Raw genomic sequence first — 144179 nt, 5'->3', positions numbered from 1 at the left:
AACATTTATCAGCGTAAGAGTGCTAATTTATCAGCTAACACCAATGTTACATTTATAATTTGAAATATGTTAGGGTCTGTTGTTCTTAAAACTAAGAAGTAGCCCAGTGTTAAACTGAAAATACTAAAATAAGCTAACTCAGGTTTAGTTGTAAATGGCCCTCTTAAGTTGCCAGGTGACTTCAGACTAAGGACATCATACTAGATTTGTATAATTTTACAAATCTGATGAATTCTGTCTCCAGAAATCTCTACGTCCTAGGTGTAAAGACGCTTTCAGTGGGCAGGTTTGCTCAGTGCTTACGAGCACTCTCTTTTGAAAATACTTCTATTTCTGGAACATAGCTATGGTCCTGAATGTCACTTTTCTCTCATCAGCCAATCAAAATCAATCAGCGGGGCTGGATTTACAACGCTGTCAACAATAACAGAGGAAAAACCCATCCTTGCTGCCACATAACTGATACTATATGATACTTTTTTGGTATTTTTGATACTTGTTTGAAACCTCGGCCAAGGTTACGTGAACAAATGCGTGAACATGTTTATGAACCACAAGTATGGATTTACAGATTCATTTTTATTTCTCTTCAGAGCTAGTGGCCAGTCATTATCCTCTCCAAAAGGTATTCAAACCCTTTTGAATTAATAGTTTGTAACAAACTCATTTCATGCAATAATCCCTCTATACTCCTCTATACTGCTTACTTGCAAGTTGCTTTGGGTAAAAGTGTCTACTAAATGAATGTAAAGTAATAAACACACAGCAAAATTGTGTCTTGCCTGTGTCATTGCTGCTTTATAAATGTTCTAATGATATAAACATCTAATCCTGATATACTATATGAGATGGATTTATGAATTCCAAAGAATGGAAGAGCTTTGGCAAGTCAAATTGAACTGTACCTTAACCTGGTATGGAAAGTCACCATTGGTGTGATGTTGGACCAAAGCTAATGTGCTCCAGAGAGTGTTCTAAACATTAGGTCATGATGCAAAGACAGCTGCCTGTAGAAATAGACCCTATTGTGAAATTGTTGCCAAAATCACATAGAACACACTACTCAAAGTGAAATCAGCTGATGACTTCATGATGACTTGTTGATTTACTGACTTAGTAGTTCGTAGTTTTTAAATGGGAGTATTTTGGAGCCACAGCCAAGTTATCCTCAAGTGATATTTCAACAATGACTTCAGGCTGTGGTTGTTGCCACTGTGTCACACCAAGCAAGGCTGTTGCAGAAAAGCTCTCCCTTGTTCGCTGAATTAAACAAAGGTTCCATTTATTGCTTATGACGTCCATGTTCAGTTTAGGGGAAAAAAATTGCAATTTATTAATGTAATGATCTGGGTCTTTTTGTGTTTTTTCTGTCTTGTCTCAGTCTTGTTCACTTCCTCACTTCCTCAGTCTCTTTTCAGTCCGGTCATCAGCTCCAGTCCCTTCAACTGTGATATTTCCCTCAGCTATCTTCACTCACCAATCACCCTCCTCTGTATTTCTATAACTCATTCACTCTTTGCCAGATCCTCTGTTCTCTTCAGGCTGTCCTTCCGAGTTGCCGGTGCTGCCACTACTTGGTTTTGTTTCCCCAGTTTTTTTCTTGTTCCTAGTCAGTTTTGTCAGTTCCTGGGGTTTGTTTTTTCAGTTTAGTTTTTATAGTGTTCCACATCAGTCTAAATTTCATCAACCTCTGGTTTTCTATCTGTCTCTGCACCTGGGTCCTCCTTCTTTACCACCTCCTACACGGGACAATTATTTTTTTATTATTTAATTATTATGCTTCAACTGAGATAATAAATTCTAGTAAATTATTTTAGACATCTTGAATTAAAAAGGCCCATATGACGGGAGATTGGACCGAAAAAAAAAAAAGTTTCAGTGCAATCTGATGATTTCCTTAGCAAGGAAATTGTTTTTGAATTGGCTCTATATGAACGAATTGGATTATTTTATGAATAATTATTATTACAATTAATTGAATTCCAATTGGCTTGAATTGGACTTTATTATCTAAGTGCCTTGAGATGACATTTGTTGTATTTGGCGCTATATAAATAAAAATTAATTGAATTGAATTGAATATGTATTGAATTTTGCTTCACTTGGGTTTGAAGTGTACTCCTTATGTATAGACACGCCATAGCTCTCACAGGTAATATCTGTCTGGGTGACTGACTTCATTGTACTTAAAGCTGCGGTCGGCAACTTTTTTTTAGTCATATTAGCTTGATCTGTCATGGGATTCTGGAAGTAGAATATTAAATAGACTGTTTAGGAAAAATAACGAAATCTGTAGCTCCTTCTGAAGCCTGTAATCATGCTTACAAAAATCGAGCGCTCCCGGCTGTTTTTAACCAATCAAGTTAGGGTGGAGGAATCCTACCTGTCAATCACAGCTTGTGCACACGCTGCTGAGCGTGAGTCTGCCCCAGCTTGTGTGCGCTCACACTGGTGTGAACTCACGTGCACAACCTCGTCCACAGAGGGGGAGGGGTTTGGGGGGCGATTCGGAGCTTGTTAGAGGTTGGGGGAGGGACCTGAAAGTTGTATCAGTTCGAATTTTCCGACTTTAGACTCGCAATTTTGAAAACCTGCCGACTGCAGCTTTAAGGAAGATAATTCCTCTAGGGTACTGTAAATTAAAAATCAGATGATGTTAAGCATTACCCACCTGATCAACCATATTTGAGAGTGGATATCCAGAAGCAGCTCATGAGTGGCTCTTGTCTCAGCCCTGTTTTGAAAGCTGTTTGTTAAAGGCTCTAGCATGGTTGCCGCGTCTGCTAGCGCGAGTGGTGTTGATGACGTCACGATTTCGTGCCAGCTATTTACGGTGGCGCAAGTTGATGCACCAGTAGTTGCAATTTTCTCCGTCACAGAGGTGGCGCTGCTATGTTACCGCTAACTACTCTACAACTAAGAAAGTAGAGAAGAAAACAATGCCACTGTCAAGAGCAGGAATACTGTCATTAATGATACTGCTGCAGTATTTGGATCATTTAAATTTTTTAATTCAGTTAAAAGAGGTGAAGGTCTGAAGCCCCCGGCATCACCACTTCAAGTCTCTGCCCTCTTCTTTGCCTTCACGTATCTGTCCCGTAGCTTCTTCCAGACATTCTTACAGAACTCTCCCTCTTTCCCCAAAGTTCTGCCAATCTCTGTCCACGGGTTTTGGGAGTTTACGTGCTCCCTGTGCTGTTTAACTGCAGTTTCGTACAGCTGCCTGTACAAACGCACCTCCTGACTGAGCCTGGTCTAAAATTGGTCCATCCAATTCGTCGTTCTCGGCGCAACCAAGTTACAAAAATCGACTGGTGCACGACAACGCGTTGCGCCGTCTTTTCAAGGCAAGCCATGCCTGAAACGTCATTTTGACGTCACTGTCCGCCACCGCCGTGAGCGACGCGTCAACTGTAACTCCGGCTTTACAGTCTGTTCGGAGAGGTAGAGACTTAACAAGTGCTCAACCCCACCCACACTCCGCCCTTCTCGTGAAGTAAGCAGACACCCCACCCCTGCCCCCAAGTGGCTGAGGGCTCGCTGCACAGTAGAGCAAGCTGATGATGCACTCTGGAAGAAAGTTTACACTCATATAATTCCATAGTTGTGTCAGAGATAGTCTAAGATTGAAGCGAAGTCAAGGACCTACTGGTGAGATTCAACGAACAAGGCTGCAACATGACGTCAGTAAAATGATCGTTAGCGTATAGTAGGATGACTTCATCGCCGCGCGCCGCTGCAACACAGCTTATTTACTCCGATAAGGACGTCCATCGTACTCAAAGTCGCCGTCCACGTCGTCAAAATCTGATAAATATCCTGCCATGTTGCATGCGTGAAGTTAGCCGACTGTCACAGAGCACGGAGTAGATAAGCTGTGCAGCAGCGGCGCGCATCGATGACGTGCATTGAGTCATTCATTCGGCTTAAAGTATTGGTGAAATAAAGACATATAATGCCTTATTTAGAGGCTGTATGGTCTCTGCCCTGTTCTCTCCCGTTATATGGATATACGTGGAACTCGAATAAACTAAATATATATATTATATCTTATATCTTCCAAACGACGCCGACTTTCACCAAACTGTTACCGGTGAGTTGATGAACATATCTATGCCAGAAATAAGATCCAGGTTTTAAAAAAAAAAAAAAAAAAAACTTCCCCTTTAAAAGGACACATTGTAATTTCTTCCCCCATCTAGTGGTGCAATTTTATTTTGCAAAGTCGAATGAATTTGCTTTCTAGCACCTCACGTTTTCAAATGTGCGTTGCAACTTCTTGAACTACGGGAGGCGGTATGTGTCAAGATTCAAGAAGCTGTGTAGATTCAGACTCAAGGTCCATACAAACAAAAAGACATCAAGACACACAGTACAAAGGATTACATAACACACATACAATAACACTATAAATACAGATGACAGATAACATGTCAGATAACATAAGTTGACATAGCCTTTGGTGTGCAAGCAAGGCAATTAGTCATATTCCGGGAGTTACCGGAAGTGACGTCGACGCAGCGGTAGCGTTAGCAGCAGTGTGTAGTTGCTATCTGGAAAGTGTTCTTTTAAATAAACTCCCGGTAAACCTACAAACTTTCTAATGCCTCGTTTTGTGAGCTAAGAGCCTATGTGCAGAAGTTTGGTAACAGTCAATACATTATTAGTGGGATAATTTACGAGATAAAATCTATTTACCATTAGCGCCAGTAATAAGCCATTCGGCGGACGTGACGTCAAAATGACGTAATTTCTGCTTCCAGGCTAGCCTGGCTGACGCGCCCACAATCTCGATGAGATGGTGGTCTGGGAACTAGGTGTGCATTTTCTCGTATTTGAGGCGTGGTTTACGAATACCTAGAGCCGTTTATTGGGCGCTACGAATGTCTATCAAATGACGTCAGGTTCTTCCCATGCTGCTTTGCGCGCGATTCATAGCCAATTGTATCACTTATACCAGATGACGACAGAAATTCGACGAGGAAGAAGAAAAAAATGGAAAATAAAAGTAAACTTGCGCTCTAAGCTACTTAAATTGACAACAAAGTAGGCCTATATGCTATATTCTACATGAATTTTTATGTTGTAGAGTTGTGAATTTATTTTAATAATGGAGAAATTGAGCAGCCTTGCTTTGTTGTCTACAGTAGTAGATCAACCCTCATCTTACTTTGAAGCTCCCGGCTCCCAGAAGTGACGTTAACGAAGCTTTAGCAGCAGAAAAGCTATCAGGCTTGTGTTGATGATAATAATAAACTCCTGGACTATGTACAAACTTCCAAATGCATCGTTTGGTGAGTACAGACCATATTTGTACAACTGTAGAAGTTTGGTGTCATGACATGTGATTTTAGTGTGGTAATTTTGGAGATACGGACCAGGGTCCGTTAGCGCTTGTACTAAGCTATTCGGGATAACTCGGTAACTCAGCTGATGTTCAGCCAATATCGGAAAAACTTCGGGTGGGCTACTTGGCTGGATGTCACGGTTCAAATGACCCTAGGGTGAATCTACTCCGAAACACTTTCTAAGGCTGCATTGAACGGTAACGTTGTGTCCGCTGTCATGTTGGATTAACGCTCTACAAGCTTCGGTGTAGCGCATAGACGTCGTCATCGTCTTGCTGCCCCCCCCCCGTTCTGTGATTGGTTCCCAAACTCTAGCAAAAATAAGGGCGGTGGTTTCCAGGCTGACTTTGCAGTGAGAATGAAATCGAGCGCAAAGCAGCATGGGAATTCCCAGGCTACTTCCAGGCCTGGCGTTGGGGAAAACACGATTCGAAGTGCTTTATGTCCCTCTCAGCACTTCGTCGTTTTTCATAGACCGGAAGGACATGGCAGCCTCCATAGAGCTTGCCCGCTCTATGTAGATACAGACAAGTTATTCTTCACTCAGGAGGATAATTGAGATTTTTGACAGAGATAATTTTACACCAATGAGGACTAATTTATGAATGAATATGTTGATTTGAGCTAATAAATGACTTAATATATTACATAGTGTCCCTTTAAGGTTGCGGTAGGCTGGAGCCTATCCCATCTGTCATCGGGCCAATCACAGCTTGACTGTGCCATCTTACTGGACGATCATCCTTGTCACACTGTACGTGAACAGGAGTGGAATGTAGTTATTGAGTGAAGTATGTCTGACTTGTTTCTAATGTCATGTAATCATGCTTACAGTGTTGTGCCCACAAATTAGATAAATACTGACAGCAGCTAGACTTTTTTTTTCCAAATTCTGGCAAATTTTTCAAGGCAAAATGCAAAGGGTGGAACAACCTATAGAGTTGTATGCTAAAATAAAGGTTTTACTTTAGCTGTGTACTTATTGGCCAGCAGTTTTATGTAGGCTTGTATAAATGTCTGCATTTGCAGCAGGTATACACAATAAACTGTCTGACAATTAACTTTTATTCTGATCTTGCATAAGGTAGGTAGGAAAGTGTGTGACCAAAGTAACTTCATCAAGCTGCAAACACAGATGGTCGTTGTGGTTGAAAGCACAACCAATTCATCCAATTATCACCATGAGCCAAATAGAGACTGATGGACGAAAAGCTCCATCAAAGTAAACCTCAAAGAGAAGAACCCTTTCAGAAAAACAATCTTTCAGACCTCGTAAGATTTATGTATCACTTCAAAAATGCTGCTGCTGTCACACTGATAGACTGGCCCTTACAGTAACGATGGCTTTTAATTTATCATATCATCTACTTTTCAATGGAACCTGACATGTCACATGATTAGAATAAAAAAAAAGTTGTCCAAACTACATGGTTTTCTCTTCGCTAATGTGGTGCAGTAGTCAAACATTTTTTTCAATGCCCCTTGAGCCAAAAAAAAAGGGGAAACTGATGGTTAACAACAGCATTCGAGTTGCAGCTGCAACTTCTGGTCCCTAAAACCATTTTACATATGCACACTAGATTTTGGTTCAGACTTTTTCCGCAGTTGCTGCTCAAAAGCATATCACAAGAGGCTTCCCACTAACATTGCACTCTCCCAGCTCGAAATTCGAGGGGGATGCAGGTAGAAGCATATAATACAGAAATCACTCTATAAATCTGTATTTTTTTTCTTTATAACCCTTGTAGAATAGCAAATAAGGCTCCCTAAAAACAAGTGTTGTACCAAGTGACCTCAAAGTAGATAAAGTCATCCCGTTCCATTCCAGTATATTTACTAATTACTGCCTTGTATCTGTTTTACCTTGTTTTTCCAAAGTTTTAGAGAAACTAGTATATCTAAGAATAGAAAAGCATTTGGATGTACAGCCTTCAATATGGTTTTCGAAAAACAATGTCAACAGAAATGGCTCTTTTGCAGCTTTTTCATAAAATCTCCACAGCTTTAGATAATAAAAAAATATATCTTGGCATTTTCTTAGACTTGTCAAAAGCCTTTGACACTGTTGATTTTAACATTCTTATTGAAAAATTATATAAATATGGGTTTCATGATGTTGCTCTCAAATGGTTAATTAATTATTTAAATGATAGGGAACAATTTGTTTTGGTTAATAGTTATAATTCAAATAGAGCTGAATACAGAGGAGCCAGCCAGGTCAGGAAACACCATCACAGGAGGCCATCTGCACTGGGTGCTGCTCACGACCCATGACCAGGACGCCTCCTAACGGGGGGAAACCAAGGCCAGCGAGGGCGCAGACCCCCCACCTGGCCAAGCCGATGTTCACCACGAGTCCTCTTGTGTGAGTCCAAGTTACACCTAAGATCATTAACAATTTTCAATAGCGTAGTCTCTGTACTGTGGTTCCTCCTAAATGCAGATTGAAATTTCTCAAAAACAGAGCGATGATTTAAAAAAATCATTCAACTGAATAAGTTGGACATTAGTTTGTAGTTATTAAGAACATTAGGATCCAAATTGTTCTTCTTCAGAAGGGGTCTCACTATTGTCGTTTTAAGGGCAGCAGGGAAAGTATCCGTCTGAAGGGAACAATTCACAATATTCAAGAGCTCATCTTCAAAGAATCCATAAAACGTTTTAAAAAGTGATGTGGGAATTAGGCAAAAAGGCAGGTGTGGAGAGTTTTGATATCTGTTAAATTCAGGGTTGATTAAAAGATCAGTAGTATTAAAAAGGATTTCTGGGTTATTTTTATCAGTGATTATGTTTGTAAAATAGGTAGTTGTTGCGTTCCTGAGAGCATTATTGTATGTCTTTAGTTGCTCAGTATATTTGATGATTACTGTAATTCTTAATTTATTTTTCCTCCATTTCCGTTCAGCTACCCTGCAATTCCTTTTCAATTTCTTAATCTCCTTATTTCTGTGCGCTTAGGCAGTAAAATCTTTGTGGTTGGTGGAGCTACGAGATCAAGTGTTGATTCGAGTTTCTTGATAAAAAAGTTCAACAACCGTGCTGGCCTGAGGTACTGATTCATGCTTTTATCTCTTATCATTTAGAATACTGTAATGCTTACAAAAAAAGAGTATCTCTAATCATCAGCTACTGCAGAATTCAGCCGCACGAGTGATGACGAGGGCGGGGGCACATTAAACCAGTTTTAAAATCGCTCCATTGGCTCCCCATACGCTTCAGTATCAATTTTAAGGTTCTTTTACTCGTTTTTAGATGTCTTATCAGACTTACTTTTACCATATCAACCCTCATGGACCCTGAGGTCTTCCGGCACTGGCCTTTTAACCATGCCACTAGTTCGTTTATACCTTTTTATCTTATTTTACGGCTTTAGTCTTTCAGTTTTTAGCTCCAGTGTTTCCTCATGGGGTCCTACCACACTGGGAGCTGCTTTTGGTCCACTGACGGTCACGGGAGTGCTGTCCTGTGGACTGCTCTGGCCCAGGTGGCTGGAGGGCTCTGCACCTTGGTGTGGGGCCTCTTGTCTACTTGTGTCAGGGCTGTCTCTGTGGCAGCGCTCCCTGTAGTCGTGGGCCGGGAGCTCTCTCAGTGTATTCAGCCCCCAAGGGTGGCTTTTTCCTTGCCTTGGTGCCCAGCCATGTCTCTGTCTAATAGGTGCAGTGGGTCTGAGCTTGTGTGTTTGTGCGTTCGTGCTTGTGTGTGTGTGTGTGTGTGTGTGTCTGTATGTCTCTGTGTCTCTCTTGGTTTTTATGGGTGGATGGGAGGGTTGTTTTTTTTAAATGTGTTTTGTCATTGTTGTTTTTAGCCTCTGTGAGGCACTTTGTGTTGCTTTTTAAGCATGAAAAGTGGGGGCGGCGGCGGCACCGGAACACCATTCAAAGGATATCTGTTGGAACAGGGAAACACGAGTTAATAACCACAATAATATCACATATACATAAAGAGAGTAAAGTGAGGAAAGGTGTGTCAGATGAGGCCCCCCAGCAGTCTAGGCCTATAGCAGCTTAACTATGGGATGTTTCAGGATTACCTGAGCCATCCCTATTCAAGGTAAACACAAGAAACTTGTGCTAACGAAAAAATAAATAAATAAATAAATAAAGGACCAGACTCAGTGAGTAATTCCCTATACTCCCTATATAGATCTGCTCCTCACACCACAACAACCATCTTTTTACAGCCACAAGCTACCTCAGCCTCTCACCAACTGCACACCAGTTGTGCTTTTCTTGGTCACTTCATTTATCCCAACCTGTCAGATTTTCCTCATTATTAGTTCTGACACCAATTCTCTGATCCAATGGTCTTTATCTATTTCTCTTCAAGCCAGTCAGTTTGTTTCCTGTCCTTTTAAAATGAGTTTCTGTTCTGTCATTTTCGCTCCAGACACCTTCAACTGAAATCTGCCACATCCTAACTTGCTCATCCAACAAGAGCATCAAGACTCTGGTGGGTCCTGTCCCTTTCCTTCCCTCCATCCTCCCATGCTCCTCCATGATGATCCATAAAGTCCAATTGCTAAAAATTGTAATTTAATTATTTGCTAATGAATAAATTTTGCTTCATCCTTTCAGTTAATCTGTTCTTATTGAATTAAAGATTATCATCAGTACTATTTTACTTTTATTTTATTTTATTTTATTTATTTATTTATGTATTTTTTTGCTGCAGTACATCAGTTGGTCCTTTCTTTTTTTTTTTTTTTTAAACTTTATTTTTCTATCTTTTCCGGTTACAACATCAGTACAAAAAATAAATAAATAAAAAAAGCACGGAAAAAAAAAGACCCAAGATATGGTCGCAATCAGATGTGGCGAAACAATTCAAATACCAGCTATGCAACCTCAAAAACAAAAGAGAAACAACAGAAATAAGAGAGAGAAAAAAAAGGCATGCACACATCCAAATGATTGCAAAACCTAGTACTATTTTACTTTTGATGATACACAGTCAAAATGTACGGCAAGTCAAAAAACTAAAACTGACCTTACCATCCTGTAAAAATTGTTTTTGTGGTTGCAGTTCCATGAATGTGCGTCAGCATTGTGTAAACTTATTAGTTTTATTCAAGTGATGCACAAATGACACTGTTGTATGTGGCTATGATAGTAAAATGGCTGCTTTGTTTTAGGATGATGTGCTCCCTGTTACCCTGCAATGACAGGGGAAAATAATTGCTGGATTCACCTGAACACTTGTGGTCAAGGGTGTGCTGTCCTCTTCTTCAGCAATGATTTGATGATGCTGTACCATCTTTATCAAGATCAATTTAATAACAGCCTTCTGAGACAGCAGATAATACTATTAGCATCAAAGAAGGTGTTAATATTACATGTCTATTATCTTGTGTAAGAAGTGATAACACTGTCTGCCTTCTTTCTGAAACTTTGCAGCTCTTACACTATCAAAGCTGACTGATAATGCCAGAACTATTTGCATTGCCTTTCACTGTAACAAAGAGTTATGTTCATTTTCAACAAATATAATTTAGACAAGCCTCGAAGATCTGACATCCTACACTGGAAAGTATTTTAATTAAAAAAAGATTGGAAAAGGAACTTCTTTAAGGTGTAACATTGTTTATATTTAAAGCCATTTAGTTTAAGATTTATTTTTGTAATTTTCTGTTGAAGGTTTAGCAAAATTGCTTTGGAAAAATTGACACAGAAAGTGCTACAAAATATGTAGCTTGAAAACAACACTTTTAAACACTCCCCTCTCAGTACATTTTACAAAGTGCTTTGAAAGAAATGTGTTTAACAGTTTGACATAACCTGAGCCATACAGCAGACTATCTGTCAGATCATGCTGGCTCCGTCCAGCTTGACTTTGGTGGCCTCTGAGAGGAGGATGCTGTGTAAACTGCATAGTATCCTGGACAACAACAGTCACCCTCTCCACCTGGGGTCCGTTTCACAAAGCAGGTTCAACAAACTCTGAGTCTATTCCTGAACTCTGAGTTGACCTACTCTGAGATAGAAAACTCTGAGTTTTCAGTTCCTGATTAAAGTGAGTTTACTCTGAATAGGTTCACCTTGGGTTTTGCGTGTTCACCACAACTTTAAAAAGCCAGCATCAATGGAGCCCCGATTCGACGAGGCACCATGGCAACGGGGAAGAGGCGGGCAACGTTTTTCACCAACCTCGAATTGGAAATCTTAATGCGCTCATACGGCGAGTTTCAACACGTTTTTAGAAAGAAGTGCAACACCGCTGCAGCTGCAAAAGCGTAAGTTTAAATGTAGTCCTTTGCAATCATAATAACATTACAGGGGAAATGTCTTATTATTCATTTAGGTGCAATCCCACGGGGGAGAAGTGCACTTGGCAGCAGTTTAAGATGAAATATAAAAACATTGTTCAAACAGGTGAGACCTCGGCATGGAGGTACCTCATTTTTATCATGTTTTACACTGTAAAGTAAATATTAAGTGGCTATTTCACTGTGCAGTTGTTTTATCCCCAACATAATGCTGTTTTCATACACAAATGTCTTCTCATCTATATCATGTTCTGTTAAATAATTAAGCCTATTTACACTAACACAGACTTCTGAGCCAACAGAAAGAAGGGTAGTGGTCCAGCACCACCACCTCTTACGGAAGGCCAGTGGCCGAGTGAATCCCTGGAGGGAATCCACCCCCCAAGACACAAGTGCCTTTATAAAATGTAATTGGCCTATAGATATCATTTTTTTTTTTTTTTTTTAAAGCCTACTCATGCAAATATTTGTCTTTTCTTTTGTCCCAACAGATTCTGATGGTGCCATCTGCCTGGTGGAGCCCCCTCACTTTTAGCCTACACTAAAGTATTAACACATTCTCATCTTTTTTTTTTTTTTAACGGAGCATGGCTGGGCAGCAGCAGGAGGGTCCCTCAACTTCCACTGCACAGATTGACACAGTGAGATGGATGTTCAGTAAACACCAGAGGTTCATTCTGTGGAATGCATGTGCAACTGTATAATTTAATGTCCTCCTTATGTATTCCCAGTTGACGGTAAAAGAGGTTTATAAAATTCACCTGCTGAAAAAAAAAAAAAAGAAATGCTCTACTTGGACCGCCAGATGAGGAAGACAGATCTGGAAATTGAAATAGCAGAAGTTAAAGGTGGGTGCACGGTCACAGGTGAATTATGTTAACTATTGGGACATTAACTGAACTAGCTCTTGTATTTACAGGAAATAAAGAAGACCAAATGAAATTTGTATTATGTCTTTATTTGACTGCTGTGGTGGTGATGGTGACTTAAACTCTAAAGTGATTATTGCAAATTGCGTCTCTGACTACTCTGCCGTCCTGGTTAGCTGGCAGGTGGATGGGGTCATCATCAGCGTCTTCAATTTGTAGGGCAGGGTGTTGCTCTCCTCTAATAGTGGTGATATTATGAAGAACAACACATGCCACAATTATATCACAGGCCCTCTCAGGGGTCATCCTGACATGACGTAGGCACTGGAAACGGGCTTTCAACAGGCCTATGGTAATCTCCACCCGAGCTCTTGTCCTGCAGTGAGCCCGGTTGAAGTTCTGTTGGGGGCCTGGTTCAGGGTCAGGGGTCAGCAGCTTAGGTTGGCATGGGTAACCCCTGTCACCCAGCAGAAGGCCATAAAATTCTCCTGTAATGCATAGTGGATACATTGGAGTGTATTAAAGAAGGGAGACAAGTGAATTATATTGTCCAAATCTTTAGGCTGCTTACCACGTTGCAGTCTGTTGCTCAGGTTAGACCCGCGATAAATCCTTGAGTCATGAACAGACCCAGGCCACTTGGCCTCCACATTTGAAATTATGTTTGCAGCATCAAAAATTATCTTGACAGTGCAGAGAATGAGAGATGTTGGAACTATGATGCAGTCTACATGTACCTGCAGATTTATGCTGTGAATGGACTTCCTGTTCACATAATCTGCTTCATTATGTGAGGGAGCCCTGATGGGGATGTGTGTGCCATCTGTGCACCCAATCACAATGGGAAATCCTAAAAGAAAGTAAAATTACTAATCCCAGTCTGAGGTTGCAGCACAATGTCATTAACAGACTATAATTTAACAGATCTCTACATCATTCACCTGCAATCCTGTGGAACTCCTCCTTGATGGCTCTGACAGGTTTATGTCCAGGGAAAACTACAAATATAGGTAAAAGCAGTTTCAGGGCGAGGCACACTTTTCTGACCGCCCTGCATACAGTTGTCTTGCTTAAATGCTCTGCATCTCCGACATTGTATAAAAAAAAAAAATTCCATTCACAAAGAAACGCAGTGCAACACACAATATCTGCTGGGATGTGAGAGCATGACTGCGGTTGATAATGTTGCCAATGTAAAGACGGATTATGTTGTGTATGTAAATGATGGACTGTGACGTGAAACGGTACCGCTCACTTGAGCCCCTTAATATTTGCTTTACAGTGTAAAACATGATCAAAATGAGGTTCCTCCATGCCGAGGTCTCACCTGTTTGAATAATGTTTTTATATTTCATCTTAAGCTGCTGCCAAGTGCGCTTCTCCTATGCGGGATTGCACCTAAATGAAATAAATGAATGGGTTACCATTCAAGCAGTTTCCCCTGTAATATTGTGATTGCAAAGGAATACATTTAAACTTTAACTTTTTAAAAACGTTTTGAAACTCGCCGTATTTCTTTAGTACAGATATATATTTGCTTTCTTCTTGCTTCTCGGGGAGTGACGTCTAGCCTATGCGACATTTAAGTAAGGTTTGGACAACTCGCGTGTAACACCACGCAGCGACACAAACGTAAACAATGGAGGGAGGAGAGAGATGCGCGTTTACTAGCTGGAAATACAGGCACTATTTTGAGTTTGTGTCAGCTAAAGATGGTAATATCAAGGTTCGTTGTACACTCTGTGCTGGCGACAAAGTGTTATCTAGCTTCAAAAACACTACATCCAATTTAAAGAAACATTTGCAGTCGCAGCACCGCACAGTCAAGTTTACAGAGAAAGTCCCACCAGGTGGTGCGAAGCAGAGAGCTGCGACTAATGCAGGAGGTCTCCCAACACCCAAAAAACAAAAGCTGGACTTCGGTGCAAAACTACTAAGTGGGGGAGAGTTGAAGAAGTTTGTCGGGCAGTATGTAGTAGAGGAAATGCTTATACACGGTTGACTCACCCTCGTTTCGTGCCATAATAAACAAGATCCCCACTACTATCAGTGCCGAGCTGCCTCACAGAGTAGCTTTTTACTTCTTACCTGGAGAAGGATTATGCAGAGTTGGAGAGAAAATCTGAAGGCCGCGCTGAATGAGGTCGACTTTGTGTCAATCACTGCGGATATTTGGACTGCTAACAACAGAAGCTATATGGCCAGCCAAGGTGAGATGGACTTTTTCACTTTTGAGGCATAGCCAGAGGAGACCTACTCTGCAGAAATGGAAGTCATGGACTACCTGAGCTCAGCCTATGACCTTCAGATTCTGCATCAGTTTTCAAACACCAAACTTCTACAAAGTATATGCTATATTCTATAAGTTTTTTTATGAATTTTTATGTTGTAGAGTTGTGAAATTATTTTATCAATGGAGAAATTGAGCAGCCTTGCTTTGTTGTCTACAGTAGTAGATCAACCCTCATCTTATTTTGAAGCTCCCAGCTCTCTGAAGTGACGTCAACGCAGCTTTAGCTGCAGAGAAGCTATCAGGCTTGTGTTGAAAATAATAAACTCCTGGACTATTTTCAAACTTCCAAATGCATCGTTTTGTGAGTACAGACCATATTTGTACTACTGTAGAAGTTTGGTGTCATGGCATGTGATTTTAGTGTGGTAATTTTGGAGATACTGCCAGGATCCATTAACCCTTATACGAAGCTATTCGGGATAACTCAGTAACTCAGCTGATGTTCAGCCAATATCGAAAAAACTGCGGGTGGGCTACTTGGCTGGATATCACGGTTCAAATGACCCCAGGTGGAATCTACTCCGGAGTATCACTTTAAATACTGTGGGGAACTGATGAGTGCAGCTGATGGAAATGAGTGCAGGTGACATGAATGAAACCAATTACAGGGAAACTAAAACATGGGAAAACTAAGAACTAAACTAAGGCGTGACTAAAATGTGATCTAAAACCAAACATGACCTAAAACATAAAACTCAAGACATAATTCCATGGCGTGACAGAGCCCCCCCCCCCCTCAAGGGACGGATCCCAGACGCCCCTGGAAAGTATGAGGGTGGGAGGGAGGGGCTCGAAGCCGGTCAGACGGGGGACCAGAACCCCGGTGGCGTGGCTGCAGCGGCCGACCAGGCACGCGGCAAGAGGACCGGCCTCGGGCGGCAGGAGATGGTGGTCTGGCGGACGCCCAGACCTCTGACGGCGTGGCATGAACAGGCGGTGGTCTGGTGGACGCCCAGACTTCCGTCAGCGTGGCGGCAGGAGACGATGGTGTAGTTGGCACCCAGACCCCTTACGACGTGGCAGCAGGAGGCGGTGGTCTGGCAGGCGGCCAGACATCCGTCGATGTGGCGGCAGAAGCCGGAGACGGTCCAGCAGGCGGCCGGACATCCTGCGACGTGCCAGGAGAAGGCGGTGGTCTGGTGGGCGCCCAGACCTCCGACGGCGAGGGGGGGGGGGGCCCCTTAAGCGATGGATCCCAGACATCCCCAATATCTGGGGGTGGGAGGGAGGGGCTCAAAAACAGGAGTCCATGGGCTCTGTGGCTTGGTCTGGCCCTGTGGCCTCTTGGTCTGGCCCTGTGGTCTGCTCTGAGCCTGTGGCCTGCTCTGAGCCTGTGGCCTGCTCTGTGGCAGGGGCCTGCATTGTGGTAGGGGCCTGCATTGTGGCAGAGGCCTGCTCTGTGGCAGCTGGGTCCTGGGGCTGTGGTGTACGAGAGGAGGAGCTGTACAGCGCAGCTACCTCTTCTGGCTCCAAGCCAAAAATTTCCAGTGAGGCAGTGCGCTGTTTGAAGAGTTTCACTCAGGATTCAGAGTGCATCATAGCACAGAAACAGCACTGGTGAAAGTTACCAATGATCTCCTCTTAGCCTCTGATAGCGGACTTGTGTCTGTGCTTGTCCTGTTGGATCTCAGTACTGCATTTGATACGGTCGATCACAGTATCTTATTACAGAGACTTGAACATGTTGTTGGGATTAAAGGAACTGCATTAGGCTGGTTTACGTCATATTTATCTGATAGATTTCAGTTTGTTCTTGTAAATGAAGAATCTTCCTCACACACCAGAGTAAGTCATGGAGTTCCCCAGGGTTCTGTGCTTGGACCAATTCTTTTCACTTTATACATGCTTCCATTAGGTAACATTATTAGACAGCATGGCATAAATTTCCATTGCTATGCTGATGATACCCAGTTGTACTTATCTATAAAACCAGATGAACCCAATAGGTTGGTCAGACTACAAGCATGTCTTAAAGACATAAAGACCTGGATGACTCAGAACTGTCTGCTTCTAAATTCAGACAAAACTGAAGTCGTTATCTTTGGACCTGAGCGCTTCAGGGAGAAATTGTCTAGCTATATAGTTACTCTAGATGGTTTTTCCTTGGCTTCTAGTTCTACAGTGAGGAACCTTGGAGTTATTTTTGACCAGAATTTATCATTTGACTCGCATATAAAACAGGTTTCTAGGACTGCCTTCTTTCATCTTCGTAATATTGTTAAAATCATGAACATCTTGTCTCAGAGTGATGCAGAAAAACTAATCCATGCATTTGTTACTTCAAGATTGGACTACTGTAATTCTTTATTTATGGGCTGTCCCACATATTCTCTGAAAAGCCTTCAGTTGATCCAAAATGCTGCAGCCAGAGTTCTGATGAGAACTAACAGGAGAGATCATATTTCTCCAGTTTTAGCTTCTCTTCCTTTGCTCCCTGTTAAATTCAGAATAGAATTTAAGATTCTTCTCCTTACATATAAAGCTCTTAATGACCGAGCTCCATCATATCTTAAAGATCTCATTATTTTTATATTTATATTTTCCTAACAGAGGACTTCGTTCCCAAACTGCAGGTTTACTTGAGGTTCCCAGAGTTTCTAAAAGTAGAATCATTTCTCTCCACAGTCGCCTCAGGCACGCTCAGGACGGGAGATTGGACCGAAAAAGAAAAGTTTTCAGTGCAATCTGTTGGTTTCCTTAGCTAGGAAATTGTTTTTGAATTGGCTCTATATGAACGAATTGGATTATTTTATGAATAATTATGATTACAATGAATTGAATTCCAATTGGCTTGAATTGGACTTTATTATCTAAGTGCCTTGAGATGACATTTGTTGTATTTGGCGCTATATAAATAAAAATTAATTGAATTGAATTTATTGTGAACAGAAGCATTCTAACAGTACTTTACAATTCATCTACTCATATACTCTTATACATCTACTCTTATTTTATCAGTAAGTTGTCATACATTGGATTTTAGTAAGATTAGAATCATTAGTCAGCTTTTCTGAAATTTAATTTATACCAGCTGGTGACTAGTTTTGAAAGTCAGAGTTCTGTCACTAAAGACCCTACATTTCTTGCTCAAACATGCCTAGATGCTAAACTGTTATAGAAATGAATCACAATTTAGTTTTTAAAATGTGAGCTGCACTTTTTTTATAAATATATAATCAATAATAAATAAATATATATAAATAATGAATGACTCATTTCTTTTCTGTTACAAAACATACCAAATAACTTTGATAAAGTGGATGTTATTGTCCACCTAAGCTGGCTTCAACTGACTATATGAAGGATATTCTGTATCTTACTCACGGTTCTGTTAAATAAAACAACTTGATTTTTTCATTTCCCCCACTGGGGGATGAATAAAGTATTTTTGTAGTTCTTTTTCTATTTCTATTAGTAGATTGATATGTTCATAACTATTTTAAACTGCAAGTTACCTTAAAATTACCTCAGACAAGCTTTCCAAAGGTCTGAAACAACACTGATGCTAGCTGACGTTGCTCAAGCTTCAACTGTCTTCCAAATAAAAACAGTAACCTGTTTATTTCCTTGGGTGCATAAACGGATCAGAATCCACATTGTATAATTTGTTCTTTCACCATGGAACCAAAAAACAGAAGCAGCTGTCTGTAAACGTGAGCTTTCCGATGATGCTGTGTGAGAGAGTGTGCGGAGACAGCTGTCAGCCTCGTTCCTCTGCTTCAGTGAGCAGTGACTCTGTTTGGTCACAGCGATTGACTTATGTTGATGCTTGGTTCAACAGTCTAGAGATCAAGGTTTTGAATCTGCAGCTGCTCTGTTAAACACACCTGGTAAAGAGTTTTCTTACTTGAAGAAAAGTGGGAAAGAAATTATCTACACTAAACATTTGTACACCATCATCTATTTTCCATTCTGAAACGATTTTTAAAAAATATACAAAATCAGGCATAATATTCAAATTAATCTCCCATAGTTTTTCTCTTTAACTTTATAGCATATTTCCACTCAAATCATTTCCCAAAGTAAAAGCTTCCAATATCAACATGAATTACTTGCTTGATGGTTGCATACTGTAGCGTTATTGGTTATCAAATATAAGGATTTATCTTAAACCTCGAATTAAGGGCACCACCTACCGGTATCTTAACTTTAGTTAGAGTCAGGTAGGAAAACTGTTAAAATCTTACGATCCTGGTATGTTAAATTAATAATCAGTTAATATTCAATTAATAATCAGTCTCATATCTCGCTACTTTCGTGAAGTTCTCGTTTGGTTGGACAGACATTACGTAAAGAAAGCATACGACACAATCTGTGATTATAATATATATAGATGTATGAACTATTTATTAAAATGATATGACCAAAACATGAACCTTTAAAACAAACAGGAGATGCATTGAATATGGGTGATTATATAAAACACTTAGTGAATGGAAAATAAAATATGGGGAATGGGGAGATACTGGATGTATTCAAATAGTTTGGGTTGGCTGACTATTTGACGCTAAATACTGACATTTCGGATTAATTTATCATTCTGTGACAGCCTCGAGACATCCATCAAACCCACTTTAAGGTGAAAACGGGTCGGTCTTACTGTGCTGAAGTTCTGCTTAGTCAGCTCGGAACCACGCGGGGTCCGAGGGGATTTCTCTTCCGCTCTCTGGGCCTTCCTGGTTGTGGTGGCTGACTTTAGCGGACTTCTCAGTTGCTTCTTTCACTGGGAAACGGGAACGATGGTGCCGAGGGCTGTGGTTAGATGATCAAATCTTCTGAGTGTCAGTTGGTCCGTTGCTTCTCTGATGAAGTGAACTTAAGTTCACAGAAGATTAATAAAAGGTTGCTTGGAGTTGGCTTTCTGGGTAGGAAAACTTCATTCTGTTCTTATCTTTGTTCGGGTCTTTCTTTCTCGTCTCCGGGGTCTCACTGGGTTCTGGAGGGTTTCCTCCGGTCGTCCTCTGCATCGCTCATCCTCTGTCTTTCCGCTCTCTCCTGAGGTTATGGGAATACTCCCAAACTCTGGTGAGCTCTTCTCTTCTGCTCAAACCATCTCCAAATCTCTCTGAGCAACTGTTCTCTGCTCAAATCTCCTTCTGAAACTCTGGGTTGGAACTCTTCTGGAACAAGTGGCATGAAGCCAGAAACAAGACGCCTGAAGCGAGAGCCAGAAAACGAGAGAACGAGAGCGAGAGACTGTGTTTTTCGCGGGCTCCGGGTTTTGACTCTCGGAGGCGGGGCGTGACGTAAGCTTACACTACTCTTTCAGCCAATGATATGCCTGAACTGTGTAAGATGATCTGTTTTGCGGGGGGATTTCTGGATGAGACAAAGAAACGCTTATTTCTCCATTACTCCGTCTCTTAGAACATTTGTCTCTGTGATTCTGAAAACACCACATCTTGTTAAGATATGCAGATTAAAGATATAACATAGACTTGCAATATAAAGACATCAAAATAACACACAACGTAATTGATGATTATGACTTTCAAAATTCAGATGAATATCTATGAAATCGTGACATATGAATAGTGAACCACACAATGTTAATTTTCTGTGTTAACAATGGGGATACCAAACAAATACCAAATAGATACCGAAGGGACATTGTTAGAAGTTAATAGTTGCATATATCTTGTCCATTTTATTGAGTCCTCTGGGATTTAATTGTTCAACTAATCAACACTGCAGACCACTAGGGGGCAATGTGGTTTCATCAGGCAGGTTGGGCATTTTCAACCAAGATCAGTTCTTTGTCAATATTTAAGCCAGAATCGTACAAATTGTCTCTATATGCGTCTTGTGATCAAGCTGGAAACCTGAAAGAAATTGTATACGGTTGTCAAACACATTTAATATAGTTTTAAGATTCGACTAAAAGTGAGTCTTGGTGAAGTCTTCTCAGTTTGTGTGTAGCCATCTGGTCTCTTTCTCTGGTGGGAGAGGGTGTTAAAAGATCAACCGCGATTCATGGTGAAGATAAGATAGTAAGTCTCCAACATTTCCAACAGAAAGGTTTTTTGTTCATTCGAGTTTATCCCAATTTATGGAGAGCGTCTGTTGCGAGTTCGACTCCCCAAAAACTCTCAAAAGGGTAGAAGGTTAACGTAAATTAGGCAGTTTCTGTCTCTTTTTCCTTTGTGGAAAGAAAATGAAGATCTGGTTTATATCCACATACGTAAACATCCCCCACAGTAATGTTGGTTTTGTCAAAGTTTGAAAAACTCTTAATCCACACGGCACTGTGACTGCAACAATACCCTCTGTTAAATTCTCACATCTACTCATCTCAGCTGCAGCCCAATAATGTGGACTAATAAGCCTTTAAAGCCATGCAGCACATATTGTATAAATACCTAATAGATTACATTAGATAGTTTCTCTTCTCTTATAAATTTGGCAATGCAATTGCTCCTTTTGTTGAAGATATGCTAAATCATCACATCTGGAATGCAAAAATAGAAAAATAAATCCCTTTTTGGCAATGTATTAAACAGACATGGTTCTGGGAATTTTAATTGAATAGAATTAATATGAAATATCATATGAAGACAAAAAGGTAGTAGAATAATCCGGCATAATATATTATCTCTTTTCTGATTCCCCTCTAAATCATGATGAAGGCAAACATATTGTTCATGGTTGCATAGTCCTTTGACTTAAACATTATGTTTTGCTGTAGTTACCAAAATAGCCTCTGTGCTCTAGGTTCTTGCACTCAGGCAGAGCACACATGAGGATGAGTTGTTGCACCCAATATGCACACACGACACGAGAGAGGGTACCATTAGGCCGGTGGTTCTATCAAGAGTAAGCAAGTACATGAAATACACAATGTGCTGCAGAGGTGAGAGAATCGTGAGGTTCTACGATCACAATCAATTAAACCTCAGATTTATTGATTTATGCCAATTTAAACTCCTTAATGCAGGGTGAGTAAATAAAAAAGCCAATCTTAGTTTTTCCATCAATATACAAAAATGATAGGCCAAGTAATTTACTCTTTAATACGTAATTTTTTATTCTCCAATGAATCCCTTTATCTTAAAATATTTAAGGGATTTCATCAGCAATTCATGTTTTAAAATGAATATTGATTTAGAACAGAAGCACTGACCAGAGAGCTCCTAATAATCTGATTCTGGAGTGCTGTTTACTTTTACAGTAATGTTTTTAAAAGTTCTACCAGCATATGTACGCATGTGTGCGTGGGTGGGTGTGCGTGTATATATGCCATCCATCCATCCATTATCTTCCGCTGGTCCGGGGATCGGGTCGCGGGGGCAGCAGCTTGAGCAGAGAGACCCAGACGTCCCTGTCCCCGGCCACTTCCTCCAGCTCTTCTGGGGGGACCCGGAGGCGTTCCCAGGCCAGCCGAGAAACTTACTCCGAGCCCCTCGGAGCCCCGAGCTCCGAGCCTCACCAGGGAGGCGTCCAGGAGGCATTCTCACCAGATGCCCGAGCCACCTCATCTGACTCCTCTCGATGCGGAGGAGCAGCGGTTCTACTCCGAGCCCCTCCCAGATGACCGAGCTTCTCACCCTATCTCTAAGGAAGAGCCCAGACACCCTGCGGAGGAAACTCATTTTGGCTGCTTGAATTCGCGATCTCGTTCTTTCGGTCACTACCCAAAGCTCGTGACCATAGGTGAGGGTAGGAACATAGATTGACCGGTAAATCGAGAGCTTCACCTTCTGGCTCAGCTCCTTCTTCACCACGACGGGCCGGTGCAGAGCCCGCATCACTGCAGACGCCGCACCGATCCGTCTGTCAGTCTCCTGCTCCATTCGTCCCCCACTCGTGAAAAAGACCCCGAGATACTTGAACTCCTCCACTTGGGGAAGGATCTCATTCCCGACCCGGAGAGAGCATTCCACCCTTTTACGGCCGAAGACCATGGTCTCAGATTTGGAGGTGCTGATTCTCATCCCAGCCGCTTCACACTCGGCTGCGAACCGCTCCAGTGAGAGCTGGAGGTCACGGCCTGACGACGCCAACAGGACCACATCGTCCGCAAAAAGCAGAGACCCGATTCTGAGGTCGCCAAACCAGACCCCCTCAACGCCCTGGCTGTGCCTAGAAATTCTGTCCATACAAATTATGAACAGAATCTGTGATAAAGGGCAGCCCTGACAGAGTCCAACCCTCACAGGAAACATGTCCGACTTACTGCCGGCAATGCGGACCAAACTCTGACACCGGTCATACAGAGACTGAACAGCCCATATCAAGGAGTCCGGCACTCCATACTCCCGGAGCACCCCCCACAAGAATCCCCGAGGGACACGGTCGAACGCCTTCTCCAAGTCCACAAAACACATGTAGACCGGTTGGGCAAACTCCCATGCTCCCTCCAGGATCCTGCGGAGGGTATAGAGCTGGTCCACTGTTCCACGGCCAGGATGAAAACCACACTGCACCTCCTGAATCCGAGATTCGACTATCCGGCGGATCCTCCTCTCCAGTACCCCCGAAAAGACCTTACCAGGGAGGCTGAGGAGTGTGATCCCCCTATAGTTGGAACACACCCTCTGGTCCTCCTTTTTAAAGAGGGGGACCACCACCCCGATCTGCCAGTCCAGAGGCACTGCCCCCGATGTCCACGCGATGCTGCAGAGGCGTGTCAACCAAGACAGCCCCACAACATCCAGAGCCTTGAGGAACTCAGGACGGACCTCATCCACCCCCGGGGCCTTGCCACCGAGGAGTTTTTTGACCACCTCGGCAACCTCAGCCCCAGAAATGGGAGGCCCCACGTCCGTCAGGTGTGGCCATAAGTATGCCCACACCTGCTCTACGCCTCTCACCGCGGGCAACTCCAGAGTGGAAGAGAGTCCAACCCCTCTCGAGGAGGCTGGTTCCGGAGCCCAAGCCATGCGTCGAGGTGAGTCCGACTATATCTAGCCGGAACCGCTCAGCCTTGCGCACCAGCTCAGGCTCCTTCCCCAGCAGAGAGGTGACGTTCCACGTCCCAAGAGCCAGCTTCAGTAGCCGAGGATCAGACCGCCAAGGTCCCTGCCTTCGGCTGCCGCCCAGCTCACACTGCACCCGACCCCCATGGCCCCTCCCACGGGTGGTGAGCCTGTCGGAAGGGGGACCCAGGGCCGTTTCTAGCTTTGTGGGGGCCCTAAGCAAGATACCGTTTGGGGGCCCCTAGTTTGTCAAACTAGAATGAAGAGATTCCTAACCATTTAGATGGAACACTAAGATCTATTACACTTCATGAGCAAAACAGGCTAGAGTTTAAATTAAACATCTTAAGTTGAACCACTCAGGCAAGTTAAACTAATAAGAATATATAATACAAAGAAAAAATAAATAAAATATTTTGAGTTTTTTTAAAATATTAAACTGTAATGTACAGCGTCCCTTTAAAGATTGTACCCAATTACAAAGTAGATAGATACTTTATTGATCCCGAAGGAAATTCAAGCATCCAGTAGCAAGACATAAAGCAATAAAAAATGTTTATACAATTATAAACACTTTAAAAACAATCTAAGAATTTAAAAAACAGTTTAAAAATATAAAGTGACCAGGGAAATACAGAAGCGCCATCACTTAAAGCTGTTGTACATCCTGATGGCCAGAGGAACAAAACAGTTTTTGAAGTTGTCACTTTTAAGAAGTTTCTGCATTCATCTACACATTGTACTAGTTAAAGTAATAAAACTAAGAAAAAATGATCCACTGCCACAATATTCTAAAATAATCAACAGGATGCCTAATATTTGTATATCACTTAAAAAACTGACAGTAGAACACTTCTAATTAGAGGCCTATAAATAACACACCAAACTTAGTAAATGAATCCTAAGTAATGCCAAAATCGTGTCAAATAGCTGAGAGACAACTTCCACTGAACAATGACAGAGCAGGACAACAACATGCCTCCCTCCCTGCTAGAATCTGAATAAATGGATCTGGAGTCAGTCAGTCATTCCCGTGGCAGGACAGACTGTTCATTCACGTGTGACATACTCATCTTATATAAGCAAACTTTCATGAGGCAAACACTGAAGCCGAGTTTATAACGAACAAATCCCAGCCAGCTACACAACATTTATCCGAGACTAGCTAGCCTCCAGCTATCCAGCCCACATCACCCAACACATGCCTTACCTTTGTCCTCAGGCCGTTTTTCTTCCTCCGTTTTTCCGCGCCACTAATATAACTTCTTTATGATGCCATTACGGCGTTTGTCTTTAATCGCTTTTTAGGGGAATGATGGGTAGATGTCAATCATTTTCCCGTCACACCTGTTGGGACCTGCTACGCCACTCAGCGTGTGCAGACATCCCAAGTCTCCCGGAAGTTCCGGGAGTCTCCCTGATATTGATAGTTAATCACGGATGCCCGCGAGTCAGATAAAATATCCCGGATTTTAGACTATGCGAGGGAGTGTTTTTTTTTTTTTTTTTCAATGCGAGTGAGAGCGTGCAGGCGACACAATAACTCGTGCACCATGCGCGTTTCGACTGCGCGGGCACGAGAGAGAGAGGGGTGTGGGGAGGGGTTGCTTGTGAAACCTGTGCGTATTTGTCCAAAGCGATGCTCTGTTCAACAAACGTTCAAGTCGACTGCTGGTCAGAGGGAGCGCTGATTGGTTTAGTCAGCAAAATAAACCAATAACATTCGGTGTGGGAGGGCTTCGATTTACTCTCTGACAGTCACCTAAGTTACCACTCAAAACTGTGCATCCTGCCAAATAAAAAGCGTAAAAAGCGAAAATATAAGACTCATTTTACAGCAGAATATACTAAAGTATATCCATGTCTAGTGAAGGTGAAGAATGATGACACCGTGACGAGGTGCACTGTATGCAGCAGTGACTTCAGTATTGCCCACAGCGGACTTAATGACTGTAAAAACATGTGGAGGTAGGCTAAGTTGAACGCGCCATCATCTGCATTTTATTTCTATAGGTTAGATGCTGTTATAAAATAAAGCAAAACGTATCAAAGACTTATTTAAAGTATCAATACACATTTAGTTACTAAATTGTGTAGGCCTATATCTAAATAGCCAGCTACAGTATCTAACTATCTATATCCAGCCTGTCTAAGCCTTTTAAAAAATCCCCAATTTAATATGTTGATAAATAGGCAAAATAAATAAAGCGTAAATTAATTAAAGAAAATATGTAGAAATGATAGGCCTAATTATTATATAATATTAATTACCGTTAGTGAATAAACAGTTGGTGAAAAGTTGCTGGCCTTAAGTGTGTCTGTATGGGGCGGGGGTTCGATAAGCATCTCCCTGAAATGAGTTTTTGGAACTTGGGATGTCTGCGTGTGACAGTGCTGTACTTTACACAAACTCTACACACGGTCGCCAGCATTTAGTAGATTTTGTTCATAACTCCAAACTTTTCGTCAAATCCAATCGCTAACCAAGCCTAGGTTGGCAGCAATATCACTGAACGTTAGGTTAGCAAAACAATTACACCAAAAACACGAACTTACCAGCAAGGGATGCACGAGCGTCATCTCTCCGTTTTCTTTTCTTTCTTTTGTCAGCGCCAGAATCATGTGGTCTTTTACTTGACATTCTAAATCTCCTTCACTGTTAACTCGGAAAACGTAAGGTAGGAGGATGCTCCACCACCTCCGATGCGGTAACTTTGAAGACTGTACCATTCAGGAACCATTGTACCATTTCAGGAAGGGGGGGTTTAGATAAGGTAAACACATCTAATTTAATCGAATCGAGTAATAGGGCACAGAATTAAGAAAAACGCTGGGCCTGTTCATGACTAATTTATATAATTTATTTAATGTAATAATATAATAACTATCATGAAATTTTTTTAACAACCTTAATTTTGGGGGCCCCCGCCAGGTACTTGGGGCCCTACGCGCTCTGAGTACTCTGCGTATGCAGAGCGGCGGGGGGACCGTGTCATTTCTTCGGGCTGTGCCCGACCGAGCCCCACGGACAAAGACCCGGCCACCAGGCGCTCGCCGGCGGGCCCCACCCCTGGGCCTGGCTCCAGGGGGAGGCCCCGGTGACCCGCGTCCGGGCAAGGGAACACGGTGTCCAAACATAGTATTTATCATAGGGGTTTTGTGAGCTGTTCTTTGTCTGGTCCCTCATCTAGGATCTGTTTGCCATGGGTGACCCTACCAGGGGCTTAAAGCCCCAGACAACATAGCTCCCAGACTCATTGGGGCACGCAAACCCCCCCACCACGGTAAGGTGACAGCTCAAGGGGAGTGTATATATGATACATCTATATATATATGTATATATTGTGTGTATATACATAATTTACCAATTATTTGAATAAGAACTAGTCTAAGACCGGGTTTTGGATGTTTTAATTATTGTCTTACATAAACTATCGGAGGGCTGTTGATAAAGTAAGAGTGCAGGGACAACTTCGGCCATATAACTCGATCCACTTTAATGTCCGACCAAAAACCAAACATAGGGCCATCCTGTGTACACTGACCACCAAACGTAAAATCTCACATCTTACATATCACTCCGCCAATCTTAATCATCACTCACATTACCTGCACGTAAAGTGCGCCATATTATATAGTTCCAGATGACACTTAAGCAGCCGAATGAAATATTTATAAATGTAGAAACAATTAGTCAAATTATGTGGACTCAAAATAATGAACAATGCAAAATAAGGCAATCTGCTGAATATGTCCTGACACAAAAATAAAGCTCCTCTTACATTCTTCCGTTTCTTCAGATGAAATGTCCTCATTTCAGTTTATCAGGTTTATGAAAGATAAATCTCCTCTAACACCAGTTTTTCTTACGAAAACATAGTTGCTTTTTGAGCCCTTACATATTGCAGCAAGATGCAACAAATTACAAAAACAATCCTGGGAGTAAATAAATGCCAAGCAACTTTTACTTAGATGTTTTAGATGTTGAATTGTCTACTTTTGTTATTTGTGTCATTTATAGAGATGAAGGCTAAAGGAACATTGAAATGATAGAAATGATAATGAAGAGAGCCAACTGTTCATTAAATTTATTAGCTCTTGCTCTGTACAATATCTGTTAAAACACACCTACCAACTTATTTCAAATGAGTAAGTGTGTCTTTGCTTTCAACTAGTTTGGTAATTTGGTAATTTATAAGTACGTCTCACTTATAAATGAAAACTCACCTGTGTGTTGCTTTTTTTTTTTACAATTGTTTGTCAACGAGTATGCTGCAGGGTAGGAAGTGCTGTGTCAAGTCTGAAACTGTTTCAATGAACAGTTCTTAAGATATGTAGAGGGAGTCAGATGAGACACCTGTCGGGGACTGCTATGAGACCAATTTTCAACAGTGGTGGTTTGAAAGGATGGCAACATCCAGTTAGACTAGAACATGAATTCCTCTGAGAATGCACGATTGAAGTATGGTCACAGATCATCACAGATCCAACACTGTGGTCCTGCAACGACAAATTGGAGAATCACAATGGTTCAACTGCACGAGTGCTGAAAGCATCCCATAGCACTTTGTCAGTAGTGCAGCTACATCAACATGTAATTCTGAAAAAGGTATGAACCTGTTAAAGTCAAAGAAAATTTTGTTTAAATTTTTAATTTAGCTTATATAGAGAAATAGAGACTAAATAATCAAATAAAATAAACAAGTAAACCAAAGAGAGATTAAAGAAATATAAAATTAGCAAATAATGGGTTTTTAGCTGTGGATCCTAACTCATAGCTCCTCTTTCATGCACTCTCCTTTTTCCCTTCTCCCTGTCTTCTGGATGCATTTCAGAAACTGAGACAACTTTCAAGCTGAGATCTATTTCCAGATCACAGACAGGAGGATGGAAGAGAGATTAAACCCTTTCAAAGGGAAACAAGTCACATAAATCAGTAGGTATCCAATCCAATTTGTCCTTTTTAGGACTCCTGGCCTGTCTTTGGATTGTCCACTTGTTCGGTAACCCACTCACCCACTATAAATTGTTCAGTATATAGAGGACTCACTAGGGGATAGGGGCAGACAGCCGCTAACGCATTTTGGATTTTACATGAAAGCAGCAGTGCTTCATAACTATGAACTGAATATCCAGCGTCACGTATCACATAAATAAATGGCAGCAAAAGGATCGATGCCAAATCCTAGATGATAGCCAGCGCTTGTTTGCTGCTTTTGTGGTTGAGAAAACATTGTAGTTAACATTTCTTATCTCTACACAAAAATAAAACTTTGACACAAATTTGTTGTGCTGTATGTAACAAGCATGGAACCCAGCTATTACTATGTTTCAAAATTCCAATTATGAATTCATATTACCCATGAAAAGAAATCAATTATGTCAGAACAAAACAGCTGTTTATAAGCAACTGTTTTCACGGCCAAAGTGGCACTGATGTTGCAGCTTGCATATGAATATTTCAAAAGCCAGCTTGAGTACAGCTTAACATGTTCACGATCTAAACTGAACAATTAAAGTTTCGAATGTGGTTCTGGTGCATAATTCCCTATTGATTTACCAATATCTGACATTCTGGGATAGAATCAGTTTTAATGTTCCAAAGTTCGATCCTTTTGCATATTTTTGTAAAAATGATAAAGTGTAGGTGTATTTTTATTACAGTTGAATTCTCAATAAAGATACCCTCGTTTGTAGATGGGTAAACACATCAGAAACTTGATTGAAAATCAGCCCATTAAGACTACATGTATACTCCTGGTCAATTAAAGAATTTCCAGACTGCCTCTCTGCCCGAATGAAATTCTCATTTCACATCCCCAGCGCCATCCTTCAAGTAACTAAAAGACATTTTATGCTCACCAGACATTCTTAACGATTAAGAAATTTACAATAACAAGCTGTGGACTGTGATGTGGTGTTCTAAGTTTTAGAGGATAATGCTATCTCATTATTACTCGAGGGTGTTGGAAAGGTGGCTCTAACTGATTGTCAAACCTTGGATTTAGGAGGAGCAGTCTGATTTTCCTCCAGGTCTTGTAACAGTGCACCAGAATTTCACCATCGTTTACCTGAGGGATTTTTTTGGGGGTGGCTGTGGTAGTAAGGGGTACCAGACTCACTGTTGCACGCTATTCGTTTCCTCTATCACTAAAGTAAGAGCTATGTCCATGTCCTTGGCACAAAGTCAAGCTAGTTTACAGTGCATGTTGGACTGTTATATATCCCATCAGAGATCTTGTTTGTTGTGTTCATGGACAGGAATTTGAGGCTTATTCAGGGAGAGGAAGGGATCTGGTTTGGGAATCTCAGAGTTGCATTTCTGCTTTTTGTGAATGATGGAGTTACATTAATATCTTCAAGTCCTGACCTTCAGCGTGCAGTGAAACTGTTAACAGCTAAGTGTGAAGTGGTCGGGATGAAAGTCAACCCCTCCAAAATCTGAAACCATGGTTTTCAACTGGAAAAGGACGGAGTGCTCCCACCGTGTCACGTAAGAGTCTTCGCTTCAAGCGAAGTGTTTAAGTATATCGGGATCTTGGTCACAAGTGATGGAAAATTGGAGCAAGAGATGGAGCTTTGTCAGCAGCAATGAGAGTGCTGCATGGGTCTATTATGAGGACAGAGCTGAGCCAAAAGTTGAAGCTTTCAATTTATTGGTCCATCTTTGCTGCAGCCCTCAACTATGTCATAAGATTTGGGTAGTGACTGAAAGAATGAGGTGCAAATAATTTCAGATACAAACAGCTGAAATTAGTTTCCTTTAGAGGGTGGCTGGGCTCGGCCTGAGAGATAGGGCAAGGAGTTAGGATATCCCGGGGGTGCTTGGTGTGGAGCAGCTTCTCCTTCACATCAGGAGGGATCAATTGCCAATTGTAGAAGAAACAGAAAGAGCTCTTCACTGAATGGCAATCTATGTGCCTGGATCCCCTGACGAGGACACAGAGGAAAGCAAAGTGGAGGGAAATTGGCTGTTTGGAGGACAAGAAAACATTTTGAAATAAAAGAGGGGGCTGTGAGGCAAAGATGGTAGATCAGTTTTTAATGACTGTGCTCTAAAAATCACCTTGGTACCATCTTGTATTTCAGCATGAAATTAAATGGTTGAAATTGGAACGATTTAAATGGTAGATTTTATTGTATTGTATTGCTGCAAAAACGAATGTGCTTGGATTTTCTTACAGAGATGAGAAGCATTTCATTATCCAACCCAATATCTTAGATAGTTACAAACCAGAAAGTGTTGCATTGACTGTATGTATTATAAACAGTAAAATGCAAGTCTGTTGGGTCAGATTTTGGATCAGTTTTGCTTTTAGGCAGCTGATCTATATATTCAAAAATGTCATGTGGCAACTGTGTGCGTACCTCCACTTACCTCTAGTGACAAGCTACAATACAGAATCTAAGTCTCATCTCCTCTCAAAAGTATGTTGTCATATATGCTAATCTGTCTTGGACTCCATATTGATTTGTTTGGGGGTTGGATTATTTGGAGCTGATTGACAGATTTTTTTCTTTTCAATATCAGTGTTTTGTTGTATTGCAGTATGGCCTGATCCAGCAGCCTCTCAGTAAAGTCAGTCTATAGTAACATTTATAGTGCTTTACCATCTTTACCTCTTGAAAACAGCTAGCCTTAAAAGTACATGATTCATTTCAACAAAAAGAGTCCTGTGATGTAAGGTGCTCGTAAATTCACAAATTATGTTATTGAAATTATTAAAATTAGGGCTGGGCGAGTTCATTTGTTATTATCGCGTTAACGCATTACTTATTTAATGCCGATAAATTTTTTATCGCACATTAACGTTTTTTTTTTGTTTTTTTTTAAATAAATAATCATTTTAAATTATTTAAAAAAAAATTATGAGGACTTTTGTGACTTTAATGGACAGGAAAGTTCAGAGTGACAGGCAGCAGGGGGGAGAGAGGGGGAACAACACGCAGCACAGGGCCATCCGATGCGGGACTTGAATCGGGGTCAGCTGCAGCGAGGACTATAGCCTGTTGTACATTGGGCGCCGGCTCAACCCACTACAACCATCCTTGTTTTATTATTTATTTTATAATTGTAAAAGTCTGTTGCTCACAGGTTTTTATTTTGTAAAAGTATGTTGCTGTCTGCTGCGGAACAGGAAAAGAAAGTAATCGGCGGATCCACCAAACATGGAGAAGGGTACGGAACTTTTACTCGGCCATTTTCATTTTAAAGTTCTTCCAGTCTAAAATATCACTAAAAGGCAAAACACACAACTGATAGCAGCAAGTCATTCAAAGAAGCAGACAGTGGAGCGAGGCTTCTACATAAAAACTACAGAAAGATGCTGATGTTAAAAGTGCGTTTGCACAACAAATGTTATGGCACTTTCATATGGCAGTACATTTAAAATAAAACTAAATGCTAAAAGCTATATACACTACTTTTGAATTCATTTTTGGATTTTGCGTACAAATGTAATTAATCGTGATTAATCAGGGAAATCATGTTATTAATTAGATTAAACATTTAAGTACCATAAAATCTTGGCACTTTACTTGATTACAGTTGCTGTTGTAGTGTCACTCATGTGGAACATGAAACCGGTGTGGCCCAAAAGACTGAGGTATGGCTGCTCATGAGGTAAACAACTCAGGTCTGTAGTCCTACATGAGCACATCCATGTCAGCAATTGCCTCTGGGTAAATGCTAGCGCTGTGCTGTGCTGTAGTTGAGCCATTATGAGGGTTTGTCCTCCTTTGTCTCCTTTGTACAATTTTTGTGCCAAACATACAGAGATGCATGGCTGAATCATGTTGTCATTCATTATTATAATAAATCCTACTTTAGCACAGGAGCAAGCTCATGGGCCTTTTTGATAGTTCAGTTTGATGAAATGAAATGATTGTTTTCATTTCATCCTTTAATCCCAAAGGGAAATGATAATGTTGCAGTATTTTTGTTATTTAATCATCTTAAGCTGTCATTTTGAATTGCTATCGATGCTGTTAGGTATAACCCCCTGTACTCTGTGTTATAGCTGAACTGCACTCTGTCTGAACACACTTTGCTTTTTTATCACTGTGTTGTGTAGAGAATGTGTAGTATTGTCCATTATTTTTTCACAATTAGCTCCAGGGACTGCAGAGCAGATCCCACCACAGAGGCAGCCTACTTTATCAGTCTGTTAAGTTTCTTTGAGTCACTGGCTCTAATACTACTGCTCCAACAGATCGCTGCAAGCAGATTGCAATCTCCACCACAGTTTAGAATCATTTAAACTTCTTGGTGCAGCCATCGAAGGACCTAAGCTTCCGTAAGAAGAACAGTCTGCTTTGTCCCTTCTTATAGACAGCCTCAGTCTTGCATTTCCTGTCTAACCTACTGTCCGGGTAAACACCCAGCTATCTGTAGTCCTCCACCGACAATATCTCCCCATCCCAGAATGACAATAGTGTTAGGCTCATATCTGGTCCACCTAAAATCCACAGTCATCTCCTTTGTCTTGTACACATTCAAGATGAGGTGACTGTCCCCACACCATGCCACACAGTGTTTGCCCAGTTCTGTGTACTCAGCCGTCTATCACTGATACAGTGAAAGAGAAGCCTGAGAGTACAGTTCCCTTGTGGGGGAGAGTGGTGTGTTCGTATTCATTACTTCAAAAGCATTGACATTTTTTGCTTTTTTTTTTGTGTGGAGTTTGCACGTTCTCCACGTGTATACGGGAGTTCTCTCCTGGTACTTCGACTTTCTTTCGCCATCCAAAAACATGCATGTTATGTTAATTGGGGATTCTAAACTGACCCTCGGAGTGAGTGTGCATGGTTGTTTGTCTCGTTTGAGTCTATGTTGTCCTGTGATAGACTGACACCCGATCCTGGGTGTACCCCGCCTCTCTCTCAGTGGCAGCTGGGATAGACTAGACCCCCGCAAGCCTGAATTGGATTTTAATCAAGTATAGAAAATGGATGGCTTTATGAAATGGTCAATTACTGTTGTAGAAATGACTGCAGATTTATGGCTACTTTATCAGTACATAAACAAATCCTGCAGATCTAGTAAGTATTCTAAAATGCAACTAAAATGTAATTTATATCTTATTATCCCAGCAAGTTTTACAGTTTTTTACTGTAATTTTTATGATGTGTTATTTATTGTTGTTCTTGTGGTGCAGAAGGTGCAAAAGGAATGATAGAAAAGTTTATTTATATGTTACAGCTATCTGTAAGAATCTACAACAATCAAATTCACCCTCACCTCTCATTGAGGTAAGGATCTCAATGTGAATTTGAAGAGAAGGAGCTTCCACCAAAGGCTTTATTGATCCAAACAAAGATGCTCACCACCTTGTGCAAACAATGACAGAGAATTACCAATAACTTCAGAAAAACTATTTCTCAGTGCAAAATTGCAAAGGACTTCAACGCCAAGAGACAAAATCTTTTGTGTGTGAAAAGATTCAGTTTATGTTTGTGCTCAAAAGCCAAGTACAAAAACAACTGACGGATGTAACCATCAAGCCCTTGAGCATCACTACATTGGAAGCCATCGTGAGATGTAACTGTATTGGACAAAAAGAAATCTACATATGAACTATCTGCAGAGTCCTTGGAACATAATCTCAGACGGACAGTAGGACAGAGGACACATATTCTGAGTTCAGTTGAGTCCAGCAAGAAGCTTATGTTCTTCAGTGTTGGCAGCAAGATGCTGCTTATCTTCCATGAGACTGCCGTGGAGACTGCAATCTGCTTTGCAGCTATCTGTTGGGGCTGCAGCATCTGGAGCGAAATTCCTATGTTTCATTATGACAGTTCATCACAGGCAAATGCTATACAAAGAATGTCTGACATTTATTCCTCCTTGTCAAGAACAATACTAAAAAGTTTGATCAGGATTTACACATTCGAGCAGCTGTGTACATTCATAAAACAAGCAACAAGAGAAGGTCAGTCAGTTGATAATCCCTAACCTGATTTTCCAACAGATAAGTGCTTTGAGGTGTGCACTTCCTTTTGCTGCAACAAGATTCACCATAAAAGCACAATTTACAATCTCCATTTAATGACCTTGAGTAAAGGTATTTGTTTGCACTTAGAGGGATGAGGGTGGTTAAATTTAATAAACTAAAAAGCCCTGTGCATGCATGGATGCAAAAAAAAAAAAAAACACACTTTGATAAATCCACTAGCTAGGGTGGGGAAAAGTCTATTCACGACTAAACTTAAAGAAGCAGAGGAAAATGAGACCGAGATGGGAAAAATCTCCCATGATATTGATATGACAGTCAAAGCAAACAGACTGAATTAAAGGCTGAAAGTTTGGAAATTAAGATATAAGAATAATTTTCTACTTCAAAAGAATCTTTGTCCTTATTGTGCTTGCCACAGAGAGCCTAAACATCCCAGCAGTATGGTTTCATTTACCTCAGGCAGCCTTTGATCTTTCGTAGAAAGCCTATACTATCTGCCCAAAATTTCATCAACATGTTCATAGGAATGGTTGACTTTGGCTTATGCAAATCCTTTCTGTTTGATGTGACCTCCAGGAGGTTTAATGTTTATTAATATTCATTCTTCGGGGCCTTTTGCCCCTTTGCTGCTTTCGTCTTCCTCTTCTTCAGGTAAAGGTTGCCTGAAGTCTTTGTGACCTTTTAACAGACTTTGGAGGGATTTGTGTGCGAGCACTCAGGTGCAGAAAACACAAGCAGCAGTAGCAGCAGTGTGACAGAATGTCCCAGCCCTGGAAATAACGAGCAGAAAGAGTAATGAGTTGCGGCGTGTCTGTCATCAGTGTAGTTCTGGATTTCAGATTCCCACTGACATTTCATCCTACACTGTCTGCTCCATTGATGTGCATGTGGCCCAGTTGTCATCTGTCAAATTTTTGTAGTGACAACATGTTGTCATCCAGTCATAGTCAACTTTTACATTATCGTCCCTCACACCTTAATTCAGACAAACCCACAACAGTGATATTTGCCTCAATGAGAGTTCATGAGAGGGAAATTCCTAACAAGCATGCTGTAGTTGAGGAAAACCTTACAAGAGTATAAGGTAGAAATTAAAATCTATTTTCTACATGGGTTCTACAAGGGCTCCTATTGGCATCTTATATAAAAAGGTTTCGTAGAATTCTGTATGAAACTCTTCCCCATCTGCACGATGGTCTTTTTGCAGTCAGTGTGTCAGACAGATCAGAGGCTGCAGCATGACCATAGGAAAGTTTTAAGCAGCGCAAAACATATTCAGACAAGATCTACATAAGCCACCAACTTCCCTGCGGCTGAGCTTATACAAGATGGACTACGGCAAACAAAAGCCAGCACTCATGATGGTAAAGGGGTGCATTAGTGTGACATGCAACTTCAGTAACTTCCAAACTGACACGTGGAGTTAGAATTTGGATGAGAGTGGATGTCTTGTGAATGAACATTTTTGTCCCTCATCAAATAACACACTCAATCCACATTTATATGCATAATGATGTCCTACCATGTAATCAGACCTGAAGGGTGCACTGAGAACATAAATGAGTTAGAAAGGTATGTCAAGGCTGTTGCCAGGTTAAATATTTATATATATATATATACATATATACACACATATATATATATAATACACATATACACATATATATATATATATATATACATATATATATATACACATATATATATATATATATATATATATATATACATATACATACATATATATATGTATATATACACATATACATACATAGATATATATATATATATATGTATATATATACATATACATATATATATACATATACACATATATATATATATATATATGTGTATATATACATATATACGTTTGGTCTCTCAATAAAAATTAAAGGGACTACATCAGAGCTTAATGCACTTCTTGGGCATCACTTAAGCTCTATTAATAAGTATGAATATGAACTCTGGACCCAGAGCTAATCTGTCAGCTGCATTTCCTCAGAAACTCTCCCTGTGTGTGAAGTCAATATTGTCCGCTCAATATTTCCAGGAATACTGTCAAGAATTCATGCATGAAAGGGCTTCTAGGTTGTTGTGCGCGTTTGAAAACTCTAAAGTGATGCGCAATTTCATGGAAAAAGACAGAAAGGAGCAGGAGTCTGACAGTAAATAGAGATGATGTTTATTCATTTTTGCAAAAAATCTCAGCTCATGCAAGGATACAGCTCTTGTAAACAAAATCACTGGAAAATATGTAATCATTCTGCACAGATTTATTCTTTTCTTGATGGAAAACTGGAATGTATATGTGGAAGTTATAAGTTATCTTATTACAGATATCACATAAAAGAGCCAATCATCCCTCCCAACCCTCGATCCGGTTTCTGCCCCAATCTGATTTCATCGCCCAGCCATGTTGTTTTTACTCAGTGTGTGCTCTAAGTAAGTTTGTTTAATGGTAGACACTGGCATATTGCATGAGTGCCGTGTTCATTGAAGTCAGTTATGGAGTATCAACTTGGTCAAAGCATTCCAAGGCCCAGAACTGTGAAATCAAACCTGAGGAGGATTTAAAAGTAAAGTAACACTTTTAAGACATTTGTGATATACTTAAAAGAACATTAAAATAAAGAAAAAAAATATACAAAGACAGAAAAAGTGAGCGGTATTTTTGCTTATGGTATACAGTAGGACATAAGACTTGGAAATGAAAACCCTGCTGTGACTCAGGACTTAAATGACCCACAGAAGGGTTTGCATCAGGTACTGCACTCTCAGCATCCCAGCAGCACAAAATACTCACATGAAACTTAGCTCCGGGCTACAGCACGGAGCTGACTGAGGGTTACTCATCCCTTGCTGCATCAGCTCCACTTGTGGCAAGCTCCACATTTCTGTGGTCCTGAACCTTGCTATCAGTCATAAGGATCCATTTATGCGAGTGTGAAAGGAGCAGTGAGCAGCAGTTCTGTGCTGCTTAAAAACCCTGAAGCTGAGAATTCTATCTTAAAGTCCATGTGTGATTACAGGATTTTAACTGTGGACATCAACAAAAATGTTTGTTTTTTTAAACTTTTTTTATTTTATTTTTTTTTCCTAAATCAGTATCAGCTTAAAAATAGGTTAGTGAACATACTGACATCCGATGGGTTAGCCTGCTAATGAATGCTAAATAGCAATGAGCATTAAATACAGCTAAAAATGCTTTGGCAGGCAAATGGTGCTGGAACTGAATAGTAACCTACCAAAAGCTGGATGCTGCTTGTTCCAAGCAAGCACTTTCACTTTCAACCAGATGTTGGTACACTGGAGCATCAAAGTTTGGTGTGGTTACCTGGCTTCGTACAGGCAAAGGTGGATTCAGTGAAAATTCTTATTAAGCCCAATGATATGAAACTTGATAGTCAAATATTTTTCGATTATCTGTCTCTTCTTATTAATCACCTACACATCAATATCTTGGTTAAAAGTGTCAAAAATATATATATATATATATATATATATATATATATATATATATGTTTTTTTTTTTATGTATTAATGGTATTTAGAGCTAGTCTTTCCTGGTGAGCAACAAAATACCTTGATGAGTTGTACTGCACACAGGGGCCTTGGCTGAGTTTGCATCCAATGAAATCCGTTTTCTTTGGATTTCTACATTAAGTAGTGCGCTTTCTGGGAGGGGTCCTCCTTAATTTCTGTCTTTGCCAAATGTTTCAAGGTATGTTTGATGGAATGTTTTGGGGTTTCTTTGGTTGTAAAAAAAAAGAAAAAGAGAGAGGGGGGGGGGGCGCACACACACACCTATTCGTGGAATGAAAGTTTGTGTGGCCCAAGTTGAAGAGGGTAATTGTCCACACACGCTCAAAATCTGTCTGCATACAGTACATTCTGTACACAGTATGATAGATGTCCATTCTCATACCCAAATATACTTGGAGACCAGCGTATTGCTTCACCTCTGCACAAGATCAAGTGTGTAACTCCAGTCTGGTGAGGGGTTACGTTTTCACCCGAGTTAAAAGAATGCAATGCCTATTAAAAAATGTCCACATGTTGTGCCAATGAATTTATTGGAGGTTGAGATATGTCAGTAAATACGTGAAAGCACAAATAGTGAGCATAGTATTGTAGGATTTGACATTAGATCATTACTAATGTCTGTACAGATTTTTCATGGCCAGCTGTTACATGTCAGCCCCAACACGCTAATCTCACTGTGGTGCAAAAAGTGACCTTGAGAATCAGTAGGAACCATTCTGCATTAGAACCTATAATCCATCAGAAATTTATCAAAAGTCTTAGTAGTGGTGCAAACTGACCAGCTGGATCTCAGCTGTGGACACTCAGCTCCAAAGACACAAGAGCACACAAGTCTAATTTACATACAAACAGTAAAAGCCATCAAAACAAGCTAAAGGATATAATAAACAAGTCTGTTATAATAAGACAGCAGAATGTGTTTAATTGTAACTGCTGCTCTGTGTGCTTCCACTTATCTCAACTTGTGTATTTGGAATGTGGGAGGAGATGTAAGACGAGGAGACAGATGCGCTCACATAAAATGGAGAGACAGCTCATGACCGCTGCACAGGCTCATGCATAACATATTACCCAGCCAAAAGATAAGGCTCCTCTCAGATCATATGATTCACTTTGAAACAAAGATGGATATAAGGAAGGAGATGAAGACGTGGCATGGACAGTGACAAGGACGAGGAGGACAGGGACCAAATTGAAAAGAAACCCCCCTTTTTCTCTTTAAATGTTTTTTTTTTTTTTTTTTTGCATGTTTGTGTCATATATTATAACTCTGACTAAACTTCTGAGAACATTCCCACTGAGACAGTGACAAAAATAGAAGAGACCAGCATAGAAAAAGGCCCTCTATATAATATCTGACAAGGCATGTCAGTAGATTTAAAAATATAAATGTACAATATCATGCTGCAAATATTCCAAGTCCCATTACAAACACTTAGTTTGTTTTTAAACAGGCACAGTAGTGCTACCCTGGACAGGAATGCTAGAAAACATATAAAAAGACAACAAAACATTAAAGCACAGTGCTGCAACCCCCAGGTGGCACAATGCTAACAGACACCATGCTAGATAGAAATTATTTCCAATTAATCCCAAGATGTTAACTCAAATCAAACATTTTACACAGTCCAACTTTTAAAATCAACTATTTTTGCATCATAAAAAAACATGAGAAAGAAAGTTAGGCAAAGAAAACGAGCACCCCCTGCTTTACAAAAAGTCAGTAGTACTGAGAGCGAACCCCAACCTGAAGAGTTCGAGGAACGCTGGAGTGAAGGGCAACGAGCAGGAGGGACAGAGGTGTCCAGCGCAGCAGTTTGAAGTAAGGCCTCTGGTTTTTTTTGTTGGCAAAATTATAAACTGAAACATATAGATCTGAAACTTAATTACACCTAGCTTGAAATAAAATGATATGTGCAAAAGGGAAATCTTACAAATATGGGAAGAGTTTGTTTTTGTAGATCACTGGAAAAGGTTTGTACTCGAGGTGGTTGATGAGATTCTCCACCTTCTTCCCATTCGCTCAACTACTGGTCTGCCGCCGCCCTCCCGAGCGCCAGTTGGTTGACAGGCCAGCAGGTGACCTCGAGGCTTGCTGTTGATTGGACTGCAGGCTTCACGTCGAGTGGATGGTCTTCTTTAGCTTCTCCACCTCCAACTGCAAGGTACAACAACACACCACACACTCAGCATGGAGGGCACACCGATACATATGCTCAATAATAAAGTTTTTTTTGTTTGTTTGTTTGTTTTTTGTTTAAATTGAAAAAAAAATTAGTTCCAAACAATCCAAATTCAACAATCCATTTTCTTTGTTTGTTAACATTTTGGATCTTCTGTAACGCTGAAAAAGCAGAACAAGTGTGGTCTCCCTGACAGTTTGTGGCGCTCACAACCAGTGATGTCAGTAACGCGCTACTCTAATCTGACCACTTTTTTCAGTAACGAGTAATCTAACAAGTTACTGTTTCCAATCCAATAATCAGATTAAAGTTACGTATCCAAGTCACTGTGCGTTACTATTTTTGGCATTTTCTTTAGTAAAGATATATATTTGCTTTCTTCTTGCTTCTCGGGGAGTGACGTCTAGCCTATGCGACATTTAAGTAAGGTTTGGACAACTCACGTGTAACACCACGCAGCGACACAAACGTAAACAATGGAGGGAGGAGAGAGATGCGCGTTTTCTAGCTGGAAATACAGGCACTATTTTGAGTTTGTGTCAGCTAAAGATGGTAATATCAAGGTTCGTTGTACACTCTGTGCTGGCGACAAAGTGTTATCTAGCTTCAAAAACACTACATCCAACTTAAAGAAACATTTGCAGTCGCAGCACCGCACAGTCAAGGTTACAGAGAAAGTCCCACCAGGTGGTGCGAAGCAGAGAGCTGCGACTAATGCAGGAGGTCCCCCAACACCCAAAAAACAAAAGCTGGACTTCGGTGCAAAACTACTAAGTGGGGGAGAGTTGAAGAAGTTTGTCGGGCAGTATGTAGTAGAGGAAATGCTTATACACGGTTGACTCACCCTCGTTTCGTGCCATAATAAACAAGATCCCCACTACTATCAGTGCCGAGCTGCCTCACAGAGTAGCTTTTTACTTCTTACCTGGAGAAGGATTATGCAGAGTTGGAGAGAAAATCTGAAGGCCGCGCTGAATGAGGTCGACTTTGTGTCACCTACTGCGGATATTTGGACTGCTAACAACAGAAGCTATATGGGAGTAACGGTCCACTGGATCAGTAGATCCACATTAGAGCACAACAAGGCTGCATTGGCATGTAGGAGAATTTGCGGTAGACACACGTATGATGTTATTGGTGCAGAAATGGAAAACATTCACTCTTCATATGGACTACTCAACAAAGTAGTTGCAACAGTGACTGATAATGGCTCAAATTTTGTGAAGGCATTTAAAGTTTATCAGCCTGTCAAAGAGTACGATGATGAGACGGAGGAGGAAGAGTCCACCCCCACAGAAGATGATGATGATGTCACTTTTTTAGATCTGTCAGAAATCCTCTCAGCTGAGAATGAAAGTGATGGCCAGCTGTCTCTTCCCCCCCACCACAGGTATGTCAGGTAAAGAGATACTGTCTTTATTTTATTTTTTATAAAAACATGTATTTTTTTTTCAGGAAATAGTTTTGAAGTTCAACTTTAAATGTCAGGAGATACATTGTTGACTTTACTGTTAAAAATGCACTTCCAGGGGCGGACGGTGGCGCAGTGGGTTAAGCAGCCGCCCCATGTACAGAGGCTACAGTCCTCGCTGCAGCTGGCCGTGGTTCGAGTCCCGCACCGGACGGCCCTTTGCTGCGTGTCTTCCCCCTCTCTCTGCCCCCTGCTTCCTGTTTCTCTCCAACTGCCCTATCCATAAAAAGCCCCCCCCCCCCCAAAAAAAGCACTTCCAATAAAGTGAGTATTGGCACTTTAGGCAGCGGGGGGTGTTGTCGGCAGCTGCTGAATGTAACTAATAAAGTAACTTGTAATCTATCCTAGTTACTTTTAAAATCAAGAAATCAGCAAAGTAACTAAGCTACTTTTTAAAGGAGTAATCAGATTACTTTTTAAAGGTAACTATGCCATCACTGCTCACAACGCAGTGATGTCACCGACCTCGCTGTGAAGGACGCATCCTGCTGGTTTTAGTTGCGAGGATTACGATGAAGGTGTGAGCAATAGCACAATCTGAACTAAGATACAAATATATTTGACAAGAATGCTCAGACAGCGCAATGACCTACATTTCTCAAACTGTCAAATGGACCAGCTCATTCAGTCTCTTGTTTGATCTGAAATTTTGAGTGAAACGACATTGAAAACTCAGCCTTTAGTGAGATTCAAGTGGAGGAAACGTTTTAAAGAGTTTTTCATTTTTTTCTTAAGGAACATGAAGTCACTGGTAGTGACTAATTCACTAAGAAAATCCCAATCGATTTTTAGAATAGCATAATAGTCCCCAAATATGGGCATACTAGCATATACAAATGAAGAAGTGATGAACCCCCACAGAAGACCAGAAAATGGGAGTGAGAAAATATTAGTGGCATGCTTCTTTAACTGACTGTAGAGTGACTGAGACTTCCTCACAATTAAACACAGACATTAAAATGTTATTCAGTTAAATAGAAACCACTTAGATACCCTATCACACAGACATGGAAAATACTCCAGGAACTAGAACCTTGACTAAATTTACATCATCAAATCTAAGCCAGGACAACATGATCTTTAAAAAGATAAAAAGTAGGAATTACAAACAGCAAAAAACAGTCCCTGAAGGTCTTTAATGTGCAACACTATTTGCACATGTCAACATCGGACAACATTTAGCACGTGACTTGTATAATGTCTCCTCTAGCTTTGGGGACGCTTTCTGAAGTCTGAAAAATGAACTCTGACAGTGTCAGGGCCATGCGGACCTGAAGGAATTTAACTAATTGATGTAAGATTTAAAAGATATTACCAAGCTGGAAGGGTTTAATCAAAACCTTTTCAAATGCTGACTATGGGACATCATCGCCTTTGTCAGGCCATTAAAGAGATGCTATCATTCCGATATGCATGACTTTTACATTAATGTTCCTTAGGGGCAGATATGTTTGCATTCTATTCTCGCATTCAAACATGCAATCTGGCCGTGTTTATATACTTGGGACATTCACTTTAGTGCTTTGTATCATAATAGGAAATGCACAACATTACATAAGTATGTAATCATTCATCTGTGTTACTTATCAGAAGTCAAAATGTAAGTTACAACTTTATCATTATTTCTGTCTCACAGATGAAGCCTCAGTTTGACCCCTCAATTTCTTTCAAAAATGTCCTCTGCCATCTGGCAATACATGGCCCTGTAACATACACAGTGTGCATTATGTTGCACGTGTATTGATTTAACATGTATGCCACAACCAAATCTTTCCTAAATGCATCAGAAAAAGCTAACTGTATAACAGATAAGGTTGGAATTTTCTTTTTTCGTCTTTTTGTGAGCATGTTTGTTCATCTTCACAGTATATAAAAACATGCCACCTTATTCTCGTTAGGTTCTGTGAGATTACCCTAGTGTATCTCTGAACATATTGGGTGGTTGAGGTGTTTTTTGCCAGCCTCTGAAACATGACAATAAGTGCATGTGCTTGTTCTCTGATGGAGGTTCCTTTTTGTTCTTGCTTTTATAACAGTGGTGTTCCATTCCAACTGTAGGACAGCCAAAGTCAAACAAAAATATTCTCTAGTGATACTTAAAATTAAGGTACTGTGTAGCTGGCAGTCGTTTTCATGACTGACACTATTATATCCGTGAAATGCTTGGATACTGACCAGTGAAGTCCAGCTTACGCTTTTAAAGTAGTTCTGGCCATAGTAGCTACTATACGACTGACCTTGCACACCCTTGGAAAAGCTGATGAAGGCTCTGTGCTGAAATCTGTAAATCTACAACCACCGTTCATCTGAGGTGAATAAACAGGTGAAATTTGAGTACTTATGTCCTTAAAAAAAAAAAAAAGATGAGATGTGCTTCCCTTTTTCCTGCACTTTTTAGTAGATGTTGTTATAGGTTTAGTGACGTTTAATTTTTTTGCTAGACTTTGGGGGCTGCCAAAGGATTTCATTGTCGTAGCAAAATCTCTTGAGATCTTGTGATGTGCATTTTTTTTTCATTCTTACTAAAGGTGACCTGAATCTGTCAATAAGGTATAATAAAAATAAAATTGGAAAAAAACATCCATGCACTCCATCTAAATATGCCGTTAAAGGGTGTACTGAAAAAAAATGGTAGATGCTGAAGATTATACATCGAAGATGGAAGAAGTAAGCCGCAAGATGCTGGCTAAAGAGATATGATGAACACTTACACTTTGGTTGCTATGCGCCGACCTTATCGGCAGCAAGTCTGTGTAGCTCTGAATTTTGTTCGTCGTTTATATAATTATGTGTAATTTTAGTTTCAATCTAAACATTTTTAGTGATCTGCTTTTTATTTACATTTTGTTTTATTCTTATTTTTTAACAATGTGCACTGCTACTAGTAAAGCAGTGTACACAAGAGAGGAACTGTTGGCACTGTCAAGGATAGGACGCGGAATTAAACATCAAATTCCGACCGAGCTAAGAAAGTTGTACCTTGGATGCAGAGCTGGAGCAAAACCAAAGAGGCACAACAGGAGGTGGAGGTACAAGCCTTTTCTGTCCTCTGTAATTATGGTAAACACTAACTGGCAAACACAACTATCTATTGACTCCCACATTATTCCAAAGTTATGGAAGACTTCCATAATTTTACCGATTCCTAAAAAGGCTAGTCCTCAAGAGGACAATGACTACCGGCCCGTGGCCATCACCTCAAACGTTTTTAAATCCTTTGAGAAAATAATGATAGGAAAACTTCGCACAGATGTGCAACCAGCTCTTGATAAGTATCAGTTTGCCTACACTGAGAACCGCAGCACAGGAGATGCCATAGCAACAATAATGCATCTGGTGGTTAAACATCTTGAAAACCCCGCAGGTTATGCCAGACTTCTTTTTGTTGATTTTAGTTCCGCTTTTAATCTTATCCAGCCACACATTCTTCCTGAAAATTTAACTCAGCTGAATGTAAACCCGTTTTTAATTAGGTGGTATTATTCTTTTTTATCAAATAGGCCACAACAGGTTAAGTTCAATTCTACTTTGCCTGACCGTTTTTGTTTACGCTATACACTAACGACTGTGTCAGTTCTGGGCCAAATCAATACATTGTCAAATTCTCAGATGATACTGTTATTCTTAGCCTGCTCACTAAACATGATGATTTGAACATTCACCAAACAGCAATAGATACGTTTGTTAATTGGTGTGATTCACACTTAAAAAAAAAAAACAGTAGAGATGGTGTTTGATCCTAAATCCCTCTGTGGCCAGGGTAGCTATTGATCAGGTGAACACTTTTAAGTACCTGGGGGTGCATATAGACAGCGATCTCAGCTGGCGTACCAGCTGTGCCAGAATACACCAGCGTCTACATTTTCTGCGCAGACTTAAGAGTCTTTGGAGTATGTAAAAACATCGTGTTAATCTTCTACAGAGCCATGATAGAGTCTGTTCTCCGTTATGGGATTACCTGCTGGTTTGGCAATCTCACGGTAAAACACAGGGCAGAAATCTCAAGCCTCATTAAAACAGCAGGCAGGATTATTGGGGTGATGTCCCCCCTTAACCCACAGGAGCTCTTTGAGCAGGCCACTATAAGTCAGGCGAATGTCATTGCATCAGATGGTGATCATGTACTAAATGGGGAATATATTCTTTTAAACTCTGGGAGGAGGTTTAGACTCCCTCTGTGTAAACACAATCGCTACAAACATTCCTTTATACCTCATTCTATTAAGATACTGAATAAACTTGGGGAAAAATGGGATTGAGTGGGACAAAAAGGGACCTCTGCAGTTAGTGTTTGTACTGTAGGTGGTGATGGAATGGAGTAATGACCATGAGGGTACTAGCTGAGAGGGGGGTATACATGGATGAATGTATCCTTGTTTTTACTATTTTTCTTAAATTATGGACTGGATGGGACAGGGGCAGTGGGTTAGGACATCCAATGTTTCTGAGCCTGTACCTTACATTTTATTGTTGTCTGTTTTGTCTGTTGGTGTTGTCCTCTTATGCGTTTTATGGTGCTGTAACCTCCCATTATCCGAGACAAATTTCTCCTTTGTGGAGACTAATAAAGAAACCTAACCTAACCTAACCAGTGACATTAAAGACCTCCTGAACCAGAAAAAGAGGGCGTTCCAGAATGGGGATGGAGAAAGGCAGAGAAGTGTACAACAGGAGCTTAAAAAGACACTACGTCCAGCTAAGGTGGAGTACAAGAAAAAGGTAGAGAGACAGCTGGAGAACAATAACACCAAGGAGGTGTGGACGGGCATGAGGACCATCACTGGATACAGACTGAAGAACTCTCAGTCTGTGGAAGGTGATGTGGACAGAGCCAACACTTTCAACCAATACAACAGGTTTGACAGTGTGGCTTTTTCCAGCTCTGCTGCTGCTCCCTCCACCCCCACCACTACAGCTGCCTCTATACTGCTTCCACCTCAATGGCAACACACATCGCCAAGCCTCCTCCTCCACCTGACTGCACCTCCACCTCTGCAGCAACTGTCAGCAACAGGCTTCTTCAGTCCAACTGTACCTCCACCTCTACGGCAGCTTCCACCATCAGGCCTCCTGAGCCCAGCTGCACCTTCACATCTGTGGCTGCTCCAACCGCACCTCCACCTCTGCAGCAACTCCCAACACTAGCCCTCCTCTGTCCAGCTGCACCCCCATCTATCTCTATGATTGATAGCAACATCACTCCTGTCGCCATCCCTCCGCTACAACCTGGGCAGCTCCCTCTGTGTCTAACTATAGAGGAGGTTGGAGCTGAGCTCAGGAGACCTACAAGAACTACTAGAAAAGAACTACAGGAAACATCTGCCCTCTGTAATTGTGAACAAAGGTTTCTATACCAAATATTAAGTTCTATTTTTTTATTGTATCAAATACTTATTTTCTGCAATAAAATGCAAATTAATTATTTAATAATCATACAATGTGATTTTCTGGATTTTTTTTTAAGATTCTGTCTCTCACAGTTGAAGTGTACCTATGATGAAAATTACAGACCTCTCTATTCTTTGTGAGTGGGAAAACTTGAAAAATCGGCGGTGTATCAAATACGTTATTTTCCCCACTGTATATCTGTGCCATGCTGGAAGAAGCTGGGCACTGTTGTGTCCACCACTGTTCTGATAGAAAAATCTAATGGTCGGTCCACATATGGCTCGTCAGCAGCACAGGCAGGCTGTCAAGGGACTGCTAAGGTGAGAATGACGGCAGTGATAAGTTAGAATGCCTTAGGTATAAAACGATTAATTATTACCACAGCGCTGTCCTGAATTTTTACCAGAGCCACCATGAGGTTGCTCACCCTCTACTTAAAGCGAAATTCAATTTATTAATCAGATCAATTTGGCCTCTAGACATATTTAAAATTCCAATACTGACGGATTTTACTCACTGAAGGAACAGTGCATAACATCTGCCGACATGGCGATAACGACCACCTCAATGGTCCATTCACTCATTATCTAGCAACAAATTGTATCTATATCAGTCGTCTAAATGACCTGCTGAGGAGATAACAAGCAACTTGCTTCACTGCAAAGATTATTCTTTAGTGATTTTCAACTGAGAAAAGCCACATAGATGTTTATTTTTGTTTTCTGCCAACACATATTAAGTTTTTGCTTTCTTTAATCCGATTCACACAACATTGCCTGTTACTTAATTTGGTAATAGCTTACCTCCATTTCACAAATGTCTACTCTTCTCTAAAAACAGTTTTCTTCGTCGTCGTCGTCATCCTCTGAACAATACTCTTCTTCCGCATGCATTTTGTAACAGACATGGTGTAAGATAGTGATGCAAATATCAACGTTAAACCATGAAACAGGGCAGCAGAAATGAAAATAAAAGGTTTGGGCTGAGGTAGAAACATAACAATTAATGAAACGATACTTTGGTGACAAGTGATGCCTCTTTGAGCCAAAGATCTGCTGGTTCTGACCCAAAAGTCATTTGATTTTGACCAGCAAAAACAATGAGTGGAAAGAAACACAAATAACTCCAAAATGCCCAATTTTCTGGAGGGCAATCAGAAATTGGTGGAGTATTACTTCAAGCTCCAACATACATGTTCATGCCTCTTGAATAGCTGCTTCTCTCCAGTCTTGTGAGCTTTTTTTTTTAAGCATCATAAATCTGAAGCCAAAGCTTTTTGTTTGTGTAGTCAGAAAAAAAAGGAAGGCCTCCTCTGTTATTCATGTCATAGGAGTGAGAACTTCAACAATAGTCGCCAGTACATGCAACCAGCTGCAATTTGTTTTGCGGCGTAAATTCATATGTATATGTAAAGAGGGACAGTGTAGGAGTGAGTAATTAAAAAATTGAATTAAATATTAAACTTCATCAGGAACAATGCGCTTGCCTTTTTATCTGCTACCAGAATACAACCAAGGCCAAAATACAAACAGATATTCAACAAAATATTGCCTCAGGGCCACAAAGTCTAAACAATCACAAAGTGCTTCAGGCAATAAGTTAAAATGAGAGTAGACAAGATAATGCCAGTGTTAATTTCATCCTGAATATTTTGTTGAACATGCAGACAGCAGCATCCGTGTTTAATTATGTACAAGTTCTGTTGACAGTGCATGACCAATGACAATTACCTAAAGCTGAGAAAAGAAAGGGAAGGCAAGTGGGACCATTTGTTCTGATTCCTAAGCTTTTGATTGAGTTTCAGTCAGTTCACACGTAGGTACAGATAAAAACCTACAGTTCCATTGTTAAAACATCCTGCCAAAGTGTCTTTGTAGTTTCCCATTCCTGCCGAGCTTGGTGAACTGACTGCTAAAATTAACACTACTTGTGCCGTTCAAATGTGAACAAAAAGTATCAATATTTGTTTAAACTAATGAAGTAATGACTGTAGACAGCTCAGCATGTGTTTCTATAATAATCAATGCTACCTGCAGGGTCACACGCTTTAGTCGCTCCTCATCCAGCTCTCCTCGCAGCTCTGCTATCTCTTTCCTGGAGACAAACAAACACATGCACGCACCCATCACCATATGCCTACAATCTTCCAACTCATGATATAAATACAGTGTGGTGTTGACAAGTAAAAACACTTATCAGGAAAGCTTCTGACGAGTACTTATTTGAATATAAACAAATTCTCAAATTCTCAGACACTTCACTATACTTTCAAAGTCAACTGTTCACGAGATTATTCCAAACAGAATTAAGTTTTAAGCTTAATTTTAGTGTCAGAATTATAATACAGAATTATAATTTGCATAATATCTAGAACCTCAATTATTATCATTTACAATGACATGGTATAGTATCATTAACCAACAAAAGGAAGGTAAGAGATAGTAAAATAAGGAAATAAAAAGGGACAGGAAGAAGAACACAATATAGAACTTATAGTCTGTCTGAATTGGTAAAAGCTATACTGAGCACTAGATGCTTCATTGTTTCAACACATTTCATCCAACTGTTGTGCAATTGCCAACCTAAAAGTAAAGCTGGTATTTAAGAAATATTAATTTTTGCTACAGTAAATCCATGCATATCTCCAAGGTATTGAAAGACATTAAATTTTTCGTGAAACTTTGCTTTCATGCATATTAAGTTGAATTACATTTGCTGGGCTTTGAGCAGCTCCACACACAGTAGCAAGTCTTTCATCTGGTTTCTGAGCTCATCCAGCTGGGAGCTTGACTCTTCGGGCTCCAACCGGGTTCTGCTGCTCTGTGAGGTGCCGATATCGGAGTTGTGGGCTACTACAGGGCTCGGCTTGGTCTCGGTGAGCCTGTGGAGCGATGGTGACTGGGATAAGGTGTTTGTAGAAGGCTGCAAAGATTAAACAGAGGTAAAATATAAGACAAACTGCCATGTTTTCCAAATGTGTGAAAATCAACTTTAAAAGATTGTGGGTTCACACAACCGATGAGAGAAGACCGTAGCAAGTATGAGTCATTTCATTTCAATACACATGTATTCAGTGAGTCACAATCAATGTATGACACACTGTGCAGGGTGTTGTCGGATAGAAAACACTTCCACCAAGATATAAATGTGTCAAGATGAAGTTCATATGTATGCAATAGGCACTTGTCAGAAATAAAATGAAGGATGACTGGTTTTTGCATCACCAAATCCTCAATGTGCATTTGGTACAGCACCCCTATGGCATGCCTTCTTATGTAGCCGTCAGAGTATTATTGAGTGTCTGTACACGTTTATCACGTCATGGACTAATGCTTATCAGTAATTCTCTGCAAAACATCTGAGACCACCACCACAGTCAATCTCCACTTTCAAGCATAAAATTCTCAATCCACTGTGTTTTTGATGAATTCTTACATCGGATACACATGCACACACTCAAATTTGGCATCTGAGTGTGTTCTATTCCCTTTTTTAGGCATAAATGTACAAATATTAAAGCGTGTTTTCATGACAATTTATTATAAACCTTGAGGATATAGAAAACCTTTTTAACACTACACCTAGCTGTTGTTGGTCTCCTTTTAGATGCCACTTTGGATCTTTTAACCCCTAACCCCTTTCTGCCACGCATATACACCCAGTAATTCTAAGTGTGTCACATGCGGGGTCGGCCGTGGCTCAGTGGTTAGAGTCGGTCGTCCAATAACCGGAAGGTTGGCGGTTCGATTCCCACTCTCGCCACTAAAAAAGATTGGTGGAACTGATAGGTGGAGGGATGTCAGTCCACCACCTTGTCACGGCTGAGGTGCCCCTGAGCAAGGCACCGTGCCCCCATGCTCCCCGGGCGCTGAATGGCAGCCCACCGCTCTAGATTGGCATCTGTCTCTGAGTGTGTGTGTGTGTCAACAGGTGCCAACCTGAATGGGTTAAAAGCAGAGGACAATTTTCATGTGTATGCATGACCAATAAAAATCGGATCTTAATTTTTTTTTTTATTCTAAGTACAATCTATAAGGCCAAATCAGTAAATTCTAAAGTAGCATGTAAAAGTTTGGAACAGTGGTAAAATGCATTCCTATAAATGATGAACGAAGTCTTTGCCTTTGGACCTGAGCACTTCAGAGAGAAAATGTCTAGCTATAAAATTACTCTAGATGTTATTTCCTTGGCTTCTCGTACTAAAGCAAGAAACCTTGGAGTTATGTTTGACCAGGATATGTCTTTTGACTATTAATTGTTAAAAATCAGGAACATCCTGTCTCAGAGTGATGCAGAAAAACTAGTCCATGCATTTGTTACTTCAAGACTGGACTAATGTAATTCTTTATTTATTGGGCTGTCCCACATATTCTCTGAAAAGCCTTCAGTTGATCCAAAATGCTGCAGCCAGAGTTTTGATGAGAACTAACAGGGGAGATCATATTTCTCCAGTTTTAGCTTCTCTTCATTGGCTCCCTGTTAAATTCAGAATAGAATTTAAGATTCTCCTTACATATAAAGCTCTTAATGACCGAGCTCCAACATATCTTAAAGATCTCGTTGTAAGATATTTTCCTAACAGAGCACTATGTTCTCAGACTGCAGGTTTACTTGTGGTTCCCAGAGTTTCTAAAAGTAGAATGGGAGGCAGAGCCTTCAGTTATCAGGCCCCTCTATTGTGGAATAAGCTGCCAGTAAATGTCCGGGAAGCAGACACCCTTTCTAACTTTAAGATTAGGCTTAAAACATTCCTTTTTGATAAAGCTTATAGTTAGGGATGGATCAGATGATCCCGAAACATACCATCGTTAAGCTGCTATAGGCCTAGATTTGGGGGCCGAAGAGAAGTTTCTGTGCAATTGGTTGGTTTCCTCAGCTAGGAAATTGTTTTTGAATTGGCTCTGTATTAATGAATTGGATCAATTTCTTATCCAATTAATTGGATTTGATTGGATTATGATTACAATGAATTTAACTCCAATTATCTTGAATTGGACAATACTATTGAAGTGCCTTGAGATTATATTTGTTGTAATTTGGCGCTATGTAAGTACTGAATTGAAAGTTAAATCTTGTTGCAGTAAAAACACAACCTCGCAGTAAATTGAATAAAATCCCAAATTTTAATTTTCAAAATGTTTAAAATTTAATTATTTTTCTGTATTTGAAAATGAGAAAAAGGGTTAAGCAAAAAAAAATTGGGCAGCTTGCTAGGTCAGCTTATAGTAACTTAAAAATTATAAGCTAACAACATGGATGCCTGATAAGAATTCTTCTGAGAGTGAATGTAATTAAGCAATAAGCTCGCTGATGCCATCACTGAGCTATCAGATATCACATCTGGAGGAAAACAGCAAAGATCCAGGGGAACACACACACACTGCAAACACCACCGGTCAAACCAAGAAAGCCTGTACTTCCTGAGGTAACCTCGGAAGGCTAAACTACAGAGACACATTCTTGTAAACTTCTACAGAAACGTTTTACAGAGTATATCCACATGAAACATACCAAACTGACACAGGATGTGCTTGGCCTGACAGGAAGACTTTTCAGCTGGTGAAAAAAAGATTTCGTCAAACAACATCTGTATGCTATATATCAATGAGAATTTTGGTAGAATAATAAACTAGCGGATCTCGTCCTCTTCTTGAGCAAGTTCATTTTTGAAGTGGTGGCGTTTGAAGAGTTGTGGAAGCCATTCTCTTGATCATAGTTTTTCCCAGACGCAGCTGCTTATAGTAGCCTCAGGCAACTGGTTATTAAGATAATGTTTGAGGGGATGGTATTTTTAAAGTTTTGGAATTTGCATCACTTGGCCTTTCCTGATTACTGTGTACCAATTATTGTTCTAACAATATATTTAAGGTCTAACACCCTGTCAAATGTTACAAGATATGTTACATTTGTAACAATCAAACAATTATGGTTTGCTGTGCTTGTTCAGGGTTAAATTCTTAGTAGATTTCTGTCAGCATTGAGATTTTGACACACTTTCAATCTTTATTTTCCAAATGTTTTGGGCCACTTTCATTGTTTGTGTCAACATGGCTTTTTATATTATGATTCTAACCCTTAATTACACTTAAAATGTCATGCAAACCCACACAACTTTCTTTAAAGTGCTTCAATTCTTCCCGGGTGGTTCCAGGTTAAACAAGGACTTATATGATTACAACCTACATTGGCAGACTCGCTCATTTCTGCTCTTGGTCTTCTCTGGTAAAAATGTAACAAGGGTAACAATCTCATTGAAATAAAACTAACAGGGTGAGGAAAAGGATACTGGGGGTCTGTTTCCTGTAATATAACCTCTGGCTGTCTGAGCCACCAGGTTATGAGCAGTCCAAGCCTGGCTTTTCTCTGACGACTAGGTTTGTGAGGGCTGTCTGAAGCTGTGCACCCTCCAGCTCAACAACCACGTGTAATTAGTCTCGGCTGTCCATGACAAATCCAGGCAAGATAGCATCGAAGGCAATTATTGAAATGCTCAAGTGAAAGATGGAGCAGCAGGTGGTGGTCCTCTGTCTCCCTTTTTATGTGCTTAGTGCAGCTTAGCTGCACACAGGTGTCTAGAGGGTGCCAATTAACTGACCGATGTGAGGTTGTTTGTGTCACTGGGAGCTGCTCTGTTTGAAGACCAGAAGTTGATTTTTATTTGTATTTGAGTTACATTCTATTTGGCTTTGTTATTCCATTATATTGTTTTGTTATTCTATTTTTCATTTAAATGCAGCTAAATATTGCTATGATCACTCAGTAATCTTTTTCAAAACTTGCTTTATTTTGATCCCACATGTTTTCTTTTATATGAATGATGCATTTGCATTCGGATCACTTTTGATTTTACAATAATTTTCTCCATGTTCAAGCTTGTCAATAGCTCCAATTCCCAACGGGAAAATATGCTGCTGCAGTGTAAATTACTGTTATAGATAATTATTGTTATAGATGGATAGATAAAGATTTAGCAAAACTCTTCAGGGACCGCCATGAATGGATCGGCATGCTGTTTTTGTAGCTTGGCAACAACTTGGCTCAAAGCATCAGCAGGTAATACAGGTGACTTCTCTCAATAAAGTAGATGTGGACAGAAACTTGCAGCCAATAGTTTAAGCCTCATTTATACTCGGAAACCAGGTCGTCTGCGTGTGTGTCGCAGTTAACGCAGACACTCTGGTGCACCTCCTCAAAATTGTAACTCACCGCAGACATTGCCGCCGGGAGGAGAGAAAGGAGGCCTCTGATTGGTCAACTCTACATCCGCTCTACACTATGCGTATTTCCGGTTTGCTAACCGGCTGACGCTAACCGTGCTAACCGTGACGATTCTTTCGCCTCTCTGCCAGCTCCAGTAGTAGCAATATTTCTTCTATTTCTAGATCGATCAGCTGCATCTCAATCAAAGTGCGCATTCGTCCAGTCGCCATTGTTGTTGAATGACCTCCGTAATCGTAACACCCACAATCCTAGCTTGTTCGTGATTGTCCCTCTTGCGTTGTGGCGTGGGATTAACATAGCGCAGACAGCGCTTCAAGGCATAAATCAAAAATAACTGCGTCGTGTCTGCGACAAGCTCACTGCGACACACTGCTGCGAAGTATACACGAGCCGCCAAAACATTTGGAAAATAAAGATTGAAAGTGTGTCAAAATCTCAATGCTGACAGCAATCTACTAAGAATTTAGCCCTGAACAAGCACAGCAAACCATAATTGTTTGATTGTTACAAATGTAACATATCTTGTAACATTTGACAGGGTGTTAGACCTTAACCTTCAGGGTGCAGACATGCCCCTTCTCAGTGAAATGTTGAGGATAAGTTATTAACAAGCACCGTAGTCCCTCTTCCTGTACTGTTATCTCTGTCTGCAGCTTTTGTCTTTCAATAAAGTCTGAAAGCACGGTCAAGAGGTTGCGGCGGTGGTGGTATGGTACATTATGGCTTGGCTTGATCTTTTTTTTTTTTACTTTTCGATGTGATACGATGCGATTTTTTTTTTTTGGCACTACCCCAGCCAAGGTTCCAAGCGAGCAGAGCCGATACTATACACTGACGTGGAGGCACAGCAGAGATCTAATTGGTCAGAGAGAATCATCACCAGTGGGCATAAACATCATCTCTACAACACATCACACAGACACACTTCCTTGTTCCATGAAAATGTTTGGGTTATTGTTTTCATTAGAAATTACTACATGAGCGTTTTATTAACCTGGAGTTTGGATTTAAAGATCAATCTTTGAGTGTTACAGAGCTCAGCTCAGGTCTGCAGTGAAGCGGTTGTTTATCTCTCCTAAAAGATATTCAAACCCTTCTGGATTAACAGACTCATTGTGTACAATAACCCCTCTTTACTCCTCGATAGTAAGCTGCTTTAGATGAAAGCATCTGCAAAATGAATGTAATATAATAAACATACACATCATGTAAAAAAACGTATGGTACCATGTCGAGAAAAATTCATTACTGGATCAATATGTCACTAATTCCAAAGGAACAAGCCTGTAAGAACAACAACAACATGAGGGATAGCATTCACCTGCATTTGGTTGTCTGTGTTTCCATAGTTTCTTATAATAACTCTCAGGGATACTGCAATTCCGTTAGTTTTTTTTAATTTATTGGATTGTGGCATCAGCTCAGCATCATGAGACAGAAAATAAGTTGCTGCTTGCTGGCAAAGTAATGGGTTAAGAAAAATAAAAATAAAGGACAAGTTTCACTCTGTTTTACATCAAGTTCGAGACATTCTTGAAGATGGCCAACTGGGGAGACAAGGAGGTCCGCGAGCTCCTCAGCCTCCGAGCAGAGGACGTTATTTACCGCCACATGTCGGGGACGGTGAAAGATGGACCTCTGCTGGAAGGGCTGGCGAGAAAGATGGGAGAGCGCGGTTTCCCACGCAGCAAGAAGCAGGTGACCAACAAACTAAAGGCCATGAGGAAAAAGTTCCATGCGGTTAATGACCACAACGGCAGGAGTGGCAGAGGGCGATTGGACTGGCCATATTTTGACATGTGCCACGCCATCTGGGGAGGAAGCCACTCTGTATTTAACCCTACCTCCGACGCATGGCTTGTGCCTACATCTTTGTACATGCCCAGCATTTTATGTGTTTCGTGTGACGCTCTGCCACTAGGCAACGCCCCCTGAACTCGGCTTCAGGCGACACGGGTCACCTAATACGCCAAGCTTTCACATTGCTCGACGAGGGTCGAAGTGGCAATTTGGACCCGCTAAGGTAGCGGGTCTCAGTGTGAAAGGGGCTATAGAGACAAACAAGACACACAACCATCCAAGCTCACACTCACTCCTAGGGTCAATTCAGAGTCACCAATTATCTGACATGCATGTTTTTTTGGATGGTGGAAGGAACCCGAAGAGCAAGCTCAACACAGAAAGGCCCCAGACGGGGTTCGAACCTGAAACCCTCTTACTGTGAGGTGACGGTGCTAACCATTGTAAATGCAAAATGCTCTACAGGATGCAAAGATTCTCCTAAGATTTATCTTTATCTATATAGAAATCTCTTACGACCATTATTTTACACATTTCACGCACAACTTACGAAATAGAGCACGGCATCCATTCAATTACTTATATTCCCAGAGCGAAGAATAAAATGAATAATAAAAGAGGGCATTAATTAGGACTTCTGGTTTTCTCAATGAGAACCAAGTCTTGCGTTCAACTTCTGGTTTTAAAAGACCAAGATGGTGCCCAGTCAAAACTTTGAACCTGAGCCCTCAAAAAAATTGGCTGATATATCGTACAGTCTGTCACCAAAAAGTACGCAGGAGCCACTATCCTGCTAGCTTAAATTATCTTTAGACGATAGTAGGTTTTGCATTGGGCAAATTTGCCCATTTCGGATCTCAGAACAATTTTAAAGATTTTTAAAAACCTATTATGTTAAAAAAAAAAAAAAAATTCAACATAAACGAATTCTAACTACTAATTTAGTCCAGAACAAAAGAGCATCTAGTTGATAGGAATACACAGCATGAAGTAAACTCCCTATTTTTACAGAAAAAAAGTAAGTGTACATTTCTGTTGTACACATTTCTGCAGCTGAATGGTTGAAGGAGCTTAATGCTGTTCTTTTTCAGTCAGTCCACAGAGCTACATGAGAACAAGTAAGCGACACTGTCAGCTGTCTCAAAAAAAGTTGTAAATGGAGCCGCCAAACTCACCAAATGGCTAAGTTGTCAACGCTGCAGTCGTAAAGGAACAATTCGCGAGCATATTTATTTCAAAGTGCAGTTTTATGCAATTAGGGGGCTGCTGCTGCAGCAAGATGCTCTCACTGACAGAATATCACTAAATGAACATTAAGCAATTCAAACTGTTAGTCATTTGCAAATATCACAAGAGAGATGAAAAGCTTTAAGTTACCTTTCTGGTTTCTGATTGCTTTGGTTTGGTTGCCTCCTCTTCATCAATGTTGAATGATTTCTCAACACTTTCTTCCTTGTTGGGCTGCAAGGGAAGAGATTCGTTCAAACTTTTTTTTTTTATGTGATTAGTAAGCAATACAACAGTGCTCAAGTGCTCATCTTCAGTGGCATTAATGCTCCAAAATGATCAGGAAGGCTGACTAATGTCTTTACTTAAGTCACTGCTCTGAGAGATGAGTAGAGGGAGAACAGAGTGAGGTGAGACTGCAGTGTGAAAATGCCTGTCACTGAGTGGACGTTTCCTATGTAATCAGGAGGTGGCTGTCAAAGTGCAAACTATAGATTTGTGTTCCACTCAAATGTGTCACTGATGATGGAGGGAAAAATAGCAGCTGTGCTCTCATGACCTTACTGTATATGTACAAATGGTATCAATTTGAGTCAGGCTCTGTCACAACAATATTTCGAATAATATTCACACTGTAGATGTTTTCTGATTTGATGCCTCCATCTATAAATGTTATGGGAGTTTGGCTGTGATGTATACATCTGTACTCTAAATCCCTTAAAGCCATTGAAGCGATTTCTTAAGTGTAGACAATATCAGGTGCAATACAAGGACTGTGGGTGAAAAGTATTTTTAAAAGCTCATTAGCTTAAGACAACTTGGAGGGCTTTAAGTGTCGCTCACGGCGCTGCCGGCCCGTGACGTCAAAATGACGTTTCAGGCCTGGCGCTTGCCTTGAAAAGACGGCGCAGCGCATTGTTGTGCACCAGTGGATTTTTGTAACTCTGCGCGCGCTGACAACGAGAGACCAGATGGACCAACTTGAAAACAGGCTCACGGCTGACGGTTAAAATACTTTATACTTTTTTTTTTCGTGAAGTAAAAATAAAAGTCGTTAGGAATTTGCTGTTGTTTCATTCACTGGAAGCGGCGTTGAGTATTAGCACTATATAAAAACGATCTATTATTATTATTATTATTATTGTTGTTGCATCCTGAAAGGTAACGATAATTCCCAAGTGTGTCCATTGAAGCACACTGTTTCATAACAAACAAACAAAGAAAGGGTAACCCAATACACTTAAAAGTCCTATAGCAATATTCTAAGTACTATATCGGACTATAATGGTAAGAACACACCTATTGAACTTTCAACTTCTGCAGGCTCATCAGCTATTATGTAAGGAATCTTTCTCTTGTCGCCTTTTTTACTAAGCAGCAGTATCATTGACAGTGACATCGTTTTCTTCTCTCCTTTCATCGTTATAGAGTAGTAACCTTTACGGAGCAGCGACACCTCTATGACGGAGAAGATTGCAACTACTGGCGCATCGACTAGCGTCACTATAAATAGTTGGCACAAAATTGTGACGTCATCAACACCGCTCGTGCAAGCCAACGCAGCAACCATGCTAGAGCCTTTAGACTGCAGTTTTTCTACCAGTTTTTTCCCCTATATGCACTTACACTCGATTTAACAAGCCGATTAAATCATTTCCCATTGCCGGTAATAGTTTACCCTGAGTGCTCTGAAGAGTAAAACTGGTCACTACTTCCAAGGGAAGTTCTAATCAGTTCTCCGGGATAATTTAGCTCCTATATATTGCAACGGGATTGCATACATCAACCCCACACAGTGGGATAAACAGTGAAGTGCCAGCTGTCCTTGCACAGGGTAAAATTGATCAATCTCTTCTCCCGTTTTCTGCAAGTTGTTGCTATGGTTTCTGAACCTCCGTGTGAGAGATTGAGGCAGCTAAACGTGTTTTTCTATAAATACAAAGTGAACTTTGCCTATTCTGTTAGTCCAAAATACAAAATCCTTCTTTATTTTGTGCTACTAGCCTGGGTAAGAAATTGACAGTTAACAAAAACACCAAAAATATAGTGCTGCTTCAAAAGACAAGCCAAAAGATTGAACTGTTGTTAATTGGCAATTTCCAAGTTGGCTTTTGATGATTAACTGCTCTCAAGCAGTCACAAACATCTTCAATCAGGCAGCACTTTGGATCTACACAGTCAACAGTTTTAGGATTCATGTCACGAGACAGCATCCACAAGCCACATGTTCAATACAATCTCTCTCTCTCTCTGCTCTTTTGTTCAGTAGTTTAGAAAGGCCAAGAAAGTGTTTTTGTAGAATGTCCCCTATGTCCCGACGAGGCTGACCTTTGGGATAGAAAATGTTTTTGTTAATTAATGTTTTCTACATCCTCACCGAGTGTGCGCCACCAAACTGGGCAGGCAGCCTCCTTCCAGGCATCTTTGGTCTGTTCGCTGTAAGGTGAGAGAGCTTCTCCGAGGTAGACGACAACTCATCAAAGCTCATCAGATCCTCTGAGAACAGATGAGAGAGGAAGAGAAAAAGGAAAAGACAGGGAGAGGAAAATACCAGGAGGAATTATTCTTAAGTGAAATATCTCAGCCGTGACTAAACAAACATCCGGGGGTGAAGTGACACTTTGAATTTAATTCATTGCAATTTTAATGCATTCCAGCTTGCGGACAGTTTTTTTTCCCTGCCAGCTAATGACATTAGCAAACACTGCAGCACACGACAGGCAAGAATGCTCACATTTTAAAGTGTGAAATAGCCTATTGGGCTGTAACACAAGGCTGACATTCTGCAATTAGGAAGTGCTTTTGTGAAAACAAACAAAGAAAGTTTACATCAAAATGTCATGAAACAAAAATGTAAACAAACATTGAGATTTTGTGAGATCAACAGATCTATAAAATAAAACACTTGAGACCAAACCTTGTTTAAGGGGAAAACCACATTAAAGAAAACATGGCATGTGCTTACATTCAGGGTCCTTAATACTTTAATTAGAAATTCAGTTTGTGAGGCGGAGGATTCCCTCTGTGATGGCTTAAAACTCAGTGGAGAGCCAGCACCATTAAGACACTTTGGAAGAGGAAGTAAACTTTTTGTTTACTAATTCCCAGAGGGATTTTCACATCACATTGGCAAAATCCAGTTTTTGTGGAAAAGTTTAACCATATAAGGCCATGTGTGCTACACACACACACACACACACACACACACACAACATCCATCTTCATTCCTGTAGTTGCTCTTAGCGTTCTTATGACTTTAGATTTTATGGTGGTGTGCAATTTTATTGCTAATGTTCAGAGGGGTTTCAATTTCCCACTTGGCTCCGATATCTGTGACTACATACATTCTTTTACTAATGATCACATGAAGTCATGCGTTCCTTTTTCTTTATTTATTTATTCAAGTGCATTCTTAACCTCTGAGAAGAATGAAATTACTCTCTCCTTGGAGGTAAGGGTGATTGCTGAATGCTTCTGCTTCAGAATAATGTTTACTCCCCAACTGTAATGATAAGTATTTGTTAGGAAGCTAAGTGTTGATATTCTAATCGAAAGTAGCCGAAATTGTATGATGCTACATGGTACATTCAAAAGAAATACTATTGGCAGTCTAAAAAGGTGTGTATAATAAACAGAGTGACTGACACAAAAATCGCAGAATACTCACAAACCTACAGGATTACAGTAAGTGCAGCTTAGGCTCAGTATAAACAATGATTGCAATGGCTCATGCTGGGAATTAAGTAAAATGCATTGCCCCCAGCTTTATTTCTATCAGATCCAAGTTCTTTTTGTTCCACTTCCTAATACGATTATTAGTTCACTTTAACTTTAAACTGTTATAAAGTTAAAGTCAACCTGCAGATGTTTCACATTAACAGCTAGAATGCAAATTGAAAAATACTAATCTTTGATCTATTATCAGGCTCTCAATGTAAAATACCGTTGAAGTGTTCGATTTCAGTGACAACAGCTTAACATGAAACTCGAAGAGAAGAAGCAACTGTAATTCATTATCAAAAGAAAGCAGATTAGCTACGAAATGGATAAAAACTCAGCCTCCACGGGACGTTAAAATGTGTTACTAAACATTTTAGATGAGGGGTTTTTCTGCATTGAAAGGACAGAGAGACAGCTACTTGAGAATTTCCAATTTTCATTTAACTGCAACATGGCAGAATGTTTATCTATGTGCCTTGTATGTACAAACTAAAACCAGGACAGGATGAAATGCTCCAACCTTTACAATAAAACACTGAAAACCTTTTGCAACTGTTGTATAACAGCACTTTACACATACTCAGTGGTAAGCTGCAGCAGACAGGACTGTCTGTAATTGCAGAAAAGATTGAGTTTTCGTGTTCTAAAGCAATGTGTGACAGACTTCCCTCTGGAGACTCGGGTGGACTTTTAGCACCTTCACAAGCCACTTGTCACAAAAAAAGAACTCATGGGTGAAATGTCTTCTGGTAGGGTCTATTAAATAAATCTATGATGTCTTTCCTTTACGACCTTTCAGTCTCTCTCTGTTCCCCTGTGCCCCCATTTTCTACTCTCAAAACATCAACCTCAAAACTATTCCATTTTTCAACGATGTCAGGTCTGGCAGCCTCCTGCTGCATTTCTTTTTCTGAGGCTTGCTCTCAGCTGTTCTTTTCTCTGATACCTTTCTTCATTTTGTAGGCATATTTGCAACCAATCAACTTCAAAATGCCCTGTGCAAGCATGCAAACACTGACAGCTGCCAACTGTTGATCAACAATATTATAAAGAATTTGACATTTTCCATTCAAATTCAGATCAAAGCCTAAACTCCATCCATTCATTCATCAAAGATTTATTACTTACTTAAATTTAGCTGTATAATTCTTTTTTTCTAAAATCCTCCTATGGCAAAAAAAAAAAGTAGACAAAGTGCTGATTTTAGTTGGACTTAATTCAATATTTGATTCTTGCTCTGCACACGGTAGCAATTGTGTCCATTAAATGAAATGAATGAATTGAACAAAGTGCCTTTATTATATTGGCCTTTCATGTTTTAAACCATCATAATTCAATCCGATTCCCTCTTTTTGAATGTATTATAAAAAATAAAATAAAAATTTAAACATTTATTCAAAACCGACTCTTTATTAGAGAAAGAAGACAGAGAGCTTCCTTTCAAGGCTCCTTGCTTCCTGATGTGGCATCTAAAATGGAAGCTGGCAAATAAATGTGTGCTATCTATGAACATCAGATGACATGCCCGCACACCGACAATAAAATAAATACTGTGTGCCGTCGCTGGAGAACTGCCTTTTCTGTTTCAACTCACAACAGCATCGTAACTCTTGTCTTCTACCATTCTGAATCGATTTCCACCCCCCCCCCCCCCCAACTGTTTAAAGAAGAAGAGCACTTGTAATGGCCAAGTCAAACAAACACAAAGCCCATTTTTCAAAGAAAACAAGGCAGCTCACGTAAGGCAGCTGTCTACATGTCTGCTAGTCCCAAATATCTAGGAGTATGTTTGGATTATTTTTTGTTAAATAACAATCACGTTTGGTATGCAAGTGTAAAGTTACCTTTTTTTCATTTTTTTTTATTGCATTTAAGCCATCAAAAACAGAGATGTTTGCTGCCACAACAAACACAATTTTGAGAGGTGATTTATTGACCGCTTGTGAGCAAAAGGTGGTTGATAACCACTACAGTGGTCAGAAGAAGGCTAATTTTGAATGTGAAAGCAGCTTAGTAGAAAGTAAGAGAATGAATGTCTTTTGTAGTCATGAGAAAATCAAATCACTGCATTATTCAGGATTTTGACTGTGCTGATTTGATTTGGTGTGAACGTACCTGTTTCTGAGGGCTTTTCCCCCAAGTCCCCTTGGGTTACCCCAAGTGTTTTGGGTTTAGTGGGCAATGATAGTTCCAAGTCGGACTTTGGTCGCAAGGAAGGAACCTCTCCATTGTGCCTACAAGTAAAGGAGAGAAGTGAAGGTAAAAACTGTCTAGAGTACCTATAAAAAGCCACATGAAAGGTAGGAGTCTGTGAAAATGCCTGGAACGGTTATTTTTCTATTAGGTAATAAAGAATGTAGACTCATTCACTCTTCATACTTTGTGTCAATTTGATTTTACATGGTTCAAAAGAAAATATAGTGTTCATCCATTAATCCATCTTCCCCATGTAGGTAAGCTCACACTTTTCAGACAGCAACAAAAAACAAACCATGAAGTAAGCTAAAGTAGAGCTAAATTTAAATTAAGGTGGAGAGGCACGTTTCTGGAGCAACACACAAAGATTTTTTTAAAGCATTGATTGTTTCTTGCAGTAGAGTGGCCTCAATAATTGTACTGTGGAACAAATTTGAAAGCTCAGAGGGCTCCAAAGTTCAGCACACCTAAGAACTGTAACCTAACAGAACTTCAGATGTCTTCTGCAGGGATGGCATTTCTCACAACCAAGTTATTACTATTCCTACATCATAGCATGGCGGTGGCAGTATCAGGCTACTGATGTGCTTCTAAGCAGCAGGGTAAGGAAGACATGTTAGACATATATGTAAGAGATAAATGCAGGCTTCTGTAACATCAGAAGAGAAAACATGCCTGAGACTGTGGTGACTGTTATACATTCAGCATCCAACTGTAACAGCACTGGAATAGAAGTTTTTGGCTAAAATAAACTGAATAGATACTCACCGTCCAATCTGACAGTGCTCCTACAAAATATTGATTTAAAGGTCTAATTACTTAAAAGATCTCCGTTACTAATTTCTATTTAAGATTGCTAAAAACATGTCATTATGCCTTACAAAGGAGAGACCTATATAAAAATCCATTTTTATCAATTTCACATTAAATGCCGTGCAAAAACCGAAGGGGTTACAGTGTTAGAAGCTTCACATTCCATTTCACAGAATACGGTTTCCTGAGAACACATTCATGTAAAGGTGGTTGGTAACACGATGGAACACAGACTCATAGAGGTTATTCAGCGGTGTTCAGGTGAATGAGTGGAGCCAGAACCCTGAAATCTGCAAGGTTAACATACGTACTTGAGGTTTGGCGAGGGAGCTAGAGGCTTGTCGGGCCTTTTGGGTGGGATACTTCCAGGTCTGCTTTTCAACGGAGGAGGGACCGGCTTCTTAGGCGGGACCACTGGTGCCGCAGGCTTAGGTTTGTGATCTGGAGTGGCTTTGTCAACTGAAACAGAGAAAAGAGAGTTGGAAATATGGAGATGGAGATAGAGATAGAGATAGAGATAGATCAGCAGTTAGCTGTGAGAGAACACTGAAACCTAATAAACTAAGCCTCACCTTCTTACCACAAATTTTACAATTATACAGTGATTAAGGGTAACTGATGGAGAATATTTTAAGCCTTGTTTTTATGCAGGGCTGAAACAACCAGGACGAACTGATGTTCAACAAGCTGGTCTGCTGACTATACTTATCCACTGTTGAATAACCTGCTGAAGAATTTTTTGTCCGGTCATAAAAGTTTTGCAAGATGCTGAGAACAGCTGTAAAAACTATTTAGAGAGAACAGAAACAAAATCTAAAAAAAAAAACACTGAAGCAACACTTGAATGCTTTGGGTTAAAAACAGATGTTTAACTCTATTCTCAAAATGACTACTTGTTCAGATGCGCTGCAACAAAACAGAAAATTATACAAGCTGACAGTTCAAAACATTAGAGCATTACAACTGTCCATAAGGAAATATTGATTCGATTTGCTTAAAATTTGAGCAGTTGTAATTTGGTTAATCATGCTGGGGCAAATGAACCCAGGGAGGTGTTAGGTGGCATATCCATAAAAAATAACAAATACTACACTACAGTGCAAAAAACCTGCAGGAATTATAGAATGTTTTACTTTCCTTCCTTTCAAAACATTACACCTAAAACCCAGATTTACTCAATAAATAGTTGCCATCTGACTCGACTGCTTTGTGCGCCTCTCTGCCCGTTACAACTTGATTTTATCTCATGTTCTTTTTTTTTCATTAATTCAAAATAGCTCCATTGTTATAAAGAGGCTTCTCAGCCTTGTTTTCATGCAATCTCATCTCACGAGCTTCTGACAGAACAGATACTCTTCTATTTTAATTGAGTGTAATGTTACCTGAGGCAAATTTGCCTCCATTTTACTCATGTTACTAAAGTGAGTATGTGTTGGGCTCTGCGCACTGCTGAAATGCTGATGACCCACGGCTGAACAGAGACTCGAGGAAAAATATAGACAGAGAACTGAAGGTGCAGCTTTGCAAACGCGTTTGCCCTCCTCCTCCAGGGACGAGAGGGGGGTGACTGGAGCCTATCCCAGCTGCCTTTGGGCGAGAAGTCGGATACACCCTGGCCAGGTCACTAGTCCATCACAGGTCCACACAGACAAATTAGATGAACAACCATGCACACTCACACTCACTCCTAAAGTCAATGTAGAATATCAATTAATCTAACATGCATGTTTTTGGACAGTGGGAGGAAGCTGGAGTACCAGGAGAGAACCAACACATGCACAGGGAGAATGTGTAAACTCCACACAGAAAATCCCCAGCTGGTATTCTAACCAGGAACCATCTTGCTGTAAGGCGCCTGTGCTCACCACCACGCAGCCAGTGAAGATGTACAGTTTAAGGGAAGAAGAAGAGGAAAAAGAAAAAAAAAAAAAAAAAAAAAAAGATGTCAGTCATGAGACAGAGAAAGAAATTGAATGTGAATGGGCAGTCACTTTGTGACTCTCAGTCTAACTTGAAAGAAAAGGTTAGAGTAGAGATGTGAAAAACCAATAAGGACAGCAACACCTTAACCTCGCAAGCGCTGGCAACTAGGGATGGTTAATATTCAAAATGCCTTTCATATTAGAGATAAAGCATTTCAGCGTTATCGTGTGTTTGTAACAAATCTCCTGAGCCAAAAATCAGAAAAAAACAAACTGAAAATCAAATTTTTTTCTCATGGTATCAAAACAATGGGCCTCATGTAACAACTGTTCGTACGAACAGATTTGTTCTTAAGTCGTGCGTACGAGTGATTTAAGAGAATTTGTGCATACACCAATTTTTTTGTATTTTAAGTTTTCTTTCAGGTAGGAAGAGAATTTACGAGTGATCTAGACCTGTTGTAGGAGTTGAGTAAAATAGTCCGCTGTTATTCGAATCAAGTTTTCTTGACTAATGGATTGTATATTAAATTACTTTGAAGCAATCATAAATAAATATATACATTATACCCCATAATTAGTGATGCTCCGATCAGTATTTTTTGGACCGATCACCGATCACCAAAATCATGATCTGCCCGATTGCCGATCACTGCCGATCACGGAAGGAATCTGACATTTCCATGCCTTTCATCTAGCAGAGAGTGCACCATTTATAGAAATTAAACCGCCAGAGGTAGCTGGGGACATGAATCTGGTGGAGTTTGCAGAAAACAATTGTTTTTTTTTTTTATTTTCTATTAATATTTTAATCTGCCCATATACACCATTCATTGGGTATGATTTCAGCATCAGATTATTAAACAATGATGCAGTGAAATGACTTGAAAATCACCACAGAGGTAGCTGGGGACATGTAGAACAAGAATCTTGTGGAGTCGGCGGAGAACATTTTGATTTGGTTCTAAATGAAGTTTTCAAATCTGACTATGCAGAAATGAGTTTGATTCTGAATATGCTTCAACAATTTTGTTCTATCATTTTGTTTTAATCATTAAAAAGAATGTAGTAAAAAAACAACCAAGTAATGACAGGTGTATGTATTCCAACAAATGAAAAATCAACTTCGATATAGATTTCTGAGTTTACGGGGTGCACTTGAATGCACCATAAATCCGCTCACACGCTTTACCGTACAACGCGATGTAAACGGCCACTAGATTTTCAAGTGTAGCTAGCGCGACCGTGCCTCTCCGAAGCGCAGATGGCGTGACCGCAGTAAGTTTCACATCTTTCTGACACACTTTGAAGAAATTCCAGACAGGAGAGGTCATGTTGTCGAGATGCACTGTAGAGGTTTTGCCTGTTCGGTTCTGTACACACGTCACGTACCACATTAGAAAGTGGTCGCTAGTAATTTACGTCAAAAAAAAAAAAAAAAAAAAAAAAAAAAAAAAAAAAAAAAGCTAGTAATTTGCGTCACGTGATCGTTTTTTTGATCGGCGTATTTTTCCGATCGCCGATCAGGCTATTTTTGGGCATTATCGGCCAATCATGATCGGCAGCCGATCGATCGGAGCATCACTACCCATAATGATGCTGACATTATTCTGTTTGACTGAAATTATGCACTAATTGAAGGTTCATTTGAATCTGTATATAACAAGGTCAATGGGAAGTGTAACCAGTGGCTGACTTGCTACAATTGGATGCCTTCGCACATCAGGCTCTTGGAAGAGAGCGTGTGCTCCGAGACCGTGTAAATATCCTTGCCTAGACAGAATGGCTGACATCGCGATTTAGATTGCCAAGGACCGTGCTGCTGCAAATACGCAGCCTGCTAGTAGAGCCACAACTCCAGAGAGAAACACGCCGATCAAACCAAATTCCACCACACGTCCAGGTCCTCACCACTCTTAGATTTTTGGCTACGGGAACCTTTCGTTGGAGACAGATCGGGTGTGTCCCAGTCCTCTGTGGGTCGTGCGCTCCCCTTGGTCATCAAAGCTCTCATCAGTTTATCACCCATGGTACATCAAATTCCCATACACCGCTGTCCAAAAATACAAATTAAGAGGTACTTTCATGCCTTGGCTGGACTGCCAAACATAATCGGAAAAATAGACTGCACACATATACGCATCAAAGCACCCGTGCTGTTGTGGAGCACACTAGTGAGCTGAAGGCCAGGTGGGTGTGTCTCAATACCTCTCAATAGCCATATTTCATATATTTCTTCTTTATTTCGGTGACATTACGAACTACAGCTGACATGGAATTAACAGCACTCGTAATTGCTTCCCATCTCTTCGCTTTAGCAGAGCGCATAATTTCACTGCTGACACTGCTAAAAATGACAGATTTTCCTTTTTGGATCAATGAAAGCAGAACTTCAACCTCAGAGCCCATAAAGTTGTTCTTTTTGCACCTTAATGCCATTCTCATGACTCAACACTCAACACTTCCTGGCACAGGAGATAGGAAGCATAGCCTTATATGGTATTATTTTGGGCGTGGAGTATGCAAATTTACTATTCTCGTGCACTTAAATACGCACGGGTGGCATTCATAATTTACACAGGTCGTTTACACACTTTTTCCAAAGTTAAGAGCATTTGTTGAATCTGACGTGGTGTGTTCGTACTAGACCTATTTACAAAAAAAGTGAGAGAAATTTAGAATAAAAATACGAAAATGTTCTTGCATGAGGCCCATTGTTTTAGACGAAGTACGTTTTGTATGGTGTGCAAAAAGAATTGGACAGTAAAAAAATTTCTTGTCTCTTCTTTCCGTGCTGCATCACCATGGCAACTTATAAGTTAAACAAACACAAATGTGATAAAATCTGGGTTGACCTAAAGAGTTGGTAAACAGCATCATGGCTTGGCGAAAGTTAAACTGGATCACCTAAAGATACCATGGATATGATGAACCTGCCTCATGGTATTCCACATTCACATTCGATCCATAATTTAAAACCACCTGTCATTACTTATTTGACACCAACTAAGCCAAAATGCAGAAGTAAGATCCATGATTTAGTAGCATTTTGAAGTAATTGTTTTCTTTATGACTTTATCTATCTCTCACGTGATTGTGGAGAAATTTTGGACCACTCTTCGCTACAAAATTGCTACAGTTTAAGTCTGCAGCTATTTTTATTTTATTTTTTTTTACCCCCAAAGGGCTCTCTTTAGGTCAACCGCATCATTTGACTTGACCACTTTGGTATACAGAGGAGTTCATGGTTCACTCAATGATTGCAAGTTGCCCAGGTGATCAAGTGAAAATACTGGTTCACTGAGGGGGAAAACAATTAAACGGTCTCTCTAATATAATAATAATAATAATAATAATCAATTACATTTGTAAAGCACTTTTCATTTCATACGGAATCTCAAAGTGCTATGCTGATGGTGGCAGACTACTGGATTGTAGCCACAGCTGCCCTGGGGCACACTGACGGAGGCGAGGCTGCCATGCACCAGCGCCATCGGCCCCTCCGACCACCACCAGCAGGTGGTCAACCTAACATGCATGATTTTTTGGACAGTGGGAGGAAGCCGGAGTACCCGGAGAGAACCCACGCATACACGGGGAGAACATGCAAACTCCACACAGAAAGGCCCCAGCTGGGTGTTGAACCTGGAACCTTCTTGCTGTGAGGCAACAGTGCTAACCACCACACCACCGTGCAGCCAAATAATAATAGTTTTCAAAGATGCAGTCTTACTAGTCTGCCTTTTTTTTTTTTTTTTAAAGAAAGTCAACAAGTTTATGTACACACGATACATAATTAATCAATGTATTTGTATAATCTTGAAATATATTAATTTCCCAGCAAGATTTTTGTTTTGTTTAATGTTGCACAAGATCTCCATGTTCTCAACCTAGCACAATAGCATGTCGATTGTTAAGAAATGCATTTAATTTAAATGGGTTTTAATATTAATTTCTAAAAAACCAACAGAGCTCAATCTTTGATCATACATAGCTTCAATAACCAGCACCAAATGAATGACCTACTCATTCTCACTGCAAGAAACGTGACACTGATACTACAGATCAAGCATGTTTGTGCACACGCACACAAAAAAGAAAATTTGATTACAGTATGTATGTGTAGTGAGGCCTGTACGAGCACCTTGTGATAAAATATGAATTCACTCTAATCCAAGTAGTAGAAACAAGCCAGATTCTCATTTTTCTGAGAAGCATTATCTCAAAGGCCGAGAATGGCATTTGTCTTTTCTAAGCTCCTAAACTGTTTACCCACCAGGTGACAAGAATTGCACTTTATGCAATTTGAGGCTTCACAAGGAAATGTCTAAGTTTCCAGCTGTGAGCCGACTTTATTTCATCCCCATGCAGCCAGTGGCATCTCAATATTGTTAATAACACACGCCATCCTCAGAGGTGCTGAAAAGTTTTAGCTGTTGTTTCAGGCTGGATGTAAGCACCCTTTGAAAATACAACAACTTTGATTTTCTGCATTTCATGCAAAAATGACAGAAACAACAACTTCAACCAACCCTGGGCCAAACAGCGCATTCTAACAGGAGTATTGCTCAAACTGGTGACAAAATATTACCAAATTGATTAGCAAAAGGGAACACTTTTGTCTTAAGGTCTATTTACTCTGTGCAGTGCCAAATCGGGACTTAAATGTAATTTCTGATATGAGGAACAAAATTTGAACATGATGAGGATTATAGAAGATGAGACGGGGACAACCAAGATGGATGCAAGAAAGATGCTGAGTCCTACTGTACCTTTGTCTTCTGGCCTGGCGAGGTGAGGCTTCTTGTCAGCACTTGGGACCTCTGGCTTTAGAGCTGAAAAACGAAACATGATCTGTTCACCTGTTTGTCTGACCTGACTCATTCAAGACTCAACAGACAATGAAAGGAAACACAAAATGTCACAGGCACATTCCCACATAGCAAACCACCGATTACTTGACACACAACCGCACACACACACACCACCCACTCAGTCACTGAGAGACGGACATGACTTGCGTACATGTAAAGTAGTTTAATTCACATCTCTGTGGCACACAACACTGCTCATGTTAACCTGTATCAATAGTGGTGTGGTATGTATCAGATATATACATATTAAAAGAATTACCAGACAGGAAGTTGTGCGTACACACACACACACACACACACACACTGTATGTCTGCTTTAAAGGCAGACAAAATGACAGTAAAGTGCAACAGAATGCAGTGGTGGTAAGATGAGTGCAAACCAAGAGTTACGTCCTGTGAAGACAGGAAAACCATGATGCAAGTTTGCATTTTGCAAACTGTAGATGACGGTGCTGATGCCAACACTCCGTCTTTAACAGTACAACAAAACCACGAGTAAGAAAGGGCTGTTGTCTTCAACTTGCATGCCAAGTAAGATGAAAAGCAGAAAATGGTTTCATGTGCGGCTTTGTGTAAATGTCCCTGGTGGGAACGAACGCGTCGAGATCTCCCAGGACAAAGTGGGAAACAGGGGAGGACTGCATCTGGATCGTCCTGTTCAGTAGTTGACCGCCGCAACCGGCCCTCGGATAAGCTTAGGAGATGGATGGCTGGGTGGATGTTCCAACCAGTGTAATCCAGACAAAAAACACAGGTTAAGGCTAAAACTCCCACCTGTTTGCTATGCCACTACGCTTACACTTAAGCCTCGTTTCCACTGTCAGTACGGTTCGGGTCACTTCGTATCGGTACGGGTCAGCTTTGCGTTCCTACTGTACAAAGGGGAACCTCAGGGGTGGGCGGAGTGCGTGCCGAAGTGTAAATAGCATCCATAATTTCAGCTTAAAGCTATGTTAGGTAATCCTAGAGAGCTAGCAAGAGAGCTAGCAAGATTCGAAAGTGTCCCCTCCTCTAAGCTCCACCCCCCCCTCCCCATTCCGTCAGTGCTTCATCCAAAGCCGGTAGAACCGCATGCGCACACGGAGCAGGGAGCCGACAGAGGGGGGCGTAGGCAGAAAGCAGAGGCATCTGATTGGTTTTTGTAGGCGCTCCAATCCGAGATCAGCGTCCCGCTGATCTCGGATTGGTCAGCTTTTTCTCAGTCCTGCAGCTGCCACAGAGGTCTGATTATTTTCGTCCCTTTTTCTAAATACATCTTGTATAGATTTCTCTCAGGACAGACGGACCATTTCACCCAGTATTACTAAATGTGTTTCTGAACAGGATTACCAACCATGCCTTTAATGCGACACTGCCTCGCGGTCTGGTTGAAACCACTCTCTGCCATATTTGCGGCAATCAGCTGGAAACGTTTTCGTTTCGCACAGCGCCATCGAGCTCCCGCTGCACAGCCTCCTCACCAACAACGGAGAGCAGAGCCTGGAACCGGTCCCATGTGCTAAGTACCCCAAGCAGAAGGGTTACAAAAATGGTAACGGGTACCATGGGACCGGTACGCTTTCGTGGTAGTGGGAACACTGAAATAAGCGAACCGTTCTGAACCGACCCGCACCGGACTGCATAGTGGAAACGAGGCTTTAGACACAACACACTGTTTCTTTTACTCCATCTACCCTCAACCTTATCATGTCTTCTACCATCCTACTTAAGGCGGCATAAAAGATGGTGGCTGTGTCTGAGAGGTGGAGGATAAAACCCTGCATTTCCTCAAAAGTGTATCAAAGACTCTGCTTCTAAAATGTGCATTCCAAACGCCGCTGATGTCATATTGAGTACTGTTCTGTAGTGTATCATCTTTGGCTTGATGACAGTAAACCTATACTCTAAAGTTTGGCCCCTGTGCTCTGATGACACACACTCTCCAATCTGAGGAGCTCAGTCCCTCCCTAATAAACACATGCCAGCCATCAGGCTGTATAACAAAATATCCTTTCAGTGATTTACATATTCGAAAACCGTATTGTATTCAATGTTACCTAAGTTTATGTGACTAAGGTGCACAATTGTAAAACAGAAAAAAAAGTGAACCCTTATTCAACACTCGCCAATGGTTTGAAAACACATAGCATATAAAGTGCTCCATACCTGTGCTTTTTGATGGTGGGGGCGGTTTCTTCGGTTTCTAACAGGAAGAAAAAAAAGGGGTGCAGAAAAATAGGTCAAAGACATCAAAGTTAAAGATGACTCAAAGACTCAACATTGTGCATTTTCTAAAAACAGACAAGACCCTAACCTGAGAAGGAGAAAAAGCTTTGTCTCAACAAAGACAATCTAATGTTTGTCCCCAGTAAGAAGAACAATAAGAAGAAAACAGGGTTTTGTATTGTGATACTACTGAGACAGGGTTTTCTTCGTGTTGTTTTACACAGCTGCTGTTATGCTTCAATTTAATACTCGAATGAACATCGACTGATAAAAATAGGTCATGTGAATTTACAAAAATTCTGATGACACCATGACACTGATTTTAATTGTGCTTCCAGCTAGAACATGACAGCACAACTAAATTCGCTTTCATCCCATCTCACACATTTCCAACAAAATTTGTGTCAGTTGAGACAAATTTGTGCAAATTCTGTCATTTCTTCTTTTTTTTTGTATGCATTTATTTTTTACCAATTTTTTTTCTATATACTTCATTCCTTTAAACACCATTTACATTGTCCCTTTTACATCTCATCTTACTGCATCTAATAACTTCTGTAAACAATCTCTGTAATCGTGAGAAATTGGCAAATAAACTATCCTGTGTACATTACTAAGACTAATTATGTCTTCTGCTTGGTTAGAAAGTCATAGCATGGAAAAGCCTTGGAATCTCCATCCTTAAAATTGTCCTAAATGCCAGAATTGCAAGATGAAAAAAAGCTTGTTTTCTCATGAATGACGGCTTAAATATTTTGTCATCACAACAACAGCAAGGTTTCCTTCTATGTTTGTCAGTTATTAGGACTTCCGTGCCAGCATACATAGAAGGCAGCTGTAGCAACTGATTAAAGCTGAATTTTTCATTTGGCTAACAAAGATGTCCTCTCGTCTTAGGCAGTTACATCTGTTGTTTTTGAGCAGCTGTTGCCTACAGCAGAGGACAAAATAGGTCAATGTTTGTCCCTTCAAAGATATTGTCTGTATTATTAGTCTAAGTGCAGCAACCAAGAAAAGCTTACGCTTTTGAAAAAAGAAAAGAAAAAAAAAGGCCTCTGCAAAAGGGGAAGTTTAGCTTGAACAGTTTAAATTTGGATGCATTTCAGCAGTATTACGAAAATATCATTTAGCTCGACAGCTATGCCAAAGATTTTGATAAGCTGTAAGAGACAAACATGTCTGAGAATCAAATATCCACGTTTTGTGGTGAAGAATTATGTCCCATGTGAAATGTTTCAACTTCATAATAAAATCCAGTCTGGTGGAAAACTGAATGAGGACTGCTTTGAACTCAGCTAAAGCCTTTAGTGTGAATCCTGTAAATACCTGCAAATTAAAACAGACACCTTTTAAGTTGGAATTTTTGTTGTCCGCTAGACAAACCTGAGTTCTCATAACTGTAGGCAGTGAGATCGTTCCAATACCTAGTTCCTCCAGCTGATGAGTGTTCTAGTTCATGGTGAGACTGCTGTTTCTGCCATTTTCAGTGACTTCTTTGCACAGACTATAGATAAAGACACCCTGTGGGATTCGCAATTAGTATAAATTGGCTGACGGCTGACATTCACTAACTATGCAAGCCATTCACAATCCAATCAGGTTTCATAAACCCAGTGGGTTTTCAACTTACATTCACAGGGTTATCCTTCACTCACAATTAAAATGCCATGCTGCTACTGGGGTGAATTTCTATTTTTGAACATCTGTAACTCTGTGAGAAAGAAACAATCACTTTATATTACTCTTTATCACAGAGTCACAGCTCCATGATCTCCATGAGCTGAGCTCCTCCGAGTGATTCACACTGAAATTAAGCTCAATGTATTCTGGCGTTCTCTCATTGTCATGTTAAAGCATGTTCTACAAAATATTACATGAAAACTGACTTCCTCTCTGCACTGGCCGTATTTAAATTAGAAGGAGAGGAAGGAATCATTTAAGAACTTAAGGGCACGTGCAATGCATGGTTAGTGTTCAACAAACGGCATGTCACATGGGGTTCGGCTTGTAATAAAAAGACAAGATGGCTTCTTGTCTTAGCTGTAGTCGGTGGTTTCATATGACACACAAACAAAGGTGTCACTGTGGGCCCAATAAGATTACACACTACTTACAGTTCAACACAAAAATATCCTCAATATCTGAACGTTACAAGAGGGCAGCGCTTTAACAATAATCATTTACTATGATGGATTAAACAAATATACAGTACATTTAGACAAATATGAAATGAACTTAACTCAACTTAAAGCTAAACTAATGTGACGTTATGTTTGTTGACATGTAAAGAGAATATTAATTAGAGAAATATCAACAGCAAACCATAGTTCCTTGTAATAGCTGCAGATGAAACAAACTCCTTTGAGTGCCAAACTCCAGTAACACAAAGAAATAAATCTTTAGCCCGAGTCTTAAATAAAAGAACATCTTTTTCACATTCTTGCTTTTATCTCAGCAATTCTTCATGCAGATGCTGTGTCCTAAATATTTACAATTACAATTCTAGTCTGAAACATCTTTGCTTTTTTCCCCAGAAGGATTAGGAATGGACTTGAGCCAACTGGATATACACACCACAGTTAAGTAAGTTACAGCTCGACTGGGCCATTTAACTGGACACCCATCCTAGGAACAGAGTAAAATTGAGTTACTGACTTTCCTATATCAGACACCATGGTGCTGTGGACCACGTGAGAAAATGTTCAAGACATTCTGCCATCTCTAGCTCCTCTGTGGGAGATCACTGCATATGTACGTCGAGCAAAATTCGCTTCACAGATGTGTGTGTAATGTGAATGGTGATTTTGTCAGATGATGCTGCGGTTGTAAAATCCGGAGAGCAATAGTCTAGAAATGCTTTAAGCAACCATGAGTTGACTCAGTCTTAAAGTAACACTAAAATATTTGGCTATTTTTTTGCTCTTGCTTTGGCTTCCCTACAGTCGTGGGATCCAACACCACCGTCAAAAAAAAAAAAAAAAAAAAAAAAAAAGTGCAGCCATACTTGTCACATAGTGTCAATATCATATTTAGCATAAACTCAGTGAAAATGCAAGTCCACCCTTACCGCTTCGACAAGATCTAAGAGTAAAGCCTGATTTATAGTCGTCCGGTAAAGGCCACGGAGAGCCATGGAGAGCCCTCTCCGTCGTAGGAAAACCCTCCCGGATTGTCTGTTGCTTGCGTGCGTTGGACAAAATTCCTTTCTATCCGTCAAGGAGACTCGCGGAGAACGCAAGGGCCGTGATTGGTCGTCTAACAACATAATTTCTGGAATCACTTTTCCGGTTTAGCTCCTTCCTCTCACAACAACACCACCATTTTTGAAAGAATTTAATGTGTGAATTTACTGGTTTCTTCCTGTTAAAAGGGAGTCGTTCCTTTCCAATCGCCTCAGGCATACTCAGGACGGGAGATTGGACTGAAGACAAGTTTCGGTGCAATCTGTTGGTTTCCTTAGCTAGGAAATTGTTTTTGAATTGGCTCTATATGAATGAATTGCATTATTCTTAAATTAAGTAATTAGATTTCATTGGATTATGATTACAATGAATCGAACTCCAATTGGCTTGAATTGGACTGTATTATTGAAGTGCCTTAAGATGACATTTGTTGTATTTTTTGCGCTATATAAATAAAACTTAATTGAATTGAATACAGCAGCAACGATCTTAGAGAAGCAATTGCTGATGTCCATCTCTTTAGGAAGAATTATAAGGCCATTTCCAAACTATTTAGAGGTGTTAAAGAATGGCAAAGTTTTGCCATTTCTGAGTTCCCACTTCCTTTGTACAGTGAATTCAGCATGATTTTAAGTTGATGTTCGCTGAAATAAAGATGGAGGGTGGAGAACTGTACTCTGAGCCGTTTGTATGACGTAAAAGTCCCCTGCAAAGCTGAACGTCTCACTCGGTGACAACATTTCAAACTTTGGCAGCCTAAAGTGGCATGGTTGTGTTTTGTTTTTGAGTTGGTAGAGAACTCAGACACCCAAATGTATGTAAAATAAAAAAATAATAATAAAAAAAAAAAGAAATCACGCAAAATATTAAATAAAGTCCTTCATTTTTCTGAAGCAATACAACATAAATATCAACATTCTACTCTTACCTCCTCCAACTCTTGCTTTGCTGATAATTTCACTGAGCCTCTTGATGCTGGAGCCTTAAACAAAAAAACACAGAAATATTTCTGTATAATAATCACCAAATGACTTTGTGTGATATCACTTCAAAGGGCTTCAGTGTCTCTTAGATGAGTGGACAACAGCAGGTGTTAGAAATAACTTAGACATCTGATCTTAACACATACATGTGCTCAAATACTTCTAATTTGATCTGAAGACCCCTTTTAAAAGCCAGTCTTCTGATCATTGAAGATGTCAGGCAGAGACTTGTTTCCACTTGCTGCTTATAAAGAGGCCTCAGTGGTCACAGGGAAATGCTTTCAGAATAAATAAAGCAGGATTTTGGGGTTGTGGGTACCTTAAGCTGTTCTCACTAACATTAATCAGATGATGTAAGACACAATAGGCCACATGTCAAGGCTCAGATCAGATGAACAGGTTGAAGATAATGGTCACTGTCATCTTATCACTCATTTGACATAACATGTATTATTTCACCCGTCTTACTCAGTATCGTTCCCATCTGCTGAGGTTGATGAAGAAACATAAACTGGTAAACTTTTAAAACCAGTGGCACATTTACCATGTAGAAAGTTAGAACTTGAGTCTTTCTTTTTTTGTTTTTCCACACATCAAACTGCACGTTGTGGTAAGAATGAAAATAATCTCCACTCTACACGCGGATTATTTTTCCAGATGGACTAGATATGGTCCGTCTAAAATGTCCGATAATGTCGGATGATGTGATGTCATTAAATCGCTATTTGAATGACGAGAAAAGAGAATAGCAGCAAATCCTGAAGCCCCTACAGTGGTAAAGGCAGTGGAAGAACACTTCTTAAGAAGACTATTATTCACCATAGCAACCCCAGGCTGGCAGCAGGAATCCCCTGAGCCTGCAGTGACATTCTGTCCAGCTGCTCACCTAGTTAACCTTGCTTCTATGGAAGAAAATACAATTTTCTAACCACTACAGAGACCACTGTAATTATCTTTATGTTGAAGAGTTTATATTTATGATATTTTTTCTCAACTGTTATTTGGCATTTACTCGAGCCAATATGGCTCCTTATAATTACATTTGAAGATACAAATTGAATGTGAATGGTACTCATAGTGGTCTTAGGTTCTATTGGAAACTAGCAACTTAAATATAAACCTAAACAATATCCATGTTTAGGTTTATATCTCACCTCTTTCTCTGCTTCAGAAACCAGGACAACAAAGTTGTTGGGAAAGACGCCTTCCTTGCCTCCAATCTCACCTCTCCACCAGCCAGGCTCTCCTGTGTCCTGTTAGAAAACCATTGGAAAAGAATATTCAAATAAATAAATAACAGTAAAAGTTGTGAGTCTTCACTGACCGCTTTCAAATCAACAACTCATTTTTTTTAAAACCTATGTCAAAAAAAAAAAAGAAAAGAACTCCCTTTATTTCCCTCAAAGTCACTACAAATCAGACAACGAGCACTTCCCTACAGTGTCCACTAGATGGCGGCAGCATCCTGGACAACTGAGCCGGGATGCTGATGCAGTCATGTTTGAGTCACCACTCCTCTGACATGAAATAACAGCCCTCTGGGGGGCTGAGAGTTCAGTTTTCCCACTAGCATGAAACTTAGTTTCGTCGTTTAAGCTTTCATACTTACAGACCCTGAGAAATAGTTAAATATAGCCTCCTGTCAGCCTACACTGTCTGTATTAGAGCTAATTTTTCCAAACCTGTAAGTCAAATTATGAAGAAGACTCATGTCACAGAGACAAGGAAATAAAGTATTTCCTAATTAGATTATTTTGAGAGTTCAAATTCCCGTAGTTTGTGTTATTAAGCGACTCCTGGCATTTGTGGGTATATTGTATGTACATTGTGCATATATTGAGCATTCATTACTGTACCACCTTTAGAGACTGAACAATCTATAAGGATAATTAATCAAGATTGAATCATCATTTTCATGATTACATTTTGATAACTGTGGGAAAAAAGCTGAAAACAAAAGGAGAGTAAAGTGTTACTGCTGGCAGCAATTCATCTTTAAAAGGATCACTTTATAAGGATTTGAGAGTGAAACTCGATACACCACGTTGTATCTGGAGGCAATAGGGCCCACTGTGGTGTCCACTCTCGTCCTCAGTGCTAGAAGTTTCCAGGTGTAAGTACCTACTTTGTAAAGGCCAGGTTAAAACAAAAAGGATGCACCAACCATCCATGTGTCTTGTTAACTGAATTGCTGTAAATCATAACTTTGTGTCTCTATGGGGGTACTTCGGTAATCTCAACTGAAACCATCCTAACTCCTTAAATCTTTGACTGACTTTCAAGCGGTTTGCTTTGTTGTTAAGCCAGACTTATCTGATATAAGACGTTGGGTTTAATTGTGTTTCCCTACCCAAAACATCTTCGAACTTACCCAGTTAAGTTAAGCTTAAACAGTCTTTTTTTCTTATTGCACATTAAGTAACTTTCACCGTGTTGTTTACAAATTGAGAAATAAAGCGTTTCAAGAAAGAAAACTAGATGTTTACACATAGGCTGAAAAACATTAGTGATCTGCTGTATCAGGGAAATCAAACGTCATTCACTGGCTTAAGCGTTGCTTCTTCTTTTACTGTATATAATGTCTGTATAACTATATCTATAATATAATATAATTAAGTGCACCAAAGCCACAGGTAAGAAAATTGGCCTTGGGAGATCAGACACAGTTTGATAAATAAATCTGATAAAGTCTTCATAAGAAAAGAGTAAAAATTTTATCGAAATGGCGTCATGAGAAAGCAACGCATAGAACAGCTGGGTTAAGACAGAGAGAGGCGATTCCAGGTAAGTTTGTTCATCAGTGTCATAAAATATGGAGTGAATCTGGAAAGAACTTAATGACTGTTCTAAGGAAAACAATATTTCTGATTCTGTGCGAGAGTGATGTAAATTCAATTCAATTCAATTCAAAAATACTTTATTTATCCCAGAGGGAAATTAAATGTTGATGTAACTCAATTAAATCAAAGAGTTATTATAGATGCTGATGGCTGTGGGCAGGAAAGATTTCCTGTAGCGGTCCGTTTTGCATCCAAACTGAAGAAGCCTTTGACTGAAGAGACTCTGTTTTCCGATAACAGGCTCATGGAGAGGATGTTCAGGGTTGTCCATAATTCTCTTGATTTTATGCAAAATCCTTCTTTGCATTATTAAATGTGCTGACTGACCCACTCTCACGGATTCCATTTTGATTCCTCAGCTCATATGCTTTGTTAAGTCATCTTATTTCACCGGTAAGCTTACCTTGCTCAGTATCTGGACGATATCTCCCTCTTTCAGGCACAGCTCGTCCTCATTTGTGGCTTCATAAAAATATGTGACTTTACAGTGTTCTTTTGCTGAAGAAACAGATAATATTGGCATCCATTACAGCGTGAACACAGATTAGAGAGATGACGTGCAAAAGCACACAAGAAAGTATGTGAAACCTCTCACCACTTATTTATGCTTCATTTGGCTGGAGGGAAAAAGATAAATGAATAACTAGTTCTTCAAGTTTGAAAGTGTATGGATTTCTAAAGAATAACATGACACTCACTACCAAGTAAACACTTCCCTGGTTTTCTGCTTTGTTGTGATCTTCATACAAGTGACCAGTACAGACAGTCTATGGAGCAGACTAATTCTGTGTATCAATAAACACGAAAAAACATTTAAAATCACTCGTGTTTTTACTTAACACACCCATGGGACACTCTGGAGGAAGAAGAATGCTTGGATTCTACAAGTAGTCTGAGGTAATTTAGCAGCAACATCCTCTGACTGGCTTTTCAGGTAACGCCCAATCAGACCTGCTCAACATTATGGAGGCACGTTCAGTACAAAACAACTTAATTTGTCAGGTCCAAATGACTGGTGCCCTGATGGAGGCCCTGATGGAGCAAAGCTTCCCCAAATGAAGCTACTTCTACAGTTCTGCACCCATAGAAATCTCTTTCCATCACACCATAAATAAAACTGAAAGTTCCACATAAACATCATGCTAGTACGGTAATGTCCAAGTGGTCCCCTTTTAAACTGGACTCCAGATTTGTACGATTCTGACTCAAGTTCAACGTTTGTATGATAAATTCGTTTGAACAAGAACAATTGTTTGCGGGTTTGTAGTCTTGTAATAATGCCGTTTGTAATTTTAGGTTAAATGAAGATTTAATCATAAATAAGACTAAATGTTAGAAAAATGTGTTACTATTTAACTGCTTCAGACACAATGGTTTCAGTATTTTCTTCCCTTTAACCTTTATTGTACCCTGCAACCAACACTATGAATAAAAAACATATTTAGAAAGTATAAACTGAAAAAACACTGCCATCACTCTCACACGTAATCTGGCTATATGACATGCACTGAGATGTGAACGTGTGTTTTACCTTTAGGTTTGCTGTCTCCATCAGCCCTCTGTGAGTCTGTCATATTGGGATGGGCAGGCTTTGCAGCCGATGGTAATGATGGGACTGGCTAAAATGAAGCATACCATACAGATGGGAGTGACTTATCGAACATGAGTGAGCGGTTGGCTTTCTGTGGAGGAATCGTTTTCATTACAGTCTGTATCTGGACGTGTTATGTTATGGACGTTGGATGAATTATGAGGTTAGCAATTCAGGATTGTAACATGTTGAGGAGGAATAAAGAGGTCAAACACTGAAATGCAAAAGTAAATGCTGAGAGATTTCCTGTTTTTAGCAGGTTAAGCTGTTGTTTTAACAGGAATCGCGTCAGAGAGTTGTTTCTAAGCTGTTGCAAGATCAAAAAGGGGTAGAAACCTTTTTAAGGGCTGGTCAATGGATATTTGATACTGTAAATAGAAGACTTAGAGGGTATGCAACATGTGGTGGTATGTGCGGAGTGAAGCAAAGCGAAAGGGAGCAGAGTTAGTGGTGAAACAGTGTGAAGGCTGTTATGAAGAGGAGAAAAGAAGAAGAGGGAGGAGTTTTAGAGCCAAGTTATACTCTATTCTAATTACGCAAATTACATGTTAATAATATCATCAACTTATAACTTAAAAATATCTTGTTTTCAGTATGCCAGTTTCACAGAAGAGTTAAAATAAAACTGAAACTGGGTTTTCTTTACGTCCTCTTTCCACATTTGCTAAAAAGATGTGTCAGAAGCAATCTGTGATCTAAAAGGTGAAGACTGCATTTCTTGAGTGTGGTGTCCCATACATGTGCTGATGACAGCAAAAACAATTGTATTCACAACAAACAAACTTCACGAGAATACTGGCACATTCCTATAGACAACAACGACAGTCCAAAGACCTAATCAGAATCATTCTGGAAAATGAATGTCCGTTTTAAACGGGGGGGAACTTATTGTACAATCCAGGAATCAATAATGGACGTTGGATGAATAATAAGTTTCGCAATTCAGGATTAATGCATGTTAGAGGAAGAACGATTTAAATATGTCAAACCCTGAAACTAAATGCTGAGAGATTTCTGGTTATATTCAGAGCTTTAGAAATATGAGGTACCCGAGAGTACGGCCGGGACACTGAGCTCCTGGAAAGAACACGAGGCCCCTATAAATTGTGTCATTGAGATTGTTTTCATTGGCTGAACTTAAAAGCTGTGTCATTGAGGCTGAAAAGACAATTGTTTTCTTTGGCTTTCTGGTCTATAACATGTCAAAAGCAAATGACAAAAGGCACATTCCAATGACGTTCTCAGATGTCCTGTTGTATGAAACCAACAGTCCAACACCAAAAGCTGGACTGAATGTACATAGAACCAGAGTTTTTGTCTCCATGACTTTTACCTCATCTGATTATCTTTTGCATGTCACGTTGGAATCACACTTACTTTCTCTTTCCTCTCCTCTGCTTCGGGACTGGGCAGTCGCACCCTTAGTTTGACCGACCCCTCTTTGAAGATGTCGCCAAAGCCAATTCCCCGGATCTTTTTAGGCTGAGCGATGACTTCGTTCCCTGAGGCTGGCTGAGGTGATGTGGGCGTGCCAGTGACTTCTGCTGCACTTCCATCTGGAAGGAGATGCAACAAAGTGAGATCGAAGGTGAAGACACTGGGACAATTTACACTTTTCTCATACCGAGAGTAATTTCAAACATTAAAATGTTGATGTCTTGCAAATAATACAAATGACACGATCATAAGTCTGTCTTATAAAACATTGTTTTAGTTTTTAATGGCTTTTGAATACTAACTGAAGAAGGGAGTCCATTTCATTCGAAATTTCCTTAGGCTGAAAGAAACCACTGTATTGATAGCTTTGAGTCTGTGTCCTTGAATTCTAGTTTGACAGGCCGCTAGAAAAGAGCTACAGCTTGTCTGTGAAGCTCCAACTTTCAAGTTCAAAACGGATTCTGCTCTCCTGCTGTGGGGCAGTGGGTAAGAAACTCACTGAGGAGAGTAGCAATGACAACAGTCAACTTATATCCTGCACAAAGATTTTTTTTTAAGTTACGTTTTCATGCAGGTGCAGTTCTCCTTTACCTCAGAATATTAGCTATGGTTTGGAAACATTTATTATATTTTATACTCCGAATACTAAATTAAATTCCATACTTCTTCCAACAGGGTAGAAACCCTACCAGCCAAGCATGTGCCGTTTAAAGAGTAGCTGTACCTCCCAGACATAACGAGCAAGCAGAGGCTCTAAAGGCATGCTGCTGCAAACATTCAGACAACCTTCTAGTTGAGACTTGTTTCTGCAGGGTATGTCACAGCTGAACAGCTCGATTACTTCACTGAATGTTACTAACACTTGCTTAATGACTCTAATGAAAAGCTGTAAAGACCAGATTATGTTAAACCAGATTGATCTAAATAAGATTCAAAATAACATGTAAGGGAAAGTAATCACCCCTCTGATACAGTTTTACCACCACCTTAGGGTGCATTAATGCAGCATGTTTCTTACCAGTCTCATCAGAAGTTGTTTCATTGGACTCTGCGTCCTCTTCTGAATTTTCCAGCTCTTTGACAAAATTGGATGGAAATAGTCCCGATTTGCCGTTTCTGTTGCCACTCCACCAGCCCTCTTCAACCTGTGTACACAACGCATCAAGTTAATTATTTGCCAAAGACATGGCCTTTTTTTCAAATCTAGTGAGTACTGATTTCTACAGGTGCCCGTACAGCAACTTCTTAATACAAAATTTAAAAATCTATTTTCAGCATCAACTGCATTCTCTCCTCATAAGACACACGTGGGAAACAAATTATTTTGCCATTTTCTGTTACAACACAAGCAGTTGAAGTGCTCTGTCAGAGATTTCCACAGGCTCTGACTTGTCTACAGCATAAACAATCAGCTAAGCCTCGACACTTTAACAGCCATATAATCATAATGAAGCCTGCTCTCTTATTCAGCATAAACATCTGTTAGAGATTTAAAAAGAAAAAGCAAACAACTACAGGAAATGGCATTCTTGTTTGCTCTGCTCAACCTTTGAAATTTCAAAAGAAAAATTCTTAATAGGAACAGCAATAAGGCCTCAGCCATTTTCAGATAACATATTCAAAAGTTTGAATTACCTCTTCAATGATGTCTATGATGTCTCCAACTTTCAGCTCCAGCTCATCTTCATTTTGTGGTTGATACACAAACAGCACCTTGCACTGCCTCTTCTTCGGCTCTGTGGAGAAAAAAAAAAAAAAGAAAGTCTGGGTTTACATTTGGACCTTATGAGAAGGGTCTAAGTATGAGCGTCTGCGTTTCATCTTAAGTGTCAAAGAGTGTGAGAGGAGGGACAGGCAAGAAAGTAAGCAAGGTGGAAATCCAGCATATGGGAGGGCAGCTGAGAGCCCCGCCCCACAGGGAACTATGAGATTGTTCAACTGGGCAGGACAAAGCCAACACGCCCTGCTAGTAAAGCAAAGCAGAACGTGGAATATATTCTGCAAACAAAAGGAATAAGTCTTGATTGGAATGTGAAAAAAAAGGTTTCAAAAAGTTTGCAAAAACCTAATAAAAAGGACAGCCCACCATGCCACATCAGACTGAGTTTAGTTTGGGGAAAAAAATAAAATAAAATGGTTTATTACTATGGGATGGTTCAGTGGAAATTTACCGTAAAGGCCACCATGTGACAATTATTTTGTTGACACAGGACAGAGGGATAGACTATGAAGCAAGACTAAATAGTTAATGAGATACAGAGAGCCTAAAGCCAGAGTTATCAGTCATGACAGCAGGTCTGATCAAACCAACTATGTCACTACAGTAACTTAACTGCGCACCTGTTTAGGATCAGTTTGTATCAACTTTCAACTTAAACGGTTGGTAAAAAACTGCCATCCGTGAATTTCTCATGACAGTATGTCAGACAGAAAAACAGAAAAAGAAATGGCACTGAAACAATATTTAAATGAAGAATTGAATCTATAATGACGCCTGATATTGAAATCTTCCATGATGTAATAATTTCTTGAAAACTTTATCCGGTTTGAATTTAAACCATAAAAAAACACAAAGGTCAAAACTAAGAGATACAGACCTTCAGCAGAGAGATGTATAATATAAGTAAACTGGAGGGTTGCACATTAGTAACACTGTATATAGCTGTGCAGTTCCATGCTGCCACAAGTGTTTGGGTCTGTTTAAACTGCTAATAGTGCAGTTAATGGAACACAAACACTGTAACAAACACTGCAACTTTTTATTTTAACTTTTACTATTTGTATTCTTTTTTATATTATTTAGATATCTTTATACTGTGTGCCTTGTATCTTTTTGTGTATCCTAAGTCAAGAGCTCCTGAACAAAATTTCATTATACCTGCATAGTGATAATAAAGATTCTTGAAATCGAAAATGGAAGAAAGACTATTCTTCTGCTGCTATTTATCACTGAGAAAATTCAATCAATTAAATACATTTAATTTTGGCCAAATACTAAATTGATTTCCACACACAGACTTGTGGCATTTTCAGTTATAGATATCAAACATATCACACAGCAGACGGAGGTGAAGTAATATCTGAAACAGTCTCTCAGTACACACACACACACACACACACACACACACACACACACACACACACACACACACACACACACACACACAGAGTAGCATCTTACTCTTTGAAGCCGCTGGCGGCGGAGGCTGGAAGCCACCAGTGGGGATGCCGATAATGCTCATCCTCTGGACCAGGTTTGCCACGTTACCTGCACTCTTCTCTCTCCTCTGAGGCTGAAAAGAATCTTCTTTTGGCTCATTTTTTGCTTCCTTGACTTCTTTGGAATCTTTTTTCAATTCCTACAACAATGACAAAAAAAGAAAAAAAAAAAAGGCATTATGGTGATTGTTGAACATTTTTCTTCTCCAACTTTAAACAATGTGTATTGTAAAATGCCCGATTAACTAACAGATTAACAAACTAAAAATAGTCTGCATTTGTGTGCACAGTGAGGTATGAGGGAGAAACATTAATATCCCTTTGTTCCTCCAGCAAATGTCCCCACAATGCAACGTGGACATAAAGACCACTTCTAAACATGTCAGGGAAACTTGACATACAGCAATGCACTGAGGTAATAACAGTAATGACATTGGTGAGGTGGAAAAGGGACATGTGAAAGAAGGTCTATCGGTTGCAAGGGAAGTGAAATGTAAAATGAGACAAAAATTAACCCCAGCTGTGGCAGTGCTGGTCAGTTCTCAGAGCAGCATTGTAGCCCACACATGCTAAATATAGCTTTTGCTAATAGCAACACAGCTGCCACAAACTCCCTGACAAAATCACATCACACCATTGCTCAATAGAATCAGGAGTGTGCATACAATGAATGACATGCATTCATCAACAACAACATCTGCAAGAGATGAATCATGAAGTTACTAGGGCTGGGCGATATGGACCAAAAGTCATATCTCGATATATTTAGGTTGAATATCGATATACGATATATATCCCGATATTTTTTTCCGCAAAGTGAGAGCTGTGATATGAAATGCTCAGTCAAAGCCAAATACGAGTAGTTTTATTGAAAACTCACTATAAAATATAAACACTGTATAACAAAGCTCCGTAAGGTGCACATTTAAATAAAAAAAATATCTTAAATAAAATTAGCCTATCAAATAAAATAGGTAAATCTTTTTCTGAGGGCAGCATTTATACATAAAGAGATAACAAAATAAAGTGTTCAGTTTAAGAAAAACGTTTTTAAACATCAGCTTGATTACCTGTTTCTTTTTGTTAACTTAATAGCTTCTCTGAACAGTCTCAACCAGTTGCCAAGCTGTTTTCATCTCCCAGTCTTGCATGAAGTGAACTGTCACGCTCATATAAGGTTCACACAGGTTCTGCTTGACCACATATCGCTGGTCAACGCAAAATGGGTGACGTTAGCGAGCCGGCCCGCAACGTTCTGTCTGACTTCACTATACATTTGTGGCAGTGCTTCTCGTGCAAAATAGTTGCGACTGGGAAGCTCGTATCTCGGGTCCAGCTTTTTAATTAGCTATTTGAACCCAACCTGTTCCACTGTTGCAACAGGGACCATGTCTTTGGCAATGTGAAAGGATACTTGTCGCTTTTCTTCTCATACGGCACACAGCGGGAAAATGAAGCTTGCAGTGAGCTTTGTTTTGGGGCTGGAGCTTTGTCAGGTTGGGGACGGCTTGTGCCTGTGGCTGCTGCAGCGTGCAGTTTCACACACTCTTCATATTGCACTTTGTGCTACGTTTTTAAGTGATAAAAAAAGATTCGTAGTGCTTCCACCACTGGCTGCAATGTGCTTATGGCACTCCCTACATATAGCTTGGTTTTGTTGCTCGTCTGACAATTTGTATCCGAACCATCTCCAAATGATTGAGCCACTGCTTTTTCTTTTACCAACCAAGGGGCTCTCCTCCGTACCCTCCGCAGGTGTTGTTGCCTTCTCCATGTTTGTTTAAGGGTGCCGGCGTGTTCCTCCCCCTCCCCCCTCTGTGCATGAAAGAGGAGGGGCGGAGCCGGAGCGAGGGAAGCAGTGCAGAGAGCTCTGATCAACAGCTTGCCTGAAGCAAGTATTACAGCGCAAATATGAACAATATCGATATATGCGATATGGTCTAATTCCATATCTTATTTAAAAATCTATCGATATATCTTAAATATCGATATATCGCCCAGCCCTAGAAGTTACTCAAGAAATCTACAAGAATGTTGTTGAGGTGAGGAAAAAAAATTTAAATGCCATTCAATTACCTAAAATTTCTCAATTGCAAGAGGCTTGGTGATGTCGAAGTGAACGCATCAACGCATTAGCATTGAAATTAGAATTAACTTTAGCAAGAATTCGCAGCCAAAACCAAATCAATTTTTTAAGTTGAAATTTTCCAACAGTGAAATGATATAATTGCAGAAATAAAACAACGAAAACAAGAGGTCGACCGATACATCGGCCGATTTTTGCGGGTTTTTTTTTTTTTTTTTTTTTTTAGCCGATACGGCCGTGCGACCATGCGTTGAGATGCTGGAGATCACGTGAAGCACATTCATTGCCCCTCCCTCAAATACAGTTCATTGTTGCAGATTAATCTACCCAACAGTATAAATAGCAGTAAAAGAACTTCTTTATTAAGGCTTGTTTTACATTTTCCATGATGACATTTTATAATAAAATGTTTGGTTGAAATCTGTTTGTTTTTGCGCAACTGATACTTATTTTGTCTTTTAATATGGTTTTAACCAGAAAAAAGTTTTTAGATTCATATTTTAATCAATTAATTAACTAATATTTTACAGTAGTTTTCTGGCTTGAAGCACAATAAACAGGGTTACAGATAAATGTATTCAGTTCACATGAAAATCAAAAAATTAAATATAGAACAATTATGTCTTCTACAGAAAAGAAGAATTCTTCTCGGCTCATCAGTCAAAGCATCTACAGCCACATATTTCCCACCAAGTCATTTAATGCTTCATTAAAATAATTTTTCAGCTCAGCTTTGCCATTCAGCTCATTTTCCATCTGACTAAATGACATCTTCTACAGATGGGGTGTTTGGGACAACAGGAGTAAGTCCTGGGAACAGACAGTAATATCATGCTCTGTTGAAAGATGTAGATCTGAAGGTAAGCTTCAATGGCATGATTAAGTATAAAAGACGACAAGGTACAGCTGTCCCCTGCTAGCATGCAGGAGCACACTCTACGATTTAAAACGGTGATAAATGTGTCTCTGCCGCTCCAAAAAAGAAAAACGTTGATAAAATACATCGTCAGTGAAGTGATCAATGCACATTTGTCAACATTTACCGAAAGTTAAATATTGCATTATAAAGCTCTTGATCTGGGAAATGGTATTATCTTTTTATTTGTTTAAGAAATTAATGGTGCCTCAAAGAAAGCATTTGCTGCTCTTGGTGACCAGTGTAGTAACTGGTAAATGTTAAAGTTGTTGTTTTTGTGCTTCGTGCTAAAACCCGTTCAAACTGACTGACAGCGCTGTGACGTTTGGAACTATTGAGGCTTACATGAACCACGTGACAGCCCTAGCGGCGATGTCAAAGCGTGTCGCAACTCTGTAGTGAAGGGCGGGACCCCCTCTGATTGGCCGTGGTCCAGATGTGCCTGTACTTTAAAGAGTAGATTGCATTTTAAACTCTTGATCAGGGAAATGGTATTATTGTTTTATTTGTTTGAGGAATTTATGCTGCCTTAAAGAAAGCATTTGCTGCTCTTGCACTTTTAATTAAAACATTCTTTTTTATTATTTCATTTGATATGTTTTCAGTTTAAATTTCAGCTCAGTGAAGCACCAACACTTTTCAGTTAGTTACATGTCTTGTGGAATTGTGCTTCAAATAAAGAATTTAATGTTGACCAGATTGTTAGTTAATCATTTACCAGTCAGTATGCTTAAAAAGAGAGGCAGCTATTTTTTTATTTATTTCTTTTAAAAACAGTGCCCTGTAAAACTGTGGTGTTAAATGCGATGCAGTCGAAAATTTGGGTCCACCTAACTTTTGTGCTGATGCACCCAAGAAAAAAAGTTGGGCGCACCAGTACAACCATTGCAAAAAGTTAGTCTAGAGCCCTGACAAGCAAAAGTTATGTTACATAGCTTCTACATTTCTTTTTTTTAAGTCAACATCAAGGCTCAGTTCAGATTGCACAAGCTTAAGATGCATTCAATGTGTGAACTCTGACTTACAAAATTTGAATACTTTGGTTGTGCAATGAATATGATGAGCCATATTAGCAGTTTTCACTCAGACCTAACGTGTGCAAACACAAGGAAAACAATCAACCTGACTTATCAATCAAGAACTGACCAGATGCTGTCAAGAGGAAAGACATGTACTAAATCTGTGGCAACTTTCAGAGCAAGGGATCTACAGACACATTTGACCACAGAGACCCCAAGTTTCATCAGATATTGAAGACCATGGAGCAGCTGTGTAAGCTTCATTCAGAAACCTCACTTTACAGAAACAGCTGCACCTGGACTCAGGCCAGGTAAAAGCCCCTGTTAAAGACATGGTGGGTTAAGCTAGTCAAGCAGCCATTTTATGGACTTCTTTTCAGACCGACTCGTGTAATATACACTGTGTATGTTACGGAGATAAATCACTCAGTAGTAGGGCTGTCGCGATAACCGCAAAATGTAATCACCGCGGTGCTGAGAGGACCTCTGCAGTGCGTGTCCAGGCCTCCGTCACCACCGCCCACCGCACGCCCCCTTGCACGCGCAGAACAACTCGAGAAACTAAAAGAGTTTTTAAGACTGCGCACAGTAATAATTATACATTGTATATTCCCCACAAGGCAGGAGAAACACATTAACACAGCTTGGTGCCGCGTTTCTGTCGTCATCTTTGCATATAGGCACCGCACACGCACACACGCACACTGCATGCTACTCGTTGTGGTCTCATTCTCCCTCTGCAGCTGATATTACAAGAATATGCCTACTCAGTGTCGTAGCAATAGAAGTTAAAATAAAATGCAGTGGCCTACCTTTCTCTCGGCTTTACTCCTCTGCCTAGTCCGGACACTTTATGGCTTTGAATCTTCCCTTATTATCCATGTTTAACGTTGTAAATGCGACCTTCTAATATCAACAAAAAACTAGCTTCCACAGAACCACAGCTTGGTGTACACATTTGCTGTTGGGAAATACCTGATCATTTAAACAAAACTGTGTAGGTGAAACGTATTCTCAGAGTAGTTTGTGAATTGTCTGTTCGCGGAAACAGTTAAAGTTCAGCTTGGGTTGGTTGGACGGCAGGTAGTCTGTTTAAAAAAACTGTATCCCGGACACGTGAGCTCAACTGCTGCACTGATCTGCTTCGTTTTTCTCCGTCATTACTAAACGAAACGTGCGCAGGTCTGCAACAATGTTGATATTTGCCATGTGGCACTGGCAACAATGCAGAACTGGGGTATGCGCTGCTTGATCTCCGCTATGTTGGTCTGTGAGCGAGTAAATGACAGGCAAAGCAAAGTGAAATGTCAGAATCGCTGGGAAAAAAAGACAGATCATGCGCTCGATTTCATCTAACATTGCGTGTTGTGGAAAGTAGCCTATTGAACAAAAATGCGATATCACCGCATACCGCGCTGTTGAGCGGCTATGAGTCACTTTTATAAAAAAGAAAACTCTCGGAAAGAAGAGTTTTCATTTCCTCACTCAGCTGACTGTGTAAAGAAGAATGCTGAACAAGTTGACAAACTTAATGGACAATAATAGAGGCTTCTTCAAGCCTCTAACTTTCTTTTTCAAATCAAAATCAAATCAAATGTATTTATATAGCACATTTCATGTACAAACAATTCAAAGTGCTTTACATAAAATAAAAGCATTGCAGCAGGGAGTGGAAGAAGCATTAAAATACATAAAAGAATATAAAGAGAAACAAATAAAATAATTTAAATGAATTTAAAAACAAGCAACACTACACTACACTTTTTGACACAACCTAAACATTTCTGCAGCCCTATCACACCCCGACTGACTGGTCAGAGATCACAATTAATCACAAATGTTGCACTTGAACACACCATTCTCTAACTGACTGACCCGACGGTGACTTAACATGACGAATTGGCTGAAAAAAAGCCTCCACGGGGTCCTACAGGGTATCTGCCCTGTAAGGTACGGTGAGTTGTAGGTGAGTTACGGACCAAAACAACAAGAGCGACAGGGAGATTCTCAGTGACTGATTGTCAGCTTGGTATATAAGTCCATAAAGACTGGGTGGAGAAAGAGCTACTGCCCTGCTGTTTGCAGCAAATAAATGTCCTTGTAGAGCTGAGCATCCTGTAGACTTTTAGCACTTCAGTAAGCTGTGACATCCTCTACTGCTCTCAAAAAAACAAAACAAAAAAGAAAAAAGACCTGAATGCAAATTACTAACAGGCTCTACTCACATTGTGTGTTACACAGGTCACTCCTGCCGTTAACTCAGTGCAGACTGAAGCTAAAATGTGACTCCAGCAGTCAAAAAAAACAAAAAAGAAAGATCAGATTTGTTCTTAATGATGAGGACACACACAGAGCTCAGAGCCTTTGTGTCAGAGTGGACAATGACCTGGTTCACCATCCACTTCCTGGTTTACACATGCTGACTTTGCAATGCTACTGGAGAGGAAGTCCGGCTCTGAGAGTGTATGTGTGCCAGCAATAAACTTTAAAATGACTTGACTGCAGATCCACAGTTTTGCTTTAGAGGTGTAAGAGAACTTGAGAAAATTTGTGCTGACACACAAGTATGTGTCATATGTATGTATGTATGCATGACCACAGACTGTTACATATTCTCACCATCACTCAACACCAAGCAAATAAAAACAACACAGCCCAAACAATGATGACTAGAAGCAGAAGAACAACACGGACACTGGCTCTCAAGTGAGGCTTTGCTGAAAATCACCATTTTATATATATATGTTATACTCTATATACAAAAACTATTGTTCATTTATGAAATTATAGGGATACAATATAGGAAACTCCAGAAATTTTAATGTAATGGATATAAGATATCACACATTCAACTCATATGAAGAGGAAAAATATGAAATACACTATTCTCTTTAGGTCCGTGAAGGAATTATTAGCTCAGAGTCCTCAGTGAGTGCATTTATACACAGAATACGAAGCAGAAGAGATCCCAAGTATCAATTTGGTAGGTTTTCCATTTAAATATCACTATGAGAGCCTCTACAACACAGTGATGATGTCCTTATTTTTCTATATTGATAAAAATAAGGGCAAAAAGAATCATTTACGATAAAAACTAATTATCAAACCTTTCTTTAACAGTAGAAGAACAGAGATCATTTAAGCAAATACCAAATACTGAGTCACACAGTCCTGATGGAGTCCCTGCTGATTTTTTAGAAAACAAAAGCACCACTTGTCATCAGACTAGCAAAAGAAATTAAAAGAACCATCCAAAAATTCCACTACATATAAACACAGCAGCTTATAAAGTCATACCAGACAAAGATCTAATACACCAGTTCTGACAGAGCTCTGTCAATAATGAATACAGATCCTAAAATCAAAGCATTAGCAGCCAGATTAGAAACAGTGACTCCAGTTAAAATCTCCATAAACCAAACAGGCTTCTCTCAACATCCTCAAATAAATACAATCAATACATGGCTAGACAGTGGAAAGGCATTGATAAAGTCAACTGGACATTTATTTTCCACATTCATTAGATAAAGATATTGTAGAGTTAACCTAAACCCAGAGTTCCCATAAATGGAATCACTTCACCCATGTTTACTCTTCACCTGGGCACACAACAAGGGATGTCCATTAAGTATAGAACCACTAGCACAATATGATAAGCTATGGGAAGGAATTCAGGCCATCAAAACACAAAACAAAATAGCTCTATAGGCAAATCATATTTTATTGTACTTACAAAATCCTAAAAACTCACTTCAGGAAATATTTTAAGTCATTAACAACTTCTCTAAATTGCCAAATTATTCACTTAATTAGAACTAATCTAGTATTCTCCCACTGTCTGACCATGCCTGGAAATCAACTGCATTATCTCATCACGGCAACAACAGTAACTCAATTAAGAAAAACAAATTGGGATCAAAAGCCACTGGCATCACAGTATACCATATGTTTTTTAAGATTTACTTTCACGCTCTCAGAGTTTATTCACTAGTAACACATTTTTTGTCACAATCACAATCAACAACTAGATATCCAGGGCTCAGCAAACACCACTGACCATCCCTCTATCAAGTTCCCACAGTAATGAATATTTCATAATAAATACAAGAACAATCTACTGATTTCTACAATTATTGCCAAGCATATTATTCTGGAAAAAATGGAAATCAAAAAGCTCAAAAATCTATCTGTGGACTAGTTTACTTATTAAACACATACTGATGGCAAAAAACACAGCTCTGCATGCCGGCCTTTGAGGATAACTGGGACCATTCCATATTCATTATTACCTCACAATAAACTGATGTCCCAACTCAGGGGCTGGAGCCTATCCCAGCTGTTTGTCTCAAACATGCACATTCACTCCTAGGGTTAATTTTAGAATCACCAAATAACTGACGGTGGGAGGAAGCCGGAATATCCAGATGCACAGAAGGAACATGCACAAAAAGGCCCCAGCTGGGATTCGGACCAAGAGCCCTCTAGCTATGAGGTGATGGTGCTAACCACCACACCACCATGCAGCTGCCCCCTAATATATATGCAAATGTGATGACAATGTTGGTCTTAGGTCTTACGTGGTGAATGGCAAACTAATCGAATACCGCCAAATGGTTACTAATTAAACAGTCTGGCTAGGTAGCTAGGCTAACCATCAGCTAAATCTAGCTCAAATACAAGCACCTGCTGCATGGACAAGCAAGATTATGACCATTTATCCTTTATATACACTGCCTGGCCAAAAATAAAAGTCGTCAAATTTAACTAAGCAAATAGGTAAGAGCCTCCTATTGGACAATTACTGCATGGGCAATTATCTTTCAGCTGGCAGCAAGTTATTTAACCCCAACTGATGCAATGAGTAGCTTCTGATTTTTTAAACAACCATGTCGAAAGACACATCCCGTGGTCGTGGAAAAGATGTTAGTGTGTTTGAGATGGGCCAAATCATTATCATGCATCAAGCAGAGAAAACATCCAAGGAGAAAGCAGAAACTACTAAAATTGGGTTAAGAACTGTCCAACGCATTATTAAACATTGGAAGGATAGTGGGGAACAATCATCTTCCAGGGAGAAATGTGGTCAGAAAAAAATCCTAACTGATCATGATGGACGATCACTTAAACGTTTGGTGAAATCAAATCGCAGAAAAACAACAGTAGAACTATGTTTAATAGTGAAAGTAAGAGCATTTCCACACGCACAATGCAAAGAGAACTCAAGGGATTGGGACCGAACAGCTGTGTAGCCCTTAGAAAACCACTAATCAGTGAGGTTAATCAGAAAAAAAAGGCTTCAATTTGCTAGGGAGCATAAAGATTGGACGCTGGAGCAATGGATTATCTGGGGTTGCTGCAGTTGGTCAGGTTGATGTTCAGCAACAATATGTGCCCAAATAATGAGGTCAGCGGACTACCTTTATATACTGAAAGACCAGATTATTCCATCAATGGATTCTTTCTTCCCTTATGGCATATTTCAAGATGACAATGCCAAGATTCATCGAGCTCAAATTGTGAAAGAGTGGTTCAGGGAGCATGAGACATCATTTTCACACATGGATTGAACACCACGGAATTCCAGATCTTAACCCCATTGAGAATCTTTAGCATGTGCTGGACAAGGCTTTGCGCACTGGTCCAACTCTCCCATCATCAATACAAGATCTTGGTGAAAAATTAATGCAACACTGGACGGAAATAAATCTTGTGACATTGCAGAAGCTTATCGAAGCAATGCCACACCGAATGAGTGACGTAATCAAAGCTAAAGGCGGTCCAACAAAATATTAGTGTGACCTTTTTTTTTTGTATATATAGCATTATTATAATAGAATTATTGCAACTACTATTACAGCTATTTATATGAATCAGGTATGTTGATAACATATTTTACATGTTATCAGAAGATCTTCTCATGATTAATCATTGTTGTTACCATCACTACTACCACCATCTTTCAACAACAGCAAGACTATTTGTTGGCTTTGATTTTCTTTAGATCTTATCTTTGCTTAAATATCGTTTCCTTTTTTCATAAAATCTCTTACACTTATTTTGTTTTTAATTATTATTGATGATTATCATAATTATCAATAGAGTTCACCCATGGCCTTAGCGAATCTTGACCCAATTTTCTAAGAGGAAATAAGTATATTGAGATGAAGTATGGCTACTGAGCAGCACCTAGAGTATCACACCTGCTTTGGACGAGATAGGACGCCGGCGTTTGTTTGTTCGCCGCTTCTCCGTCTCAAAACAAAAGCTAATGTTTTTTTTGCTAGCCATTTCTAAGACATACAAGTTTTGCTCTTTTTGCACAGATTATACTGACGGCGGCTCGCAATCAGAGCTGTCCCAATGCAAGTGACCATCTGGCCAGTCCTCCAGCTCTGTGCGTGGCTAGCAACTAGCATTAGGCTAACTTCACCTGAGCTCGGCCCGATGCTGAAATATTCCACTTCGCAGCTGCTGAGCTTCTGTAACTCCACCACTCCAGCGTGCATCACAACCATCAGATGGCTCGGACTTAAACGGCAACCACGTTCTATCCACCGAAGCGCCCGGACAAAGTTTGTTTACACCCAGCATGGTTCTGCTACGGTTCCATCCATCTGGTCCCCATCCGACCATCGCACCTCTACGACGTCATCAGAACACCTGCACACTAGGGATTTGTAGGCGAAATGGAAAACATGAAGTGGATCGTACTGTGCTGTGGAGTTTACAGAGACTCCCACCACCAGCTCTGTCTTAAGTCACATTGTAACTTTTGAAACACACAAGCCCCCAACAAGAAATCCCTTCTCATCCATGAACATATTCTAGAAAAAAGGTCGGAAATCGGGGCCGATCACGTGGTTTCTGAGTCGATCGGAATCGGACGTTTCATCCCGATCAGGGATCGGATATGTAACCGGTATGAAACCTCTGCGTTGTGTTAAGGTTAATGGATGGAGAACACACTGTTGCTTTTTCGAAGGTCTGTTTATTTTCCAACCTTTCCTCACCGAACATCACGAAAGAGAGGACGATTACAATGACGCAAACATTAGCACAAATAAGTAAAACATGGAGCAACATGGACAAAATAAAATGACAAATATAAGTGAAAAAATGGGAGCTCACCTTTCCTCACCGAACATCACAAAAGAGAGGAACAGTTTTGGCGGGACCGTGGCTGTGTTCGAAACCGCCTACTTCTCCTACTATTCCTACTAGTCATGCTTTTTTAAGTTCCCGGATGTACACTAGATGCATACTAGATTCGCCGAAATGTTGAGTATTCATCATGAGGTTACTTGTCACACTCAAACTACCCAAGAATGCAACGTAACGTGACGTCGCCCATCGCCATTTGAACGGTCAAATTCCGTTAACGGGACGAGAGCAGTCAAACCGGCATAACCGGAAGTGCGTTGCTCACTGCGGCTAGCTTTAGCGCCGAATTCGTGGGAACAAAATTGTAAATAGCCGGTATTTTGTCAGATTTTCAACACCTTGAGGGTCTAAATGACTATTTTCTCGCCTGAAAATGTTTCAAATGTTGCTAAAGTTATATATTTACAGAGTTTATAGCTTAAGCGAAATCAGCTTTTCAGGCTGGCTGATTTCGGCTCGGGCAGGAGTGAAGTGCACTGTGTGTAAACGCTCTGCATACTGTCTGATCGATGAATATGCCGTTTGCAAGTATGTAGTATGTAGTAGGCGGTTTCGAACACAGCCCGTGTTTTTTGTCACAAATGTTGATCCCCCATAAAAGAATGTATAGAAACAGAAAAAGAATACAAAAGTTCCACCCGACTAATCTTATAAATATCATAAATAACAATTAAAAAAATAATTTTGTGGAATTATACACAAGCCAAGTTAGCCAAGTTAACCCTTGTTACACATATATATACATACATACATATATATATATATTTATTTATTTTTTTAAATCAGAACTATAATATTTCAAATGGAATCATATTTCATGGGAAAAAATAACAGCTTAGTATTTACTGTTATGTGGTGGTACAGAGTCAGACCGTCTCAACCAAAGACATAACACTGAGGAAGGTGAATATCCCTAACTACAATTATCATAACTCTTTATGATAATTGAATTGAATTTTTATGTCTATGGTCTCAACTACACCCAGAAACAACGCATGCGTCATGACGTCAGTTTGCTCCATACCGGTACCGTAAAGCGAAGCAGAACACGGCAGCAGCTTGAAACTGGGGGCGCGTATGTCTGCGGTGAGGAGGTATTTTAAAGAGGATGACAATGTGAGATATGCAAACTTGGGATTTAAAGAGGTGGCAAGGACATCGCTAACATCTTTGATGAGAAAAGGAATAGGCTCACACCTAACAAGGTAGAGATGTTGGTTTTCATTAAGAAAAATGTACATTTCCTTCTGTGAAGCCAGAGGAGGAGAGTGAGAATTAGGAGTGCAGTTCCGAATAGCACATTACTGGCCTTACTTTATAACACTGTGGCACTTTTATTTGCTTATTTGTTTACATGCCTGTCAGGTATTTCAAGTTGAGCTGCTGCTCGTTTTATATTAGACATTGTTGCACTAAACTACAACGTGAAGAATTTGTTTATTACTTGATTAATTAAATTAATAAAACTAATAAACACTTCAAACGGTAAAACTAATTAAATTAGTTAAATGATAAAATAAGTGAATAGAATAAAAAAATTAAAAAAAAAAAAAAATCAGGGACATTCTGGATCTATTTCTTCGCCATTCTTCATTCTTTTAATGTACTGTAGAAGTATCGGATCGGGACTCGGTATCGGCAGATACTCAAAATCAAATGACTGAGGCATAAAAACCTGATCGGAACATCCCCAATCATGGGCGATTTAAATATCCACGTTGACAACCCCTCCGTTCCTTTTGCAACAGAGTTTCTGAATCCGCTTGAATGCCTTCGTCTGCAACAACATGTCAAGGCCCCTACACACAATAGGGGCCACACCCTAGATCTGGTAATCACCGACTCAGCCTCCATTAAAAACCTAGAGGTCTATGATTTGGGGGTGTCTGACCACAAGGTTATCTCAATGGTCTTGCCAGTTCTACTGCCCCTTTCTGGACCTAAGGGACAAATGTCCTTCAGGAATCTGAATCGCCTCAACGCTGTCAACATGGCCACAGACCTCCAACGCATCACCTATCCAGCCTCTGCAACCATGGATGAACGAGTAGAACACTATAATACATCACTGAGCAGTGTCCTTAAACTCCATGCTCCTGTCAAGACACGGGAGGTCAATTTACAACTATCTGCCCCCGGTTCACACAGGAACTGCGGATGATGAAAACAGCGGGCCGTGCTCTGGAGCGCCGACTCAGAAACACTGGGCTCCCAGTTCACAAACTGGCCTTTCGGAAACATCAAATAGCCTATTCCAAGTCCCAAAAAGAGGCTCGGTCAAAATTCTATTCCAACTTAATCAATAAAAACACTGGCAACTCCAAGAAGCTTTTCTCTACAATAAATCATCTTCTGAAGCCCCAACCATCACTTTCTCCTGAAACTACAGATGAGCACTGTAATAACTTCATTGGCTTCTTCAGATCCAAAGTCAACAACATCCGCTCTCTGATGCCCAGCTCCTACCCTCCTTCTCCCCTTGCCTCCCACCCCTCCCTGGGGAGTTTGTCATCTCTCCCATGCTTCACTGTGGTTCAGCACAGCCACATTGATGAAATACTAAGAGGAATGACACCTACCACCTGTACCTTGGACCCCCATCACAACCACCCAGCTCAAATCATACATCCCAATTCTCAGCCCGATCATCACTCAGGCTGTGAACCTCTTATTTCAAACTGGTCATGTCACACCTGCCCTCAAGGTTGCTGTCATCCACCCCCTCCTTAAGCCCAAAGCAGTTGCCTCTCAACTTCAGGAACATTTACAACTAAACAACTTGTTTGAAAAATTTCAGTCAGGCTTTCCCTCAGCCCATGGCACCGAAACAGCTTTGCTTAGGGTAACGAATAACCTACTGATGGCAGCTGACGCAGGATCACCATCACTTATTCTCCTTGATTTGACAGCTGCATTTGACACACCATTCTCTTGGAGCACCTCCATAACACGATTGGACTGTAAGACTGTGCACTACAGTGGTTCCAGTTAGTGCTGGGCGGTATACCGGTTCACACCGAATACCGGTTTATAATTTCGTTATGATATTCATTTTTAATATACCGCCATACCGGTGTATTTGATTACACAATGGGGGGAACGCTGCGTCGCGCAACATTGTTTGAGACGGGACCCTCGTCAGTGTTGCGCTTCTAAACACGCATGTTTACTGTCTATGGGTGCGAGGTGGTAATAAGCACTTCCGTTACGCGAAGGTGAAGGTGGATAACAGCGTTTCCCACACAATTCGTGGCGGTGCGCCACAGATTCAACACCGGCCGCCACATATTGCGTTTCGTTATTATTATTATTTTTAACGCTATTTAAAAAATACTCGTATTCGTTAAGCTGCATTTCCTTTCCCTGCTCTCCCTCCGTCTCTCTGTCATCACGCGTCTCTCTCACATAGCCTACACACACACACACAGCCCCTCCCCTCCGTGCACACCGTGTGTCTCCATCAGCGAGATCATCCCTGGAAGCCTGGAAGCTTGCTAGCTTCAGCGTCGCGTTAGAATAGCTCAACCGCAAGAAGACGGCTGTCAAAAATTCACGAAAGGTTGGCATCACGTGCAACTTTAAAAATCACACATTTAAAAGTCCTATAAAATATTTTATATTTTTAATACAATGTTGTCCCGTCCCGACCCATAGTAAACAACCAATTACGCCTTCTTTATAAATTTAACTAGTCACAAGTTTGCCGTAAAAAAAAAAAAAAAAAAAAAAATGTAGTTGGGTTGTCGAGGTCTAAACACTAGCAGCTGTGAATCAAATAAAGTAGGTTTTACTCTTACACTGAATGTTTGCTGCTTCAATCCAGATGAGTATTGAAAAATATTTTCCGCGATTGAAAAAGAGACGTGCGTGTTGAGGATGAGGACCAGCCTGAACCGGAGGTATCAGTCTGAAACACAGCTGAACAGTCCGACCAGTGTAATTAGCTATGTTATTAATTTGTTTACAATGAAAATGTGAATATTAATACAATAAAGTTCTGTGTGACCAATTATTAACGAAGGAATTATTTTGAAGAATTTTTATTTTTATTTTTAATTCTGTTCTCAATCTGTAGAAAATGCTGTGAACACCTAATTATGCATGAAAAAAAACACTGTGATATAACGTGAAACCGTGATACCGTGAAAAAATACCGTGATATGTATTTTTGGTCATACCGCCCAGCCCTAGTTCCAGTCCTACCTCTCAGACAGGACTGAATATATCTCACTGGGAGGATGCAAGTCCAGGTCGCTGCCTGTCACCTGTGGTGTTCCACAGGGCTCAGTCCTTGGACCCATCCTTTTCATCATTTACATACTACCCATTGGCCGTGTCATCAGCAGACATGGAATTTCTTTCCATTGTTATTCTGATGACACACAACTCTACATCAAGACTACTCCAAACCCCTCTGCAGGCCTGTCATCCCTCACCACCTGTCTCGAGGAGATAGAGACTTGGATGAACAGCAACTTCCTCCAGATGAATAGCAATAAAACACAGGCCCTTGTCATTGGCACCCAACATTAGGTTCAATCTTCACCCATTACTCAAATTTCCTTGGATGGTCAAATCATACCTCTCTCCTCCTCACAAATCTGCTTGTCCATGGCTTTATCTCCTCGACTACTGCATCGGACTCTTCACCGGGATTCCTGGCAAGTACATCCAGAAGCTGCAATATATTCAAAACAGCGCTACCAGGGTCCTGATGAGTCCTAAAATATGAGCACATAACCCCCATCCTCTACTCACTGCACTGGCTCCCTGTCCCATTCCGGATCAACTATAAAATTCTGCTGCTCACCCACAAATGCCTCAATGGACACACATTTCCTTACTTACAAGAACTCACTCCACAATTCTCCACCCGCACCCTCAGATCTGCAGGCAGCGTCCTCCTCCGAGCCTTCTGCTCGGCGGCACCTCGCCTATGGAACACTCTCCCTATCCAGCTGAGGGCTGCACAGAGTCTGGACTAGGCATGGGCCGGTTACCGGTTTCGAGGTATACCACTGCATTAAAAAGTCAAGGTTTCAAAACCACTTAAATTTCATGTCATAAAAGTTTTTTTTATTTTTTTTTTTAAATGCAGACATTGAAAATACACATTTTAGAGCTATAATCATAATACCGTGAAACCGTGATATTTTTGCCTAAAGTTATCATACCGTCATAATACCGTCAATGAATAAAGTATTTTTCTATTCTAATCTCATACCGGCTCATGCCTAGTCTAAAAACCTTTTTATTCAAAAAGGCCTTTGACTGCTGACATGACTATGATCTGTGTATTCTATTATTTTTTCTTTATTATGCTTTTAACTTGTTGCTTTTACCTTGTAGCACTCTGAGATCCCCCTGAGATTCTCAGTTAACACTTCAACTGAGAAACTGTTAACATTGTTTCCATTTAGGCTTTCTAAGTAAAAGGAGACCTAGCCATGGTGCAAATCTTAAGAAAAGGCAGGGTATTTTCTGTTGGTTGCTGGTAATCTGTTATCGTAGTAAAAGGTAGCATATGTGCTGCAGGTACAAAGTGTTCTGCGTTGTGCCAAACCTTTACACGTTTGCCTCTCTCCTTTTCCCTTTGCTCACATAAACAGTAGATCAATAAAGCTGAATTCCTAATAAAGCTGCTCTCATATTTTCCCCAAGGTTTATTTTGTGACATTGCGAAATAGGTCTCACAATATTACCGAAAAGCGTCCGATTAAGACAAAGTATCAACGCACATACATTATAAGCGCTACATCAGGTCCAAAACTCGCCAACAAAATGAGTTAAAGTCAATGCCTCTGCAGTGATTCCAGCAATATTTACAAGCACGATGATGTTCCAGAGAGAAAGTTAGAAGTAACAGAATGTCTCCAATGTTTCCTGGCACAGTTCACAGCCTCCTATAGAGCACAACAAGCATAACGCTGCTGAAGGAGCTCACAGACACATCTACCTTTCGCAGAGCAGCAGGGCAGGGATCTCGCTCAATAACGTGTAAATCACTAAGTTGGCAAGACTGGCAGCGATTGTCTCCTCTTTTTACCATGTGACATAATATGTTTTGAATACGTTATTCATTATGTGAGAGAAGGGAATTTGGAGCGTGACGATGTAAAAATGTGAGCACTAAAGTAAGTACTAAGTACTAAAAGTGCGATTTGTGAGCCTTGTATTCACTGCAAACTGCACCCGTTGGCATCAATATAGGAATTAATAAACTAGGAGGTGATAATTCCAATGTTTTGGAAAATTTGGAACCAGTTCACAAGTGGAACAATGCCCATCCCTAATAGTAGTAGTAGTAATAATACTAGTTGTAGCTGGGTTGTTTTATTTGTATTAATAGTATTTCTGGCAGTAAAAGGTACTTGATTTTTCTTCAGTGGCTGACGAATAAGGGTTTTAGTGAACACTCTCAGGTTTTAACAGACTGTTTAACTGTTATTTTGTGCTTTTTCAACTCAAGTTTATCCAGACCTAACCCAGGTCTGAATGGGTTAAAGTGGGTATCTGGATGTGTATGTGTCAGCTGATGAGTAATAAAAATATAACACAGTCAGATAAGAGAAAAGTTAAAGATCATCATACAGCATCTCCGTTATTAGTTGGTCCACAAAAGTGCAGCACAACACTCATCAAAGCAAGATAGGATTTTGTTATTAATACCGACATTCTTTATATTACAGAGTGTATTCTAGAAAATCGTAACCAACCACACATTTGCTTAGTTCATATGAAAAAGGGACAGCTGGTCAGTTACATTATTCCTGTCAAATATGCTCTATATAATCTGCCTGAAAAACAGATATAAATCAGTCATCCACAACATAGGATTTTCAGATTGTGCACCCCAAAGTGCAGCAGTTGTTATTTATTAACTACACAATGGTAGCAGGGTTAAATATGAAAGGTGTGTCCAACTTGAGCGTTCTCTGCTGAATTAAAAACCGGCTACAACAACTCAAACACTGATCAGATACTTCCAGTGACAATTCAGATAAAGTCTATCAAAAAAGTCCCTTAAATCCCTCAAATACATACAGACATTCCTATTGCCATGTTGGGCTTTCATTAGTTAACCGTCTTACCTGGTCCCCCTCAGACATTTTTCCTGTCCGGCAGTCATTCAGCCACTGAAGAGATATGAAATGTCAAACGACTGCCAGCTTGACAGGAGCAAAGTTCAACAACAGGCTCTTTACAGGATTATCTCTCCGAGCCCAGTGACTGGCCAGGGCACTTAGCAGATTACCTATCTCACTACTTAGATTAAAGGATTGGAAGAACAGGGAGAGAGGTGAAGAAAGATGAGACATGAAGAGAGAAGCCAGCAGCAGTAAAATGGCTAATTTCAGTGCATCAGAGGTGGAAATATCCTGCACAGAAAAAGCAGATTTCAGGAGAATACCCCTGGAGTACACTACCAACTTTTACAAGAGATAAATAGGATTCAACTAAAAACACACATACACAGCTACTTTGCTGAGTGGAGTCCTTTAAAGGGATAGTTCGCCTCTTTTGACATGAAGCTGTATGACATCCCATACTAGCAATATCATTTATGAACATTTTCTTACCCCCCGCTGCGTACTGTGAGCCGAGTTCCAACCTCGTTTTGGCGTTGACAAAAGTATTCCGGCTAGTTGGCTGGGGCTACAAAAATAAAGTGTTTTGCTTCTCAAAACAATATGCGTTCAAAAGAGTAATACATTTGCATCACAAAAAAAATCGTTCTCCAGGAAAAAGTCAGACCTCACAAACGCTTGGCGCCATTTTCTCTCCCTTCGTATCACTGCGTGCTGCTGCCTGCCGACAGCGGCGCCTGTTACGGTGTTTACTGCTCAGAATCAGGGGACTGCGCTATCTGCACTTCGGTCTGCACGGTCTACACAGCCAACTAGCCGGACTACTTTTGTCAACGCCAAAACGAGGCTGGAACTCGGCTCACAGTACGCAGCAGGGGGTAAGAAAATGTTCATAAATGATATTGCTAGTATGGGATGTCATACAGCTTCATGTCAAAAGAGGCGACCAATCCCTTTAATGTAATATGACGGGTTTCTCTGTTGTCCTGCTCTGTGTATGCACCCTCCCGTGATCCACAGAAGTCACAGATGAGCTCCAGACCTCTAGTCCCAAGCACTTGAAAACAATTTAGGCACCCAGATAGCAAGGTGCATTGGGTAAGGCTTCATGGTCAGAGATGAACCCACATGAGCGAGAACAGTAACCATTTTTTAATGCACACTCAGCCCATTCTTGACAGAAGGCATTACGAGGGGTCCAGGTGTGGTCATTGACTATTTTGTTGTATATTATTCAACGTTATGGTAAAGCAACCCTGTGTTCAGATCCTTCAAAATAATTAATCTGTTCCAGTGAAAACAGAAAAACTGCCAGTTACCTGAAAGCAACCGATAGTTTGTATTAGCTAGCAGAAATTTAGTGACAGACTGATCATAATACAATCTGCAGTTTTGTTGAGATCTTTTAAAAACAAATGACACCTCATCAAAAGCACACACTGCTATTTCTGTCTGACATCCACAACTGCTGCCAAGCCATCAGACACATATTGGGCAGTAGTCTAAGCTTCAGAAATAATTTTATAACTGGAATAATAATAATTACCAGAAGAGAAAACAGACAAAATACTTAAGGATATCACAATAACTTCCAGACATTATGAAAGACACACATTTGCCCAAATACCCCAAAACAGAACCAGCGACACCAACCCTAGTAATGTGTTAACAATGTTAGACTTAAGAAGTACAGTATACTGTAGATAAGAGAAGCAGTAACGTGATCTAAATATGCCACATAAAGACTGCACAAAGCACTCACATCACCTCCAATTCAAAGGAAGCAATTAGTGAATCACATGTGAGAAACACTCGCAGCCGCAGATTGCGAAGGTCTAATAATGCCCACTGATTCAGCACGATAATCACTGATGGTACAACAGTAGAAAAGAGCATTTCAAACCAGAGAGAAAATGCATGATCAGCTCCACTCAACGAAACAAGGTTACAAGCTAGAATTTGATGTGGTTCTCTAAGTGCCATAGCAAGGAGCATTACACAAGCCAAGCCATCTCATCCCACCTTAACAAAGTTTACAGGGAAGAGTCCCCTTTTCCCGTTGAGGTCTCCCTCCATCCAGCCATCCTCCTGTATGTATTGCACGTTCTTGATGACGTCACCCGGTCGCAGCGTCAGCTCGTCATCCTGGAGAGCTTCATACTCATGCTTCACCACAACCTCTATTCCACACAGGAGGGGGAAATATACAGAGGGAATGGGGGACAAATAGTGCGGGAAGGAGAAGAAGCCAAAACAACAGAGAGGAGGAAGAGTAACAAAAGGAAGGGTCAGCAGTGAGAGAAGGAATATAGGGGAAGATGAGGAAGTTCATGAAAAGTAAGGGAGAGACGTGGGAAATCATAAATTAATAAGGATTTTTCATTAAATTCAAAGTAACTTTGCAAAGTAAACATTGTCTATACTTATGCCCATCTATGGAAACCTATGTCAGTGCAAAATGGTCTCAATTGTGCAATTGTAAGTCAAAAGCATGAGATAAAAAGTCAACATTTTGATTATACAAACATAACTATACGGAATAAAAAAGCTCAATATTAAGATTAAATGTCTAAACACTGGCTTACTTTAAAGCTTTTCTTTAATATTTGTATCTTTAGTAACCCTTTACCTTTTTTAATTTTAAGATGAGATCTAAACAGAAACTGGTATTCATAGAAACATTAAGCGTAGCATTAAAAGCAAAAAGTATTGGCAATTCTTCATTTATAACTTTAGGAAGAAATCTTTTTTTTTTTCCCGGCTCGATGCCTCTCCTCAGGGCCTGAAATCCCACAAAATCCCATAAATGTAGAATGGATAATGCACACATTTATTGCCGTATCAGTGGCTTGGAGCACTGGATCAGTACAGGGAAACGCTGCAAATGGACGAAGCCTCATCTCAAAAGGTCTCTCAAAGTCAGAGTAGTTGAGATGTGAAAGTAGTATCCTCCCAAATGAAAATTGATTTCAGGCCCCGGTCCCCTCATGTTCAACGGTACATAAGCAAATCACTACAATCAAGTTTCCCACTGTTGGTGTTCAGGCTCCCCAACATTTCCGTACACATGCAAATCACGGCGGGTCAGTGGTCGTCCAATAACCGGTAGGTTTGGTGGTTCAATTCCCCACTCTCGCCACTCAAAAAAAGATTGATGAAAATGACAGCTGGAGGGGTGTCAGTCCACCTCCTTCACAGCCGAGGTGCCCTTGAGCCAGGCACTGTACCCCCATGCTCCCCGGGCGCTGTGACTGGCTGCCCACCGCTCCAGTGTATGGCATCTGTCTCAATGAGTGTGTGACTCTGTGCATGTGCATGTGCATGTGCATGTCAACAGGTGCCAACCTGGATGGGTTAAAAGCAGAGGACAAATTTTGTCTGCATGCATGACAATAAATCTGATCTTAATGGGCTTTTGCAGAACTTGATAAAGAGCTCAAATACTAATTCAGTCTTTTGAATCAGATGTGTTGAAGCAGGGAAACAAAACATGCAGGCGGTGCTGGATCAGGACTGTGAAATGCTGATTCACAATGCAAGATAATAACTCATTTATTGCGATGAATAATAATTCAGAAATCAGTACCTGTATTTTTTTCCCCATTTAAAAGCCCCTGTGTGGTAAGTAAAAAGCTATCAAGCTAGAGGAAACACAACCTTCAATCATCACTTAAGATTTTATGAATGAAATGTAAATGTAAAAGTGTCTGGCTTGTAAAACATAAAACGTGTTAAAACATGAACATTCAATACCTATACAAGATCAGTTAGAAATGTTGCATGTGCTTAAACCCAGCTAAAATGTTTAAAGGGAAGAAATATAAAAGTCGTTGTTAATTCTCTGAGACAATATCACGTGAGATGAACCTCACGGGCCACAGAAAAACCACAATGACAAAAAAAGTAGGCGGATTTTCTGATTTACCTACTTCTAATATTTGTACAAAGAAAAGCTAACCTGCTGCTGGATCAGTGATAAAGAACAAACAAGAAAACAATCCTCCACTAATTACAGATTTTCCCTTCTGAGCATTTCAGTTCGGAAAAGCCCATCTAAGCATTTCATGGGCAGCATCCACCATTCTTTGTACCAGTAACAAAACAAACTTGCAGTGCAGCAGGTTGAACCACCTCTAAAAATAAGCAGCCTGGAAAGGAGTGACTGGTAATGAGGAATTTTACAACACAATGTAGCTCTTTAACTCGTGACAAAAAGTCTCCAGTGGCACCAAGTACAGCCAAAACAAACACTCTAAATATAAATATCCTTAAAGCTCCATGGCACACAGCACACTAACATGCATGCACACCTGGGAGGAGTCATTGAGTAACACAAGATAACCTTCTTGAACTTGGCACAGCTTCAGCTATCAGTGGATGTGATCATCTATGTGTGTGTGTGTGTGTGTGTGTGTGTGTGTGTGTGTGTGTGTGTGTGTGCGTCTCTCTCTCTCTCTATACTCTTTCTGACATCACAAACCCTGGCACTGGCATCACAGCAGTCTGGGCCAAACTCCAAGAAAAGAAACTGGTCCTGGACACTGAACTAAGACCAGCTCTCCTCTCGACATCAAACAAAGAAAAAGAGGAGCAGCAGTTTAAGGCGGCAGTGAAAATGGATGAAACAGCCCTCTTGAAGCCTTGTAGTAAGCCTTACAGTTTAAAAAAAAAAAAAAAAAAAGTGGCACTATTAGGGCCAATGCTGGCAACCATTACGACATTACATTACATTACGGTCATTTTGCAGACGCTTTTAACCAAAACGACTTACAATAAGTGCGTTCAACATCAGTAGGCAAAAGAACTTGAGGTCACAAGAAATCATAAGTGCATTTCCTTCCAAAACCAAACAGCTAAGAGCAAAACTAGTGCTAGAGTAAGTGCGATAAGTCAGGTACCTAGACAGATGGGAAGACAATTTAGGATTCAATATAAACACAAGAAACTTGTGCTAAAGAAAATAAAAAATAAAATAAAATAAAGGACCAGACTCAGTGAATAATTCCCTACACTCCCTATTATATAGATCAGTGAGCAGTGCTGACCAACATATCATTGGGGTCATCAGGTGGGAACGACAGAAACTCCTTAGGTGCCGTTTTAGTCCCAGTCACATTCAGGTTAATTTTCTCAACAATTCACAAATGCAATCAGGCTGACATCGCAGAAGCAGCTGAATGACGCAGCATTGCTGGTTAAGGCTCTAGCATGGTTGCCGCGTCTGCTAGCGCGAGCGGTGTTGATGACGTCACGATTTCGTGCCCGCCATGTATAGTGGCGCAAGTTGTTGCGCCAGTAGTTGCAATTTTCTCCGTCACAGAGGTGGCGCTGCTACGTGTGGGTTACCTCTACTCTACAATCACGAAAGTGGAGAAGAAAACAATGCCGCTGTCAAGAGCAGGAACACTGTAATTAATGATACTGCTGCAGTTTTCGGATCATTTTAAGTTTTTAATTCAGTTAATAGAGGTGAAGGTTTGAAGCCCCTGGCATCAACAGAGTCTCTGCCCTCTTCTTTGCCTTCACGTATCTGTCCCGTAGCTTCTTCCACACATTCTTACAGAACTCTCCCTCTTTCCCCAAAGTTCTGCCAATCCCTGTACACGAGTTTTGGGAGTTTACGTGCTCCCTGTGCTGTTTCCCTGCAGTTTCGTACAGCTGCCTGTACAAACGCACCTCCTGACTGAGCCGGTCTCACATCGGTCCATCCGGTTTTCCATTGGTGGCGCCGCCAAGTTACAAAAATCGACTGGTGCACGACAACGCGCTGTGCCGTCTGTTCAAGGGAAGCGCCATGCCTGAAACGTCATTTTGACGTCACAGTGCGACACTGCCGTGACAGACGCGGCAACCATGCTAGCGCCTTTAGGGAGGCGTACAATACGGCTCTGAGGCATATCAGCAGCAGATGACCTACGACTCCCCTTGTTGCTTCTGCATTTTAATACACAACACTGACGGCTTGAAAGTATCTGTGAAAAGGCTTTAAAAGTCTGTTAAAAAAAAAAGGGGGCCTTCATTATTGACCTTAAAACTTTAACTCACGAATAATGCTGACTGTGGACATGATTCTGTCGAGAAATGGTGAGAGACCAGTCATCGCATGTTCTAGTGAAAGGAGTGTCAAACTATGCTGCATTCGATATCATTAAAGCACAAAATGCTGTCACTTTAGAAGAATTACTGGTCGGTGTCATAAGTTTATTTCTTATGGCTTTTTTTGTCTGTCTTTTACCCAAAGCACCTGTAGACTGGTAATTAAACATAACATAGTGATAATTTCACAACACAAAAGAAAACTATGTTTTTCCATCTCCAGGCCATTCACAATAAACAAGAACAGGCTGCTGTGGTTCAAAAGAATGATGCATATTACCTCATGATACATGGAGGTTCAGTCGAATCATTATGCCTTATTATCTCTTAGTGTGATATTTATCATAGAAAAAAAAAAGTGCATTAGTAAATAATGTTACAAAGGCTTCAAACCATTCAATAATTGATTTTCGCAGTTTTCAGCTTTACTGACACGAGGGGGCAATCGCCAAGTCCGTCTTACCCACCTAACAATTTTCAAGTGTTAAAGATTAAACCGTCATGTATCTAACTAAGAACTATGTGCGTGAACATACACACAAAAAAAAATAAATAAGCTAAGCAATACACAAATAAACAGCAGAGCTGAGGCCCTGGACTGTAATTTAGTACCATCTGTCTATGTAACAACAGGAAGAGATAAGGCCTGCTTTAGTAAACACAAGGAGGGGAAACACTAAACAGACATAGGCCTGGAGTTCCTGCTACACACAGGGTAGCCCACTTTCTGCAGCCAGACAGATAAACACAAAAAGCATACACCGTCTGGGGTGACACAAGCCTCCCAAATTAGTGCAACTTTCATCACATCTGAACAAACCACTAATACTCAGTTCTGTTTGGACTTTTACCAACTTGTATGCGAGATGCCAGATAATGACGCCTTAGCTGTTTTTGTGGCCTTCAGTGCAGGAAAAGCAAAGACCTTGAAGACATTTTTTTTTTTTTTATCATTCAAACTCTGTTTTTTAAAAGGTGTTTGTTATCTTTGAAGAGTTCAATAAAACCATGACACATATGTGTGAATCGAACTGGGCCAAAATCCAACATGTTGGAGATCCAGTACGATGTTTTCAAAATATCTTCTTCAGAAGGCCTTAAAAGTACAATTTCATATATTCACTACAATGTCACTGTGCAGGTATTTGAAATGAGAGGTTAATACAGCTCTACGTGACTCATTTGTGTTTCTTGGGAAATTGCCAGGAAGTTCATTTAAGAGGTTAATTGAGTCCCCTCGCTTATGGACATTTCAAAATGGCGCCAACATATATATTATTTTTTTTAAAAAACACAACCAGTGCAGACAGTTACAGAGGGGATATTTTAACTAAAAGTCTGGCCACTGAATGTTAAGATGAGAGCAGCAGATTAGGGAAAAAAAAAAAAAACCTTCAGCTAAAAAAAACCCTTCTACTGGTGTTTACACCTTTCTCTCCTCTCCTTTCAGTTGGAGGACGACCACTATCCACCGAGCCACAGCTACCTCACAGGTTTCCCCAAACACAAAAGCCAGCTCTACCGGCAACACACAAATGCTCAGCTGAGCATACACACGTTCAAATTCAGGATGCGAGTCTGGCTTCTTTAAAAGAAGCAGTATGGGGCGGTTGGTGGCGTAGTGGGTTAAGCAGCCGCCCCATGTACGGAGGCTGTGGTCCTCATTGCAGCTGGCCCCGGTTCGAGTCCCGCACCGGACGGCCCTTTGCTGCATGTCCCATCTCTCTGCCCCCTGCTTCCTGTCTCTCTCTCTCTAACTGTCTGTCTATTAGGGGCATGAAAAGCCCCCAAAAATATTAGAAAAAAAAAGAAAAGAAAAAGAAGAAGAAGCTGTAGGAATATGACCATGCAAATATGACATATTAGATTACCAATGACAAGTCTCTTGAAGAAAGTCGCATGTATTCAAACTTCAATCAAGTCAAGTATAGACCTGCTGATCTTAGATCATTTTGGTGGCACATTACTTCTATGTATTGATGCCTGCTGGTGGTACAAAGATTTTTTAGGTCCCTGTCTGGATATAAAATACTGGCACTGGCTGCTTTTAAGCTTGTATTTTCTTTAATACTATAACCTTGTTTTACTTAGAATTCTTACTCTCCAAAGCACTTTGGGTTTCACTTGAGTTTCAAAAGTGCTATACAAATAAAGTTAAGCTCTTTTTTTTTTTTTCTTCTTCACATTAAATTATTTACAGTCTGGTTCTTTTACACAGTCATGGCTCACTGTCAGTTTTTGGAAATGGGACACTGCATTCTAAAAAAAAAAAAATTGAAAACTGCAAATTGCTCCTAAAGATAATTTGTTTTCATGTAAATGCCTTTTTTAAACCAAAGTACAAAATAACTGCAGATTAACTGAGTTAATGTTACCAATATCAGTGTACAGAAAGAAAAATACGAGAGCAATTAAAATTATTTGTAGAAAAATTAATGAACACAGAATGCTAAATTAAGAAAAATAAAAGATTTAATTTACCCTGAAACTGTCGACTATCTTGTGTTGGATGTGGAAGAGACCAAAATTCTTATTCATGCTCTTCAGATTAAAAGAAAAATTATGTATTGCAGAAATCAACAAGTAATCTAACAGCCTTCTTTAAAGGTCCTATGGCATAAAAATAAATGGGCTGTGAGGCTTTTATATATTTTTATAGGCTTTAGTGGTCCCCTAATACTGTATCTGAGTTTTTTTCCCCAAAATTCTGCCTTGGTGCAGAATTACAGCCAGTCCCAAAAATGAGCTTTCCTTAGGATCCTCAGAATGAGCTGTTTAGGGACTGCAGCTTTAAATCCCCAAAGCGGAGGGTGGGGGTGTGGCCTTACTTACGCCTGTGGTACCATGCGCAAATGTTTTGTGAATCGCTATGGCACGGCTGCCGTATGCCGTAAAACTAGCAAAACCTGTGGAAATGAGCTTACCTTGACAATATGACGAACTAGTTTCTGAACAACTCTCCTAACACAGTCAAACATCAAGCAAGTGCTACACAAGACACAGCAAAAAAGGCGTGCGTGAAGGGGAAAGCAGGAGTGAGGATTTTGACATTCTCATCTGATTGCTCTGGTTTGCAAAGATGCACGTAGCGCTAGCGCTGGAACCATGAATGAATCATTATACTGATGAAATGCACTGAATTTGCGGATTCACTGTTCTTCAGGAAGCTTGAAGTAGGGGGTTTTGGTCTAAAATGAGCACGCTAACCATCTCATGGGCATGCAAACACCTCCAACAGCCCAGTTAGCAGAGCAAAGAGCTTGCAGATGCTATTAGCTGCATAGCTAACGATACAAACCCTTTCTTGTGGTAACAAGCTATGTAACTATAGTGTACATACAGGAAAGCAACACAATTATAGAGCGTTAAATTACTTAATCTCGGGAATGAGATCCTTCCCCAAGTGAGAGACGAATGGAGCAGGAGATTGACAGGCGGATCGGTGCGGCGTCTGCAGTGATGCGGGCTCTGCACCGGCCCGTCGTGGTGAAGAAGGAGCTGAGCCAGAAGTTCTCTCTCGCTCTCGATTTACCGGTCAATCTATGTTCCTACCCTCACCTATGGTCACGAGCTGTGGGCGGTGACCGAGAGAATGAGATCGCGAATACGAGCTGGCCAAAGAGCTGTGGGCGGGGAAAGGCAGTTTTGGCATAGCCATATATGGGCTCTGGGAGGAAACAACCTCCACGTCATAAGCGGCGCCCACGTCATAAGCGGCGCCCACGTCATAAGCGACGGCTTTCCCGATCAGGCCATCTGCATGGTCACATTTCCAAAGGCGGAGAATAATTTCCATTGGATGGTTTAGGTCTATCGTCATTTTTAGCCACTGGGGGACCGCAGGCAGGCTAGAGGAACTCATATTAAAGTTAAACAACCTTAAAAAATGAAAATTACATGCCATGTCTCCTTTAAGTTATTTATTTTTTTGTTGCGTCATTAGTCTTCCAAAGTAAGTCTTGCCGTTCTGGTCTTTGTTTGGTAGTTGTATTTGTATTGTAGTCGTCATAGTCATAGTCATGTTTTTCCTATTTGCCTTGTTCTTCCATTTTCTGTTTTTGGATCTTGCCTATAACCCTTTTTGGTTATGTTAAAGATGCTTTGCTCAAAGTCCCTCAGCCTGCAGTGTCTGCATTCGGGTCCACCTGCTTTGCCACCCCAAAAACCTGACAGTATGTACGTGTGAAAAAATGACAAACATGTTGCAAATACTAAATAATTGTTTGGCCCCACTCACTACTAAAGTAACTACTTGAAAAGAGTTAAATAGTATTAAGTTACTTTATTTTATGTCACACTTGGATGAATGGGTTATTTTTGACCCATGTGTGTAAATTCGATGTAGTTATAAAAAAACTACTTTTGCTTATAAAGTATGAAAGTAAAAATGAAAATAATGATCAGTGGTGATCAAAAACAAGATATTTAAAGAATACTTGGAATATTCAATCATAAATTAAATTGATTTCAAAAGATAGAACAAAGAGAAACTCAGCCAGCATGAAATTACCTTGGAAATGAATGCGGGTCATTTTTGACCCATGTTGTGCATTAGAGGGGGTGTGCATATGTTGCGCATCAAAGGGTTAAAGATTTATTTCACTCACATTTAAGCGAAATAAATAAAAAGACTGGCGCAAGAGTCAAAAGACTGCACAAGGGGGGCCTGAGGTGACAAGTGAGAAGAGGATGCCGGGTATCCTGAGGCACCTCCTTTCACGACTAAAGGAATCAGTCATTACTACTTGACAGCTGAAAAATGATGGGTAATACACCCTTTTTCCTCGAGGAACTTCAGTTGCGTCTGACTTCTCTTTCTGTAACAGATCGGGATTGAGACAGAAAATGACGAAGGAAAGATGCACGAGTAACTGCAATGTACTTCACCAAAAGCCACACGGCCACGTTCATTTCCTTATTGATGGTTCAGAATGGGTTTATAGGTTTTCAAGCCACCAGCTACCGAGGGAAAACAAACCCCATTGTTAAGGCTTGGAAGAGAATAGTGAGAGCTAGAGAGAGAACAGGGAAAAAACACCCACACAAACCCGGTTTTTATAAATGTGACAATTTTCTTGTGAACAGCAGTACTACACACCTAGGCCCATGGGAGTGGTGCTTCAGGATTCCTGACATATTTGTTGCAGCTGAGACACAGGTGAGAAAGGAAGTCAGCTTAAGTTAAAGGATCCATTCCACGTTGGACTGGAACATACTTGTGTGGCAGATGTACAAGTTGTCCATGAGGAATAAAAAAATGCACATTGCTGCTGAGCAGGAAAATATAAGGGGAAAAATGGACTTACAGTCACAGTTTTTGGCAATGTAGAGCTTGTTTATATAAATAATCATATTCTACTTTTAATATAACTTCTAACATAAAACAAGAGAATCAAATCAAGGCATTTTTATGTGTCTGACACCTTGCCATCTTGCCAGCCATGCAGCTGAGCTAAGGAAGATGGAGAGCACTTGAGGGATTAGGCCTACTTCCTGTTCAGGAATACTAAATCAACAAGAGGAAAGTGGTGCACAAGACAATAGGAGGGTTTCACTTGAAGTCACTTCCGTATTTTCTAAGCGCGCGAACCTAAGTGGTGGGCAACTGGAGCTGGGTCCCATTGAAAACCCTGTGTTTTGTCTGCCACTTTTTTGCCCAAAATGCCTCAGTTTTGTGGATGTAGCAATCGGTCTAACCGAGAGAAGGGAAAGGGTTACTATCGAGTACCTAAGGTAATCGCCCATAGAGGTGAGAAATGGAAAAAAACTCACAGAACAACGCCGCAAAAAGTGGATAGCTAACCTACATTTACAGACTGGAGGGGCTGAATCTGCAAATGCTCGTGTCTGCGGTGACCACTTCGTCAAAGGTATGTGCGAAATCTAACTGTTTTGTAGTGGTGCAGTAAAGTATTATGTTGTTAAATGCCAATCAACAGTAATGTAATACGGGCTACGTTTGGGCTTTGTTTTGAAGGCTGCCCCAGCGCATTGCTGGCTACCGAGTCAGTTGACTGGGCTCCGACGGTCAAGCTGGGTTACCAAAACACAGAGCTAAGACACCGTCATCGGTGTTTCATGCGATCTCTGAGAGTGGTTGATCTAAACAAAACAAATTTGTAACGTCGTCACAATTTTCACGTTTCAGTAGTATCCACAAAGTGCTTAAGTGCTAACAGGGCACATTAGCTCCCAAGTACATGACAACAGAATCGCTCGCTCTCTCTCTCTCTCTAGTGCATTAGGCTAACAAAGACACAATGTCAGCATTTGGATATTTGGATCTCTGCATTTTATCAAAACATAAACATTTTTGATTGTTATTTGAGTGCCAACATTCACAGCTCAGCATTCAACATGTTAAGTTCTGCTTTACTGCCCAGCCCTGCACTACACACTACATTTTCCATTGGGATAATGCACCATAAACAACACAGAAAACAAACTTACCCTGGCAAACACCAAAACACAATCATTCTGTAGACGTTTTACTCCGAGTTTGCTGATCCATCCGCTGTGGTAATAGTTGTATGCCTCCAAACTTTTATGGGCCTTCATCTGTTGCTTGGTGTAGTAAGACGTCTGGATAACCAGGTAGCTCGTTATATCCACAGCCTCTATATTTGGCAAATCGTTCCGGTCTTGTGAAAATTCAGACATTTTCATTAAGTATGGGTCACGCCCAATGTATTTCTCAACTAACGCCAAATACCTTTCCCTATATGCCGGCTCCAAACCACTACAATATTCACTCATCTCCATGTTGGTGCTGTTGTAGTCAAGCTTACTGCCCACCAACTTAAATTTGCGCGCTCACGTGATGACGTAACTGAAACCCTCCTATTGTGGTGCAAGTAGGCAGGGCATTAAAATGTTTTTTGCTCAGGGTTCTGTGCAAGAACTGTTCCAACAAAGCAGTGAATAAAGCCATTCTTCACAAATAAAGCTATAAGAAAATGAAAATATGATCATCAGCTGCACAAAAACCTGAATGATGCTCTGAACCTGAGGATGATCCATTACCTGTTCGTACTTGTTTTTCAAAAATATGTCTAAGGCTGCAGCGACACGTCAACGAGGACGTAGATCAGACTTTAAGAACACAAACACTCTGCAGTCCAGTCTATAGAGAATGTGTGAAGTTAACATCACCCGTTGGGATTTTGGACACCATATTGTATTCTTATTTATGTACTCTGAAACGACTCTGAAAGTCTCCCTGTGGGTCAACAACAGACACACGTTAGACCCATATCGTGGTCTAAACCAATCAGAGATGATGAAGGGCGGGACCCCCTTCTGATTGGCCCGTGTACGTATGTACGTTTGAACACGTGCTTGCTGGTCAGACAGAGAGGTGATGAACCTCAGCTCGTCAGTTAAACAGTGGATGTAGCCGCGGGTGATAAGATGAAAAGAACGAATGACAACTTTTTGGTTAAGTTAAAGCAATACTATGTAACATTTCTACCTTAAAATAACAGCTTGAAAAAAAATTGTGCGGCTAGAATGAGTTTTAATATTACGATTGGCCTGTCTCCTATGCCCTTCGGGGGTCTGAGTTGGAAAAACTGCGCTATGTAACTGTGCTGGACCGGCCCGGTAGCGGCCCGGGAGCTGAGCGGAAGTACTTCGACTTGCTTTCTGGCACACCTACCGCAAAAACAAATAGACCCCTCTCACGCTCCCAGGTACATTTGATTACTCTTACCTTCTCGGTCGACAAAGCTTGCACCTTCTGACTTCTCGCCGGTTCATCAACAAACGTGAAAAGTGAAAGCGAAAGGGTGTTGTATTTACGACAGTGTAACCGTACATTACCTCCAAGCCTGTAGGGGGAGCTCCATAGTGGGCTTTTTGAGAAGTTACATTGTATCGCTTTAAGGCCTAATTCGTCAGAAAATAACCACAACCAATGCTCTGACACGGAGCCATCAACCTCCCACGTTATGTCAGGCCCTGGTCCGGAGCTAGCATCAGATAATGAGCCACATACGATCGACTTCGAGCCAGAACCAACTGAAATGATGTCTTGGCGTGCAATTTAAAGGAGTCATCGCAGATACATTGAAAAAAAAAAGACGTCTGTGCTAATTGCGAACAGTGAGTACATGGCATTCCTGGTCGTTCAGGAATGCGTCATTGTGTACGGCCGTATCTTGAGGAGAGGAAGGCCGGTGAATATATTGATATATATATATATATATATTTAACCCAACTACAGGAGTTGGCCATCCGAGGGGCATGTGACTGCAATGGAGGATAGTCCATAAGACATTATGCCATGAGATGTTCAGTTTGAAGCCCTTAAAACACTTGCAATTTTAATTTAGATTTTCTTTTTATTTAATTTATCTTGAGATGTTTTAAGTTTAAATTTCAGGCCAGTGAGGCACTTTAAGCACCAACACTTTTTCAGTAAGTTAAGTTCAGTAAGTTTGTAGAATTGTGCTTCAAATAAAGAACTTTATTTTGACCAGATTGCTAGTTAATAGACATATATGGACAGCAATTTTAAAATAAATAAATAAATAAATAAATAAAGTGAACCTGTAAAACTGCGGTGTTAAATGCAATGCGTTTGAAAATTTGGGTGCACCTAACTTTTGTGCTGGTGCACCTAAGAAAAAAAGTTAGGCGCACCAGTGCAACCAGTGTAAAAAGTTAGTCTAGAGCCCTGCATATATATCTAAACAGCAATCTGTGCATCCTAGCTTGCATTCTTCCACCTTGCATACCTCCAACATTTTCAGCCTTGTTTCTAATTATGTTATCCTATTTGGATTTATTTCCCCATCTATTAACTGTAAATTTCCCTGACTTTAATAATATATATATATATATATTTACACACACGGCATTTTCTTAAATTCATAATTACTTTGTTTTGATCGTGGTAATCCAATCTCCAAAAACAAAGCCCAACAAATATTCAACACATTCCATTTGTGGGCCAGTTGGAGATTCAGCTAATTGAAATAAGTTTTCAGGTTATTGTTTTTCTTGTTCTCACACAATGCTTCCAGGTATAGATGTTTCACAGAGTGAATCTTATATAAGCAAATGACGGAATGGAGGATGTTGCAGGGAAAAGAGATGGGGAGAAAAAGGAAGGAGGGCGGGTTTACACAAGGCCACGAAAGCGAGCCGACTGCCAGGCAGCCTGTCTAAATCTGTGTGATCTTTATTTCTCACACACATACAAAAAGTAAAAAGAAAACTCATAACAGCATTCCTTCCTACTGATCTGAGGGGTAGCTGACACAAATGGCAAAGTGCTGCCAAGAGAAATTGAGAATTGGAATAGGGAGGACCGTTGTTCTCATCAAAGCCTGATCATCTCCTGATCATTTTTATTCACTTCCAGCACAGTAGCTCATTATTTCTCTGCTCTTTTTTAACCAACACAACATACACATCTGGAAACTAAGCTTTGACAGCTAGAAAATCAAATACACTATCCCCACTGTATATCATTATCATTCAAGCTATTACAAATATCCAACTACTATAGACAGAGAAAAACTACAGGACTGGGAAAAAATAATGGCTGTGAGTCTGTTGTCAAAGACCGAACATGACATGGAGGTCTAACATAAGCCGCATTCGGAATGTAGGAACCTTTGGCAGTTCCTATAACCTCTTAAGAAATGGGGCCGTTTTCTCCCGCATTCGCACAGGAACTCGGGACCATGGCCCTCAGTTCTTAGAACCATTTTAGCTCCTCCTCCGAGGCTGGGTCTTTTATGGGTTCTATAGGAACACATCTGAAGGAGGTGTTTGGTGGTCAGTAGCTACGCCCCTTGTCATGTTGTCACGGCTGAAATGTTTACCACACAGACACAACCTGCGCGTGTTTAATAAGTTAAACTTACACGTTGTCTCCTTTGTCTGCGGCTCTCTGCTCTCCTTTCTTCCTTCATGAATTGAAGTAGTAACGCCTGCGCTCGATCCTGACTCTCTGTGTGCTCTTCTAGCCTCGATATTAGACGCCTGATGTGATCGTCCATGATTAATATCACCGTCATGCAGACCATGAACACGGTGGCCTCCCAGCTCTCCATATTAGCTTCTTTGTGGTGTTTTTTTTCTTCTCTCCTTACTTTCATGGGTTTTGTTTTGTTTTGTTTTGTTGTTGAGTGTGGCGCTAAAGTAACACGTCACTGACGCAGACTGCGGACTGAAACAGTTCCCCTGGAGAAGGACAGTTATCAGAACGAAATTCGAGGAGGACCGTTCTTAGAACGGCGTTCTTTGAACTGCTCTGTCCGAAAGCGGCTAAAGAGATGAATACAGAGAACCTGTTCTAAACTGGTACAAGTTCAAGCCTAGTTGGTACTGAAGTACTAATAAGCTGAGCTCCAACACACAAACTACCGCCATCAGTATACATGCCACGTATCCATTGCAATGTTTCGCTAATGATGACGAAGTTCCTGGGGTGTGACAATTGCATTTGAGGAGTCAGGACCAAACTATCTGATATATACGCCAACTTCCTGTTTGGTGGCAGAATAACCTTACAAAACACTTACAAATATATCTTTCTATTACTGTGAGGACCGCTTCAATAGCAGCTGATGCTTCAACTTAAGAGCAGCCTTCTGCCATCTCTAAACATCTAAATATCTCATATTACGTATATATCTATCTATATCTCAAGACAAGCCCTTATTACATATAAGTTGAGGTTTATCAGTGAATAAAAAAAAAAAAAGATGTACTCGTTAACCCGCTGCTGTGAAAATCAAACATATCCGACAAAGGAAGTTCGCTCCTGCACAGGTGTGTGCTCAAACACACAGTAAGCCAACATTGCAGGATCAGGATCAGTCAGAATGGGAAGTTCCACGATGCCCATACACACAAAGCCTGTTTTGCATCCGTTACTACCTCCCTTATCTGCTCAGAGGAGCATCAGAGGCAGATAAACTTCGACCCCACAATGACCTGTTTTTGTATTATTTGGCGGGAATAAACGGAGAAAGAAAATTTAAAGGAAAATCAATACAGATATAAAAAAGAAATAAGAATAACATAAAAAAAAACAAGACTGAAAATTAAATGGTAAATTATAGTGCTGGGCGGTATACCGGTTCACACCGAATACCGGTTTATAATTTCATTATGATATGAATTTTTAATATACCGCCATACCGGTGTATTTGATTACACAACGGGGGGAACGCTGCGTCGCGCGACATTGTTTGAGACGGGACCCTTTTCAGTGTTGCGCTTCTAAACACGCATGTTAACTGTCTATTTTTAACGCTATTTAAAAAATACTCGTATTCGTTAAGCTGCATTTCCTTTCCCTGCTCTCCCTCCGTCTCTGTCAGTCATGCGTCTCTCTCGCATAGCCTACTCACACACACACACACAGCCCCTCCCCTCCATGCACACCGCGTGTGTCTCCATCAGCGAGATCATGCCTGGAAGCTTGCTAGCTTCAGCGTCGCGTTAGATTAGCTCAACCGAAAGAAGACGGCTGGCGAAATTCACAAAAGGTTGGTATCACGTGCAACTTTATAAAATCACACATTTAAAAGTCCTATAAAAATATTTTTAATACAATGTTGTCCCGTCCCGACCCGACCCGACCCATGGCAAACAAGCGATTACGCCTTCTTTATAAAGTTAACTAGTCGCAAGTTTGCCGTAAAAAAAAAAATAAATAAAAAATGTAGTTGGGTTGTCGAGGTCTAAACACTAGCAGCTGTGAATCAAATAAAGTAGGTTTTTTAAACTCTTACACTGAATGTTTGCTGCTTCAATCCAGATGAGTATTGAAAAAGAGACGTGCGTGTTGAGGATGAGGACCAGCCTGAACCGGAGGTATCAGTCTGAAACAGCTGAACAGTCCGACCAGTGTAATTAGCTATGTTATTAATTTGTTTACAATGAAGATGTGAATATTAATACAATAAAGTTCTGTGTGACCAATTATTAACAAAGGAATTATTTTGAAGAATTTTTATTTTAATTTTTAATTCTGTTCTCAATCTGTAGAAAATGCTGTGAACACCTAATTATGCATGAAAAAAACAATACTGTGATATACCGTGAAACCGTGATACCGTGAAAAAATACCGTGATATGTATTTTTGGTCATACCGCCCAGCACTAGTAAATTAAATAAAACAAGGGTTTTAACACAAAGCTGACTAAATACACCTCAGCATATCAATGCATTTCCCATTCTATGCATCAATAATTGCATACAGTTAGCTTTTTATAGTCACAGTGGTTATTTTTTTGGATTTGTAAATTAATCTATTTATCAAGCTCTTAATATAATTTAGTATTTATTTCTGATTCTGTCAGTCCTCTGTAGTTATCTGCATCATTTTACAGTGGGAAAGAGCTGTTCTTTAATACTGTAAAAGACATATGTGAACAGGCAGCTGTACAGACGTCTGGATGCAGTTCTCTACACATTCTACATTACTGCAGCTGTTCACATGCAACACAGCATTTTCTTTCTACTCATTTATTGTGGCGACCTGCCACAATAAAAGTTTGCTCTCCGCAAACTTATTTTCTATTTTTAGAGTTGCGCATCCTATTTTCACACTCTCACTCGCTCCCCTCTCTCCCCCACCACATCTGCACCTTGCTGCACACGTGTACCCCCACTGCACACGATCCTCCCATCTTTACTCTGCAGTCTTGCCACCGCGTCTATACTTAAAATGACATTTTATCAAATTAAAAAAACTATACATTGCTTTCTTAGATACCAATTATGGACAAAGAGAGCAACAGGACCATATAACACACTTGAGGTGTACCTAATGAGCCTTTAAATGTTGGTGACTTTATGTGACAAAGAATAGGAGACTTCATCGTGCATTCCCTTGCACATTTATGGGGATTTAAGAGCTTTCTTCATTCTCTTTGATGAAATTCAAAATACACGTTTTTTAGAAAAAATAAATACATTTCAAAATCATGACAAAAGTTTGGACTTGTTTAGGCTTCTTTTCCCCTTTGCAGTAACAAAAATAAAGTAGAGAGAAAAGGTATTTAACTAGACGCTCATTTACAGTGGTTTTGATGCTTAAAGTGCCTTCTTCATCTCCTGCAGTTGACACACAGAAGCACAGCCCTTCCCTCTCTCTCTATAGCAGCTGAACACTGTTGACTTCATTGCTCAGGGCTGTTGGAAGAATTACAGTTTCTTAACACTGTTATAGCAATGTTAACATTATATAGTTTCTCTTTAGATACATGAATTGTTTTTCATTTTAGTATCATTGTTGTAAGAGCTCCAGACTTTGACAACTTAGTCAAACTTTGTGACCATTTTTGGCATCAGTGCGTGTGACTTGGATATTTGCAGTTATATTTATTTTTTTATTCTCTTTCTTTATAAAAAAGTGTAGTGCTCCCTCCTCCCTGCTCACAGACATTTGGGACATCTCTGCCGAGCATGTGGATTAACAGATTTCAGATTAGTTCACACTAACAGGCGAGAAGCGGGTATGTTAGTGCTGTGACACATGCAGAGAAGTTAGCTACTAAGGCTATGTATACACGTAGCCGGGTATTTTTAAAACCGAACGTCCCCCCCCCCCTCCGTTTATAAAATAATTTGTATCCACATTACCTCGTTTTCGAAAAAAAAACCCTTCCACACATAACCGAACATCTGCGTTTTCACCTGTCTTGACCATCCAAATGCATTTGCTGTGTTGCGCAATCTGCCCTCCTCAGCTAAATGATAAAGTGTGCACGCAACTTTTTTGAGCACACTGACAGGCCCCTCGATATGAGGACGTAATAATTCCGACAGCGACAGGAGGGATGACCGGGACATGCGAAATTGTCACGCCATTCCTCTGGGAGTACGACTTGGGCGTGTAAAATCAAGGCAGTAAACAGCGCCTGCACAATAATAACCACCACAGTTCTCAAGACATCCATGCTTCTTCAGTAAACAAAGGTCGCACTTTAGACTTTAAAGCAGATTTGTTGTTGTTTTGGCGCATATTGTGACGTTCGAAAACGCAAAACTCCGGTTATCTCGGTCTACACGCAGCTGCATAAACGGAGTTTTCAAAAATCTTCACTTTGCCCAGAGTTTTTAAAAACATTAGTTTACGGTGCGTTTTTATGCGTTTTCATGTGGATGACAGGTCCAAACGTAGAAAAATATATGCGTTTTAGCAGATACCCGGCTACGTGTGGATGGGGCACTAGTTGTCAAGGTTAATGTATTGTAGTAGGTCTATTTCTAATGTTCCAGTGTCAGGGGTGGGCTCAGCTTTTCCTCACCTAACATAAAACTCTTTATAGGCTTTTACCCTGCAAGCAGATCTGTAGTCGCAAAGGTTTTCATGGTTCCTGAAAGATCTACCATGATATTTTACACCGTTGACAGCACCAGTCTAAAAATCATTTTACATGTTTTCCTATAGTTTTACATTTGATGAGAGAGAGCAAAGATAAGATGCGTTGTTTTTAAAAGGTAGTTTTATAGTTAGCTATAAGATATGAAATCATTCTCTCCTATATAAATGCAAAAAACAGTATCAAACATAAAAGCTAGTATCTAGAAATGTAACCACGTGTATAGATTTGTTGTAAATAGCCACATTCTGACACTAGGAAGGAGGAAGTGACCTTGAAAAGTTCCATTAACACGAGGGTGGGATATCAACACCCTCCACAGGCAGGTAAATATTGGCTGAGGCCAGGTTAGACTGGGTTTAATGTTCAAGCATACATTTTGGAACATGTCAAGCTATTGTTTAGGCAATTCTGTGGAATCTTATAGTAAAGCTCGCAAAAGATAGAGGTGCCCTGATGCCCAGTAAACTGCATGCAGTGTGGCCATGTAATAAGTAACAATGTGCCCTGGTCATGCCCGTCTGAGGCTCTCCCTTTTTTCATTTCCTGTGTCTACAATCAATTACCAAAATAAAGGCAAGACTGAAGAGCATGTTGGAACAACTCGAAAACAAATAATAACAAAAAAAATCCAAAGTGTGGAATGTGGCCCAACAACCAGTAGCTGCTTAGAGTCGAAGTGTAAGGAAAGCTAATAAACACTGAAAGTGAGGGGTACATAGATCCGCACACACAGCTTCAAACATGTTCAAACACAACTGAAGGGTCTGATGAAGGACACACTGGGTTGTTTTAGCAGATTCTCTCATAGAGTGATTTTTAGCTGGGGTTCACATGTTAAAGTTTCAATTTCAGCCTGAACTCCGTCAATTCGCTATATCATTATCCCCTATTTCATCCTAAATCACAGAATCCGTTCAGTTCACGCAGAGCAGTTTTGTTTTAGGCATTTCTCTGAGCTTAAATGCCACATGCACTAACTGCAACTGCAACACAGCTAAAAGTCAGAATTTAGTTTTTCAACCCAGCAGAGCCCCTGAACAAGTGTGAGTGCACAGTACCACAGTAACCACAGTCTGCACATCCAGTTAGATGCAGTAAAAAGGTTTCATGAGGCCGTGCGGGGGTTAGTAATGTACACAGAAAGATCTGAGTATTTCCTCTACATGCCGACTGTTTCTGATTAACATACATATATATATATATAAGCATTAATTTTCTTTTTTAAACACAGATACAACATAAAATAAACAGCCGCATTTGATTAAACTAAAAAGGTTTAAAGTTTGGCAGAATCGGTAATTATTTCAGTCAAGAGAAACCTGTTCTCAACTTGGAAAAAGGAAAAAAAAATAAAATAATAAAATAAAATCATGTTACTTTATCAATCTGTTGATGGGATAGGAAACCCCCCCACATCAGAGTCGGGCTCTTGGTCCTGATACAAGATAAAGTGACAAGTAAAGCGCGTTACATGTTTTTTGGGTGTGGGACCCGCTAGTCAGCCACTGTCATATACTGAGTCTCAAAGTCTCGAGACGATTAATATAGCTATCATGACACCAGCCTTAGAGCAAATATCAAAAGAGGAACTTGACATTTACGGCAAGAATGCGTAGATTCAATGTCATAAGTTTCCTGTAATGTGGACAAGACAGAGAAACTGCACAGCTCTGGACTAACTAAGTGCAGCCAGATTGGGGTGGGGGTGGTATTGAGGTGGGGGGGTGGTGGGGGGATTTTAAGCTATTACAAGAGTTTGATGACACTGAGCGATTTTGCAAAGGCCATGTTGAAACCCCCTTAACGGTACTATATGTTGACAATATCTAAAAAATGCGGCCAAATCCAGGGATGGAGGTGGCGTTATCCAGTTATCCAGAAAGCTAGATGGCTAAGCTAACCAGCTAGCTTCCAGGTTGGCTAACTTTGTAAGTCCCGGCTGCCAAAACGTGATAGCACGATTTAAGATACTGACACTTGGTTTAGTGTGTTGTCCAAGTTCGACTTGTCTTATAGGTTGAGTGAGGTAATAAAGAGCAGATAATGTGAAAACACAATTCAACTGCCACATCATGGAAAACTCACCCATTCCTTCCCTTCGCAACGCCTTGCAATCAAATGTTTAGAAATTTCTTGTCCAACAGCCCCAACGCTAGCAAGCTACTAGCCAGGTAGATAAGTGCAGTCAACCAGTGTTTTCTTTCTGCCCAATTCACTGCCGAAAAGTAAGCCAAGTGAGCATTATATCCATTCGTCTAAAGCCCCAACAGCAGCGACAGCGTCGGTGGCAGTCTCCTATTTTCTCTCTTGAAGATTACTGCGCAGGAAGTTAGCCAGGAGTCTCCACCTTTCTTGGACTCGCCTCCACAGTTTGCTGATGCTGCCTGTGTGCCTGCCACACAAAATACAAAACAGCCGGAAACTTCGCGATGTTTCAAACGGGACGGTCCCGCGAGAGGAATCTTTAATGGAATGTTGACACCCCCCCCCCCCCCCATCACACACACACACACCAACTTTACTGTCCTACTCAGCAAGTACAGTACACTACATCAATGTTAGTGAGCGCGCCTGTGTGTACGTGTAAGACTTTGCTGACTCCGGCTTTGCCTCCCTGCTGCTTCTTTTGCAGACTGGTTGCTTTTTTAGGACTCACCTGTCATGGGGCTACCGAGTATGTAATTGGATCTCCTGGAGGTAAAGTGAATAATGCTAGATTAAGTCCCAAACAGGAAATCATGTTTGCAGCATACACTATCAAAACTGTTATCAGTCAATAGTTAAAAAATAAGTACTATACATAGAAATAAGTCAACAAATTCATGTTCAAGTGAACATATGAGTATCCGTAGTCATCCCGTCTGTACCAGGAATGGGGTTTAACTTGTTCCTGGTCTTCTGAAAACCAGTCAGACATTCAAGATAAGATTGTAACCACTATCAACCAATCTATCTAAAGACAACACCACTTTACACTGTATTAATGCAACAAGAGAATGATAATAAAAAAAACAATACAGGTTATGTGCCATAATGTAGTCTGAGATCAGTGTAAATGTTTGTTGGTGATAATCAAAGCCGCTACTTCAGTCTCATTCAGAGCAGCTCTTTAGTTTGGTGCCTTTTAAATGTATTTAAAAATTTAAGCCGTTAATTTATTCATTTCTTCGCGTCAAAATCTCTTTTTCTTTTCTTTTCAACCTTCCTCATTTTTGCCCGTTCTTTCCACCCACAAAGTGTTGATTCATTCATTTCTCAGATTTAAAACCCACCCACACAGTTTTTTTTTTAGACTGACACAAATATGTCAGAAAAAGTGCACTTTTCTTATCAGTATATTAGAGTATACATTGATTAGGACTCCCTACAGTTAGCAGATGCAAGAACACGGATTTTCACTTTTTATATTGTAAATCCTAACAACAAAACTCCCTGCCTACTCTGCAATGAAAGGATTGGCTGTTGCTCCACTGCTCAAGCTGCAGTGGGCACAGTGCCCACCGTCAATTACCCAGCTTATCTCTGTGCCACCAGAGAATGAACTGTTAAAAAAGGAAGTGGTTGAGTTCAAATTCATCCTCTCAGGAGCCATTTAAGCAAAATGTCAACACTCTTTCAAAAGGCAGTGCAAAACACAAATTCTATGCAAATGTGTTTGACCATTTAAGTTCAACACACACACAAATAACAGAGCGTGTGTCATTGTTGGCCATAGTGAATGAAACACAGTCCCAAGTGGATGATGGGAACCACAACTGTCCCCATTTGCTGCCATTAATGCAGACAGCTGTGGTTTCTACTTTTTTGTTTATGGATATGTTCCAAAAGTAGGAAAATATATATTTAGCGACAATAAAAATCAGTAATTTTAGACTAATTACACAATCATTTCCCTGAAAATTCCTGTTAAAAATTCTGGAATGTGGTGCTAAACTAAGGGAAAGAGACACCATAGTGTTTAATTAGAAATGCTGTATTTCTCACCTATCAGGGTGAGAATCAAGTATAAGATCAAATTGGACCTGAAGGGACGTATCTCATACTTTAATCAACATACAATGTAGTTTGTTCTCCATCATTGAAAAGTAATTATTATTGCAGCTATTAGTTACCATAATGTTTTATTTTGTGAAAAAAAAAGAAATGTTTCTTTTTCCAGTATTAGTTGAAAGGAAAACACCCCTATATTTGTGCTGAATTTTCTCTATTGATTGCTGTTTCTTGGATAATTGATTTGCTTCTGTAAGTTCTCAATATGAGTTTTTTCTGGGTATAACAATTTGTTTAAAAAAGGTTTGCATTTTGTGGCACAGGGAAGTGTTCTTTGCCTACCAAGAATAGCGTGGCAACTGTTCCTATACAGGCACAGGCTCATCTCACCTAACACAGGCCCAAATTGGCATTAGAGCAAGGAATGTTTAGATCCTTTACTTTATCAAAAAGTATAGTAATAACAATGATAAAAATACTTAATCACAAAGTCCTACCGAAGTAAAAGTACCAATTCAAATCAATAATACTTGCAGCTGTATAAATTATTAGTAAAGATAAACTATTATTATAGATAACAAAACAAAATGGAAATCTTCCAAGTCTGTCATGAATGGATTGAAGTGTTGTTTTTGTAGTGAGCAAGAACACAGGTAATTCTCTATGTAGTCAACACTGACAGGAATTCACAGCCTAGAATTTTCTAGAACTAGAAAATTTCAGATTTACAGCCCCATTTCTCAGGTAGCCATAGGGAGATGAATGAACAGGTAAACAAATGAAAAAATAATTAAGTCCTAAAGACAAAGGGAAATAAGTCTGTAGTAATACATTATATAAAACTGTAGAAAACAATGTGTACAAAACCCAGAGTGCAATTGAATATTATCATTTACAAGACTAACGACTGCAGGAATGAAAGACTTTTTGAGCTGATTTGTTCCGCATTGTGGCAGAATATATCTGCAGCCATCAGGCTGTGTGGAAGCCACACAAAATCACACCACAAGGTATGGCAGGAGTCAGCCAAGACAAGTTTCAATTTTTTTTCCCAAAGACCTGATCATTAACAGGTCACTCATATCATGTAAATGTAAGTGTACTTTATTTATACAGCCCTTTACAGACAATCCTTACGGTGGACCAAAGTGCTTTACAGCAGATAATAAATAAAGAGAAGAATAAGTAAAAACAAATAAAAACAAATAAAAACAATAAAAGAACATTGAAAGCAATAAAATATAACGTACTTGTATACAATATAAATATGTAAGAACGTATGCAAGCTGATGAACAAATGGTAGGTACATATTCAAGAGGGCAAGAATAAAACCTTTTTTGGGATAAAAAATGGTATCAATATCAAAACTGCAAAGCTTATAATAAAAATGCATTTGCTGATGTGCCTTTTAACATGCAGCATCATTGTGACACACAATGCACAATTTTCTGTCAATTACAGTAACAAGAAATTTGTACTGCTGCACAATTCCAACAATCTAAGGCGATGTCAGGGGTAATTTTACTAGATTATATATATGTATATGTATATATTCGGAGTATTAGTGCTAATAGTAGTAGCAGTCACTGTAGTAGCAGTAGTATTACTATCAAAGCTTTGCACAGCATTTCGTTAAGCTGCCACAAAGACAAATCAACACTAAAATGCACAAAGCAGGTATGGGTTGGATTCATGATTCATACTTACGAACAAACACCTACAAAAAACTTGGAATTCACTCATCTATTATTGCTGTCTTTAATGTATTCCAGTTTCTATTACACTGTCTGCTAGAATTTCACCCGTCATTGAACGTACCACGATGACTCAGAGCCACCTTGTGGTCAAAATGTAACATTACGAGCTCCCGTGTCGTATTTCTGGCTATCCTGATACATAAATGGAGCATTTTGGTGAGAACACCAGAACAGTCTAAAACTCTCACCATCATGAGTTCTTATCTCTTCATATACACAAATGTAGTGGACAAAGCATCAGGTACACATTCACATAACACAGTTCAGTCCAACAACCACCCCTTCCAAACAAAGGGTAGAACTTTCACTTATTGAAAGTTAAAAAATAGAATTTATGAACTGAAGATGTATTGTTCAATTCAACCAGAGAGTGAGTGTGCTGAGAGGGGTCTGGCTGCAGACCTGCACTGTCAGGACCCTTGACCTGCACTGTCAGGACCCTTCGTTGCAGACCTGCACTGTGAGGACCGGAAGCGAGTATTTTTCGTTCCCCATTTGAAATGTGGAGACGACGAGGTGGGTAAAAGTCGAGTGACAACAACTGTCCGTCATGTGAAGAAACAGGAACAGTCTTTATTCACTAGAACGTTACTTTCCACACTATATACTGTAAAGTTATATTAATTTGAAAGAATCAGGTGTTTTACTTTTGGGTAGTCTTTAGCGTTGTTATCGTATCTATAGTGCTCACTTAAATGTGCCATTTTCCAAAACCAAGAAAACTGAGTTATATCATATAATTTTTATAATTTTGTTTTACTTATTACAACATTATATGTCTCTTACAGATGCATATTTCAATATTACCCTCTGGCTTAACACCGGCACTATGCCCAAAATTGAACGCTGCACGTCTTGTTGCAACCTGTTTCACTGCCCCCATGCTTAAAGGTAAGCATAATGTATTTGTCTGTGTGTTTGATGACCTTTCATTCAACACACAGATATGCCTATATAAAAGAATTGAGTAAATCAATATGTAAATGCGTCCAACAGTGCTGGGGGTTACATTTTCAACGATGAATAAGGTGGAGCGCAGAAGCATTATGTCATCATACATTAAGGTGTATTTACAGAGATTTATTGTTTCAAAATGAATTTATAGTGCAAACTAAACTAACAGCTGTTGTTTTTGCGATTAAATTATTTTAAAATACTGGAGTAAAATAATGCATGTTTTGAGTAGGCCAATAATGTTTTAACATCTAGTTTGCCTTGATTATCTGTAGAATAACCCTATAAGTGGTCGTAACGTTTAAAAATTTAATGTTTAAAACATTAAAAAATACGAGCTTCCGGTATACTCGCTTTTATTTTTAAAGGCTTCGAATCAACCTCCGGTCCTCACAGTGCAAGAGACCTCACAGTGCAGGTCTGCAACGAAGGGTCCTGACAGTGGAGGTCTGCAGCCAGGACCTCTTGGGCGAGAGGCAGGGTACACCCTGATCAATGACGCTAGTCATAGCAGCTCTGCTAGCATCAATAGCTATTCTGTTGTCGGAATGCTTTCTCCCACTGACCTAGAACCTGAATCGGAATCTATCAAAGATTCTCTAGGTTCTATCTACTCTGATTCTACATTACTTTACGGTCATTTTGCAGACGCTTTTAACCAAAGCGACTTACAATAAGTGCGTTCAACATCGATAGGCAAAAGAACTTCAGGTCACAAGAAATCATAAGTGCATTTCCTTCCAATACCAAACAGCTAAGAGCAAAACTAGTGCTAGAGTAAGTGCGATAAGTCAGATACCTCAGCCTCTCACCAACTGCACACCAGTCACAGCGGGGTGGGGATGCAAACCCTGGTTCGGGTAGGGGAAGAAATAAAAGAGGTAAGAAGAGCAGGAATGGGATGCAAAACCTGGTTCGGGTAGGGGAAGAAATAAAAGAGGTAAGAAAAGCAGGAATGGGATTCAAACCCTGGTTCGGGTAGGGGGTAATGAAAATATAGAGGGTGCCAGTGGTGGAGGAAACAATAAGTGCGTAAGGAACTAGGACGGAGCAGGGTAGTTTTTCCTGAAGAGGTGGGTTTTCAGCCTGCGGCGAAAGATGGGCAGCGACTCAGCTGTCCTGATATCAGTCGGGAGATCGTTCCACCATCGGGGTGCCAGAACAGAGAAAAGCCGTGACCGTGTCGATCGTGCGCAGGGACCCCTGAGTGACGGGGCAGCCAGCCGCCTGGTGGCCGCAGAGCGAAGTGGTCGGGCGGGGGTGTAGGGCTTGACCATAGCCTGGAGGTATGAAGGAGCTGTTCCTTCCACTGCCCTGTAGGCCAGCACCAGAGTCTTAAACTGGATGCGAGCAGCTACAGGGAGCCAGTGTAGAGAGCGGAGAAGGGGAGTGGTGTGGGAGAACTTGGGGAGGTTGAACACCAGACGAGCTGCAGCTTTCTGAACCAGCTCCAGAGGTCTGATGGCAGAAGCCGGGGTGCCAGCAAGGAGGGAGTTGCAGTAGTCCAGGCGGGAGATGACAAGAGCCTGGATGAGCACCTGTGCTGCCTTGTCGGTGAGGAAGGGGCGAATCCTCCGGATGTTGTAGAGGAGGAATCGGCAGGAACGGGTCACTGATGCGATGTTTGGCGAGAACGACAGTTGGTCGTCCAGGGTCACACCCAGATTCCTCGCGGTCCGGGTTGATGTCACCACAGAGTCATCCATGGTGATGGCCAGGTCTCTGAACGGGCAGCCCTTCCCCGGGAGAAACACCAGCTCAGTCTTGTCCAGGTTGAGCTTAAGGTGGTGCTTCGACATCCACCCCGAGACGTCTGCCAGGCACGCAGCAATGCGTGCTTCCACTTGGGTGTCAGAAGGGAGAAAAGACAGAATCAGCTGGGTGTCGTCTGCATAGTTGTTTAAAGACAGCACGTTCAAGAGTTTTGGACAGAAAGGGTAGAAGGGATACCGGTCTGTAATTCTTGATCTCTGAAGGGTCAAGAGCTGGTTTCTTTAGAAGAGGAGTGACTCTGGCAGTCCTGAAAGCAGAAGGAAAAGAGCCTGATGTCAAAGATGTGTTAATGAGGTGGGTCAGGTAAGGAAGAAGATCAGGTGCAGCAGAATGAAGGAGAGGGGAAGGGACTGGGTCAAGGGAACATGTGGTGGGGCGGCTGGATGTTACAAGGTGAAGGACCTCATTTGCAGAGAGGGGAGAGAAGTGGGACAGAGAGGGAGGTGAGGGAGAGGGTGGTAGAGAGGGAGGAGTGGGAGAGCGACAGGTGTGGGTGGTGTGGACAGCTGGGAGGTGAGGGAAGGAAGATCGGATATCGTTAACCTTCTTGTCAAAGAAGTCGGCGAAATCGTCATTGAGGAGGGAGGAGGAGGGGAGAGGGGGTGGGGGTTGGAGGAGGGATGAGAAAGTTTGGAAGAGTTTTTTGGGGTTGGAAGCAGAAGTTTGAATTTTGTTACAGAAGAAGGCAGTTTTTGCAGCAGTGAGAGAGGAGGAAAAAGTGGAAAGCAAGGACTGGAAGGCAAGAAGGTCTTCAGGAAGTTTACTTTTCCTCCATTTGCGCTCGGCCGCCCTCACGCTCCGCCTCTCAGTACGCACTGAGTCCGACAGCCAAGGGCCAGGTGGAGCTGAGCATGCAGGCCTGGAGGTGAGGGGACAGAGTTTGTCCAGAGAGGAGGACAGGGTGGAGAGAAGAAGATCAGTAGAAGTGTCAGGGGAAAGAAGAGAAAAAGATTCAGGGGCAGGCAGAGCAGAGAGAACAGAAGAGGAGAAGTCAGTGGGGGAGAGAGAGTGGAGATTGGGACGAGAAGATACCAAGTGGGAGGGGGGAGGTCGGGAGGGAGGAGAAGAGAGGGAGAGGGTGTAGGACATGAAGTAGTGGTCAGAGAGATGAAGAGGAGTGACAGAGAGGTTGGCGCTAGAACAGTGTCTGGTGAAGATAAGGTCCAGTATGTTGCCAGCCTTGTGGGTAGGAGGAGATGGGGAGAGAGCTAGGTCGAAAGAGGAAAGAAGAGAAACAAGAGGGTGAAGCTTCTCTGTCTGGATGTTGAAATCACCGAGAAGGGTGAGGCCGGAGCCATCATCAGGGAAGTGAGAGACAAGAGTGTCCAGCTCCTCCAGGAAGTCCCCAATAGGGCCTGGTGGGCGATAAACTACAGCGATGGTGAGCTTGACTGGGTGAGAGACAGTGACAGCATGAAATTCAAAGGAGGAGGGAGAGAATTGCAAGAGGGAACAAAGAGAGTATTTCCAGTCCTTGGAAATCAGCAGGCCAGTACCACCGCCCCGCCTCGCAGCTCTGGGAGTGTGAGAGAAAGAGTACACATCAGACAGAGCTGCGGGTGTGGCAGCGTTTTCTGGGGTGATCCAGGTCTCTGTAAGAGCAAGAAAGTTAAGAAAGAGCATGGATGCATAACCTGAGATAAACTCAGCCTTCTGCACAGCAGACTGGCAGTTCCACAGCTCCCCTGCCACCACTTGCTCAACATGAGTAGAGAGAGAAGGGTGGATGAGGTTAGTGGGGTCCCGGCCTCTGGGTCTGACCCTGTATCTGCGTGGGCGCCAAGACCAAGAGGAGAGAACGGGAATGAAGCACATGGTTTCTTGAAAAATGGTACTTTACACTTACAGGGACCGTCCAGATGAAAATCGTCCTTGAGGAAGTCGGACTTGAAAAAGTCAAGTGCCTTTGTACGACAGCCTTCGTTTGAAGACTGACACTTCCAACAACAAGAGTTGCTTTGTACTGATTCACTAATTGCTGATTGTCTGCAGGAGTGCAGATCCCTCCCACAGATACAGGCTACGGCTACACGAAAACGAAACGAGGTTTTTTTTTAAAACGGGTACGAAAATTCTTGCGACCACACGGCAACGCGCTGCTGTAAAGACTCAGGTCCAGACGAAAACGGATGAAAACGATGAAACGATGCAGTACACACACCACTGTGTCACGCAACGCTGTGAGACAATAGAGAAGTGTTAAAATTGGCTCACAGCGTCAACGTTTGACTGACGCAAAAACGTTTTCGCTGTAACAATGGAAACGAAACGAGGCCGTTTTCAAACTTTCCCACTCTGGAACCCGTTCTCAAAAACTATCGTTTTGGGGTAGTGGGAACGCTGGCTCCGTGTGGCCGCGACAGCGAAACGATAAGAAAAAGTATCATTTACAGTGAAAAACGTTTTCGTGTAGCCGCAGCCTAAAAGACAAGTGGCCACTCAGGCCTGAAGCTAGTTTCAATGGGGCTGTTATCACACAGTGAAAAACAAGCCTCCAGCAAATTTACTTTTTAGCAGTCAAAAATCTAGCAAAGATTTAGCAAAGATTTAGCAAAAATCGAGCAAAAAGCTAAATGATTCTATCTACGTCAATGCTAGCTCCAGGCCAGTCTTAATGAAGAATAACCTGGACTAATAAGTTTAATACATTTTACCTTTCATTCTGCCTAGCAAAAGGGATTTAGGAAAAGTCATAAATGATTAAACTGCTAGTCATACCCATCCAGTTGTTCCACTTGTTGACTCCATATTGATCGTCCAAAGCCTCTGTCTTGGACTGCTAGGCACTGCTATTGCCCTGTGCCTTGTACACTGCCATCTGGTGGATGCTCCGTGACTAGATAGCTGTGCCGCTGTTCACATTCAAATCGGCATGCATTTGTTTGTGCATCTTGCAGCACAGTAGGAGTGTGTCAAAATTACGCCATGGACACGAGAGCGAAAAATGGATCCACAAATGCAGACTGCCAGACTGCACACACAAAGTCAAGCATATTTATTTTAAAATCTCGAAAATATATTTACAAATGTATGTATATTTATATACATATATACATTTATTTGTGTCACATTTTTATATTTATATTAATTATATATACATTTATAAATTTGTTCATATTTATATTCATTTTTACTCACATATATCTCGATCAATTTGACCCAAAATTTCCCCCATAGATCGCCAGTCCATCACAGGGCCACACAGAGACACACGAGACAAACAACCACACACACTCACACTAGGGACAATTTAGAGAGACCAATTAACCTAACTTGCATGTTTTTGGATGGTGGGAGGAAGCCGGAGTGAAAATTAAATGAACAAATAACGTAAAATTTTCCCCCCTTTAAGTCAACGTTAGCATTTACAGTTAGCCCACAAGTAATTAACATTATGTCAATGTCCTTTCCTGTTTGCAGCGAGCCTGTTTTTTTTAAATTAAAAAAATAGTAACACCAGAATACAGCCCTGCAACTAAATCCTTCAACACTGAAAGTAAAATCAGCAGCTTTTTTGTCAATTAAATAACATTTATTTCTCTGTATTAGCTGAAGTGTTGAGTAACCTGCGGAGTAGTAATCCTTCTCACCACGAGTTAAGCACTTCTTGATGGGAAATAATTTGTTTGTTTCATTGTCAGTGGTTTGAGGTTTGTTTCTTTTATCTAGACTTTTTCCTTGGTTTATGGCCCCTCAGTTTGTTTTGAGACAGCTTTTTTCCTTTTTAGGGCCCACACCTGTGTTTGACTTATCTGACTGCTTTCTCCATCATCTTATTAATCATCATCTCTATATATTCTGCTCATGTTCCTTTATTCTCTCCCACTCCCTACTGTCATGAGTGAGGTTCTTAATAAAACCCAAATGCAAACATATTTCGGCAACTGGCAGACAGAAACAAAATCAAACATAAATTAAACATACAAATAAAAAAAATTAAAAAACAATCTGACAGGTAATCCAAAGATTTTAATATAATCCCAAAAGAAAAGAAAAAAACAAGCTGGCTAACAGACGACAAAAGAAAAACTGTAACTGTGCCGTCAAAGACTAAAGAAACCTAATCAACAGATACAGTACATCTCTTATCATATTTTCCAATTTGTACATCTTCCCTACATCTTAGTTCCTTCCATCTGAGATGTGAGAGGAGGAGGTGAGGCATGAAGAGGACAGAAGGCAAGGCAAGGCAAGGCATCTTTATTTATATAGCGCATTTCATACCACAGGCAACTCAATGTGCTTTACATAAAGACAAGGCATTTAAAAGAACAGCATAAAAACAAGCATTTTAAAGAGAAAAGAATAGAATAAAAATTAAAAACACAGTTAAAGGCAATCAAAGAAGAGGGGAAAAAGAAACTCAACCATAAGCACACCGAAAGAGAAATGTTTTTAACCTGGATTTAAAAGTGCTTACATTTGGGGCTGATTTCAGTTCTGCTGGTAGTTTGTTCCAGTTGTGAGCAGCATAACAGCTAAAAGCTGCTTCACCGTGTCTAGTTTGAGCTCCACTATCTGACCTGAGTCAGCAGATCTCAGAGCTCTGCTGGGTTTATACTCTGCTAGCATGTCATTCATGTATTCTGGACCTAAACCATTCTGTGATTTGTAGACAGAGGTGTCAAGTAACGAAGTACAAATACTTCGTTACTGTACTTAAGTACACTTTTTAGGTATCTGTACTTTACTCCATTACTTATTTGTCTGCCTACTTCTGACTTCTACTCATTACATTTTCACACAAGTATCTGTACTTTATATTCCTTACATTTTCAAAACAAACAGCCTCGTTACTTTTTTTTTTTTTTTTAAACTCTTGGCTTCAGTTTAATGTGTATGTATTTCACATCATGTGCGCCATCCAATACAGATCAGTGGCGCCATCCACACCTAGTGAGAACGAGTGTAATTGGATGAATCATACAACGCAAACACTCATCGGTTAGGCTATTCGTCAAATTTGTGCTGACACACAAGGAAATCGTCATTCGTCAGAAGCAAGCAGGTGTTCTACAAACTGTCTGCAAACGCGAAGCTGCGCGAAGCGTCTAACATAATCTTAGTGTGTATGCAAAATTGTTGCACTCTCCTACTCCGTGCCATTTTCAGACCGTTTTAGGTGCTCTGTATGTAGTGTTAAAGAGCTCATTTTCGTTTCAGTTTTTGTCTTGACTGTCAGCTATGACACAGGGGGGAACGTGCGTGTTTATATCTTTTTTCTTTGAATTTTTCAGGCAGTAAGACTTTTTTTTGTTTTTTTTTTGATGGGACCAACATGAATACCTCACGACCTACCTCTTGAATACTACCTCACGTGTAATTGAATTCCAATAAAGTCTGAGAAAGAACATGCTCCTTGAGTGACTTTGTCTTTGACAGTAATGGTTTTATGATTGGTGTCTTGGACCACATGTAGAACTAACCAGTTGCAATTCATATAGTGGCATCTACCTTTTTGTGTGTGTTTTTTTGTTTTATTTTTTTATTTAAAGGTTACTTTATACTTTTATACTTTAAGTAGGTTTTGGAGCACATACTTTTTCACTTTTACTTGAGTAAAGAGGTCAAGTTGATACTTCAACTTTTACCAGAGTATTTTTCAACTGCAGCATCTATACTTCTACTTAAAGGTAGGGTAGGAGATCCTGGATTTTGAGTCCAGCAAAGCTGCATTTTGAAAATACACAGGTAAAAAGTCACAACCCTTTTCTTCACTTTCCCCCCGAAGGCACGCCTCTAGAGTACATGAACGCGCACGAGCACGAAGGTGCACGAGCGCTGTTCTGACAGCAAGCATCGATCGCTGCCGTATTTAGTATTTAGTATATGATAACTATATGTTTAATAATGCTAGGTGCTAGCCAAGCTGGCTCTAGTTTAGCTTCCTGCCAAGCTTCTGGGCAAGAGTAATTCGTTCACAGAGCAGGGTACGCGCACAGGTGGATGGAGGGGGGGGAGCAGATTGCAGTTTGATAGACGGCATCAGTATCCAATCATTGTGAACATACTGTTTTTCCTAGATTGTACGTTCTAGAGGCCACTAAAACTTTTCATATTAATGTCAAAACTTTTAATTAATTGGTTGCAATGGGGGTGTGAAGAATATTTCAAGCAATATGTAAAAAATGTTCCAGAAAAAGATCCCCTACCCAACCTTTAAGTAACAAATGTGTGTACTTTTGACACCACTGTTTGTAGACGAGTAGCAGAACTTTAAAATCTATTCTGTATCTGACCGGGAGCCAATGTAAAGACTTGAGAACTGGGGTGATGTGATGTGATCTCTTTGTTCTGGTTAAAACTCGAGCTGCAGCTGCTTGAGACTCAGAAGATAACTGGCGAGCTTGAGAGTCATCATTTTAAACCAATGTCCATTGTAGATAACTTGTGAGGTAACGATGTCTGGAGGGGAAACATTAAGGACATTTGTGACTATTACATTTATTAATTTCACTTTTTAATATAGGATTAATGTTTCAGTCCCTGTTCGATGCAGGAAACTCTTCGGCAGAGGATACACCCATAATATCCCCCCAGTGGGTATCGTATCTCCTCGATCTTCTCTTCTGCAGGTATATTTGAGGAACGGTTTTGATGTCCTTTAAAAGATTTTGCTGAGGCGGATTTCTGGAGAACAGACAGGAGGACGAGCAAGAGAGGAGAACTAAATCAGACAAATGAGATAGGCCTTTATTCTGATAATATTCTCATTGTAATGCCATGCAACTTTGGAACTGTTCTTCCTTTAAAATAACTGAGCCACTGACAGCTTGCAGTGTCAGATGGAACAGATGTCACTTGTAAAAGAGCTGTTTCACAGCAGACATTTTGACACGGAAAGACAGAGTTGGACTCACGATGTGTGAACTTCCAGCTTCTGTGTATGCTGACTCATTAACAAGGTTAAGTGGGGCACTATAAAAGGAACAAAGCTGTCATAAACTTCATTTTTGGTATTTGTGCTTTTCATTTAACTAAGAGTTGGAAAATTCAATTTTCTTATTTCAGCATTTTGTAGTACTTTAGTGTTGATCCCCTGCTAAGCATACATAGTCAGTGTGCAGTAAAGGGTCTATATGACACTATAAAGTAGTTGGAAACCGATTTGATTGTGAATTAATGTAAAATATATCGTACCTCCTCTTGTAAGCGGCCGTGAGTGGATGCTTCTGTAAGAACAAAAAAAAGTCTACACAGTTCTCATGTAAATGTTTAACTCTTAATACACAATCTAATTGTGTGATGAACCATACATTATTACAATTTACAGTATGCCTCCCTTATAGCACGCACAGATTTGCTGGTATACGTACACACAGGCATTGACTGATTTCTAAAGGCCATCCGGGTCTGCTCCCTCCCTACCTGTGTATGTATCTTCAACAAGTCTGATGGTCCTTATGATCTGCACATTGACCGTGTTCGTACAGAGTGGTTAAATAGCTCCTTCAGACTGTAACAGGCTCCAAAAAAATTTGAATATGAATTAGTCTTTTTTTTATTATTGTAACTGTCTTTAACTGTGGTTGTCTCTTGATGTGGGTCGTGTTGCTGCTTTTTATTGGTCAGGACTTCCTTGAAAAAGAGATCTGTGATCTCAGTAGGATCTTCCTTGTTAATCATAAGTGAATTTAATTTTTTTTCAAATTGTGTCTGACAGAAAGGTGTAGCACCCAAAAATTATAATGAGGTGCAGATCACTGGGAAGAATTCATTAGAAAAAAACATACAACAACATGTCACTCCAGCACCATCCACAGGTGGAGAGCCAGACTTTTTCTGTACATCATTATTGAACAATGAATATTGAAATTGGCATTAGCTCACCGACCTTTAGTCACATGACCATTAATTACGTTTGATATTTTGGATTAGAATAAGAGGGAAGAAGCCAGAGGTACCGTACTGAGAGAAAAGATCCGGTCTTGTGTGAAATTCAGTTCCCTTTAAACATTCTGTTACCCCCTATAACCAATCATCTCATCATTGGGTCATTTATTTCACTCATTATACTCAATTTGCCTGTGACTTTGAAATATTCTGTTCACCCAAAGTAACTTTGGTAAGGAAAGAGCAAATGTCTTCAGTGAGAAAGTCCCCCTGCCCCCCCTTTAATATTTTTAAACACAAATTTGCTTTTTTTTTTAAAGAAAGAGAAAATATGTCCAAATATATCACAAGGACAGTGTGTTTGAGAGGAATACATAAGTTACTTCAATAATACATCTGCTAGAGCAGATGATTTTCAGATACAAAGCAGATTAACTGACATTAATGATTAAAAGTCATGGTAGCTAATAGACATCTTTCATTTATCCAGTAATGTGTTATATTTTACATTAGAAACGTGGTTTACAAGAATAACATTGAAAACTTCTAGAAAGTTTTATTTTTCATGTCCAGCAGACCGAACTTCCAGCTGGTTTCCAGCAAGACTGAGACGGAGTAGGCTAGAAAGCAGAATGTTCCAGATAAACTAATAAAGAAGATGGACCCCAGCCTTTTATATTAGCAATAGAAATAAATAAACACAATGTGTTCGAATACACAGCGTTTGGATGACTGTTTGTGTTATCTGTTAAACTATCGTTCAAGTAAACAGATAAGGGCTGTGATTATAAATTTCTTATAAAGTCATTTTCTGTATGATCTTTAACATGATACATACAACACAATTTTCATGTAACAATGTGATAATAATTGAATAGACGTAGGATCTAAAACATATTTTTATTGTACATTTCTCGTGTCAGAGCTGCAGACCCACATCACAGCTCAGTGACGTCGGATCTCATTGCATCGCAGTCGTCTTTTCCAAAAATTCAAGAACTTTCCCTACCATTTTCCTTAACCCTCATGTTTTCGAACGAGGCAAAATAAAAGAGCTGAAAAGACTATAGGAGACCATCTTTTTGACTATTCGATGGGACCCCTTATCTTCTTTTACTCCCAACCATAGGAAATATGTGATACAAACGAATACTGAAAGTGTCCTAAGCTTCAGCACCTTATGTAAGGAGTCCTACTAAATATGCAATTGTGATCCTGTTATTGCTTATGACTAGTCCACAATGAGTGCCGGAGCTTTTATATTGAAGGGGTAGTGATTCCATCAGTTTCAATGATGATAAATGGACCAACACGAGCTTGAATATACAGAACTAAATATTTTGCAAACAAGAGAACAACTGTGAATCATCCCAAATGTGTACTATACTGTCAGGGAATCGCTTAACATGTAGAATTCTGCTGTTTTAGAAATAATCTAGTTATCTCAGTTATAGCAAAAACCATGATTAATTAATTTGTTCAATATTGAGATCCTGATCATTTAAAAAAAAAAAATCTATTTACAGCTAAACATCATGCATTTAGTGAAATTTAAAACGCTCACATCTGTTGTCATTCAGAGAAAGAATTCAGACCAAAGCAGCGACTTCAACTGTTCAGTTTACTGTGCAAGAATGTACAGTATGGTGCCTTTGTACTCCTTCATGTCACAAGTAACTGATGACTCTTACTCTCGACAGGTGTATAAACCAATTTCTTTGTCAGCACAGTAGCATTCAATAAAGCCTAAAGACACTGTTAGAAGATGGCAAGCTCATCCTGCAGATTGTATCGTTGGGTTTTATCAGCCTTCCCCGCTGCGTTTTTTATTTAATTATTAACATGAAGCTTGCCAATGGTGTGATCATTGTTTAGAAATAAATGCAGTGCTTTCTTAAATAATTTATTTCTATAATATTTGATCAGAATAACATTGCTCTTGCTGAGGCAGCTATTTTCTCCTCTTTGTCTGTGGGCAAGTAAATAAATGTGTGATCCTGTCTGAAACATGGGAGCACCCGCATGCAGTAGAGTACTGTGTGGGGACATAAAGGAAAGGACAAATTGTATGGCATGTTATTTGTTGTCCTGAGTTCATAGTAGATTAATTGAGAAAATGTTACTGTTGTTAATAAGTACACACAAAAAAAAGAAGAAAATCTGTGAATGTTAGTGTTTAAGAAAAATGTGTTTCTCTGTGCCCGTGTTCCCGAGTGGCCGTGATGCTTTCAGTAAGACTCAGTTTAATAATAAAGCTCCACTTATAATAAGGAATAAATAAGCAATAATTGCAACCTGAAGTTCAGTCTAATTCCTGAGAAAAGAAATAGCACACTGCTTTAGGTCCATTGGCTAATAGTGCTTTCATATAAATATGAACAGTCCCCAGCTGGTCTCTTACTGTTCTGAAAGTCTCAAAGATTGGATTAGTCACCAAGTGCCTAAATCATCAATGTGATTTCATTGTCATTACTGAAATTAGAGCAGGAACGAAAAATTATCTACTCTCTACATGACAGGGTGCGACTATGACTGAATAATTAACAAAAAAAGTAATCTCAACAAAACGGTTAAGCTACTTTAGCGTCTCACACTTTTCAAATATTGACTTAAAAAAAACAAACTAAAAAAAAAAACTAATATTGTGCAGTCACTTGTAAACAGGCCATTATTCAACTGCTCGAAAATCC

At 40.3% G+C, this 144179-nt stretch overlaps 1 protein-coding gene across 2 annotated transcripts; it reads right to left on the bottom strand.

Moving 5' to 3' along the window:
- Positions 1–36805: 36805 nt before the first annotated feature.
- cd2ap (CD2-associated protein) lies at positions 36806–127578 on the bottom strand. Of its 2 annotated transcripts, XM_075459635.1 has the most exons (19): positions 127267–127577; positions 106753–106910; positions 86423–86600; positions 84877–84977; positions 84260–84386; positions 83182–83360; positions 81745–81832; positions 80617–80711; positions 78528–78626; positions 77319–77372; positions 73149–73185; positions 70902–70964; positions 64519–64666; positions 63314–63432; positions 59856–59974; positions 57629–57712; positions 49941–50152; positions 49261–49324; positions 36806–40346 (listed from the first exon to the last, which is right to left on the bottom strand). In XM_075459635.1, exons 1-19 carry the CDS (start codon positions 127268–127270, stop codon positions 40305–40307), a joined length of 1971 nt encoding a protein of 656 aa, XP_075315750.1. In that variant the 5' UTR covers positions 127271–127577; the 3' UTR covers positions 36806–40304. The 2 variants fall into 2 exon arrangements, with proteins under 2 accessions (XP_075315750.1, XP_075315751.1); XM_075459636.1 differs by lacking the exons at positions 80617–80711; positions 81745–81832 and having other exon boundaries at positions 127267–127578.
- Between the last annotated feature and the right edge of the window lie 16601 nt (positions 127579–144179).

This window comes from Odontesthes bonariensis, chromosome 24 (genome assembly GCF_027942865.1).
Source record: "Odontesthes bonariensis isolate fOdoBon6 chromosome 24, fOdoBon6.hap1, whole genome shotgun sequence".
Lineage (NCBI taxonomy): Eukaryota > Metazoa > Chordata > Actinopteri > Atheriniformes > Atherinopsidae > Odontesthes > Odontesthes bonariensis.
Note: the sequence above shows the minus strand (reverse complement) of the source record. Positions and strands in the feature narration are given on the sequence as shown.

Excerpts from the sequence above, each read along its gene's own strand:
- cd2ap (XM_075459635.1), bottom strand. Across the intron at positions 77,373-78,527 it reads TTTCTGAAGCAGAGAAAGAG|GCTCCAGCATCAAGAGGCTC; the intron begins GTGAGATATAAA and ends TTTTTGTTTAAG. Across the intron at positions 59,975-63,313 it reads GGAAAAGCCCTCAGAAACAG|AGGATCTGATGAGCTTTGAT; the intron begins GTACGTTCACAC and ends ATCTGTTCTCAG.